The sequence below is a fragment of the Dendrobates tinctorius genome, unplaced genomic scaffold (genome assembly GCF_039654945.1).
Source record: "Dendrobates tinctorius isolate UK_male_01 unplaced genomic scaffold, ASM3965494v1 ptg000034l, whole genome shotgun sequence".
In the NCBI taxonomy this organism is placed as follows: domain Eukaryota; kingdom Metazoa; phylum Chordata; class Amphibia; order Anura; family Dendrobatidae; genus Dendrobates; species Dendrobates tinctorius.
Window position 1 is genome coordinate 6,675,647 of NW_027361702.1, and position 121,896 is coordinate 6,797,542.

General features: G+C 47.2%; 2 protein-coding genes across 4 annotated transcripts; one reads left to right on the forward strand and one right to left on the reverse strand.

Moving 5' to 3' along the window:
• Positions 1–56,986: 56,986 nt before the first annotated feature.
• Positions 56,987–68,421, reverse strand: LOC141087509 (ras-related GTP-binding protein A). The gene is made up of 10 exons (XM_073573053.1): positions 68,290–68,421; positions 68,012–68,050; positions 66,484–66,583; positions 66,335–66,401; positions 65,149–65,371; positions 61,999–62,094; positions 61,785–61,907; positions 61,611–61,702; positions 60,410–60,525; positions 56,987–58,059 (listed from the first exon to the last, which is right to left on the reverse strand). Exons 2-10 carry the CDS (start codon positions 68,036–68,038, stop codon positions 57,962–57,964), a joined length of 942 nt encoding a protein of 313 aa, XP_073429154.1. The 5' UTR covers positions 68,039–68,050; positions 68,290–68,421; the 3' UTR covers positions 56,987–57,961.
• LOC141087510 (regulator of cell cycle RGCC-like) lies at positions 68,312–112,332 on the forward strand. Of its 3 annotated transcripts, none has more exons than XM_073573054.1 (5): positions 68,312–68,559; positions 83,773–83,925; positions 95,326–95,412; positions 107,801–107,863; positions 109,613–112,332. In XM_073573054.1, the coding sequence occupies exons 1-5, from the start codon at positions 68,451–68,453 to the stop codon at positions 109,618–109,620; spliced, it is 420 nt and encodes a 139-aa protein (XP_073429155.1). In that variant the 5' UTR covers positions 68,312–68,450; the 3' UTR covers positions 109,621–112,332. The 3 variants fall into 3 exon arrangements, with proteins under 3 accessions (XP_073429155.1, XP_073429157.1, XP_073429156.1); XM_073573056.1 differs by having other exon boundaries at positions 68,499–68,548; positions 83,772–83,925; positions 109,613–112,331; XM_073573055.1 differs by lacking the exon at positions 68,312–68,559 and adding an exon at positions 81,719–81,955.
• The last annotated feature ends 9,564 nt before the right edge of the window (positions 112,333–121,896 follow it).

Sequence of the window (121,896 nt, forward strand, 5' to 3'; positions counted from 1 at the left end):
TGGCATCAGCGTACAGCACAAAGAGTTTGTCATAATCTGGGTAGGCCAGAACTTCATCTCCTGTGAGAGCCATCTTCAACCTGGTGAAGGACCTTTCCAACTCTTCAGTCCATTCAAAGGTGGAATTTTTCTGTTTGGTCTTCTTGGACTGCCCCACCAGAAGATTTTGCATAGGGGTGGCTATTTCAGTAAAGCCTTTGATGAATCTTCGGTAGTAGCCTACCAGTCCAAGGAATTGGCGTACTTCATGAAGGTTGCTGGGCTTCGGCCAGTCCCGGATGACTGTGACCTTGTCAGGATCTGGTGCCACACCTTCTGCACTGACCACATGACCGAGGTACTGTACCTTGGGCTTCAGGAGGTGGCATTTGGAAGGCTTCACCTTCAGGCCAAAATTGGACAAAGCTTCAAACACTTCAGCCAGGCGTTCCAGATGATCTTCATAGGTTTTGGAGAAAACAATGACATCATCCAGGTACAACAGGACCGTCTCAAAGTTCATGTGTGCCAGGCAGCACTCCATCAGCCGTGGAAATGTTCCTGGAGCAGTGCAGAGCCCAAACGGCATATAATTGAACTCACAGAGACCCATTGGAGTGGTAAATGCTGTTTTCTCCTTGTCTGCCTCTGCCACGGGAACCTGCCAATACCCACTGGTGAGATCCAAGGTGGAAAAGTAATTAGCAGTTTTAAGTGCAGCTAATGATTCCTCAATTCTGGGTAATGGGTAGGCATCTCTATGTGTAATGCTGTTAATTTTCCTGTAATCAACACACATTCTCATGGTACCATCCTTTTTCTTTACAAACACTATTGGAGCTGCCCAGGGGCTACAACTGTCTCTGATGACCCCTGCCTCCTTCATCTCTCTTAACATACTCTTAGCACATTGGTATTGTGTTGGGGGTATAGGTCTGTACCTCTCCTTTATAGGTGGATGGTCTCCAGTGGGGATATGATGTTGAACCCCTTTTGCCTGCCCAAAATCTAGTGGGTGTTGCTGAATACCCGCTCATACTCTTGTGTCACTCTGTAAACCCCATTTTTCTGGTATGAAGGTGTATTCAGTCCCCACCTGCAGTTGCTGGCACCACTCCTCCGGCTGCTTCACAGAGCCATTGTCCTGCACCTGATCGGATGAGACCGAGGCCTCTGCTGCCTGCAAAGAGTTGTTATTGACAGTGAGCAGCTTAGCAACTGTGGCGTACCTAGGTATCGTGGCCTCCTCTTCCCCACAATTCAAAAGGCGTATAGGTACTCTCCCCTTTCGTACATCAACCACCCCACTGGCTGTCAGGACAGTGGGCCTGCTATCGGAGTATACTGGTTCTACCAATGCCTGGTAATCTCTCCCTCTAAGACCTATAGCTGCCCGACACCAAACCAACATTTCACATCTGGGAGGTATTGCAATGGGGAAGGGATCACTCTCTCTGACACTGCCAATTTCTCCGCCAGAGAGTTCTACCTGTTGTCTTTGCATCAGGGCTCTGATCTCCTTATGCAAGACTCGTTGTTCACTGGAACCAGCAGTCTCAGCCACCTGTTGCAACATAACAATAACCTTGGATAGACAGTTTTCAATTACATTTGTACCAAGAGTCATCATGGGATTACATTCACGTCGATCAATATCAACAACTATCAGACTTGAGATTTTAGCTCTACCTGACCCACTTTAACAGTAATTTTTTTACATCCTATCTGTGGCAAAGACTGACCATTACTGGCAACTACTGTCAGTTCATCAGTTGGGCCACGGGTAAGTTCTGAATAAGCCTAATACCTCTTATACAGAATGTACGGCATAGTGGTCATCTGGGAGCCAGTGTCCAGCAAAGCGTTTATGGGAATGCCGACAATCACCACAGGAAGGATCGGTCTTGCTCCCACATACTTGGCTCTCCAGTTCCTTGGGCCTGGGGATCCTACTCCTGGGGTTGGCCCTCTGCCCCAGGGGTTGCTTGTATAAAGGACAAAATCTTGCAAGATGACCTGCCTTGTAGCAGCGACGACAGATGGGACGTCCGTCCTGGTCATAGCGATCGTTGTTCCTTCCTCGAAGTGGCGGGGCTCTCCTCCGCCAGAGCCACGGGACATCTTCTGGACTGGAAGCAAGCTGGATCTTTTCTTTGGAGGACACTCGCAGGGACTGCACGGTTTTTCGTAAGTGCAGCCATCCCTTTGGTCAACTCCTGGACCTGAAGACGTAGCTCCTCAGTTGGATCTTTATCCAGAGTCTGTGCATCAGCCTCCACAGGGATGGAAGGAAAAGATGTTGCTTCCTGATGGTAGGTGATCGCTGGGCGCCTAGGGGGTGCTGTACGGCTGTCAGTGGACTCCTGCAGTACCCGAATAGCCCTGTCCTTAAAATCAGCAAAGTCCAGATCAGGGTTTTGCAGGGTTATGATACGCAACTATCCTCTGTGGGTACTGGATAGGAGTCCTTCAATGAACTGCTCCTTTAACAGTTTATCTTCCTCCTTCACACTGTCAGGATCAACTTGCTTAACTGCTCGCAGCGCCTCCTGCAGGTTGAGAGGATAGTCCCTGATACTGTCCTGTGCCTTCTGTTTACAGCCAAAGAACCTCATCTTGATTTCAGCGGCAGTGCGGGTGTCAAAGGTGCGTCTCAGCTTGGCCAGGATCTTTGCAACAGTCTCTTTATCAGTATCCTGCCAGGCCTTCATTTCTCTCTGCACTGCAACCGTTAGCTGTTCAATCAGGATATTCACTTTCTGGCTTTCAGACAGAGGGTATACTATACTTTAAACAAACTGCACAGTCTCTCTTTAAATTCACTCAGGGTATGCGACTCACCTGAGTACTGCGGTAGCCAGGCCGCTCCCGGTATATAGGGCATGGACAGCGGCATTATAGGGACCGCTGCGGCGGGCGCTCCTCCTTGCGGCGCGGCTGCGTTGCCTTGTGGGGACATTCTCTTCCCCCCCAGTTAACGTTAGTCAGGGCCGGGGGTTGTGTGAGCAGAGTAGAGGTGGTTGGCACGGGGATGCAGCAGTGCCGTAGGGGTAGGAAGCAGATAAGACACAGCGGGGTGCAATTTCTGTACCTTTACTTGATAACTGCAGTCCAGGGTCCTGATTACAGATGGTAACGGAGCAGGCTAGCCTGAAAGCAACTCAGGGATTCTCTCTCAGCAGACGGGCTGTGCAGTCTCCTTCCTAGCGCTTGTTTGAATGAAGTACTCCTAGTACTGAGTTACACTGAAGATCCTCCTGTCAGATGTTCTCAAGAACCTTACTTGCACGGCAGACAGCTGTAGCCTATCTCGGGGGCTCCTTTCTCCTGAGTCCCGGCTCACTATCCAAGCTGCTGTTGTGCCCTCAAGTCTTAGATGGGAGTAGGGCATTTACAGCCTCCTACTCCTCTGGTGTCTGTTGCAGGACCGTTAGTATCCGTACAACCGTGGAGACCAGGCTCCAGTTCATGCGCTCACTGTGAGGGAGCTTTCCTTTCCCAGCTCAACCTCCAGCTTCTCTCTACACGTCTGCACACTTCACCCTCCGCAGACTAACTGACCACTCCTTCCTCTTGGCCCTCAGAGAGCACTCCTCCCCTTAATCCCGGTTCAGAGTTCCCCCTGCTGGCCTGGAGTGGAACTGTGTTGCATGCATAGATTGACTGCGAGAGAGACCCATCATTGCCTCCAAACCTGGCATTACCCTCCCCTGGAGGAAGGCAAAGCCACTGTGGCAACCATACTCCTGGGGGCGCCACACATGTCCTACAAATGTGTTGTGCACTGCTTCTATAGTGCTCCATGCATGAGTATAGCATTCTAATTAATACTTTTTCACCTTGTCATTTAGTGCTGTGGTGATGTGAAACTGTCTGCAGACCGCAGACGCGCATTAAAAAAATTCTAATATTTTCTGTTGCTGAATGTGATACAGCCCGCCGTATCCCACATTGTCATTTTGTGGCGGTGAAATGAAGCTGTCTGCAGACCTCAAGCACATTAAAATATAATTTTTTTCTGTTGATAAATGTGATACAGCCCACTATATCCAACCTTTTAATTTAGTGGTGTTGAAATTGTTCTGTGTGCAGAGCTGTTGCACATTAAAATTAATTTATTTTATTTTTTTTACAAACGTGATACAGCAGCCGAGATCTGAGTTTGAAATTCTTTTGATCCTATCTTCTAGATTATGTGCATCTTTGGCATCCAATTTCTCACAGGCATCTTTTATACCTAGCTTGAGACGTGCATCTGTTATACTTATCTTCTGACAAGTGTCAAATGCTCTCTGGTAATTGGTGTTGGGTAAATGAGTAATTGTTGTAGGATCTTAGATCTTGTACTTCCCATAGCCGCCCTGTTATTGATCCTGTTGTACGTTCCCATTCCCGCCGTCATCATGGCCCTTTTCCTGATCAGTTAATGTAATGACACGTCGGTCATAATTCTCCAGCAAACCTGCATCTTACCAGCAGCAACTATAAGAAAGAAGGCGTTCCAACGCCATGGACAATCTTCTAGATTATACAGGCCTCATCCACACTAAAAAAAAAAATATTTTATGTTACTATCCGAATACAGAAGGGGAGATCTCAGTTTAAAATTGTTTTAAGTATCTAGTCAATGTTATACAGGCCTCATCAACAGGCCCCCAAAAATTCTACTGTTACTAACGTCGCACAGTAGGGGACATCTCACTTTGAAATTGTTTGGAGCATCTAGTAAATGTTATACAGGCCTTATAAACAAGACCCCAAAAAATTCTTCTGTTACTAACATATTACAGTAGCGGACATGTCACTTTGAAATTGTTTGTAGCATCTAGTCAATATTATACAGGCCTTATCAAAAGGCCCCCCAAAAATTCTTCTGTTACTAACGTCATACAGTAACACCTCAGATCAGTGCCCATGACAACCACCACCCAGCTCCCACTCTCTGGATCACTCTGGAATGCCGGCTCCGTCTGCAATAAACTCCATGTGATTCACGACCTCTTTACCTCTCGTAATTTTTCCTTCCTTGGCCTCACCAAAACATGGCTGACACCCTCCGACACCATCTCCCCTGCTGCGCTTAGTTACGGCGGCCTCCACTTCACCCACACTCCTCGCTCTGGCAACAGACATGGCGGAGTAGTGGGCCTTCTCGGTTCTTCCAACTGCACCTTCAACCCAATCCCACCTCTACCCTCCCTCATCCTCCCCTCTTTTGAAGTCCACTCTGTCCGCATCTATTCTCCCTCCAACCTTCAAGTGGCCGTCATATACCGACCTCCGGGCCCGACCACTGCCTTCACTGACCAATTCTCTACCAGGCTCCTTCACTTCCTCTCTGCTGACATTCACACCATCATCATGGGTGACTTCAACATCCCCATTGACACTCACCAGTCAGCTGCCTCCAAACTCCTGTCCCTTACTTCATCTTTTGGACTTACTCAGTGGTCCTCCTCAGCCACCCACACAGATGGACATACATTAGACCTGGTCTTCACCCGCCTCTGCTCTCTTTCTAACTTCACCATCTCCCCTCTTCCTCTCATGTCACCCATGTCCAGCAGCATACGCACCCTAGCAGAAACCTCGCATATCTAGACATTCGCACACTCTCTGACTCTATTCTACCACTGTCCTCCATAGCTTCACTCCACGACACTGACACTACTTTCTACAATGCCACTCTTGCATCAGCCATCGACTCGGTCGCCCCAGTCATGCATAACAGAGTGCGACGAATCAATAGACAACCCTGGCACAATAACATCTTTAAAAAGCTTCGGCAAGCATCCATAATTGCAGAACTGCGCTGGAAAAAAACGCATTCGCAAGACAACTTCACTGCACTCAAACAAGCAACACTTGCATTCAAATCTTCCCTCACCTCTGCTAAACAGGCCCACTACTGCCCCCTCCGATTTCCCTAATCTCAGCTGAGGACTTTGCCGCACACTTCAAAAACAAGATAGACCAAACACGGCAAGTCTTTATTGCTCAACCACAACCCCTTTGCATACCAGACCAATGCCTAAACCCCATAACCTCCTTATCTATCATCACTGAAGGGGAGCTTGCTCATCTTCTCTCCAAATCACACCTCACCACTTGTGCACTTGACCCGATCCCATCCTACCTCCTCCCCAACATCACCACCACTCTTATCCCATCCCTAACCCACCTCTTCAACCTATCACTAACTGCTGGTAACTTCCCTTCTGCTTTCAAACATGCCACAATCACGCCTATACTTAAAAAGTCAACCCTCGATCCAACAGCCACGTCCAGCTATCGCCCAATATCGCTGCTCCCATTCGCTTCTAAACTCCTGGAGCAGCATGTCCACGCTGAACTTTCCTCCCACCTCTCATCTAACTTGCTCTTTGACAATCTACAATCTGGCTTCTGCCCCCATCATTCCACTGAGACAGCCCTGACCAAAATTACCAACGACCTACTTACAGCCAAAGCTAACGGACAATACTCTATACTCCTCCTTCTAGACCTCTGCTTTCGACACAGTTGACCACTGCCTCCTACTACAGATTCTCTCTTCCTTTGGCATCAAAGACCTCACCCTATCCTGGATCTCCTCATACCTTTCAAACCGCACTTTCAACATCTCCCACTCCCACACTACCTCCTCATCCCACCCTCTCTCTGTTGGAGTCCCCCAAGGCTTTGTTCTAGGACTCCTACTCTTCTCAATCTATACACTTGGCCTGGGGCAACTCATAAATTCCCACGGATTCCAGTACCACCTTTATGCCGATGATACTCAGATCTACCTCTCTGGCCCAGACGTCACCTCTCTGCTCTCCAGAATCCCAGAGTGTCTATCAGCCATATCCTCCTTCTTCTCCTCTCGCTTCCTCAAACTCAATGTGGACAAATCTCAACTAATCATCTTTCCCCCATCTCACAGATCTTCCTTACCAAACCTTTCTATAACAATTGACGACATCACGCTTTCCCCCGTACCGGAGGTCCGCTGCCTCGGAGTAACCCTTGACTCTGCCCTGTCCAAACCGCACATCCAAGCTCTCTCCACCTCCTGTCGCCTCCAGCTCAAAAATATTTCCAGAATCCGTCCCTTCCTCAACCCTCAGTTTACTAAACTAATTGTGCATGCCCTCATCATCTCCCGCCTCGACTACTGCAACATCCTTTTCTGTGGCCTCTCTGCTAACACCCTTGCACCTCTCCAGTCTATCCTCAACTCTGCCATCTGACTAATTCATCTCTCTCCTCGCTGCTCCTCCGCTTCTCCCCTCTGCAAATCTCTTCACTGGCTCAAATTCCCTCAGCGTATCCAATTCAAATTACTAATACTGACCTACAAGGCCATCTACAACCTGTTTCCTCCATACTTCTCTGAACTAATCTCCCGATACCTTCCCTCACGTAATCTCCGGTCCTCCCAAGACCTTCTTCTCTCCTCCACACTTATTCGCTCCTCACTCAACCGCCTCCAAGACTTCTTCCGAATAGCCCCCATCCTCTGGAATTCCCTGCCCCAACACGTATGGCTATCATCCACACTCGGATCCTTCAGACGGAACCTGAAATCCCACCACTTCAGGAAAGCCTACAGCCTGCAATGATCCCCGCTGCCTCCTCATCACTACTGGAGCTACAGCAACCCCCCAACCTACTGTCTCCTTCCACACCATCCTGTAGCATGTAAGCCCAAAAGGGCAGGGTCCTCTCTCCCCTCTATGTCAGTCTGTGATTGTTAGTTTGTTTACTGTAAGTGATATCTGTAATTCGTATCTAACCCCTTCTCATGTACAGCACCATGGAACCAATGGTGCTTTATAAATAAATAATAATAATACAGTAGGGGACATCGCACTTAGGAATTGCTTGGAGCATCTAGTCAATGTTATACAGGCCTCATCGACAGGCCCCCAAAAAATTCTTCTGCTACTAACGTCATAGAGTAGGGAACATCTCACTTTGAAATTGTTTGGAGCAAGCATCTAGTCAATATTATACAGGCCTCATCCATACCAATAAAACAAAAAAAATTTGTTACTAATGTCATACAGTAGGGGATATCTCACTTTGACATTTTTTGGAGCAGATCTTCTTTGTCATACAGGCCTCATTGACACTGAAACAATTCTTTCTCCTGTGAATAACGTGATTAATCACATCATATTTCACCTTCTAATTTTGTGCTGCTGAAATTCAGCTGTGTGCAGAGGTTGTCCAGAGTAAAAAAATCTATTTTTAGTTGCTAATGATGTGCTCCTAGCACACTATCTGAGCAACATGACTGGAAAAAAGAGAGGTTGTGGAGGAAGGGGGAGGGATTAGGCTTCATGTTTGAAGTATATGTGGGGTAGGTGTTAATGTTTCTGAAAGCACTAGTGAACCACTAATGTGAAGTCCTATCCAAAGACAACTGACAACTTCTGTTACTGGATGTTGTAGATTTTAGTGTGCTGCATTGATCTTGCGTAATTGCAGTCTCTAAAATCTTTAATGGGGCTTATGTGCCTGCTGTTGCTGCTGCTGCTGCTGCTGAAGATGTTAACACTAAATTATGGAAATTTGAACAGTCCTGCTTGGGTGTCCATCTGATGGGTTGGGTGTAGTGGAAGACCTGTCGATCCCTATTACAGTTAGGTCCATATATATTTGGACAGAGACAACATTTTTCTAATTTTGGTTCTAGACATTACCACAATGAATTTTAAACAAAACAATTCAGATGCAGTTGAAGTTCAGACTTGTAGCTTTCATTTGAGGGTATCCACATTACAATTGGATGAAGGGTTTAGAAGTTTCAGCTCCTTAACATGTGCCACCCTGTTTTTAAAGGGACCCAAAGTAATTGGACAATTGACTCCAAGGCTATTTCATGGACAGGTGTGGACAATCCCTTCGTTATGTCATTCTCAATTAAGCAGAGAAAAGGCCTGGCGTTGATTTGAGGTGTGGTGCTTGCATTTGGAAGGTTTTGCTGTGAAGGAAACATGAAGTCAAAGGAGCTCTCCATGCAGGTGAAACAAGCCATCCTTAAGCTGCAAAAACAGAAAAAACCCATCAGAGAAATTGCTACAACATTAGGAGCGGCAAAATCTACAGTTTGGTACATCCTGAGAAAGAAAGAAAGCAACTGTATACTATTTCTACTGGTCAAATAAATTTTTGTAAATGTGTAGATTCCGCTATGGGTCTCATTTATGTGTGTTGCCTGTAGCCGTAGGCCTCCAATACCGGCAGTCCTTGTTAGGCGTCGGGTTCCTGTCGCTGCACAGCAGGAATCCCGAGCCTTGCATTCGGCAGTCTCCCATTCCTCTCCAGCTGCAGAGGAGGCTGCTTAGCAGACTCGTCGATCCCGGCGCTCTGCTCAGACCAGCACTGTGGGTTTGGTTGCTGCTGCCACCTCTGGTCCAGCTATATATATGTATGCTGGTCAGCAGCAAGTAACTCCAGGGACTAAGTCCTCCTTTCGGTCCACTGAGCATGCCGTGGGACGATCTCTCATTGGAGATCGGAGGCTACATGCTCAGGTCCTTCTCCAGCTCGGATTGGACCATCAGGAAGGTCAGGAAGGTCCCGGAAGGATGCTGCTATAAAAGGTTTGCATGGCCGCTCGGCTATGCGCTAGTATAGACTGCATTACCAGACTATGAGGAGTGAGTGTTGTATGCATGTATGAATGTCTCTGGTGACTCATTAAGAAACCCCTACCCTTGGTATGCATGTGTTGTGCAGCCTAGCCTGTTAAGCACCCAGGCTTAGGTGTAGGTAGAGGCAGAGTCTGAGACTGGCATCAGTGTCCACCGGTGGCTCTGCCCGCCACGGTGCACGTGCTCGACACTCCACCATAGTCAGCGTCTATAGTGACGTCCTCAGGTGCGACGCCACGAGCTCAGAAGGTCTAGAGGGACTCTGACCCTGTGTCCTTGGGGCAGAGTTCTGTGGCCGGATTCTGTGCTCTCCGTTGCCGAGCTCTGTGAGCTAAACAGGCTTCGGCATTTTTGTTCTGCGGTAGTGCGGTTCTGTGAGGTAACAGAGTTCGCCCTGTTCACACTGGGTGACGTTATTCCACGTGTGACCTTTTGTATACCACTTTATACTTCCGCCACTACTAAGCAGCAGTTTACCACCCCTGCACGGTGGACCCCAGGCTGCAATCACACCTTACTCTTATTTTATTATTTGGTGAGTTCCGCCAGCCCTAACATTATACTAGCGCCAGGGTCTGGCTAGTAATGGCGGACGCACAACGACTGCATCGGTACATCCATGCAGCTGGATGGCAGGCTGGCGGCTCTTGAGCGCTCAGCCTCAGCTGTGGATGTTACCGCAGTCGCTGTTCAGGCAGCCACAGAGGCTGTCTCCCGTGTGTCCTCTGCCATCCCTGCCCCAACTTTGTCCCGCCTCCTATTGCCCGAGAAGGTCTCAGGCGATAGTGCTTCTTGTAGGCACTTCGTGAGCCAGTGTACCATACAGCTGGAGCTGCTGGCTGCACGATTCCTCTCCAAGCGGGCTAAAGTGGGATTTGCTATTTCCCTCTTGTCGGGCAGGGCTCTGGAGTGGGCCACACCGCTGTGGGAGCGTGGTGATCACGTGATGCAGAGTGCCTTGCGGTTCTTTGGCAATCTGAAGCAGGTCTTTTTGGGACCGCGAGTCACCCATAATACCACGCACCAGCTGCTGGCATTATCGCAGGGCTCGTATCTGGACAGCCATTATGCCATCCAGTTCCGAACGCTGTCTTCAGAACTGGAGTGGTCAGATAAGACCCTCATTCCGGTGTTCTGGAGAGGTCTGGCTGGCCATGTAAAGGACACCCTGGCCACCAGGGAGATTCCCACCACACTGGAGGAGCTCATCACCATCTCCACCCGCATAGACCTTTGTTTTTCGGAGTGAAGGTTGGAACCGTCCCAGTGTAGGCAGAGGTTTAGGTTGGCACCCAGTTTTACTACACCTCCGGAACCTCCCGATCGGGCGTCCGAGCTCCAAGAGGCCATGGGGAATTCTTGCACGGGACCCAGGTCCTGGTCCGCGCGAGCACCTGTGGTCTGTCACATTTGCCGGCAGTCTGGTCACCCTGCCAACAGGTGTCCACAGCGGCCGGGAAAACGCTCGCTAGTGGCTGTTGGAGGAGGCCTACTAGATATTGCAACATTTTCCTCCAAGCTGTCCTTTGAGGGGATGCTTGAGTTTGGCTCTTCCACTCTGACGGTGGAGGTTTGTGTGGATTCCGGGGCGGAGGGCAACTTCATGTCATCTGCCTTCGCCCAAAGGCATGCAATTCCCCTCCTTTTACTACCTCAGCCAGTCACCATCAGAATGGTGAATGGAGTAACACTACCCTCTCAGATCACCCACCAGACCACCCTGCTGAAACTCTCGCTGTCTCCTTCCCATCTGGAGACGCTATCTCTCCTTGTCATGCTTGAGGGTATCGACCAGGTCCTCTTAGGGGTCCCCTGGTTATGTCATCACTCTCCCCATATAGAGTGGTACTCAGGGAGAATTCTCAGGTGGAGTAAATCCTGTGAGGGTAGATGTCAGAGGGAGTGCATTCAGGTTGCCTCCACTGAAGTCCCCGCAGATCTTTCCTCTCTCCCCAAATGCTATCGACAGTATGCAGACGTATTCTCCAAGAAGGCGGCGGAGATTCTTCCGCCTCACCGCCCCTACGACTGTCCTATTGACCTCTTGCCTGGTGCTGAGCTTCCCCGGGGTCGAGTCTATCCCCTATCTCTCCCGGAGACAGAGGCCATGTCTCAGTATATCAGGGAGAATCTGGAAAAAGGATTCATTAGGAAGTCGGTGTCACCAGTGGGGGCAGGATTTTTCTTTGTCCAGAAGAAGAATGGAGAATTAAGTCCCTGCATCAATTAAAGGGGTCTTAACTAGTGTTGAGCGACTTTTGTTTTTTTAGGGTCGAGTTTCGTTTCATGAAACCCGACTTTTCCAAAAGTCGGGTCGAGCAAAATCGGCCGACTATAGGGAAAAGTCGGGGTCGTCCCGAAACACGAAACCCAATGTAAGTCAATTGAGAATTAAAGTCGGCAGTGAGAGGAGGACAGGAAACACACCAACAGTGCCCATTTGAATGCCAAAAGCATAAATTCTTGTTACTGAAGGTTGTCAACCTTAATTAACTTCATAATACTAGTTACGCACTGAAAAATGGGGGTTATTTGGCTACAGTTGTGGGGGGGGCTGGCTCCAGGTTGTCGTGGGCCCAGGGCCAAAGAGCGCCCCTTTAACACATACCACAACTCATGATGCTCCGATACGGCAGAGAAATAGCAGTATAGTACAATGAAAAATACTTCACTTCTTACATCTCATGACTGATATCCATTTTAAATTCTCCAATACCTCCAAAAACGGACAGTATATAACTACATACAGTATTATTGCCAGCGCTTAGTGCGCTATACAGAGTAATGAGGCCCATATATTTCTCCATACGGAATCATTATTCCCATATAATGTTTCAAACCGTATATGATGAGCTCCACATAATGCTACAGTATATGTTGGTCCCAAAGGATGAAGCTCCACTGTCTTATGGGCCCAAATAATGCTCCATATATAATGGGCCCCATTTCTACTGCTCTAGTGTAATGGGCCCTGTAAATGCTGCTCCAGTGTCTGATGTCCACTTTTGGAATGCTCCAGTGTATGGTGGGCCCCATATATCATTCACCAGAGTATAGTGCTCCCCAAAAATTGCTGTCCCAACATTGAAAACAATTACATAAGTCTCCTTGCTAGGGAATCCCTGCACTACTCTGAACTCCTTGTCGTCCCCATCTTCCATCTCACTGCACTTGGCTGTTTAGGCCCTCCCACCGGCAGAGACACTTTTTCGTACTATGCGGTGCCCTGTGCCCGTGCCATCGCCCATGAGTATGCCCCCCCACCTGCTCAAGAAACCTGCACTTTCATCTGCACCTTCCTCTTTGTCACCGTGTAAGGTGGTATAGTATGCAGGAAGGGGAACCTGAGTTTCCTCTGGGTCAGATTCTGGCTGTGTAGAGTGCGAGGGGAATGTAGTGGTCTGGGTCAATGTACCAACCAGCAGCATCATCGAGCAGTGGCTGGGCCTCAGTGCACTTGTGGCGTCCCCAAGAGTACGGTCGCCACTGTGGCATTGCCTTCCTCCTAGGGAGTGTGTTGTCAAGCTTGGGAGCAACGAAGGATCTCTCTAGCAGTGAAACCAACACACAACACATTTCCCACTCCAGGCCAGCAGGGAGACCTCTGAACCTGACTGCTGAGGAGCTGCTCTCTGTGGTCGGGAGGAGGTAAGTTAGGGCACTCTGTGCAGGGAAGGGGAAGTGTGTGGACATGAGAAGGGGAGCTGGAGGATGAGCAGAGTTAAGGCTCACTCCTAGCTGGAGCGCATAGTCCGGATTCCGGTCTCCGAGTTAGTAGGGACACTGACGTTCCTGCAGCAGAAACCGGGGGAAGTAGCAGCTATAAATGCTCTGTACCCAACTAAGGCTCGGAGGCCCCAGCATCGACGTGTGCGAGGCAGAAGGAAAAGGCTACAGCTGTCTGCCATACATGTAAAGTCTGAGGAACATCTGTTAGACAGGAGGCGTTTCAGTGAACCACGGTCCTGTGAGTGCTTCCCCCACAAGCACTAGAAAGGAGACATTCAGGAAGGTACATGTTGGCGGAGTGTTGGAAGGGAGCTTTCCATTCTGGTCCTGGAGGTTGGCAGAGGTCCTGACCCGGAGGACACAGCACGGAGGCAGGCATCTGTGTAACCTGCAGACTGTGAGTAAACCTTTGGAACTGCACGCTCTGGTGTCCTATAGTTATTCCAGCACCGCTACATCTGGGTACCAGCACCTACACCACCTGTGCCTTTCCCCCATCACTACATCTACACTTCCCTGGGACTCCAGCTCCACCTGTGGGGAGCTTCACCATCTTTGCTGCACAACACCATCAGTCCCAGAGGATCTGCATGCAGCGTCGGCCTAACATCTATGTTGCCGAACACCACAGGTGGCGTCAAACTATCTATATAAACTCTTTACCATTATACCACGCCATTTACATGGGCGCCCAGGGCCACCGTCTGGGTCACCGCTGCTGTGACACATCCCACTGACACCGGCCCGGTACCGAGTACCCCACAGCCCTGGGAGGGCGACCCATATGCCAACTGATGATCGGGCGCCGTTATTCCCACGAACCTCCAAACAGCGTCCCTGAAGGCAAAGTTTTTGGTTTCCGGGACCAGTATGATTGCAAAGCTGAACCTTAAAGGAATGTCCAAAAGGGCACCACCAGGAGTGGAGCCTGTGGCTTAATTGGACTGCACCCGGGAAACCACAACCATACAAGCTACAGAAAAGATGGACAGATTGCAAGCTTTGTCGATTCTGTGTGTGGTGTGGTATGTCTGTTTGTAGTTGTGCTAGCGATTTCTCAGCTTTATTCCATTAACGACCGAGACTCCGGCATGGCCCCGCGGTACGCGTCAAGCTTGCTAGAGGGATACGCGAGGCTGTGGCACGTGAGATCGAGCAATAACAGGTCTAGCATTCCAGTACATGTCCGTGGCTGCATGCTCGCTACACTGAAAGGACCAGCTTTTGTTGCTTAGAGGTGCAGATAACCTGCTGAACTCCGTTAGTGATGGGGATCTGGGATTCAGATTATTCCCCGCGAACGATGATTTCCTAGTAAGTTCAGGTCAACCGCAATTCCGGAGTTAGGCCTAACCGTCATTCCTGAAAAAATTACGTGTCCAAACCACATGTGCTGTAGCTTGCTTAACAGCTCGGCAGCCGTTCTCAGGCCCAGTATGGATTCAACAACATTGTAAGAAAGTTGATAAAGGGTACAGTTTCACCGGATAACACGTATATATGTAGCCTAGTTTACACATTAAAAATATATGTCTATGTCTATGTCTCCTTTTGGAAGTGCATTGAGCAGCAAGGTGGTGTGCTGGTAAAAGGGGAAAAAAAAAAAAAAAACTCTTTTAAATCTTCTTCCTGAGCGAGTGTGAACGAGCTGAGTGTGACCTGAGCGTAAGTGCGAACTGTGGTAAGTGTGTGACTTGAAATTCAGTGACTTTAGATTCAGGGCGTTTCCAAGGGAGGTCTTACTGAATTGCTGTTATATTAATACTTTTTTTTTTTTTTTTTTTAATTTATTTTTGCTTATCTTATTGTCTGGTGCAATCCCCATTAGGATGTGCTCCACTATTGCCAATGCCATCCAGTGCACGTCTTGCCGCATGTATGAAATCCTTGAACAGCCGGTCGAGGGTGCATACTGCTGTGCAAGATGTGAGCACGTTGTGCATTTGGAAGCCCAGATACTGGATCTAAATGTGCAGCTGGCAACACTGAGATCCATAGACAATATGGAAAGGAGTCTTCTGCTCACTGAGGCCAGACCGCATATCAAATGTAAGGGTTGAGGGTCACTTGGGTAATAGTGATCACAAATTAATAAGTTTTCATGTATCCTTTAATAAGATGTGTAGTAGAGGGGTTACAAGGACACTAAACTTCAGGAAGGCAAATTTCCAACGGATGAGAGATGATCTTGGTGTAATTAACTGGGACGATATCCTGAGACATAAAAATACACAAAGAAAATGGGAGACGTTTATTAGCATCCTGAATAGGACCTGTGCACAATATATACCGTATGGGAATAAACATGCGAGAAATAGGAGGAAACCACTATGGCTAAATAGAGCTGTAAGGGGCGCAATAAGAGATAAAAATAAAGCATTTAGAGAATTAAAGCAGGTAGGTAGTGATGAGGCATTAAATAAATACAGAAGATTAAATAAATTCTGTAAAAAGCAAATCAAGACAGCAAAGATTGAGACAGAGAGACTCATTGCCAGAGAAAGTAAAAATAATCCCAAAATATTCTTTAACTACATAAATAGTAAGAAACTAAAAAATGATAGTGTTGGTCCCCTTAAAAATAGTCTGGGTGAAATGGTGGATGAGGATGAGGAAAAAGCCAATATGCTAAATGACTTTTTTTCAACAGTATTTACACAAGAAAATCCCATGACAGATAACATGATCAGGGATAAAAATTCTCCATTAAATGTCACCTGCTTAACTCAGCAGGAAGTACGGCGGCGTCTACAAATCACTAAAATTGACAAATCCCCGGGCCCGGATGGGATACACCCACGAGTACTGCAGGAATTAAGCACAGTCATAGATAGACCACTATTTTTAATCTTTAAAGATTCCATAATAACAGGGTCTGTACCACAGGACTGGCGTATAGCAAATGTGGTGCCAATATTCAAAAAGGGGACAAAAACTGAACTTGGAAATTATAGGCCAGTAAGTTTAACCTCAACTGTGGGTAAAATCCTGGAGGGTTTTCTAAGAGATACTATACTGGAGTATCTGGAGAAGAATAACCTTATGACCCAATATCAACATGGGTTTACAAGAGACCGTTCCTGTCAGACTAATCTGATAAGCTTTTATGAAGAGGTAAGTTCCGGACTGGACCAAGGGAATGCAGTGGACGTGGTGTACATGGAGTTTTCAAAAGCTTTTGATACGGTGCCACACAAAAGGTTGATACATAAAATGAGAACAATGGGGATAGGGGAAAATATGTGTAGGTGGGTTAAGAGCTGGCTCAGGGATAGGAAACAAAGGGTGGTTATTAATGGAGCACACTCGGACTGGGTCACGGTTAGCAGTGGGGTACCACAGGGGTCAGTTTTGGGCCCGCTTCTTTTTAACATATTTATTAATGACCTTGTAGGGGGCATAGAGAGTAGAATTTCAATATTTGCAGATGACACTAAACTCTGCAGGGTAATTAATACAGAGGAGGACAATTTTATATTACAGGAGGATTTATGTAAACTAGAAGCTTGGGCTGATAAATGGCAAATGAGCTTTAATGGGGATAAATGTAAGGTCATGCACTTGGGTAGAACGAACAAGTTGTATAATTATGTGCTTAATTGTAAAACACTGGGCAAAACAGTCACTGAAAAAGACCTGGGTGTATGGGTGGACGACAAACTCACATTTAGTGGCCAGAGTCAAGTAGCTGCTGCAAAGGCAAATAAAATAATGGGATGCATTAAAAGAGGCATAGATGCTCATGAGGAGAACATAATTTTACCTCTATATAAGTCACTAGTGCGACCACACTTAGAATACTGTGTACAGTTCTGGTCTCCGGTGTATAAGAAAGACATAGCTGAACTGGAGCAGGTGCAGAGAAGAGCGACCAAGGTTATTAGGGAACTAGGGGGTCTGCAATACCAAGACAGGTTATTACACTTGGGGTTATTTAGTTTGGAGAATCGAAGGCTTAGGGGTGATCTTATTACAATGTATAAATATATGTGGGGACAATACAAAGACCTTTCTAATGATCTTTTTACTCTTAGACCTGTGACGGGGACAAGGGGGCATCCTCTACGTCTGGAGGAAAGAAGGTTTAAGCATACTCACAGACGCGGATTCTTTACTGTAAGAGCAGTGAGACTATGGAACTCTCTGCCATATGATGTTGTAATGAGTGATTCACTACAAAAATTTAAAAAGGGACTGGATGCCTTTCTTGAAAAGTATAATATTACAGGGTATATACACTAGTCTCCTTAATATTGCGTTGATCCAGGAAGCTAGTCTGATTGCCGTATGTGGAGTCGGGAAGGAATTTTTTTCCCCAATGTGAAGCTTACTGTTGCCACATGGGGTTTTTTTGCCTTCCTCTGGATCAACATGTTAGGGCAAGTTAGGATAGGATATGGGTTGAACTAGATGGACTCAAAGTCTCCCTTCAACCTTAATAACTATGCTACTATGTTACTATGTCTATAGATCAGGAGGCAGACTCAGATGTTCTCAGGCCCAGTATGGATTTGACCAGATTGTACAAAGTTGAGAAAGGGTACTTTATCACTGGATAGCAGGTATATATAGCATAGTTTAAACATGTAAAATCTCCGTGTTCTCAGTATGGATTACACAGCAATCTAAAAAGTGGAAAAAAGGAAATGCATTTGAGGCGTACACAACTATATACTTTTGGTGTTATTTTTAAATCTTCATATATATTTCTGTCTCAGTAATACAGTACAGCCTCTCCGCAATAGGAAATGAGATGCATACAATTAGTGACATAAAGGCTATTGATTGCAGAAATCTAGGAATTATTATTCACGGGAAAAACTTCCATCACAATTCTCATAGGCGATGCTGACCCTCAATTAATTTGTGTGTTGAGACAGTGAAAACATTTTTTTGTGAATAAAGTCTTGCTGTATCGCAGTTCCGTTGATTCCATCACTGTTACTCATCTCAATCCAATTTTTATCACAGGGAGCGATGTAAACATGGTGCTTCCTGGCTATCATGATCTGTCACGTAACTTTGGAGTGCAAAAGACAGAAGCCACAGGCCGTAGGCGGTTCTATTTGATTGGCATGAGAGGGCACATTTTGAAATGTGCGCCGGAATGTCACACGTTTGTGAGTAGGAAAACTGTGAAAGCTGATGATAAACCACCACTGCATGTAATTGTGAGTCGACGTCCATAAGAAATGGAAGCCACTGATCATCTGGAGCTAGAGCCCGGCCAGCAGGACAGGGCATAGCTACATCTTAACCATCATCTTTCAGTTCAATCAATTTGTAGTGGCAGTCCCAGTGAAGGATTTGACAGCCCAGACTACACAGCGGAGAAGCAGGGAGAGGTAAACATTGCAAATGCTGGGGCCCTGCCCAAGCAAGGGGGGCACACTCGTGGGCATCGGTACTGGCACTGGGCCCCTCATAGTACGGTGGTGTGTCTGACGGCGGGTATGCACCACCACTGTCAGAGACACTTGATTGCACTATGAGGGACCCTGTGCCAGTGCCCGCGCCCAAGAGTCGGCCTACCCACCTATCCAGGGCAACGGCACTCGCACGGTTTTGTGCGCTAGGTGGTGACCCCGGCCATGGGGGGGGGCGCCCACTTAGGGAGGTTTACAAAGTGGCATATGTAGATGTGAGTCATTCAGCTGCTGCAAAAGGCGAAATAGGTCAAATTCGCGGAATAGGAGGAGGACTAAAGCAAGCCATTTTTCTGGCAACCTATGTGTCATCAAGGGAAGGTGGGACAAAATCCTTGGAAACCCATGCATGGTTCATTTTAATGAAGGTAAGATCATCCACATTTTGGGTTGACAGACAGGTCCTTTTTTCTGTCAGGATTGATCCAGCTGCACTGAAGACTATTTCCGATAGCACACTTGCAGCTGGGCAAGCGAGCTCTTGTAAGGCATATTGTGCCAATTCAGGCCAGGTGTCCAGTTTAGCGGCCCAATAGTCAAAGGGGAATGACCTGTGCGGGAGAACATCGATATGGGAGGAAAAGTAGTTGTTAACCATAGTTGACAACTGCTGTCTCCTGTCACTTTCCATCGATGCAGTATTACCAGTTGTGTGAGCGGTCCGTGAAAAATCAGTCCACAACATTGTCATGAAACCCCTGTCTCCAACGCCACATCTGCTGTGTGAACCACGAACACCTCTGCCAAGCTGCCCCCGGCCCGTACGGCTCGTGTGAGAACCATCACCGCTGCTGTGTGCTGGGAATGCCTCAACCAACCGGTTAACCAGAGTTGCATGTTTAGTAGCCAATATTAGGTCAAGGTTCTCCTGTGGCATGATGTTTTGTAATTTGCCTTTATAGCGTGGATCCAGGATGCTGGCCAACCAGTAGTCATCATCGTTCATCATTTTGGCAATGCGTGGGTCCCTTTTTAGGATCTGCAAGGCATAATCTGACATGTGGGCCAATGTTCCCGGTGTCAATGATGCACTGCGAGTGCTGGGTGGAGGAGCACTTTCTGGCAAATCCACATCCCTCCAGTCACGCACAAACCCTGTACCAGACCTTGCCACGCCAACATTTTCACTTGCCCCACGAGATGCATCCTCCTCCCCTAAGTAATCATCCCCATCATCATCCTCCTCCTCCTCTTCTTCCTCCACCTCGTCCAGGAGAGGTCCCTGAGCAGACAATGGCTGAATGTCATCAAGGAATCCCTCCTCCTCTTCCTCCTCGTCAACATTGGCTGCAGATGCCTGCTCCTTAAGGTGCGTCAAAGTTTGCATGAGCAGACGCATAAGTGGGATGCTCATGCTTAGGATGGCGTCGTCTGCGCTTACCAGCCGTGTGCATTCCTCAAAACACTGAAGGACTTTACAGAGGTCTTTCAGCTTCGACCACTGTACACCTGTCAACTCCATGTCTGCTCTCAAAGTGCCTGGCCGTGTGTCCTCCCACAAATGTATTATGGCCTGCCTCTGCTCGCACAGCCGCTCAACCATGTGCAGGGTGGAGTTCCACCTTGTTGCAATGTCGATAATGAGGCGGTGGTTGGGAAGGTGGAGCAATCGCTGCAGCTTCTGCATACGAATGGAGTGTACAGGCGACCGGCGGATGTGCGCGCACAGTCTTCGCACCTTCTGGAGCAGGGCTGTTAACTCCGGATAATTATTGAGGAAGCACTGCATCACCAGGTTCAAGGTGTGAGCCAAGCAAGGTATGTGGCTGAGTTTTGAAAGGGCTATGACTGCCACAAAATTATGGCCGTTATCACTAACTACCTTGCCTGCCTCAAGATGTACACTGCCCAGCCATGACTCAGTTTGTTGCTGAAAGTACTCGGCCAGCACCTCGGCGGTGTGTCTGTCGCCCAAACACATCATCTGCAACACAGCCTGCTGACGCTTTCCACTAGCTGCTCGATAGGGGTACACCTCGTGTGCAACAGTGGCAGCTGCAGATGGAGTGCTCGTACGACTGCGCTCTGTGGACGAGCTTTCGCTTCTGGAGGAGGAGGAGGAGGAGGGTCAAACGCCTACAGCCAACTGTTTCCTATACCGTGGGCTAGGCAGCACTGTCCCACCACCGCTGTCCCCTGTGGACCCTGCATCCACCACATTAACCCAGTGCGCAGTGATGGACACGTAACGGCCCTGGCCATGCCGACTGGACCATGCATCAGTTGTGAGGTGCACCTTTCCACTCACTGACTGCTTGAGTGCATGGACAATGCGGTCTTTCACATGATGGTGGAGGGCTGGGATGGCTTTGCGAGAGAAGAAGTGGCGACTGGGCAGGTCATAGCGTGGTACTGCATAGGCCATGAGTTCGCGGAAAGCTGCGCTTTCCACCAACCGATAGGGCATCATCTCTAACGAGATTAGTTTGGCAATGTGTGCGTTCAAACCCAGTGTACGCGGATGAGAGACTGAGTACTTTCTTGACCTACTCATAGTGTCTGGGAGGGTGAGCTGGACTTGAGAGCTGCATATGGTGGAAGTAGCGGTATACAGGGCGGACTGAGAGAGGGTTGATGCTGGTGATGGAGTTGGTGTCCTTTCTGATGGCCTAGATTCAGTCTTTCGTTGATATAACAGTGGGATTCCCTGACTGCTGTGGCCTTGCAACGACACCTCAACATTTGCTGCTGTGCTAACCGGTGAGCTTACAGTGGGGGAAACAATGTAGCGTTGCTGACTATCTTCTTTGTGATCAGTTGCACATGTGGTACTTGAGGTTTGGTGTTGTGTCCACGCTTGCAAGTGCATGCTGGTTAAATGTCTAAGCATGCAACTGGTATTCAAATTTTTCAGATTTTTCCCTCGGCTAAAGGTCTTTGCGCACTTCTTACAGATAACCTTGGCCTGATCATGAGGATTTTGTTCAAAAAAGTGCCACACTGCACTCTTCCTACTTTGGCAGACATTTTGCGGCCTAGCACACTGTGATATTTTGACCCTCTGGACAAGCTGTCCAGCAACTCTTTTGATTTTTGGAACCTGTCTTTGGAGTGCTCCGGGCCTGCCAGATAACAGCTGTTGCGATGTCGATGTCTGCTGTGGATGCTCCTCCTCCTCATCTGAGCTATTGGAAGCAGCACCCTCTTCCCCCAATGGATGCCAATCTGGGTCAACAACTGGGTCATCCATCACCTTCTCTTCAATGTCATGTGCACCTTCCTCTGTGTCACCGTGTATGGTGGTATAATGTGCGGGAAGGGGCACCTGAGTCTCATCAGGGTCAGAATCTGGCTCTGTACACTGCGAGGACAATGTAGTGCTCTGAGTGAATGTACCAGCAGAATCATCTATCAGTGGCTGTGCATCAGTGCACTCCATGTCAGATTCATCTTGGCCTGGGTAATTCACCATTTCACTTGATAATCCAGGCATGGTATGTGAAAACAGCTCCATGGAGTAATCAGTAGTATGGCCTGTGTCATCCTTCAATCTTGGTTGGGGTGAAGGACACAAGGAAAGGTGTGGTTCATGAACATGACCCTCCAATGACGACTCAGTGCTTTTATTTTTTACAACTTCAGAAGAGGAGGCGAAAGAGCTGGAGGCTGAGTCAGCAATGTAAGACAAAACTTTTTCCTGAAGCTATGGCTTTAAAAGCGATTTGCCAACTCCTAGAAAACTAAGCCTTCGAGGCCTTGTGGAGCCAGACGATGACGCAGGCTCAACACCTCCTGCATTCGGTCCTATTTTGCTTTTGCCACTACCATCAGATCCACCACCAACACCATCATTACCAGCTACCAACCCCCGCCCAATTCCACGGCTTCTTCCACCAGCCTTCCTCATTTTTGGTAGAAATGTAGACAAAATCCAACAAACTATATAGTAATGTAAAACAAGGTACAAGGTGTCTATAGGACAGGGGAGATTTTGAATTTCTGCACACACTTGTGGACACTGGACACTTTTGGATTGTGTGAGGCCCACTGAATATCACAACGCTATGTCACAGGCTCGATGTCGCAGGTGTGAAAAATGTCACTAGAGGATAACGGAGATTTTGAATTTCTGCACACACTTGTGGACACTGGACACTTTTGGATTGTGTGAGGCCCACTGAATATCACAGCGCTATGTCACAGGCTCGATGTCGCAGGTGTGAAAAATGTCACTAGAGGATAACGGAGATTTTGAATTTCTGCACACACTTGTGGACACTGGACACTTTTGGATTGTGTGAGGCCCAGTGAATATCACAGCGCTATGTCACAGGCTCGATGTCGCAGGTGTGAAAAATGTCACTAGAGGATAACGGAGATTTTGAATTTCTGCACACACTTGTGGACACTGGACACTTTTGGATTGTGTGAGGCCCACTGAATATCACAGCGCTATGTCACAGGCTCGATGTCGCAGGTGCGAAAAATGTCACTAGAGGATAACGGAGATTTTGAATTTCTGCACACACTTGTGGACACTGGACACTTTTGGATTGTGTGAGGCCCACTGAATATCACAGCGCTATGTCACAGGCTCGATGTCGCAGGTGTGAAAAATGTCACTAGAGGATAATGGAGATTTTGAATTTCTGCACACACTTGTGGACACTGGACACTTTTGGATTGTGTGAGGCTCACTGAATATCACAGCGCTATGTCACAGGCTCGAAGTCGCAGGTGTGAAAAATGTCACTAGAGGATAATGGAGATTTTGAATTTCTGCACACACTTGTGGACACTGGACACTTTTGGATTGTGTGAGGCCCACTGAATATCACAGCGCTATGTCACAGGCTCGATGTCGCAGGTGTGAAAAATGTCACTAGAGGATAACAGAGATTTTGAATTTCTGCACACACTTGTGGACACTGAACACTTTTGGATTGTGTGAGGCCCACTGAATATCACAGCGCTGTCACAGGCTCGATGTCGCAGGTGTGAAAAATGAAAAATGTCACTAGAGGATAACGGAGATTTTGAATTTCTGCACACACTTGAGGACACTGGACACTTTTGGATTGTGTGAGGCCCACTGAATATCACAGCGCTATGTCACAGGCTCGATGTCGCAGCTGTGAAAAATGTCACTAGAGGATAACAGAGATTTTGAATTTCTGCACACACTTGTGGACACTGGACACTTTTGGATTGTGTGAGGCCCACTGAATATCACAGCGCTATGTCACAGGCTCGATGTCGCAGGTGTGAAAAATGTCACTAGAGGATAACGGAGATTTTGAATTTCTGCATACACTTGTGGACACTGGACACTTTTGGATTGTGTGAGGCCCACTGAATATCACAGCGCTATGTCACAGGCTCGATGTCTCAGGTGTGAAAAATGTCACTAGAGGATAACGGAGATTTTGAATTTCTGCACACATTTGTGGACACTGGACACTTTTGGATTGTGTGAGGCCCACTGAATATCACAGCGCTATGTCACAGGCTTGATGTCGCAGGTGTGAAAAATGTGACTAGATGATAACAGAGATTTTGAATTTCAGCACACACTTGTGGACGCTGGACACTTTTGGATTGTGTGAGGCCCAGTGAATATCACAGCGCTATGTCACAGGCAGAAATTGGCTAGTGTATGACAAACTACAAGGTGTATATAGAATTGGGCAGAATAGGAATCTCCCTAGAGTGTAGGTCTGTAAGAAAGGAACAAGTCCTCGACTTATCCTTACAGAGCGACACACAGATAGCTTCACTGTGGCCGTGATAACAGCCGTTACACGGTACTGAGAGGAGTGTGCATGTACACGGCTGTCCGGTGTTCGTAAAATTGTCAAGCTCCGTGTTTTTTAAGTATACGGACTGACACACGCTGTCTCTCTATAGTTTTGAATGTGATCAAACAGCAAATATATTTAACTGTTTGAAAACTAGACAAAACTAGAAGGTGCAGGTCTGTAAGAATGGAACATGTCCTCGACTTATCCTTACAGAGCGACACACAGATAGCTTCACTGTGGCCGTGATAACAGCCGTTACACGGTACTGAGAGAGGAGCGTGCACGTACACGGCTGTCCGGTGTTCGTAAAATTGTCAAGCTCCGTGTTTTTTAAGTATACGGACTGACACACGCTGTCTCTCTATAGTTTTGAATGTGATCAAACAGCAAATATATTTAACTGTTTGAAAGCTAGACAAAACTAGAAGGTGCAGGTCTGTAAGAACGGAGCATGTCCTCGACTTATCCTTACAGAGCGACACACAGATAGCTTCACTGTGGCCGTGATAACAGCCGTTACACGGTACTGAGAGCGGAGCGTGCATGTACACGGCTGTCCGGTGTAAGTAAAATTGTCAAGCTCTGTGTTTTTTAAGTATACGGACTGACACACGCTGTCTCTCTATAGTTTTGAATGTGATCAAACAGCAAATATATTTAACTGTTTGAAAGCTAGACAAAACTAGAAGGTGCAGGTCTGTAAGAACGGAATATGTCCTCGACTTATCTGTCATGATCTGACAATTTTAAATTGCACTGGGTGAACTTTTTTTTACTTTGGAAAGTTCCAAGGTGTCTTGACTGTCCCCGGTGGTGGTTTTGATATTGCACTTTAGGTTTTTGTGCACTTAATCATGTATCAGGTGTGACACCCTATAAAGGTGTGCTAGGGGTGTGCAATCACGGCCTGTGATAATGTCATGGTCACGTGTGTCAGGACGCAGATGATACCGCAAGGCGGACCCATAACACACGTGACCCTGGATACACCGCCTCCAGTGGGGCGCATTTAAATAATAAAACGTGCAGGTGGATACGCCGCCTCCTCCTGGCGAATTTAGTTATTACACGTTATACATACAATAATCAAATAATAAAGGGGGAACCTGGGAAACTTTAACAATGGTGGGCCCTGCGATAGGGAATGGGGACATGGAGACCTCCTAAGCTCCCCTGAGCCAGTGTCCCTGCACTCCTTACATACCCTATACAGGCTCCGCACCTGTCACCGCACGCGTACCTTAACGCCCTTGCTCACCCTGACCCTAAACCCTCACCAGGGAATGGGTCGGTGCGGAGACTAATCCCACCACTGCACTAATAACACACATGAGGAAAGAGACAATACAGGGGAAACACCACTTAGCTTTGCTCTGCTGCGTGCGCTCCCAGCAACAGAGCCCACCACCTGCGTGCATCTTCTCCTCCACCCGGATCCATCACCATAACAGGATCCTTCACCTTAGTGCAGCCTTGGAGCAGAGTCCACCACCAGTTGCAGCTGCTTAGAACCAGAGTCCCATGGATGAGTTCAGCTTCTGACCCAAAGTCGAGCATGCTTGAGTCCAGTTCAGCAGCCAAGTCCCACATGGTGAGTGCCACTCTCCATAGTCGCCACTCCACCAGCCCATGCAGACACTTCCCGTTGACACCATCACTGCGACTCCACCACGCCATGCCAGCCCTTCGTCCAGACACCATAGCTGAAACACGTCCCCCCTGGCTAAGCTGCGCAGGACTCCTCACCATCTCCATCCTTCCTCCAGGCTCTCCAACTCAAAGTGAACACAAACTCACAATATCACAGGCAGTGATTGCACACCCCTAGCACACCTTTATAGGGTGTCACACCTGATGCATGATTAAGTGCACAAAAACCTAAAGTGCAATATCAAAACCACCACCGGGGACAGTCAAGACACCTTGTAACTTTCCAAAGTAAAAAAAGTTCACCCAGTGCAATTTAAAACTGTCAGATCATGACATTATCCTTACAGAGTGACACACAGATAGCTTCACTGTGGCTGTGATAACAGCCGTTACACGGTACTATGTGAGGAGTGTGCACCGCTGTATGGTGTGAAAAAATGCACGCTCAGCACCTCACCAGGACAAAAAAAAAAATTGGGATTGCTTTTAAAAAAGCAGTTTGCAGAGCAGTGGGTAGACAGCAATGCAGCCGTCAGGAAGCCTTAGAAGGCAGCCTAACAACCAACACCGCTGATCCTGCAAAATATAGCCTCCACTTGCACTGCACACACAGTGACTGGTGTGTTGTACAGGCAAAATCGCTAGCAGCAGAAGCAGTTTTTGGTGTCTTCTTCCCTGCCTAACGCTCTCCCTACAAAATCAGCAGCAGCAGCAGCATCTCTCCCTATTCTGAGATCAGCATGAGTAACATGGCGGTCAGCGTGCACGCCCTTTTATACCCCCTGTGACGCCCACCAAAGCAAGACAATCACTTGCATGCCCTTCTGAAAGATGGTGGTGACCCCTGCCTATGTCATCACGTTGCCCACAGTGTCCGTGGATCCTGATTGGCTGAAAAAGAGCGCAAAACAAACTTTTGAAACGCGACTTTGGCGCTTAAGTCGCCGACCTCGTGGCCGACCTCATCCTAGGGTCGGGTTTCGTTTCATGAAACCTGACTTTGCCAAAAGTCGGCGACTTTTGAAATTTTTCGACCCGTTTCGTTCAACTCTAGTCTTAACGCCATCACCGTTAAGAATAAGTATCCTCTGCCCCTGACATCGGAACTGTTCGATAGGCTATGGGGAGCAGGAATGTTTACTAAGCTTGATCTGTGGGGGGCTTACAACCTGATTCGCATCCGTGAGGGGGACGAATGGAAGACAGAATACCTGGTGATGCCCTTCGGGCTCTGTAATGCTCCAGCTGTCTTCCAAGACTTTGTAAATGACATCTTCCAGGGTATGCTCACCACCTCAGTTGTAGTCTATCTGGATGATATCCTCATCTACTCTCCAGATATTGACTCTCACCGGACAGATGTTTGCAAAGTTTACAACCTCCTACAGGCAAACTCCCTCTACGCCAAGTTGGAGAAGTGTGTGTTTGAGCAGGAGTCCTTGCCTTTCCGGGGCTATATTATCTCCGCCCAGGGATTGGACATGGATCCTGCCAAGCTATAGGCGGTGATGGATTGGCAGGAGCCCCATTCTCTCAAAGCAGTGCAGCGCTTTATGGGGTTCATAAATTATTACCGCCAATTCATTCCCCACTTCTCGACGTTGGTAGCCTCCTTGGTGGCCCTCACCAAGAAGGGTGCAAATCCCAAGTTGTGGTCGGAACCTGTCTCCAAGGCCTTCTCCATTAAGTCCCATTTCGCTAGCGCTCGCCCCAATGTAGATAAACCCTTCATTCTGGAGGTGGATGCCTCTTCCGTCTGTGCTGGAGCGGTCCTGTTTCAGAAGGACACGCAAGGTCGGAAGCACCAATGCTTCTTTTTCTCCAAGACCTTCACACCGGCGGAGAGGAATTATTCCATTGGGGACAAGAAGTTGTTAGCGATGAAGTTGGCTTTCTCGGAGTGGAGACACCTCCTGGAGGGGGCTCACCACCCTTTCCAGGTGTTCACCGACCACAAGAACTTGGTGTATTTGCAAACAGCCCAGAGGCTAAATTCTCGCCAGGCCAGATGGTCCTTGTTCTTCTCCCGGTTCCACTTCACCCTCCATTTTCTCTCTGGGGAGAAGAACATCTGGGCCGATGCTCTCTCTCGCTCCATGGTGTCATTGGAGGAAGAGGAGGAGCCTTGGCTGATCGTCCCATCCGAGACCCTGAGGACTGTGGCTCCGGTCGCCCTTGAATCAGTACCTCCGGGCAAGACATTTGTCCCTGCCCGTCTGGGACTGGAGGTCCTCTCTTGGGCTCATTCGTCCAGGGTGGGTGGACATTTCGGGACAAAACGGACCTTTGAGCTTCTGGCGAGGACGTACTGGTGGCCGCATATGGCCCGTGACGTCAGGGACTATATTCAGGCATGTGTCTCTTGCGCCCAGAATAGGTCCTCTAGGCAGCGGCCCGCTGGGTTACTTTACCCCCTGCCGGTAGCGGACAAGCCCTGCGAGATGGTCGGTATGGACTTTGTGGTGGGGCTGCCCAAGTCCAGTGGCAGCACGGTCATTTGGGTTATCACCGACCATTTCTCCAAGATGAATCATAGAATTGTAGAGTTGGAAGGGACCTCCTGGGCCATCTGGTCCAACCCCCTGCTCAAAAGCAGGATTCGCTAAATCATCCCAGACAGATGTCTGTCCAGCCTCTGTTTGAAGACTTCTATTGAAGAACTCACCACCTCTCGTGGCAGCCTGTTCCAATCATTGATCACTCTAAATGTCAAGAAGTTTTTTCTAATATCTAATCTGTCTCCTCCCATTGCTTCTAGTCTTTCCTTGTGCAAATGAGAATAAAGATGATCCTTCTACAATGTGACAGCCCATGAGATATTTGTAGACAGCTATTAAGTCTCCTCTCAGTCTTCTCTTCTGCAAGCTAAACATTCCCAAATCCTGTAACCTTTCCTCATAAGACAGGGTTTGCAGACCGGTCACCATTCTGGTCGCTCTTTTCTGAACTTGCTCCAGTTTCTTGATGTCTTTTTTAAAATGTGGTGCCCAAAACTGGACACAGTATTCCAGATGAGGTCTGACCACAGAGTAGAGGGCAATAATGACTTCACGTGATCTAGACTGTATGCTTCTGTTAATACATCCTAGAATTGCATTTGCCTTTTTTGCTGTGGCATCACACTGTTGACTCATATCCAGTCTGTGATCTATTAGTATACCCAAGTCTTTTTCACATGTGCTGTTGCTTAGCCCTATTGTCATGATCCATGCTGGATCAGGACTGATAAAAAGCACAGGTAACCTTTATTTCTTCCTAAGCTGTGCTTAAGGTTGGTTTTTGCCCCCGGTGGCCAATAGGAGTATTGCACTGTGGTGTCGTTTGTTCTGCGTTTGCCCCGGTAGTGGTGAGCGTCATTGCACTTTAGTTTCTTTAGTTAAGTGCACATAATTATAATGCAGGTGTGATTGCTGGCTCTGCTATAAAAGAGTCACAGGTGTTGCAATCAGTGTTGGTGATAGTGTTCATTTCAACCATCCTTGGTGGAGGAAGGAGCTGGAGAGCGTTCCTGGCAGCACTGTCTTAGCCCTGGTGTGAAAGGAGTCATATGGGATTTCCTTAGCTCTGACAGTGCTTGGTGGCAGCGATTCAGGAGGAGAGCTGCATGCTGGTGGTGGACTCTGTTGCCAGGAGCAAGTGCAACAGAGTAAAGCTAAGTGGTGTTTCCCTGTTTGTGTTTTTCCTTAGTGAGTCTTAGTACAGCGGTGGGGCCAGTGCCTGCGCCACCCAGCTCCCTAGCTAGGGATAGGTGTAGGGTGTGCTAGGGTGACAGGGCGGAACCGGCATAGGGAACGCTAGGAGTGTTAGGGACACTGACTCAGGGGAGTGCTGGAGGTCTCCACGTCCCCTTTCCCTATTGCAGGGCCCACCGTTGTAACTGTTTCCCTACCCCTTGTCTTGTTATCTGCGAGCCGTGTCACAAAGGAAAGTATCACGTGTCGCGTCCTGTTGTTTTAGTTACCGGCCTGCTGGTCGCGTTACACAGGACGGGTCATCGTGACACCTATACCTCCCATTCTGTATATGCTTTTTTCATTGTTTTTGCCCAGATGTAGTACTTTGCATTTTTCCCTGTTAAAAACCATTCTTTTAGTTGCTGCCCACTACTCCAGTTTATTTATATCTTTTTAAATCCTCTTTCTCTTCTCTAGTATTAGCTATCCCTCCTAGCTTTGTGTCATCAGCAAATGTCATCTCCCAGTTACCTTCTGCATGGGGCCTGGCAGCGTTGTTTATTAAGCAGGTTTTCCGCCTGCACGGCATGCCGGACAAGATTGTCAGCGACTGGGGTCCCCAGTTTGCGTCTCGGTTCTGGAGAGAGCTCTGTAGCCTGCTCAGCATTGAGCTAAATCTCTCCTCAGCCTATCATCCTGAGAGGAATGGGTTGGTAGAGAGAGCCAACCAGACCATGATCACATATCTACGACATTTTGTCTCGGCCAGGCAGGATGACTGGGCATCCTTGCTGCTGTGGAAGGCGTTCGCTTTGAACAACGCTGTGGCCGACTCCACCGGCCAGACCCCATTCCTCCTAAATTACGGCCAGCATCCACGCGTCCCTGTGCCCATGCCCGTGTCGTCCACCGATTCCAGGGTGGCAGACTGGGCGGTGGAGACACGTGACATTTGGGATCGCACTCCGGATGCTAGCCAGGCCTCCAAGGAGAGAATGAGGGCCTCCACTGACACGCACCGGCGCCCCGCTCCGACCTTTGCTCCTGGCGACTTGGTGAGGCTTTCTGCCCATAACATCAGGCTGCGGGTCGAGTCCACAAAATTCGCACCTTGCTACATTGGCCCCTTCAAGGTCCTTGAGCAGATCAACCCTGTGGTCTACCGTCTGGCCCTTCCACCACATTTGGCTATCTCTGACACCTTCCACATGTCCCTCCTTAAACCTGTCCTCATGTCTCCAAGTCATCTGCCGGGACATCAGACCTGTCCTCGGACCAGTTTGAGGTTAATGCCATCGTGGGATGCAGGGTGGTGTGTGGTAAAAAGTTTTATTTGGTGGACTGGAAGGGTCATGGACCTGGGAGCCAGTGGAGAACTCCGCACTCCACTTCTCATTGCGGCATTTGAGTGTAGCGAGGCTCAGAGAGGAGGAGGCCCTAGGATGGGGGGTAATGTTAGGCATCGGGTTCCTGTCGCCTTGCATTCGGCAGTCTCCCATTCCTCTCCGGCTGCAGAGGAGGCTGCTCAGCAGACTCGTCGATCCCGGCACTCTGCTCAGACCAGCTCTGTGGGTTTGGTTGCTGCTGCTACCTCTGGTCCAGCTATAGCAATGCATGCTGGTCAACAGCGAGCTACTCCAGGAACTAAGTCCTCCTTTCGGTCCACGGAGCATGCCTGTGGGACGATATCTCATTGGAGATCGGAGGTCACATGCTCAGGTCCTGCTCCAGCTCAGATTGGACCATCAGGAAGGTCACGGAAGGACGCTGCTATAAAAGGTTCGCATGGTCGCTCGGACATGCGCTAGTATAGACTGCATTACCAGACTCTGACCCCGTGTCCTTGGGGCAGAGTTCTGTGACTGCATTCTGTGCGCTCCGTTGCCAAGCTCTGTGAGCTAAACAGGCTCCGGCATTTATGTTCTGCGGTAGTGCGGCTCTGTGAGGTAACAGAGTTCGCCCTGTTCATACTAGGTGACGTTAACCCACGTGTGACCTTTTGTATACCGCTTTATACTTCCGCCATTACTAAGCAGCAGTTTACCACCCCTGCACGGTGGACCCTGGGCTGCGAACGCACCTTACTATTATTTTATTGTTTGGTGCGTTCCACCAGCCGTAACAGTCCTCCACTGTCTTTGAGTCAACTACCCGTGTTACTATCCTTAAATTTTACTGACAATAGTAATCTATGAAATTGATATGTGTGCCACCTGAGTGTGGCTGTGCATCACTTTCAATTTTGGGTTTTTTTTTATCACTTATATAGCGCAATAATTCAACATTCGCTTTACAGACATTACTGGCACTGTCATCATTGGAACTCACAATCTAAATTTACTATCTGTATGTCTTTGTAGTGTGGGTGGAAAAATAATCACTATGAGTAAACCCTTGTAAACATGGGTAGAACATACAAACTCTTTGCAGATGCTGTCCTTGGTGGGGTTGTAACACAGGACTACAGCACTGCAAGACTGTTAAATTGAACGTTTCTGTGGTTGGAAGGCTATCACTGTGATTCAAACTGTGTGCCTCACTACTGTGTTGGGGAATACCACTGTCAAGATTGTCTTCCAGCATGTTTTGATACTGCAGCATGGGCAGTCCCTTTCCAGGGGGGAAGCAACACGCAAAACTTACTTTTGTATTGTGGATAGAATACACTGGCAACCCAATCATAACTATACGGGTAAAAATCATGTTGCAGATAGTGCTGCAAGAAGGTGCTCACTGGTCGGTCTCTTTCAAGAGGTCCAACTACACTGTGTGTTGGTGGTGGTATAACACTCAAGCTTTCTTCCTCCATCCCCTCCTAACAACCACGGACAACATAGAGGGAATCATGATCGTCTTTATCTCCTAACTGTTGTGCGTTTATCACCTCTTCCTTCTCGTCCTTTTCATGGTCCTTCTCCATTTGTTTCTCCCATGGCAAACATCTGTGAGATGACAGACTTGAACTTATAGATATTGTTAACTCAAAAGTATCCTCCTCTGCTTCCTTCCCTTCCCTCAGGACCACCACCTGCTCACCCACACTATTTAAAGCGTGCTCCAGCCTGTAGATGACAGTAATAGGGACGCTGATGATGGTATCATCACCACTAACCATCTTAGAAGCCATTAAGAAAACCTACAGAAGGGTGCAGAGGTCCTTCACCTGTATCCAGTTCGCAAGTGTGAATTGCACCACGTCCATTGTGCCAGACCATGAAAAATGTCATCCTGCACCAGGTCTCAGCGCTGCTGCCACAGTCGCTGCAACATGTGCAGAGTTTAATTCCATGGTGTGATCATTTCGCATATCAACCAGTTATCCGGTAGTCCGAAAGAACGCTTTACCAACTAAAGTGAAAAGGTGGAAGTCAGCACAGTGGTTTCTGCAGCATCACATCCAGGCTGGGACAGTGGAGGAGGAATTGCTGTACCATCAGGTTCAGGATACGAACCATGCAAGGCATGTGTGTAAGATTGACTCGGCATAGGACTGCCACCAGGTTTGCACCATTATCACACACTGCCTTCCCTGGCTCCAGGTTGAGTGTAGACAGCCATTCCTCAATCTAGGCATAGATAGCTGTCCACAACTGTTGATCTATATTTCTGCGATCTCCAAGGCATATTATTGTAAACAAAAACACAAAATAGATTCACCCCTTTAGTCGCAGACAATGCAGCAATCCGAGCAAGGACACATCTCCGCCAGGACATTTTGAATTACTTCACAAAAAAGGGAAAAAGTCCAGCTCCAGGAATAAAATAAAAATTATTCTTTATTGATTCCAAAAAAACGATGATGTGGCTGCTATAATAGTCATTGCGGTTTTACCCTGGCATGGGATAACCGCACAGAGAATTACTCAGGAGGTTCTGAATGCGTGTCGAGTGCTATGACGATTATATCAGCCATACCATCATTTTATTGGAATCAATAAAGAAAAAAAATTTTTTTATACCTGGAGCTGGACTTTTTCCCTTTTTTGTGAAATATTATTGTAAACACTGCCTGATTACGGTGAGCCCTGGCTGCGCAGTACGGTGGTCGGGGAGGGATCCTCTTTGCAGTGTTGGAACGTGTGTTTAATTAAGGCAAGGTTTGAAGGTGCAGATGGTCCTAGCGGAGGTGGAGGAAGCAGAAGCACTACAGCAACTGTTACATACAGAGGTTTGTTCCTCAAGCCCTGGGTATTCCAAGACTTGGTGTCTACTGCTTTAGTTCTTCATTTCTTGGTGTGTACTATCTTAGTTCTCCAACCCAAGCTGTTTAGTACCTTATTTCTCCAAGCCCTGTTGTCTATTAGTTTAGTTCTCCATGTTCTGGTGTTAATTTGTTTAGTTCTGCAATCATAGCTGTTTAGTAGCTTAGTTCTCCAACCCCTGTTGTCTATTAGTTTAGTTATTCATCATATGGTGTGTAGTGGTTTAGTTCTACAACCATAGCTGTTTAGTAGTTTAGTTCTCCTACCCCTGTTGTCTAGTAGTTTAACTATCCATCTTATGGTGTATAGTGGTCATTTCTCCATTTCCAAGCACCCTGCAAGCCTTGGGGATTGCAAAACTTGTGGATCAGCCCCTTCCCCGACTGCCCCTACAGCCACCAGAGTCACCCAGTGCCCAGTCCTCTAGATGTAACTCCCCTTGCTCGTCCAGGTGACATTGTTGAAATGCAGCCTGGCAGACAGTTTTTCAGGGAACTGGAGATGTTGCCTGTGACTTGTTGCTGTAGCGTAGGCACATCTTTCCTAGAGAAGTAATGGTGACTGGGCAACTGGTACTGGGAGGACTGCGACGGCCATTGGCTTTCGTAAACCCTCTGTATCCATAAGGAGGAAATGCTGCATTTCCGTGGCCAACAAATTGAAGTTTCCATACAATAATCACAGAAATCACAGGCCATGAGTCATACAGAAACAAGTGCTGTGATTTTTTGCAGCGAATAGCTCTCAGTTGGCCCCTATCGTCCAGACAATGACACGATTGGGCGACGAACCATCCAAGGAGGCCGCAGGCTGTTCACAATAATTAGTTTTCAGAAAAGTAATAGTGAGCGTACGGCTTATCCACGCCCAGATTACAACACATGGAATATGCATATATCCCGCCGTACGATCACTGCTAACTCCACAGTAACCCTACAATCCTTGTTGCCAACAGCAATCCTGTTTTTAACCCAATAAATAAATACAAGCCGATTGGATGCCATTCTTCTCTTGAGGTTCACGCCATCAGGGTGTTCCATCACCTCTCCCTCAGAGTAGCAGTCATATACCGGCCCTCAGGCTCACCCACCCACTTCCTTGAACACTTTTATGCATTGCGGCTACAGTTCATGTCCTCAGAATTGACAACCCTTAACCTGGGAGACTTCAACAGCCCCACCTCCCCAACTGCACCCCAGCTTCTATCTCTAGCCAATTCTCATGGCCTCTCACAACTTTCAAACTCTGAGACACACAAAGACGGTAACACCCCTGATCTGGACTTTGTCCGGTTCAGTTCACTCTCCTACCTAGATAACTCACCTTTTACCCTTTGTCCGCAATAAAACTAGGAGTATAATCACAACTTAGACATTTTTAGATTCTCCCTAAAAACACATCTGTTTAGGGTGGCCTATCACGTTCCTTAATCAGTCCTTTTTTATATATATATATATATACATACACACTCCAAGGCTGCATTAAGGTGAAGGATCCTGTTATGGTGATGGATCCGGGTGGAGGAGAAGACGCACGCAGGTGGTGGGCTCTGTTGCTAGGAGCGCACGCAACAGAGCAAAGCTAAGTGGTGTTTCCCCTGTATTGTCTCTTTCCTCATGTGTGTTATTAGTGCAGTGGTGGGATTAGTCTCCGCACCGACCCATTCCCTAGTGAGGGTTTAGGGTCAGGGTGAGCAAGGGCGTTAAGGTACGCGTGCGGCGACAGGTGCGGAGCCTGTTTAGGGAATGTAAGGAGTGCAGGGACACTGGCTCAGGGGAGCTTAGGAGGTCTCCACGTCCCCCATTCCCTATCGCAGGGCCCACCATTGTTAAAGTTTCCCAGGTTCCCCCTTTATCATTTGATTTATGATATAACATGTAATACCCAAATTCGCCAGGTGGAGGCGGCGTATCCACCTGCACGTTTTATTATTTAAATACGCCCCACTGGAGGCGGTGTATCCAGGGTCACGTGTGTCATATGGGTCCGCCTTGTGGAAACATCTGCGTCCTGACACACGTGATCATGACATTATCACAGGCCTTACAGTTTTTTTTTTCTGGTGCGCTTTGGCCATGTGGAGACCGCTGAGTTATTGCTGCCGGGCCTCACTGAGGTGATTGGGGAGCGGCAAGGTGTTTAGAGCTGCTGCAGCAGCAGTTATCACGGTCTGGGGCCTCTGCTCAGGTAACCAGGAAATCAAAAATGGCGGCTGCGGTCTGGCAAAAGCCCCTAGAGTCGCTGCTGGGGAGCGGGACTTGCTCTTGCACGGGGAGGTACCCAGGCAGGTGGGAGGAATGGTGCCCCACGGAGCTGCCTGGTATTCCCCTAGGTGAAGGGGTACATCCCTGTGGTGAGCAGACTAGGTGTGTAGTCGCTGCTGGGGAGCGGGACTTGCTCTTACAGGGGACGCACCCAGGCAGGTGGGAGGAATGGTGCCCCACGGAGCTGCCTGGTATTCCCCGAGGTGAAGGGGTACGTCCCTGTAGTGAGCAGATTGGTGAATAGTCCGCGGGGCTCATGCCAAATCTTCGATGCCGCCCCTCCTGGTCGTGTGGAGGCGACCAGCGAGAGTATATTTCCTCCATTTCCCCGTCCCCTTCTCCTCCTGGTGTGTGCAGCATGTGTGCTGCGGGGGAGTAGGGACAAATCTCTACCCTCCCCATTAACCAACCCTAGGAGGCGCAGTCCTCATGGTGAAAGGGTTGGAGGGTGGTGTCCCTTGGTGAATAGTGGGGGTGTGAGTGTGGTGACACAGGGGGACGCCTCTGTTGTAAGGTCCAGAGTGAGTTCACCAAGTTATGACATATGTATGTGTGCAATAAACGTTCAGGTCCGGACCTGTGTGTGAACGAGCATGTATGTGTGCCACCAAAAAACATCCTGTGGAAGTGTGTTGTGGAGCCTGATCAGCTCATAACAAACAAACATACACATACATAAACTCGTTCCCCAGGTCGGCGCTGTGGAGATGAGTGGTGCCTCCAAAATGAACTTTATTGCCAATATCAGCGGTGTTTGTCATAAACCTGAAGTGTCAGGTAATGGTGGGGTGAACTCAGGATCTGGGCATCCCCGCTGTAGGTGTTTCCCTAGTGAGGGGTGGTCTTGAGGGTCCAGAGGCCCCTCATTAAGGAGGGGGTACTGTCATGATCCAGTGTTGGATCTGGCGGTATTAAAAGCACAAAGTGAACTTTTTTTACTTTGGAAAGTTCAAAGGTGTTTTGACTGGTGGTGGTGGTGGTTTTGATATTGCACTTTAGGTTTTGTGCACTTAATTGTGTATCAGGTGTTACACCCTATAAAGGTGTGCTAGGGGTGTGCAATCACTGCCTGTGATATTGTGAGTTTGTTTTCACTTTGAGTGGGAGAGCCTGGAGGAAGGATGGAGCTGGTGAGGAGTCCTGCGCAGCTTAGCCAGAGGGGACGTGTGTCAGCTATGGTGTCTGGACGAAGGGCTGGCATGGCGTGGTGGGGTTGCAGTGATGGTGTCAGCGGGAAGTGTCTGCATGGGCTGGTGGAGTGGCGACTATGGAGAGTGGCACTCACCATGTGGGACTTGGCCGCTGAGCTGGACTCAAGCATGCTCGACTTCGTGTCAGAAGCTGAACTCATCCATGGGACTCTGGTACTGAGCAGCTGCAACTGGTGGTGGACTTTGCTCCAAGGCTGCACTAAGGTGAAGGATCCTGTTATGGTGATGGATCCGGGTGGAGGAGAAGACGCACGCAGGTGGTGGGCTCTGTTGCTAGGAGCGCACGCAACAGAGCAAAGCTAAGTGGTGTTTCCCCTGTATTGTCTCTTTCCTCATGTGTGTTATTAGTGCAGTGGTGGGATTAGTCTCCGCACCGACCCATTCCCTAGTGAGGGTTTAGGGTCAGGGTGAGCAAGGGCGTTAAGGTACGCGTGCGGCGACAGGTGCGGAGCCTGTTTAGGGAATGTAAGGAGTGCAGGGACACTGGCTCAGGGGAGCTTAGGAGGTCTCCACGTCCCCCATTCCCTATCGCAGGGCCCACCATTGTTAAAGTTTCCCAGGTTCCCCCTTTATCATTTGATTTATGATATAACGTGTAATACCCAAATTCGCCAGGTGGAGGCGGCGTATCCACCTGCACGTTTTATTATTTAAATGCGCCCCACTGGAGGCGGTGTATCCAGGGTCACGTGTGTCATATGGGTCCGCCTTGCGGAAACATCTGCGTCCTGACACACGTGATCATGACACATTTTCTTTGAACTTTCCTGTGGTCCCTGCATATCTGTTACACTGCACCAACCCCGCTGTACCACACACCCATAATAAAGTCCTTTAATTGAAATAATGACATGGTCCTTTACTGAATCTAAATAAAACCATACTCACCGAACACCTAATCCACTGACGTCAATGTCTCCTGCAACAAAAACAAAATAAACCACAATATTCCTCACCTGTCCACTGAGAAGATAATAATCTATAATGGCCCATGAGGATCTTGATGTGGCTACATACTGGCACAGGAGGTAATCGTTCCTGCAGTGTATAGCACTGAGCTGCGGTGAGAAAACGGAGATTAGACCTACCGGTAATGTTATTTCCAGGAGTCCATCCTGACAGCACCATGGGGGTTGTCCTTTCATCCTTCCAGGGACAGGAAATGCACAAGAGGTTAAAAGGTCCCCTCCCACACCACACTCCAGTGATTTTTCCAAGTACCACACCAGTATGATGCAATTAAATTTTATTTAGATTTAGTACAAGCATAATGATACCAATACAAATCATAGGGAGGGAACTACTAGTGCTGTCAGGATGGACTCCTGGAAATAACATTACCGGTAGGTCTAATCTCCGTTTTCCAGGACGTCCTATCCTGACAGCACCATGGGGAATACCAAAGTAGGAATTCGCTTAGGGTGGGACTACTGCTCGTAGCACTCTGCGACCGAAGGTCGCCTGGCTAGCTGATAGAGTGTCCAACTTATAGTGTCTACAGAAAGTATTTGGTGTAGACCAGGTGGCGGCCCTGCATATCTGTTCTACTGAGGCACCCGCCCTCTCAGCCCATGAAGTCGCTATCGCCCTGGTGGAATGAGCCCTAAGCCCTTCAGGTACCGGCAAGCCCTCAGCCTCGTACGCCGAGGAGATTATTGTTGTTATCCACCTCGCTAGAGTCTGTGTAGCCGCACTTCTACCTTTATTTTTCCGCCGTACTGGACAAATAGTTTTGTGTCCTGTCGCCAGTTCCGGGTGACTTCCAGGTAACGGGCAACCGTGCGTCTAACATCCAAAGAATGAAACAATCTTTCTTTATCATTCTTTGGGGCTGGACAAAACGAGGGCAGGATTATTTCTTGGTTTAGATTCTGCGGCGATACTACCTTAGGGAGAAACTTTGGATCTAGTTTGAGCGTTATATGTTCCTCGAAGATCTGAATGTAGGAATTCTGGATTGAGAGGGCCTGGATCTCACCTAAACGTTTAGCTGAGGTGATAGCTACCAAAAAAAGCGGTTTTTTGTGTGAGCTTTGAAATGTCTATCTCTGAAATTGGCTCATAAGGGGGCCTACACAGCGCGTTGAGTACCAGATTTAGGTCCCATGGGGGGACAGTTTTCCTCAATGTGGGTCTTAGCCTCTGGGTGGCTTTAGTAAATCGCGCTATCCATGGATGGGAGGATAGGGAGAAATTAAAGAAGGTACTTAAGGCCGCTATCTTGACTTTGAGTGTGCTCGGGGTCAGGCCCCTATCCAATCCGGCCTGTAGGAAGTCCAGGATCCGAGGGATATCAGGCCGAGATAGGTCTAGAGGGGCACTACCACTTTCTGTACAGAATCTCTTCCAGATTTTACAATATATCGCTCTTGTCACCGGTTTTCGGCTGGCCTGCAATGTGGAGATCACCTGGTCCGAGAGGCCATTGGACTTTAGGATGTCCCTCTCAGGATCCATGCTGCCAGTTGCAGGCTTCCTGGGTCTGGGTGTAACACTGGACCCTGGGAGAGCAAGTCTGGTATTGTTGGTAGGTGGAGTGGCCCCCTCTGAGCCATCTTTCTGAGGAGGGGAAACCAACTCCGCCTGGGCCAAAAAGGTATGACCAGCATCACCCGGGCTCCTTCCTCCTGGATCTTCCTGAGGACCCTCGGTATTATGGCAATCGGTGGAAACCCGTATAGGAGTCCCCTTCCCCAATTCTGGTCCAGGGCGTCGATCTCTTCCGGATGGTCCACCGGGTTGAGGGAGTAGAACCTCTTCAACTATGCGTTTTTTTCTTGTCACGAAGAGGTCCAGCTGGGGTGTCTTAGATAGTCGGCTATCCTGTTTTGGGAGCCTTCCAGATGCACTGCTGATAGGGAGCGAGAATTGTTTTCTGCCCAGGTGAGGATGCGAGCTGCTAGCTTCTGAAGTTTCCCGTGCCTTGGGCCCCCCTGGTGGCGTAGGAAGGCTACTGTGGTCACGTTGTCCGACATGATCTTTATATGTTGGTTCTGTAGTCTTGAACCGCTTCTCTTCAGAGTCTCCCAGACTGCTCGCAGCTCTCGGTAGTTTGAGGACTGTAAGCTGATACTCTTGGGCCACGTTCCTTGTAAGAATCTTCCTTCTAGGTGGGCTCCCCATCCTTCCCTGCTGGCATCTGTAGTGATGGTCACACATGGAGACTGGATCCAAGGAACCCCCCGGCTGATGTTTCTGTTGCTGATCCACCATTTCAGAGATGATCTCAGCGCCGGAGACAGTCGGAACTTCTTGTCCAGCGAGGACTGCCGTCTGTCCCATTTCGTAAGGATCTCCTTTTGTTGGATTCTTGTGTGAGCCTGGCTCCACATGACACAGGGTATGCATGCGGTTAGGGTGCCCAGGACTTCCATCGCGGTCCTTATCGAAACCTGATGTTGGCCGAACTGCCGCACCTTGTCCATGATGGGCTTCTTCTTTACCTCCGGCAAGAACGAGACCCTTCTTCTGGAGTCTAGCATTACCCCTAGGAATTTTTTCTGGGTGCTGGGCCGCAGATCTGATTTTTCTCTGTTTAGGATCCAACCTAGGCTCTCGAGGCTGAAAATTATTGAGCTGAGTTGTTCTTTTAATTTGGACGCTGACCGGGATATTACCAAGAAGTCGTCTAAATAAGGCACAATGATTATGTCTCTTTGTCTTAAGTCTGCCACGACTTCGGCCACCAGTTTTGTGAAAACACGAGGTGCTGATGCCAGGCCGAATGGAAGAGCCTGAAACTGGAAGTGGTAGTGTTTGCCACTTTTCTCTAGGGCGAAACGCAGGAACCTCTGCGATTGAGGATGGATGGGAACGTGATAATATGCGTTCTTTAAATCTATAGTGCACATGGACGCGTTCTGGTCTATTAGCGGGATGGCGGTTTTCAGGGACTCCATTCGGAACCTTTTGTAATGAACCCATTGATTCAATGGCTTTAAATTTATGATAGTTCGGCTTTCCCCCGATGTTTTTTTTATTGTGAAGTGTGTAGAATAGTGGCCCTGACCTCTCTCTACCTCTGGGACAGGAATTACTACTTCCGATTTTAACAGGTCTCTTATGTCTGCCCATATAGGGTCTATCATGGCTTCGGAACGGGGTTTTGTAACCATAAATCGTGCTGGAGGGGATCTTGTGAACTCGAGGGTATAGCCCTGGGCAATTGTATTGAGGACCCATGGGTTCTGGGAGATGCGCTGCCATGCTCCTGCAAAGTGTTTTAGGCGCCCCCCTACCGGCATGGCGTCATTGCCTTCTGCTCCTGGAACTTTGTCCGGAGCGAGACGGGGGAGCTCTACTTCTTCCCCCCCTCGAGTACTCCCAGCGAGAAGATTTCCCTTTCCCTCTATATTCCTGCCTCTGGTATGGGCGGGATCTCTGAAAGGGAAATTGCCTTTTTGGTTTTTCCTCTGGAAAACCTTTTTTGTCGTCGGAGGCACTCTCTAGAATTTTATCCAAAGCTGGCCCAAATACCTTCCCGCCCGAGAAGGGTATGGAACATAACTTATTTTTACATTGGTAGTCCCCCGACCAGGTTTTCATCCATATGGCTCGGCGGGCCGCGTTGGATAGGGAATTATTTCTGGCCGCAAACCGTACCGATTCTGCAGAAGCATCTGCCAGAAAACCGGTCGCGATTTTCAACAGGGGAATACACTCAACGATATCACCCCTAGGGGTTTTATCCTTTAACTGTTGTTCCAAGTGGTCGATCCATAGGTGCATGGATCTAGCGACCGATGTAGCGGCTATATTTGCTTTTATCACTGCCGCTGAGGCCTCCCAAGCTCTTTTTAAGAGCACGTCGGCTTTTTTGTCCATGGGCTCCTTGAGACTGGAAGAATCTTCAAAAGGAATCGAAGTCTTTCTCGACACCTTGGCCACCGGTGAATCGATCTTAGGCACCTCGTCCCAAGTGCTGATGTCCTCCTGGTTAAATGGAAGTCGCAGCTTAAAGTCTCGCGGCACGATCAGTCTTTTCTCCGCATCTTCCCATTCTTCCAGGATCATTGCCCGGATATGGTCATTAACTGGGAAGACCTGACGAATCCTGGCTCTAAGTCCCCCGAACATTGTGTCCTGGATGGATTGTTCTTTCGGGGTTTCCTCGATCTGCATTGTACTTCTTACTGCCCTGAGCAGCTCTTCCGTGTTCTCTGATGTGAACAGGTACCTTTTCCCTGTTTCTAGGGGTTCCGAGGTAATCTCGCCCTCTTCCTCCGAGTCCGTGCCCCGTATCTCTTCTTCCGATGATAGGTCGGACTCCCATCTAGGTCTTTTGGACTGGGACCGGCCGGAAGACTGAGTAGGTAGTATTCCAGAGACCGAGGCTTGAACTTCATCTCTGACTACTGCGCGCATCTCCGTGAGAAAGGCTGCCTGCTCGCCTCTGACGATTCGGAGTGTGCAATCCTCGCATAGGGGCTTCTTCCATGCGCTCGGCAGTTTACTGGCACAGATGGGGCATTTAGGTTTGCCTGATGTCCTGGCTGTTGCTGGCGCTGGTGTCGCCTTACCCTAAAAAGACAGGAGTCCTCCCTTTAAAAAAAGCTCCTGTCTCCGGCCATCCTGCCCCTGTGCCCTTTACTCACGGACGCTGGTTCTGGCTGGTCACTGGTCCTAGCATCCATGCTGGCGGCGTTTGACAGAAACTTAGGCGTCTCTCACCTCTCAATCTGCCTGGAGCCGGGGCGCTGGTCTCCCGCTTCCCCCCGCTCTTATCCTACCTTGTCTTGCGCAGGAACGCTGCTTCTGCCGCCCTCTGACGCATCCTCCGTGCCCCGACCGGAAGTCGTCATCCCTGGGCGCCCGGAAGTGACGCGCCGCCGCTCTGCATTCTGGGCCTCGCGGGAGCCGCGCTGGGGGAAGCGGGGATGAGTCCCGGAGCGACGCTCCACGGGACACCCGGCGGAGAACCCCCCTTAGGGGGGTGCCGCTTACATCGTCCGACCCGGAGGAGTTGGCGGTTAGGACCCCGCACCTCCTGGCCCCGGTAAGATCCTTTAGGCCTGTATGCCGCGGCTGCGGCGCTCCCGTGCCTGTCCTTACAGGGACAGGAAAAACACTGGAGTGTGGTGTGGGAGGGGACCTTTTAACCTCTCGTGCATTTCCTGTCCCTGGAAGGATGAAAGGACAACCCCCATGGTGCTGTCAGGATAGGACGTCCTGGAAAGTTCACTGATGGACTTGTGTGACCTCTCTCAAATCAACTCAACACTATACAATGTGGGACTAATGACGCTCCTGTCAGTGTATCGCCAGCGGTCTGTTAAAGCAGACTATTTTACACACGAGATCGCCATGGGACACTCGGGATTACATGGACTATGGCAGACAGGAGAGTATATAGTGGTTTATATAGGAGACATGGGCATCAGAGATTTGGTGTTAGGTGAGTATAATGCATTTCATATTTCTATTTGAATACGTATTTAACCTTTCAGGACATGTGCCGTGTTTTGAACAGCTGACATATGCCCCTAACAGCCGAGGATGGAATCGCGATCCACCCGCATCTGTTAACATGTTAAATGCGGCTGTCAACCACTGACAGACATTTAATGTGATTGCGCCCATTGGTGACCTCGTCACATGTTCGCGGATCACTATCGGGTTGGCATGACAAGCAGAGGTCTCCAGCAGACCTCTATGGTTGTCATGTCATTGCCAGATTACTGTGAGTGATGCCCGGTGATCGGCACTCATAGTAAGTGAGCTTTTCTGATACATACAGGTAAATCTGATCATCGCCTGTGTGTAGCAGAGGCGAAGGGGTTATCGCAGCTTCTAGTCTCCCATGGAGACTATTGAAACATGCAAAAAGTAAAAAACTATATACATACACACCTTTGGTATCGCCGCGTTTAAATTTGTTGTATCAAATCGGTGAAAAAAGTAGCAAAAAAAAAAAAAAAAAAAAAAAAGAAGAAAAGTGAATACATTTTTTTGGTTGCCGCAACATTGCATTTGCAATAACGGGAGATGCTACGGGTCTTGGAAATTGATGCAATTTTTTTTTTTTAAACAAACCTTGGATTTTTTTTTTCACCATTTAACCCTCTTCATGACCAGAGGTGTTTTCGTTTTTGCTTTTTCATTTTTTGCTCCTCCTCTTCTCAGAGCCATAATTTTTTTTGTTTTTCCGTCAATATGACCATGTGAGGGCTTGTTTTTTGCAGGACGAGTTGTACTTTTAAACACCACCATTGGTTTTAACATATTGTGTGCTGGAACATGGGAAAAAAATTCAAATTGCGGTGAAATTGCAAAAAAAAAATTGCAATCCCACAGTTGTTTTTTGTTTGACCTTTTTTCTATGTTCACTAAATGCTTAAACTGACCTGCCATTATGATTCTCCAGGTAATCACGAGTTCATAGACACCAAGCATGTCTAAATTCGTTTTAATCTATGTGGTGAAAAAAAATCCCAACTTGGTTAAAAAAAAAAAAAAAAAAAAAAAATTGTGCCATTGCAGCGTCTCCATTTTTTGTGATCTCGGGTTGGGTGAGGGCTTATTTTTTGCATGCCGAGCTGACATTTTTTAATAACATTCTGGTGTAGATACGATCTTTTGATCGCCGGTTACTGCATTTTAATGCAATGTCGTGGCGACCCAATAAACGTAATTCTGGCGCTTTTTTTTTCTCGCTGCGCCATTTAGCGATTAGGCTAATCCTTTTTTTTTTATTGATCGGGTGATTCTTACCGTGGTGATACCAAATATGTGCATGTTTCATTTTTTTATTATATTACTTTTAATGAGGCGAAAGGGGGGTGATTTGAACTTTTGCTTTTTTTATATTTTTTTTACATTTGGTTTCTTTATGTTTGAAGCATGATATGTGGGAAAAGGTTGAAAAGTTCCAGGGGGCCAAATACTTTCGCAAGGCACTGTATATATGTGTATATTGCTATTCTGTTGTAATGCTGCTGTGTATAGCGCTTTCAGCTAGTGTATATTGTAGGAAAGAGTTAACCATAGGAGGGGCTGCTGTGTGGTAAGGTAGGAACATTCCCTTAGGTAGTCAGAAGGGCCCGGGAGCCCGAATAGCCAACACGGGCTCTAGGCCCAGGACACCACAGCAGTCACATAACGATAGAGAAGCTTATCCATTCAGAGTCTATAGGACAGAAGGTGTCAAGCAGCAGGATTGCAGCAGTTCATAGCTGGAGAAAGGAAGCGGTCCGGAATAGTCCAGGGCGCAGATTGTTCAACATGTGGCAAATTATTGCATGGGCCGATGCTCTCAGGACCATGATTAAACGGGACCAGAGAATCCCCAAGCACAGTGAGTCTGAACAGGGAGAATGCTGCAGTACTGCCTAAGGCACTATTACCCCGTAATGTACTGAAGGATGTGGAACCGAGTACAGGGAAAGAGCAGAATGAGAACTGCATGGAACTTGCTGATGATGTTGTTACTAACAAGAATGTGCTGTCAAGTTATTGAAGTTTCACATGTTGCAATTGAACAGGACTGTGTCTCAATTCTTGCGAAACCGATTGCAGAAAGGCTTCAGCACCACAGTGATATCAATGATGGCGCAGTGAGAGAAGACACAGGCACGTTGGTTAAAAAATGCTGTTTTAATGTGAGAGGAGGCCAGGGCACAGATACTCCAGAGTGCTCGGCCATGACTACGGCTCTGGCAGCCTCTTACATTTGCATAGGGCATAGCTTCAAGTTCTGAACTGCCATTTTCGCTTCAGAGGACCATGAGGCCATCTACATCTTTGTGTCCTTAAGATGATTAGTCAGGGGGCGGCTATTATGGCGAACGTTGGAATAAAATCGACAATAGTATCCTACAAGTCCCAGAAATGCCCAAATTTGTTTCTTGTAGACTGGTTGCAGCCAATTTTGGATTGCCTCCACCTTATCTACTTGCAGCTTTATTTTTCCTCTTCCGACAATGTAGCCCAACTTATTTTGCCTCTTCTTTCTCCCTGGCACACTTCTTTGGCTTTATAGTAAACCCTGCCTTCCTCAGTGCATCCAGTAACACCTGGATCTTCTGCAGGCACTTCCCCAATTTGGGATGAAGAGCACAAGGTCATCCAGATAAGCTGTGGTGTACTTTTTGTGAGAGGTTAGGATACGGTCCATGGCCGTCTGGCAGGTAGCTAGGGCACCATGCAAACTGAACGGCATCCTTGTATATTGACAGCATCTGTCAGGTGTAGAGAAGGCTGTCTTCTCCGTGGCACTTGGGAGACAGGAGGATTTGCCAGTACCCTTTTTGTGAGGTCCAGGGTGGTGATATATATATGGCTAATGCCATCTTCTCAATGAGCTCATCGACCCAGAGCGTTAGATATGAGTCGAACTTGAGCACCTCATTTAGCTTTCTGTTGTCATTACAGAAACGCCACTCTCCATCCGGCTTCAGCACAAAGACAACGGGGCTGGACCAACCGCTCTGACTCCTCAATGGCGCTCAGGCGTAACACTCTCCTCACCTCCTTGGAGATCACCTCGTGGCGGGCTTTGGGGAATTCAATACTGTGTTTGGTTCACCCTCACATGCGGTTCCATCAGGATCTAAAGCTCCACAACCTGCATACAACCTGGCAACTTTGAAAACAGATCCCGATTCCGCTGAAGCAATTGTCAGCACTGTTGTTTCTGGGCCGGTAACAGGGTCTCTGCTATTGTGACATTCTAAACCCTGACTTCAGGATTGGTCCCTTGGCATGTAGCTTCTACTGGTTCTGTCACGCCACAGATTGAGCAGGTTAATGTGGTACACTTGCTTCGGTTTTCTACTCCCTGGCTGATGGACCGTGTAGTTTTCGTCACTTATTTTTTCGACCACCCTGTAAGGCCCCTGCCACTTGGCTAGAAATGTACTTTCGACAGTGGGTACCAACACCAATACCTGGTCTCCAGGGCTAAACTGTCTCAGCCTCGTTGACCGATTGTAGAACCTTGCCTGGGCCTCTTGTGCTTGAAGGAGGCTCTCCTTCACAATCAACATCACCTTTGAAATCTGGTCCTGCATCTGGGCCACAAGCACGATGATCCTCCAGTGGGGTTTATCTTCTGTTTCCCAAGTCTCCTTCACAATAGGGTGTCGTCCGCATAGCAGCTCGAACAGTGAGAACCCAGTAGAGGCCTGTTGTTCTCTATCAGGAAAGTCCCACAGGTACAGTTGTAGGCCATTCTTCTCCACGATCTTCTTAAACATGGATTTCAAGGTCTGTTGAACCTCTCTCCTAGGCCATCCGACTGCACACAGACATCCTGAGTTGTGTAATTTGGAGAGCCTTACACAATTCCCTCATCAATTTAGACATAAAAAGGAGTCTGGAAGTGGGATGCAGGAGCAGTTAACAGACAGGTAGGGCAGGACTGGCAGTAGTTAACAGTCTCTCTTATGTTATGGCATCCAGGCCAGTAGAACCTCTGAAGGACCCGTCCTTGAGTTTTGTCTACTTTCAGATGCCCACCCAAGACATGGAAATGGGTCAAGGTCTTGTAACCTACAACTATAGGGACCCGGTAATAACTGCTCTACCATTTCCTTTCTCAGTTTAGTGACCAGATACAGCAGCTCCTCATTTAACCCCTTTATGACCTTTGACGTACTATTCCGTCCATGTGCCCTGGGTCCCTATGACCATGGATGGAATAGTACGTCATGGCGATCGGCTGCGCTCACAGCTGACACCCGGCACTAAGTGTCAGGAGCGGTCACGGACCGCTCCCAGCACTTTAACCCCCAGCACACTGGAATCAAACATGACAGCCCCTCTGCCTTTGGATCGGAGACCCCGCGGCATGACGTGGGGTCCCGATCGCTCCCATGGTAACCCGATGACGTCATGATGATATCCAGGTTACCAGAGCTCAGAAACTTCCTGTCATGTCTCTGAGGTTAGTGAGAAATTACATGCAGCGCTGCCAGCTTATATGGCATGCAAATCTGCATGCCATATAAGCAATCAGCCTGCACAAAATGAGTGTCCCATAGTGGGACACAGTGTAAAAGTAAGAATGAAATTACATTTTTTTTTTTTAAATTGTAAAAAAAAAAAAATATATATTTATTCCATTAATAAATCGATATTTGAATAAAAAAAATCTAAACAATAAAAGTACACATATTTAGTATTGCCGTGTCTGTAGGGTTGGGGCTAAAGTTAGGGTTATGGTTGGGATTAGGGGTGTGTAAGGGTTACGGCTCTCCAAATGCGACATATCAATTCCAGCTCATTCTGAGTTGAAAAAGTCAAACTGTGCTCCTGCCCTTCCGAGCTCTGCCATGCGCCCAAACAGTGGTTTACCCCCACATATGGGGTATCAGCAAATTCAGGACAAATTGCACAACAACTTTTGGGGTCCAATTTCTCCAGTTACCCTTGGAAAAATAAGAAATTGGTGGCAAAAAGATCATTTTTGTGAAAAAAGTCTTAGTTACTCACCGGTTAACGGTATTTTTCGGAGTCCATGACAGCACCACCTGAGAGAGGGGATCCGCCCTTTAGGAACAGGAAACCTACAGATACAAAAGGGTGGCACCTCTCCCACGCATCAGTTGGATTACAGAGCACAAGAGGACTTCCAAGGTTAATGCATGATTTATGTACAGTATTCTTTACAATTATAAACTTTTACCACCAGTGAGCATATACTGTACAAGAAATAGACGTGCACACCCCAATCAAACTAAAAGGGAGGGAATATACGGGTGCTGTCATGGACTCCGAAAAATACTGTTAACCGGTGAGTAACTAAGACTTTATTCGGTCGTCCATGACAGCACCACCTGAGAGATTTACAGAGAGTAATATCAGCTTTAGGGAGGGACTACAGCCTGCAGCACCCTTATACCAAAAGAGGTCTGTGGAAGCACCCAGGTCTAGCCTATAATGACTATAAAAGGTGCTCGGAGAGGACCAAGTAGCCGCCTTACAAATCTGGTCAATGGAGACTTCTGATCTTTCGGCCCATGAGGTCGCCATGGCTCTGGTGGAATGCGCCCTCAGCTTCCCGGGTGGCGACCTGCCCTTTGAGGTGTATGCTATTGAAATCGCCTCTCTAATCCATCTGGCTAGTGTATTTTTTGATGCTCTACAACCTTTCCTGGGGCCTTGATGAGAGATAAATAGGGCATTATCTTTCTTCCAGGGATCGGTGACTGTCAGATATTCTATGAGGCCTCTCCTGACATCCAGGGTGTGTAGTTTCTTTTCCTTCTCGTTAGTTGGATTAGGGAGGAAGGATGGAAGAACTATTTCCTGTGTCCTATGGAAACTAGAAACTACCTTCGGCAAGTACGCTGGATCAGGTCTAAGTATTACCCTATCCTCTTTGAACTGTAAATAAGGAGGACACCTAGATAAAGCCTGGATATCGCTTATTCTGCGGGCTGATGTTAGAGCTACCAGGAAGGCTACCTTGAGGGACAGGTTTTTTAGGGAAGCCGACGAGATAGGTTCGAATGGGGTCTCTGTCATAGCAGTGAGGACTAGGTTCAAGTCCCACGGCATGAACCTATCCTTCATTATTGGCCTGGATCTACCTGCCGCCTTAATGAACCTGCTTACCCAATAATTACCAGCGATGTTACAGCTAAACAGAGCCCCCAAGGCTGACACTTGTACTTTAAGGGTACTGGTAGAGAGCCCCATGTCCAGACCTTTTTGTAGGAACTCTAATATCTGCATTATAGGCGCTGAATCCCCAGCGACTACTCCTGAGTTTTGAAGGAATTTCTTCCAAATTCTGACATAAATTTTTGTGGTAATGATTTTTCTACTCTTAAGTAGGGTGTTAATTAGGTCTGCGGAGAAGCCCTTCTCTTCTAATAATGACCGTTCAAACTCCACGCCGTCAGATGAAGGCCAGCCACCTGAGGATGGAAGACTGGGTCCTGGGACAGGAGATCCGGGATGTCCGGCAGAACCCAAGGATCGGACACCGACATGGTCCTGAGGCATGAGAACCATGCTTTCCTGGGCCAAAATGGAGCGATGACTATAACCCTCGCTCTGTCTTTCCTGATTTTCCTCATCACCAGGGGTAGAAGAGATAGGGGAGGGAAGGCGTAGGCTAGTTTGAAGTCCCACTTTATCAGGAAGGCATCTACCGCCAGAGGATTCTCTCTGGGAATTAGGGAGCAGAATTGTTTCAATTGCCTGTTGTCTCTGGTGGCGAAGAGGTCTACCTCTGGATATCCCCACTTTTGAACAATCAGATTGAATATGGAGGTGTTTAGGGACCATTCCCCTTGCTTTAGCTGATTGTGGCTTAAAAAGTCTGCCGTGATGTTGTCTCTTCCTTTTATATGCAACGCTGTTAAAGATAGAAAGTATTGTTCTGCTAGATGGAACAACCGCTCTGCTACAATCATCAGGGGTCTGGAACGGGTCCCGCCTTGGTGATTGATATATGCCACGGCGACCTGATTGTCAGAGAATACTCGCACGTGATGGCCCTGTAGATACACAAGGAGCTTTTTAGCCGCCTGTTCTACTGCTGTCAATTCTTTTAGGTTAGATGACATTCCTAACTGATCATGTTGCCATTGGTCCTGGACTAATATTTCACCCATATGAGCTCCCCAACCGTAAGGACTAGCATCCGTGGTGACTATGCGGGTTACGTTATACTCCCAGGGCACCCCTTTAGACAAGTTATCCTTGTCTAACCACCACTCTAGGGACTCCCTTGTGTTACGGGACAAGGTTAGCTGACCCTCCAAGTAACCCCCAAGGACTTTTTGATGTAATAAGACCTCGCTCTGTAGTTTCCTTGCATGAAACTGGGCCCACTGGACTGCCGGGATACAGGCCGAAAGAGAGCCTAGAAGGGACATGGCTTTCCTGAGGGACATGGTGGGGTTATTGGAGGCGTTCAGGATCTGATAATGGAGGCGAACAAGCTTCTCCGGAGGCAGACGGCATTCCTGTTTTTCAGAATCCAGGGTTAGGCCCAAGAGTTGTTGGACTTTCATTGGTTGCAACCGAGACTTTTTGACGTTCAGCAACCATCCTAACCATTCTAGGGCGGACATTGCCTTTTGTAGCTGTTGTAAACAATGATTCGCCGTTTTACCTACAATAAGAAAATCGTCCAGGTAGGGGATCACCAGAATGTTTGATTCACGTAGATGGGCCATGACCTCCGCTATTACTTTAGTAAACACTCGGGGAGCGACTGCCACTCCAAAGGGGAGGGCCGCATATTGGAAATGTCGAATTGACCCATCCAACTGAACCGCCACTCTGAGAAACCGCTGATGGCCTGCATGGATGGGTATATGGTAGTATGCGTCTTTTAGATCTAACACCACCATAAAGCAGTTTTGGAACAGCAATTTTATTGCAGATTTAATTGTTTCCATTTTAAAAGGACGTATGACCAAAAACTTGTTGAGGGCCTTAAGGTTTATTATTGTCCTAAAGGAGCTGTCTGGTTTGCGGACCAGGAACAGAGGGGAGTAGAATCCCTTCCCCCATTCTCCCTCTGGAACCTCTATCAGGACTTTCTTGGCGCACAGGTCATGAACCTCGGCCTCCAGGGCAGCTTGTTCTGAAGCAGACGACCTGAGTGGGGTGATTTTAAATTGATCAAGGGGAACCCTAGAAAACTCTAGTCGTAGTCCCACGGCTATTATCCCCAATATCCAGCTGCTATTAGAGATCAGAGACCAGGATGGGTAGAAGGCAGCTAGTCTCCCTCCTACCGGGGTAACTAGTCATTGGGGCGGCTTTTTCGTATCTCGAGCTGGACCTTCCTGGCGCCCCCCTCCAAACATGAATCCTGTACCTTTCCTTTTTTTCTCCTCCCATCTGCCCTGATCTCTGGACGGCCTTCTCCGGAAAAAACCTTTTCTGGTAAAGGGACGTCTGTACGAGGGGTTCGGGAGACTGGGAAATTTCTTTTTGTCATCTCCAGCTTTCTCTAACAATTCGTCCAAGACGGGGCCGAATAGGTACTCCCCCTCGCAGGGAATGGAACAGAGACGGGACCGGGCTTGAATATCTCCTGGCCAACATTTTAACCAGAGCGCTCTTCGCGCTGCATTAGATAGACCTGCGGCTTTAGCCGCCATTCTTGCAGAGTCTGCAGAAGCATCGGCTAAAAACGCCGCGGCATTCTGAATGATCGGCAAACTTTTCCGAATAGATGATCTTGAAGCTCCGTCTTTTAGCTCGGAATCCAGCTGATCTAGCCAGACCATCATCGATCTGGCTGTACAGGTGGCAGCTACCGCTGGTCTTAACGCGCCTGGTGACATCTCCCATGTCCCTTTAAGAAAAGAATCCGCTTTTTTATCTAGCGGATCTTTCAAGGAGGTCATATCGTCAAATGGTATGGCGGATTTTTTAGATGCTTTGGCTACTGCTGCGTCTAGTTTCGGGGCTTTATCCCATCTGTTTACTACCGGGTTATCAAAGGGGTATCTCCGCTTAAAGGCTGGTGGCATGGAGCCCCTTTTTTCCGGTCTCTTCCATTCTCTGTCAATTAGGTTCTGAACCTTATCGTTTAATGGAAAAGCTCTGCGTTTTTTGGGGTCTAGACCCCCGAACATTATGTCCTGTGCTGAGAGTTCCCGTTTTTTGTCCGCTACCCCCATGGTGGACCGTATTGCTTTCACTAATCTGTCCATCTGGTCTAAGGGGAAGCAGAACCGGCTAGAGTCTTCATCCGAGGAAGACGAGGAGGAGGCCGAGGAGTCCGAGGAATTATCGCCTTTCCTAGGGGCGACTGAGGTCTCCGAGCCTGAACCACTAGCCTCTCTTCTCCTAGAAGGTTCTCTTTGAGGTAAGACTTTCATTTCTGCCCTGATCATCTCTCTCAGGTTCGAAGTGAAGTCAGGTGTCTCTTCCGTTACCTGCATAAACGGGGGAGAGTATAAGGGCCTGACAATCTACCCCTGGACTCCCTGTCTTTAATAACCCCTACCGTTTGCCGAATGCATGGTTGGCATAATTTTTTAGGGTGGCCATCTGGTAGGGGGGAACTACAGAGGGCACATTCCCTGTGCTTCTGTTTTCCCGTAGCCTTCTTCCCCTGAAAAAAAACATAAGGGAACACTGCATCAGGGTACATTCACGGAGATCTCTTACCCATGCAGATGAAGCAGGTACCGGATCACGGAGGGAGGCAGGGGGGTCCTTTCTGGAGAAACTTTCGCGGCTCTGGTCGCTAGTTCGTCTGTTTTTTCTGCTGGCCACTCGCATGCGGTTTTGTCGTGGCCTGTTTTTGCGGGCGCTCCTGCGCCTCGTCCTGCTGGTCCAAGGGGGCTTCCGTTGTATCCATTGCTGGGGCCTTCAGAAGCACCCCAGCGGCATCCCCATCTGCCTTATATGGCCTCCTGGTGTCCGGGTCAGCAGGTATCCTGCCATAGCACCACCCACCCGGCTTTCCGCGCTCCCTCCCCCATGCTCCGGCCCCCCTCGCCTTACCCGGGTCGCCGCGCGACCCCCGGACGGGCATGCACCCGCGGCGCGCGCCGGAGGCTGGCCGGCACCCGACTTCCGGTATCGGCGCTATCGCTCCGCCCCTTCCGCCGCGTCACTTCCGCCGCTCATAAGAGCCCTGCGGGAGCGCGCGCGAAGGAGCCGCGCAGCGCCTCCTGCCCGGAATGCCCCACTGCCCCCCTGCGCACGCCGCCATGAGCCCGCCAGGGGCCAGCACTGACCGGGAGGACCGGGCCTGGGGAAGCGCAGCAGGACCGGGGCATACATACCAGGTGCTGGCGTTTTTGGAGACGGCATCCACCGGACCCCTGCTCCGTCCACTGCCGTGGTGACCTACCCGGCCCCACCGTGGCGCCTCCAGGGACCCCGCACTGACCGAGGTAGGAGACCCCCTCGCTACCTGAGTCGGTCAGCCGGCCTGGGTACTCAACGACGACTCCATGACGGACGATCTGTAGAGAGTCCTGTCCTCTAGGAACAGGAAACCAACTGATGCGTGGGAGAGGTGCCACCCTTTTGTATCTGTAGGTTTCCTGTTCCTAAAGGGCAGATCCCCTCTCTCAGGTGGTGCTGTCATGGACGACCGAATAAAATAAGATTTTTTATTTTTACGACTCTACATTATAAACTTCTGTGAAGCACTTGGGGGTTCAAAGTGCTCACCACACATCTGGATAAGTTCCTTAGGGGGGTCTTCTTTCCAAAATAGTGTCACTTGTGGGGGGGGATCCACTGTTTACGTACATCAGGGGCTCTCCAAACATGACATGGCGTCCGATCTCCATTCCAGACAATTTTGCACTGAAGAGTCAAACGGTGCTCCTTCCCTTCCGAGCTGTGCCATGCGCCCAAACAAAAAGGTTAACCTGCATATATAGGGTATCAGCGTATTCAGGACAAATTGTATAACAACTTTTGGGGTCCAAATTCTCATGTTACCCTTGGGAAAATAAAACAAATAGGATCTGAAGTGAATTTTTTGAGAACAAAAGTTACATGTTCATTTTGTTAAACATTCCAAAAATTCCTGTGAAGCACCTGAAAGATTAATAAACTTCTTGAATGTGGTTTTTGAGCACCTCAAGGGGTGCAGTTTTTAGAATGGTGTCATTTTTGGGTATTTTCTATCATATAGACCCCTCAAAGTCACTTCAAATGTGATGTGGTCAAAAAAAAAAAAAAAAAAAAAAAAAAAAAAAAATGTTGTGGTAAAAATGAGAAATCGCTGGTCAACTTTTAACCCTTATAACTTCCTAACAAAAAAAATTTTGGTTCCAAAATTGTGCTAATTTAAAGTAAACATGTGGGAAATGTTAGTTAGTAACTATTTTGTGTGACATATTTCTCAGTTTTAAGGGCACGAAAATTCAAAGTTGGAAAGTTGCGAAATTTTCAAAATTTTTGCCAAATTTCCATTTTTTCCACAAACAAACGCAAGTCATATCAAAAATTTTACCACCATCGTGAAGTACAATATGTCACGAGAAAACAATATCAGAATCACCAGGATCCATGGAAGCTTTCCAGAATAATTACCTTAGAAAAGGGCAGTGGTCAGAATTGTAAGAGCCTGCGTTTGAGTAGTCCCAAATTTTTCCAATTCAGGAATTTGTGCCTCATTGGTCACAGTCTCGTCCTTGTCACCAGCAAAGACACACAGGAGGAACTCATCCGCCTCCGACTGCAACGGGGATTCATCGCTGTGGAGTCGGCTCCTGTCAGAGTCACGTTATTTTTGCCTTCCACCATAAGCCCCAAAACAAGTCCTGCCCTATTATCACCTGGTGTAGTAGGTCCTTAACCACCCTGACCTCATGGGTCTCAGCCCCACAGTTCCTTTTTTCAGACACGCTGGTTATGGGGTAGTTCTCTATCACCCTGAATACAGAGGACACAATGTGTTTTCCAGGGATCACCTGGCAAGGGAGTGTGGCCCTTACCAGGGTTACCAAACTCCCTGAGTCCGAGTCCTCACACCAGTACCCCATTTATTGTTAGAGGATGTGCCTGCAACCCCTCTCCAGGCTGATAGTCCACACTGCAGATGGGGTAGGCATAATACGAATAGCGCAACCCCATGCTACAATCCATCTGTTTGTAGCACATAGGACAACGGGCAGCAATATGTCCAGGACTATGACATCTCCAGCAGCACAAGTCTTTACCAGGGTACCCCAGTATGAGGATGGCACATCACCCAGCTTCCTTAGGAACCTCTCGACCATCTGGCACCATACAACTAGGCAGACCAGGTCGTCCGCATTTCGGGGGTCCCCCTGGGCAACCAAGGTCTGCACCTGCCTGGAAAGGGAGTGGATAAATCTGTCCATTACAACCCGCTATACCTTCCGGGTCAGGTTGGAGGACTCTGGCTGCAGCCACTATATTATCAGATGCAGCAAATCAAACATTTGGGAGTGAGGGGGTTTATTACCGCAATACACCTAGAGGTGGACCCTCTGAGCTCAAACAGTCACCCCTGAGCGTGCCAGTATCTGTTTTTTGGTATATTCCCAGGCATCTTGTAAGGCAAGGTCATAATAAACCTTCTGGGGCTCACCAGATAGGGGGCAGCACCTCCGCCAGTGCTCCGGTGGCAGCTTCTCCCGCTCTGCCACCCTTTCAAACACAGTCAAAAATGTTTCTACATCATTGCCCGGGGTCATATTTTGCATCGCTCACTTAACCGCATTCCGGACATGTGTTGTCATCTGGAGTTAGGGGAAGGGCTGTGTTTCCCACAAATGGACTCTGCGAGCTACGCAATCTGCTGCTGCTGTTGTCGGAAGTGGTCTTGTTGCTGCTGTTGTTGGAGCTGCAGCTGAATTGTTTGCTACTGGGCTTTCACAAGGAACTTAATTCTGTTTCTCCATGCTGTCTGATGTTGCTTACCGACTTATGGTCGCCTTCACCCAGGACATTCGGGTTTGTCCACAGCCGTCAAACATGCTTCCTTAGGAAATTGCCCGCATTCTCCACCAACTGTGGTGGAGCGGCTCACTCGGCTGCACACAAAGGAATACTGCCTCTTTAAGCCTCGCACTCGTTTATTAGGAGTGCTGCAAAAAGCCAGTGCAGAGTTAGCAAAAATAAACAAGGCCCTCCTGGCCTAAGGAAAAACAAACAACATATAGCACAATTCGTGTGGTTACGGGGATCCGCCCGTTCAGCAAAAAACAAAAATACATATGTTCCCCTCTCCAAGCCTACCGAACACTGAATGCCTCAGAAGGCCAACAATTTAAACCCCAGACCACACCTTGGGATAGAGATAAGGTGAACAACCTCTCATCTTATCTATGGTTGTCCACAAAAAACCCTGCCCTTAAAATGGCCGATCAACCCCTCTCAACACAGTGTGCTGGAGTAAACTTCTGGGTTTCAAAACAGAAAAGGTAAAAGCCTTAGTGAAATGTATTTCCCCTCAAGCCCTTTGCCAGTGACTTTGTCACAAAGATATATAATAATGAGATTTTTAAGCATAAATATTTTTATTTGAAAGCATAAAAATACACTTAATTCAAGAAACTTTATATTTTATGCCAACTCTAATAAATAACTAACCAATAATGGCCGTTATCTTGTATTAAGGAATTTAGAGTAAATGCTTGTGTTTTTTTAGAAAAAAAAAAAAAAAGCTTCATCTTCATGACACATGGGCGAAGTGAGGAGATGCTGCTAAGGTGTGACTGTTAAGACCATCCACTCTCTGAACGCTGCAAAACATTTCATCCTTTGCCCTAAAAGGTGACCTCCTATAAAGTAACACGTTGGTGTACACATTGTTCATGTGCAGATGCGCACCAGTCTGGTAATGATATTGTCTGACGCGCCAGACTAAGGTTAGTGACGTGTCAGGGTCACGGCCTCCATTGCTGTCACCCTCGGTACAGGTTTCTCAATGCAAAATGAATCACTTAGGATGAGATGGACGTTACACTAAATAAAATGGGACGCTTGATTAGGAGGGCTGTTCGTAAACTATGCCGGACCTGACTGGAGGCTCAGCGCATGAGCAGGCTGTGCTTAGGACCATCCACACGCTCCAGCTTCTCAAAGTGTTTCCTCGCATTTCTTATATTTATTAAAGTCGCTGCTGAGGCTGTGGGAGAGAGAGGGAGAGAGAGAGCGAAAGGAGAGGGAGAGCGAGCGAGAAGGAGAGGGGGAGAGCGAGCGAGGAGAGGGAGAGGGAGAGAGCGAGCGAGAAGGAGAGCGAGGAGAGGGAGAGGGAGAGAGCGAGCGAGAAGGAGAGCGAGAAGGAGAGGGAGAGAGAGAGAGAGAGAGCGAGAAGGAGAGGGGGAGAGAGAGAGAGAGAGCGAGAAGGAGCGGGAGAGAGAGAGAGAGAGCGAGAAGGAGCGGGAGAGAGAGAGAGAGAGCGAGAAGGAGAGGGAGAGAGAGAGAGAGCGAGAAGGAGAGGGAGAGAGAGAGAGAGAGCGAGAAGGAGAGGGAGAGAGAGAGAGAGAGCGAGAAGGAGAGGGAGAGAGAGAGAGAGAGCGAGAAGGAGAGGGAGAGAGAGAGAGAGAGCGAGAAGGAGAGGGAGAGAGAGAGCGAGAAGGAGAGGGAGAGAGAGAGCGAGAAGGAGAGGGAGAGAGAGAGAGAGAGCGAGAAGGAGAGGGAGAGAGAGAGAGAGAGAGCGAGAAGGAGAGGGAGAGAGAGAGAGAGAGCGAGAAGGAGAGGGAGAGAGAGAGAGAGAGAGCGAGAAGGAGAGGGAGAGAGAGAGAGAGAGAGCGAGAAGGAGAGGGAGAGAGAGAGAGAGAGAGCGAGAAGGAGAGGGAGAGAGAGAGAGAGAGCGAGAAGGAGAGGGAGAGAGAGAGAGAGAGCGAGAAGGAGAGGGAGAGAGAGAGAGAGAGCGAGAAGGAGAGGGAGAGAGAGAGAGAGAGAGCGAGAAGGAGAGGGAGAGAGAGAGAGAGAGAGAGCGAGAAGGAGAGGGAGAGAGAGAGAGAGAGCGAGAAGGAGAGGGAGAGAGAGAGAGAGAGAGCGAGAAGGAGAGGGAGAGAGAGAGAGAGAGAGAGAGCGAGAAGGAGAGGGAGAGAGAGAGAGCGAGAAGGAGAGGGAGAGAGAGAGAGAGAGCGAGAAGGAGAGGGAGAGAGAGAGAGAGAGCGAGAAGGAGAGGGAGAGAGAGAGAGAGAGCGAGAAGGAGAGGGAGAGAGAGAGAGCGAGAAGGAGAGGGAGAGAGAGAGAGAGCGCGAGAAGGAGAGGGAGAGAGAGAGAGAGCGCGAGAAGGAGAGGGAGAGAGAGAGAGAGCGAGAAGGAGAGAGAGAGAGAGCGAGAAGGAGAGAGAGAGAGAGCGAGAAGGAGAGAGAGAGAGAGCGAGAAGGAGAGAGAGAGAGAGCGAGAAGGAGAGAGAGAGAGCGAGAAGGAGAGAGAGAGAGAGCGAGAAGGAGAGAGAGAGAGAGCGAGAAGGAGAGAGAGAGAGAGCGAGAAGGAGAGAGAGAGAGAGCGAGAAGGAGAGAGAGAGAGAGCGAGAAGGAGAGAGAGAGAGAGCGAGAAGGAGAGAGAGAGAGCGAGAAGGAGAGAGAGAGAGAGCGCGAGAAGGAGAGGCAAAAAGATGGAAAGAAAAAAGGAGGGAGAAGTAGAGAAGAGAGAGGAGATGGATAATAGAGGGAGAAAAAAAACACAAACATGTTAGAATATAGCATGTCCTATATAACAGGGCAGCGATCCTGCAGCTCATAACGTTTATAGGTTAATGAATGGCAAAACCACAATTACTATAAGTCATAAAGTAGATGCATAAGAACTGCAAGAATTTGCAAAGTCATGCAAAAAAAAAGTGCATTTTAGTTTTTTTACATGACATTTTTCTTTGATTATTAATCCAGGGAATGTTATTACAGGGCACCTGACTGCAGACACGAGCCCCATGCTCTATTAGGCACCGGCTGTGTGATCTCAGCCCGGTATGTCTGACTCTGAGGTGCTGCGGTGTTTCAGAGAAAAACATACTTTAAAAGCTGTCTGTGACCGAGCCGAGCTGGAGACTGGTCAGACTGGCGGGTCCCCGGTGGCTTCTCCCCGCCCACTGACAGTGACTGACAGGTCTGTGCCTACAAACGCATGCAGAGAGAGACCAGCCATTCCAGTGGAGTGGGGGGAGAGGCTGCTGTTTTTCTCTGATGCACTGCAGCATCTGAGTCACACAGCGGGCAGCGACCACACAGCCGGTGCCAGCTCACTGCTCCCTGTGGATCGGGCTGCTTGTATGAGCTGTCAGGTCCCCTTTAATTGTGTTTTTTAAATGAGAATTATGGCACATCTATATATCATGAGGAGGATATATAATGCAGCAGTGTACAATGATAGTCTGCTACATTGTACACAGGAATATCAGCCAGCAGTGATCAGTCTGTGCCCGGCCTACACGGGAATATAAGCCAGCAGTGATCAGTCTGTGCCCGGCCTACACTGCACACGTTGGTCTAACAGCAGAAGATTACACAATTCACACTTACGAATTGATGGGTCAGACATGACAACCATTACATAGGTGTTGGATGTAAAAATATCAATGAAAGCTGCAAAGTTGGAATTCCGAACCTCCATGCTCTGAAAAGATGCAGCCAACTTACTGTGAAGAAAAAGAAATGAAAAATCACATCATCTCCAAGTCTTTTATATTCATAGAAATTTCCAAAAGAAAATGGCTGAAATTAACTGAAGAGTCAGACAAGACACGTGAGTCTCAGGCTTTTTATTTTATTTTAATGGGGGCAAACATTCAGAGTAACAAGGGTTATCCTGGAGGTGGACAACCCCTTTAAGCCCTTTCTGGCATAAGACATTAATGAGTCCTACTGTGGGCCCACCAATATGGAGCTCGCTCAGTGGAGTCTGAAACATACCTGGCAGACCCCAAGCTGTGTTATACAGCCGTAATGTAACAGTAGCAAGCAGAGCCAGCTCTGATCGAGGACGTACAACCATGTTAATGCCACTGTCAGTTATTGACTGGCCATGCACGTGTGCGCCCAATGTGTGTGCGTGCAGTGGCTCACGGGGTCGTGAAGGCAGCCACCCCCCCAGCCTGCTGTAGGTTCCCATGGCTGCCATCTTGGTACACCTGCAAGTCTAGACAGTGGTAGGGCTGCAGAGCACAACGTCATTTTCCCCACATACCGCAAAGCTGTAGTGGTGCAGGAAACAGAACAATCAAACAATCGCAGATTCAAGTCCCAGAAAATGATTAAGAGAGTAAAAATAAAACAATGTTTTCACAAATACAATAAAATTATGAAAAAAGTTAGCATAGACCCACAATTACCCCCCCTTTTTTTTTTTTTACAAGGAAATCAAAATAAACAATTTGTCTCAGCACATTTGTAAAAGTCCAATCAAAACGTCAACTAAAAACCGGACCAGTAAATGTAAAAAGAAAAACCCGCCAGTTGTCTTTATTTCAGAACTGCATTTTCCCCGACATGGAATTTTTCCTCCCCATTTTCCCATATAGTAAAATTAACGTTATCCAAAACTACAACTTGGCTGGAAAAAACTAGCCCTATGTTAGTGAAAAAGACAACAACAACAAAAAAAAAAAAAAAGTTCTGACTCTTGGGAGAAGGGAAGGAAAAAAAAAAAAAAAAAAAGCGAAAAGAGCAAAAAATAAAAATATCTGTGGAATGAAGGGGTTATTGAACATCATTTCTGTCTCACCTGCAGCTCAGCTTAAACTGCTTTATAATGTTACTGATTTTCTCAAACCGGTGAATGTCCCTCTGCTCCTTACACTGATAATGAGAAATAACCTGGAGAAGAAGTAAAAAAAATATACACATCAATAAATTCTGACGCTGGTAAAAGGTAACACAACAAGTGATGAAAACTTACCAAAAATGTCGCCCTCTCAAATAGCAGAACTTCGTCAGCCTCAATAATCTGGGCAAAGCTCCGCAAGTTGGATTCAAGCTGCTGGACATTAGGAATGAGCTGGTAGACGATACTGGACCAGGCCTGAATAGAGGGCACAGAAAAGGAGACAATGGCCTACAGCAAAAGACCCCCAACACCTCTGGAACCAAGAAACCACACGAGCGTCATCTACCTTGTATAAAGTCTCATCCCAAATAGAAGTCCTAAAACAAGCACAGTCCAGGGGCCGGGAAAGGCGCCGCAAATCCTCCTCTCGTTCTTTAAATATCTAAAGAAGAGATCTACAAGGTCAGCAAACAAGACAATACAACGTGTAAAGATAGAAAACCTCCTGACCTTTGTCATTTCAGCCACTATCACTGGTGAAAAACCATATGCAAATTGCCTCTTCAGAAAGAAAGAGGACTTTTACTCTACAGCGCCACCTATTGGTAGTAGCGATCCTACAAGTCACAATCAACCCTTTAACGAGTCTTGTAGTATGACTTAGGATACAAGCCAAATCAGAATCTCAATTTGCAGACACGGTGTTTCGAGCTGTTGGCTCTCGTCAGTGCAAAGTATGAGATCTGATTTGGCAAGGTGAGAGGCTCTGGACTAGGGTCTAAGAAGTAAGGTTTCTCCTTGCCAAAACATTGAGCAATGCAGCCCTACACTGGGTGCAGAAGAGGAGGACTGTGCCAAAATCACATCCTCAACAAGTCAGTCTGCCAACCTCCCGACACCCAGGAGAAAATGTACTTTATTTCCTCTGTGGAGCCGCCGGCTTTTAGTCATAGAGACGTTCCTAGAAAGGCCACAGCAATCGCTCACTATACTACGTCCGGCTGCAGATAACTAGCGAGTTATCAAACTATCTGGATGAGCTTACAGCGCCACTCAGTGACAGGAGCTGCTCCCTGAACAACCACATGACTAAAAGCCGGCGACTGCTGGGGGAAAGAAGTTTATTTTTTCCCCGATAGCAGTACTTTCAGTATGACAGCCAGGCAGCATTGTGACGCTACTAATCATCAGGTAAAATGTGATTCCAAGGCAACAGGTTCCGTTTAAAGCCTCATATAATGCTGTAAAGGCTATGTAGCCCTTAACAACAGGTTTCCATAGCTGGAGGAGGGGGGGGGGAATGTATTTTAAGGAGGGCGTAGAAAATAATGATAAAAAAGAGAGGAAAGCACATGAAGACATAAGTGCGGGATAGAAGCTGTGCAGATAAAAGCAAGTAAGGACATCAGCACCCTACATATATGCAGACTTCACATTCAAGATCAAATAGTGTGACACAAAAAAATAGATTTTTATTGCAAAATATCATTCAAATTCATACAAGAAAAATTAGTACATTGGTGCCTCAAATCAGACAAAATGAAAGAATCAGATTGAGGGGAACAATTAACAACTACAGTTCTCAAGGAACAGGGCTTAATGCTTTATGCACATAGTACAAAAAAATATTTTTTTTTTACATATATTGTACAAAATATACTGAATAGGCCAATAGAGCTTCAGATATGAAGTCCATGATTCCAAATGCTATTTTATTAATAAGTAGCAAAAGTGCAAATGCATAATTCACAGTATATTGGTGACCTCCACATGTCCAGAGCCGACTATCTGAAACAATCATACGTCTCGAGATGGTGGTCCCCACAAAGTGTAATGTCCAGTGACAAGCTAATCCTCCAGACCCCGACGCGCGTTTCGCACAGCAAGTGCTTCTTCCTGGGGACCACCATCTCTGGTATGAATAACTGAACTGGGTTTTTCGCTTTCCTTTAGCTATGTAACTGTATTGAGCGTTGCATTGGCTCCCTGTTCTGGCATGTTTAAGATAGTCGGCTCTGGACATGTGGACAATAACAGAAACTGTCAGCAGTAGTGGAGACTCAGGGGGAAGGTGGGGGTGGGTCTCGACCCAGCACACTGCATCTTGGGAATTACAGTCCAGAAAAGTGGAGGGAAAGGAGGTAAGCGGTAAGTGATCTGAAAAGGGAAATAAGGTCAGAAGTAGTTTGGACACACATTACAGGGACGGTCACAGGTCTTGTTTTAGGCCTTAATAGGACAAACTTATAAAATGCACCTTTTACAGATTTAACTATAATTAACAAAAGTAACTCAAAACCCTAATTTTGCTCATTTCCACAACAGACTTGTTATAGTCACCATTTTACATCCAATCCCTTGTTTGATAAAGGCTTGCCCATCTCAGTAATTTTTTTGCCAAGTGCTACTGCATCTTGCCAAATCTTAAAGGGAATCTGTCACCTTTTTTTGAATATGAGCTGCTGGCAATGACAGCAGGGGCTTATCTACAGTATTCTGTAATGCTGTAGATAAGCCCCCGATGTACCCTGAAAGATAAGAAAAATTAGTTAGATTATACTCACCGGGGGGCGGTCCGGTCTTGGTCCGATGGGTATAGCGGTCCAGTCCGATGCCTCCCATCTTCATACGATGCCGTCCTCTTCTTCCTTTCCTGTCGTGGCTCATGCGCAGGCGCACTTCTCTGCCCTGATGAGGGCAGAGCAGAATACTGCAGTGCGCAGGAGCCGGACCCCTCCCGGCGCTTGCGCACTGCAGGACACTGCTCTGCCCTCAACAGGGCAGAGAAGTGCGCCTGCACAGGAGCCACGACAGGAAGGGAAGAAGAGGACGGCATCGTATGAAGAGTCAAAAAAAGGGGTGAGAGATTCCCTTTAACAGTGTGCAATGTACTGACTGTTAGGACTCCGCTCTACTTACCGGCCTCAGCGGTCATCATGTCCCCACAAGTATGTGATTGCATTCTTCTGGTCACTTACCAACCACTTGAACTGGCAGAATAGCGGAGTCCTAACAGTCAGGACATTGCGCACTGTCAGGACAGTGTCACACCAGCGGATTTTCTCTCACCGGACAGATTATACTGATCACACTCAGCACAGTGTGATTCGATTTTCTCAGTTGAGATGGGAAACAAAAATGTCTCCATCCTCAACATTGTCAGTCCGTGAAAATTGGACCGTACTCTGATGTCATCCGAGTGCAGTCCGATTTTTTTCCACGGACTCACTGACTTGCAAGGCAGAATGCAATCCGATTTACAGATGCAAATCAAGTGCTGACATTTTTTTCCTTGGACAGAAAAAACAAACAAAGGACATTTGCACAGCCCAATAGAATAGAATTGGTCCGAGTGTGAGCCGATGTTTTGTTGGACTGAAAATATGGTTGTCTACACGATGCATTAGGATTTGGTAAGATGCAATATTTGCCTATAAGTGGCCAAAAACCACATTAAAAACACTCCTGCCACACATCCACACCGGCATCTACGTACCGGGTCTCTCTGGTCTTCTTGCACCAGATCCATCTTGTGGACCAGGCAGAACACTTTGGCATCTGGAGAGTTCTGAAGTATGGCCTCTAGACATGACTGATAGTAATGCATGTCCTTCTCCAGCTCCCTGCTCTCCACATCAAAGACGTAGATCAGGACCTCGACATTGCGGAAGATGTTGTCCCGCTGGCTGGTGAAGTAGTTCTCCATGAATGTGTCCTGACTGCAGATTTAATGAGATTATTGAGATTATGTTACAGAAGAAACAGTCTGTGAGGACACTAAAGTGATCCAGAAATAAGCGCCACATTGTGGGGACACTAAAGTGATCCAGATATAATTATAGGTAACCGAGTTACTGTCCGTCACGTCCAGGCTAGAATCAAAGTGTCCTCTACGTCTGTCGCTGCTCCTGCTGTCCGGTATAGGCCACAACACAGACGTCATGCTGACAGCCAATCAGGGAGCTCAGTGTAGACGCAACACCCCACTAAGAGCTGCTGAGCTCACTGATCAATACCGGACACATCATGAGCAGTGGAGAAGACTCAGTGCTGAACCTGGGGATGGTGAGTAAAGCCCAGCTTGTTTTTTTTTTTAATGCAAATTGCAGCAGGAGATGAAGCTTTTCTGCTCAGGGCAGATCCATGTATAGGTCCACACTACATGTAGTGGAGTGCTCAAGAACACAGCATTGTAAAGAGCATTCAGAGGCCACATTGCACTGTGCACCCACCCTATTAATGGCAGGTCAGCAGCGCCTTCCACCAATGACACAGGACAGGACCTGGAGAATCACTTTAATAGACCAGCTTAAAGGGCACCAGTCACATTGTACAAGGCGTCCGATCTGTGGGCAGCGCGGAACAGAGATGTAGAAGCTGCGGAGCAGAGTGATAGACAGGAGGTGGGAGAAGATTCAGAATAAACTTGTAACTTATTCATTGCAATCCCTGTGGTCTGAAGGTATAGGAGTCCAGTGGGCGGTGCTACTAGTGACTGACAGCCTCCCCTGTATGAGTGTGTATGCAGAGCTGTCTGTCACCAGTAGCACCATCCACTGGACTCCTATACCTACAGACCACAGGGATTGCAATGGATCAGGTACAGATCGGACTGTGTGTACAGTGTGACTGGATAACTGTAACACACAATCACAGCCAAGAACTTGCCTACAGCGACTCACCCTCCACAGTCCCAGAGATTCAGCACCAGGTTCCCCAAAAACCTGACATGAGAGTGCTCAACATCAACTGCGAGGAAGAAAAGCAGAAAGTCACAAGAAGATCAAGGCAGCGGGACGAGCGGCAGACACAGAACACGGCCAGGCCTTACTGGTGGCTCCCAGGCGCCGCGTGTCTCGGGCAATGTAGTTGGCAAAGATAATGGACCTCATGCTGGTCTTCCCTGAGCCGCTCTTCCCCATCAATAGCACCTGGCGGGAAATGAAGGGGAAGAAAGTCAGGCAGTGTACATGAAGCGCTCGGCCAAGGTGCAGGTGGTCCCACAAAGGCACGTGGAGGGGGGGGGGTCCGCAGAGGCGCCGAGCGCTCCCGCCGGGGACGTCGCACAAGAGGCGCAGAGCGCTCCCGCCGGGGACGTCGCACAAGAGGCGCAGAGCGCTCCCGCCGGGGACGTCGCACAAGAGGCGCAGAGCGCTCCCGCCGGGGACGTCGCACAAGAGGCGCAGAGCCCTCCCGCCGGGGACGTCGCACAAGAGGCGCAGAGCGCTCCCGCCGGGGACGTCGCACAAGAGGCGCAGAGCGCTCCCGCCGGGGACGTCGCACAAGAGGCGCAGAGCGCTCCCGCCGGGGACGTCGCACAAGAGGCGCAGAGCGCTCCCGCCGGGGACGTCGCACAAGAGGCGCAGAGCGCTCCCGCCGGGGACGTCGCACAAGAGGCGCAGAGCCCTCCCGCCGGGGACGTCGCACAAGAGGCGCCGAGCCCTCCCGCCGGGGACGTCGCACAAGAGGCGCCGAGCCCTCCCGCCGGGGACGTCGCACAAGAGGCGCAGAGCCCTCCCGCCGGGGACGTCGCACAAGAGGCGCAGAGCGCTCCCGCCGGGGACGTCGCACAAGAGGCGCAGAGCGCTCCCGCCGGGGACGTCGCACATGAGGCGCAGAGCGCTCCCGCCGGGGACGTCGCACAAGAGGCGCAGAGCGCTCCCGCCGGGGACGTCGCACAAGAGGCGCAGAGCGCTCCCGCCGGGGACGTCGCACAAGAGGCGCAGAGCGCTCCCGCCGGGGACGTCGCACAAGAGGCGCAGAGCGCTCCCGCCGGGGACGTCGCACAAGAGGCGCAGAGCCCTCCCGCCGGGGACGTCGCACAAGAGGCGCAGAGCCCTCCCGCCGGGGACGTCGCACAAGAGGCGCAGAGCCCTCCCGCCGGGGACGTCGCACAAGAGGCGCAGAGCGCTCCCGCCGGGGACGTCGCACAAGAGGCGCAGAGCGCTCCCGCCGGGGACGTCGCACAAGAGGCGCAGAGCGCTCCCGCCGGGGACGTCGCACAAGAGGCGCAGAGCGCTCCCGCCGGGGACGTCGCACAAGAGGCGCAGAGCGCTCCCGCCGGGGGACGTCGCACAAGAGGCGCAGAGCGCTCCCGCCGGGGATGTCGCACAAGAGGCGCCGAGCGCTCCCGCCGGGGGACATCGCACAAGAGGCGCCGAGTGCTCCTGTAAAGGTGCGAGGGGGGGCACAGAAACAGCTGGTTCTAAAGAGGCTCTGAGTGGTCCGGCGGGGGCCGTTACTCAGAGGTGTGGTGGGGGACGGTCCCACAGAGGAACAGGCAGTATGGGCGTTATGCAGGGGTGTAATGGTGGGGTGGTCCCGCAGAGGCGCGGTGAGGGGGGGTTGCAGCAGGTTACCTTTTTCTTCATGGCTGAGCTGGGCATAACCTGAAAATCCTGCAAAAACCAAACATATCATCAGATCACATGCGCAGCACAAGTCCAGGCCCCGCAGGCAGGATCACGGGGCCACTGCCGATCCCATGCAGACCCGGCTGCAGCCCCCCACTAAGAGCAGCCAGGACTGTAAGACCCCCGATCACTGCCCTCCGGCACCGACCCCAGGACGTTACACTTCTGCTGCTCTCCGCACACCCCCCGGCGGCGGCAGCACCAGTACCAGCACCAGCACCCACCTCTCTCAAAGCGATCTGCCACCCGGATGTCGCCGGATCACATGATCCATCATCATCACATGACCGGAACGGAAGTAGAAACCTGCGCACAGGAGTCACGTGATCGGATGTGGAGGCTGACGTGACGTGAATCAGAAAGCGGGAGGCTGAGGCGGCTGTGAATGATGTGTGCGGCTTCCAGTGCTGGTCACACGCTGTGGTTTGTGCTGCGGCCCACACCGATATATACAGGCAGACGGGCTGAGCCTCCATCAGACACGTTACTGTACGGTGTGTACACATTACAGGTGCTGCCGTACTTCACAGGTCTGACCCGTGAGGTCTCGGGACCCATCTGCAGCGTTATCCAGCGCCTGCACTACATAGAAACTTTTACACATGAGGCTGAGGTTGGTTTCAGCTCCGAATAAGAAACTGGACGATTAAGAAACCAATTTCAGCCTCGTCTGTTACACAGTGACACTTTATAGTAAATGTAGGATTTGTGTAATCTGACAGCAGCATAGTGTAGAGGCAGAGACCCTGATTCCAGCAATGTCACTTAGTTTACTGGATGCAGCAGTTGTGATACAATCACTGTCTTATCTGCTGCTGAGCTCTGTATAATCCTGCCACTTATTAGTAGCCTTGTGTACACAGTATATTACCGATATTTATACGTTTTTTTTTTTACAGCTTCTCATATTCACTTAATATATTTAGAGATCCTTTATACACCTGTATGCATTTGTCTCAGCATTTATATCAATATTTGTTCACCATTAGCTTTTTTTCTCCCTCCTAACTGGTCCTTTTCATGTCTGGCCCTGGTTTTAATTATAGTGGGTTGAAGAAACCACTATATTGTAATCCGAACGCTGCTAACTTATTCTTCTTATTATTCAGTTGATCTCCACACACAGACTCCGTTGAGGTGTCGTTTCAAAGCCAGCGTCCATGAGAGGTGTGCTAAGTAATTTTCGTGTCGATTGGATTTGTAGTTTTTGCGCAATTTGCGTTTGAAAAAACATTTTCCTCAATGCATTTCAATGGGAAAGTGTTGCAGAGAAAACGTGCCCTGAAGCGATAGAAATGGCAGTTGAGCTCATTGATATGCGCAGGCAGACCCAGTTACTATGCCAACGCCTACGAACGTCACATGACATCCCAAGGACAGAGCTTCTGCCACATAATATCAGCTCTTAAAGCGAAACCCACAGCACAAATGCAAATCTAGCTTCATCACATGACACATGCCCCTGAGAGAGAATGTCCGCCAAAGTGGATTTAGAAGCCCAGTGCACCAAACTGGCTCTTAAAGGGCTGACGCGCCAAAGTGATTCTTAAAGGGCCGGCACGCCAAATCGAAAGCTGAGTTACCCCAGGTTCCAAATAGGAGGCTGAGCCACCTTGGCCTCCAAATTGGACCCTGAGGGGGCCCCGCCCACCAAATTGGACCCTGAGGGGGCCCCGCCCACCAAATTGGACCCTGAGGGGGCCCCGCCCACCAAATTGGACCCTGAGGGGGCCCCGCCCACCAAATTGGACCCTGAGGGGGCCCCGCCCACCAAATTGGACCCTGAGGGGGCCCCGCCCACCAAATTGGACCCTGAGGGGGCCCCGCCCACCAAATTGGACCCTGAGGGGGCCCCGCCCACCAAATTGGACCCTGAGGGATCCCGGCCACTAATTCAAGCCCTGAGGAGCCCAGGCCACCAAATCGGATCCTGAGGGGCCCCACCCACCAAATCAGACCCTGAGGACAAAGTGGCCCCTGAGAGGCACCCACAGTTAAAACGGATCCTGAGTTGAAAGTCTTGCAGGGGCAACAGGCAAGTCTCTCTTAAAGGGGCAGCCCGGGCACCATTTCAAACCACTATCTGTACTTCCTTCAGGAAATACACATCTAGTTAAAATTAAGTTTTAGTCCTTTTTGTGTATATTGATATGTTTATCTGTTATTGTTACCTGATGTACTTCAATAAACTACCACTGTTTTTTTCACCACCTTGTGCATGGACTTTATGGTCGGCCTCTCTCCTTTTTTGACGGCTTTCTGCCTATGGAAAAAACAATCATTGATGGGGCTGTGGTTGAATCAGGAGGCACTGGACACCTAGTCCTGTGATGATAATGTCCTGCTGATAAAACACAGTTTTTATCAACACAGACCAGTAAATGACACATTGCTGTAATCAGGGTCCCTTCTCCATTATTCTGCTCTCAAACTACATGACAAAATCCTGCTGACGGATTTCCTTTATATGCTCCCTCCACTTCAGCAAAAGCTCTTTATTAGATATGAGCTAACCTGAGGTTTGTTCCGGATACCTAGTGTCTGGTGCTGAACTCCGAACATGAACGTCTCCTGGAAGTCTGTTTTACAGTCTGGGAGAGAGAGATTTTTAGCCCCAAAGTTTGGGTCCCCATTGATTTCAATGGGGTTCAAATTTGGGTAAAGTTCTGGTACTCTAGTCAAACTTTGCCTCAAAGTTTGGTCGGATACCAGAACCTGAGCGTCCATAGGTCCGCTCATCCCTTATGCAAATTACAACACTTGGCGAACTCTTGGTGCGCAGGGCGCTGTTCCACCACTTTATTTCCTGTGCCTCACCTCTCACTCTTTGGAGCAGCCAGTGGTGTCGATAAAGTGAGCTCTGCCTGAGAAGACCCCTTTGCATCTGGTCACTGACCCAATTCTGGGTTGGAGTGCTCCAGCAGCTCACAGCCCCCTCTCACCTTTGCTGTTGACTGACAGCACTGCATCCGCTCACTTATATAGCGATGTAGTTTCACATGTGTTTGCGCGTCCTCTCATATGTGCAGACATTTACAGCTGCAATGCATAGCCGGTGGCATTCCTTGTGACTGTGTGAGTTCCTGGATATGGTGTGTGATATTAGCTCAACAGTATGGTGGCCTGCAAAAGGCATAACAAAGAGTTTTGGAAAAAGTCTCTTCCCCGTTGTCAGCATATGGCTGTATATTGTTTCTGGCCACCTATTATAGCTCATCAGTCCACACAGGAGGAGCACATGGATGGACTATTGAAAGATGAACGAGTAAACTGGGATAATCGTGATTAGAGATGGGTGGACCAATGGATGTCTGCGGGTTCAGCTGGACAGTTTAAAAAAGATTGTGTTCAGGTACCAGGATCCCATTCACTTGAATGGGGGGGGGGGTGCCCGAGCAAATGACAGCGTGAGCGTGCAGCTGTGATCGGAGGTATAAAGTTTACCTCCAACCACAGGTGTCGGTTGATTGGACTGCTGTTCCCATTAGCCTGCTGCCGCTAATAACAGTGAGAGCAGACGCAGCAGATAGGAGTATTCATTAGCCGTCACTCTAAATAAATAAACTGCATGGATTCCCGTGTATATTTTTTATAACCAGCTAGGCAAAACTGACAGCTGGAGGCTGCAACCCTCAGCTGTCAGCAAGGCTGGTTATCAAGAATAGAGGGGTGCCTACGCTGTTTTTTTAAATTATTTAAATAATTAAAAAAACGGCTTGGGGTGCCCCCCATTTTTGACAACCAGCCTTGCTAAAGCAGACAGCTGGGGGCTGGTATTCTCAGGCTGGTAAGGACACATGGATACTGGTCCCCCAGCGTAAAAATAGCAGCCCGCAGCTGCCCAGAAAAGGTACATCTATTGGATGTGCCAATTCTGGCTCTTTGCCTGGTTCATCCCACGTGTACTGTAGTGGTGGTAAGTGGGGTTCATATTGGTGGGGTTGATGTCACCTTTGTATTGTCAGGTGACCTCAAGACTATGGATTGCTTAAGGAGAGGCGACTATAAGACACCTAATCATTACTAATGCTATAGTTGGTAAATAAAGACACAGCCAGAATAAAGTGTTAAGTAGAAACAAAACACCTAACGCCTAATTCAACTGAATCCCTCGTTCTCCTGTAGTAAAACAAAAATAAAAAATAACTATCCCTCACCTGTCCGACGTTCTGTCCCACGCCATAATCCATGTCTGGTGATAAACAATTTTAAACCTGGACGGTGCCAAGATGCGATCGTTCAGGCTGAGAACCACCGGTGACTGAACTGCGAGCACAGTGCCAGTGACCGGCGGTGATGTCATTAAGGCTACCGCCAGTCATAGAGGCTGCGCTTCCAGCCGGGCCATTGAACTGCCATTGAGGTGCAGAGGCGGTGAAACAAACGTCAAGGTGCGTGTCAGAAGACTATTTGCCCTGCAACTATGGCTACAGGTAATTGATCTGATTTGTTTATGTATGTATGACTCCATGTGTCTCATTGTCCTACTATGGTATGGTAATCTTCATGGTTGTCTCTCACTATATCAGTGTAATCCATCTGTTACCTGTACTACAGTATAACCCATTCTGATAGGTATTAGGACTTAGACATGTCTTCATTAGGTGTATCCTCACTATATATCTTTGTATAGACATACAGACACTATTGTTATATATTCCTGATATGTCTAATTATTGAGTGTGGTGTACTTCTGTTTTGTAGTTTCTGTTGTATGCCTCATTGTGATTTTACTTCTGTCATAAATTATTAGGATTGTTTATTATATACATCTAAATAAATTTGGTATACTATGCTATTAATCATTTGTTCCTTCACTGTCGCTATTGGTTTTTGTGGTTCATATATGAAGGGATCATTGTATTTTTTATGAGGAATTCTATTGGTTCTATGAAACTTTATACCTCCGATCACAGCTGATTGCTAACACTGTCATTTGACAGCGTGGGAACTGAAACTCTCTGACCGGCAAGGAGGATTTCAGAGCAGTGTTTGCTGCGCTCTCATGCACATGACATCGCAAAACACTTCTGATGTTCAGGGGGCCGAACAATAACAAGGACTTCCTGGTGAAGTCCGTGTTCGATGTCTGTGCCTGAACAGTAGGTGTTTGGTATGGACGCCGAACTTTACTGTTCAGGTTTGCCCTCCTCTAATCATAAGTGCATTAATGTATAAAACTAAATCCTTAGAATTATGAAACTAAATGAATAAAATGGAAAAGGTTGTTGTATGTGTTATACGTGTGATAAAGTTTTATAAAAGCATCAATTTGTAAAGTGCGAAAACTTAGAAATTGCACAGAGGATAAAAAAAAGAGTAGATACTTGAAACCTAAAATATGATATCCATATAAATCAAGTGCTCTTGCATGCTTAGTCATAAAAATATTGACGTACCACTAGTATTTTACTTAGTATTATATATTTTGGTGAAATAGTAAATGTGGGTTATTAAGGATCGACTACGCCGAAATAAATGATATGGCTTTAGAAAAGATCCCTATAATTATAAAATGTATAAATGTGTTATTAAAAGGCGTATAATTCAAGATCATGGTTAAGGACGTCTGGAGCTAGGGTGTTTAGGGTAAAAATCCATTTTGATTTCACCCTGGATAGCTTGAGATGTTTGACTTGAATCTCAGAAATCAGTTGATGTTGATAGAATTTCTGAACTGGTTAATAAAACTCTGCAGTGCTTAAGCTCTATATATACATTAAAGTAATGTCGTCTGAACCCACTGATATCGACATTTGTGGCCAATAGTCTGTGTATGAGGGCGCGGGACAACTGCTGGACAGGGGAGATGTTGACTTGGCATGCCCGATTTCGGACTACCGATCACATTACTCTCTCACCGATAAGCCACAGACAAAGATGTCTGCCAGTAGCTTTCGAGCCCCTATGGAATCACAGAAGCACTAGCAGATGAAGAGCAGTGAACTGAAGCGACAGATAAGCGGTTACCATGGCTGTATCCAAGGACGGCAGCTGACATGGCTTCCAGGCATCAAGAGGTCCTCAGAAGCTCCTGAATAAACTTCCTGGTGAGAACTTTGCTGATCCATTCTTCAAATCTAAAACTGCACAAGGATGTTGTCTTTCCTGGTCAGACTTCCAGGTCACAGTCCCCAGAGTAGTAAGCAATGGACGGGTGTGCTATACAAATGTCTGGAACAATGTGGAATCGGAGTATGCATGCGTAAAGCCAGAGGTCATCACTGGGAGGGAAGGGAGGATGCAAGAAACCGGAGGAGATGACGAGTTTAACCCATATGGACAAACTGCAAGAATTACACAACATACTTTGACATGTGAAGCTTACTGTTTGCTACATGTTTGTTTTTTTTTTTGCATTCCTCTGGATCAACATGTTAGGGCAAGTTAGGATAGGATTTGGGTTGAACTAGATGGATTTAAAGTCTTCCTTCAACCGTAATAACTATGTTACTATATATGTTACTATGGTGAGGTGGAGACCATCATACTGTGTGGGAGGGACAGTGGGGGAAGCATACTGTGAGGGCATCATATTGAGGGGAGCTGTTGGTGGAATATACAGTTTTGGAACTATGGGGTATAATAACCTGGAGGGGGAGGCTGTGGGGGCATAATACTGTGTGGGGTAGGGACAGTGGAGGCATCATTTTGTGTGTGGGGGACAGAGGGGCATCATGCTGTGTGGGGTAGGGACATTGGTGTCATCATCCTGTGGGGTAGGGTCAGTGGGGGCATCACACTGTGGGGTAGGGACAGTGGGGGAATCATCTGGGGTAGACAGTGGAGGCATAATGTATGCGGGGGGACAGTGGGGGCATCATACTGTGTGGGGTAGGGACAGTGGGGCATCATACTGTGTGTGGGGGGAGAGTGGGGGCATCATACTTTATGGGGTAGGAACAGTGACAGTGGGGGCGACATACTGTGTGTTGGGTGACAGTGGGAGCATCATGCTACTTGAGGGGTAAATTTGAGGCCATCATACTGTGTCAGGAGTCACTCTAAAGACATCAGACTGTGTTGGGTATCACTGTGGGGACCTTGTGTGTGAGAGTCACTGTGGGAGCATCAGACTCCGTGAAAACACTATGGGGGCATCATACTATGTACTTTGTTTATTAACACAATCTGTCCAAGGTGTGAAAGCAAAACACCAAAATGTCAGATCTAAACACACCCACAGGCAGTCCACCCTGGGAAAGGAGGTCTAGATGCACAGTTTAAAAAATTGAATTTGTAATGAAACGTTATGTATTAGAAATTAGACTAACAATTCATGCAAATAAGCAAAAAGTAGCGTGTTACAATAGACACAATGTAGGCATAAATTAGGAGAGCATATATCACGGAGGCAACAAAACAATAGTAGGTGAGAATGAGACTAGAAAATCTGAGCATAAACAGGGATGTGCGAAAAGTGTCCATAGTTAGGAAAGAAGTCGTAAAGTGCAAGTGCTGGAGTCTTTTCAAGAAGTCTGGATAAGACAGTCTCTGTTATATCTAGGGATCCATGCTGTCAGTATCACTAAGAGTCTAATGACAAAGGTGGGGGGGCACCTTACTGTGCATGCAGGGGGTAGTATGGGGAGAAATGATGTGGGGGAATTGTACTGTGTGGGGTTGAGCATTTCAGGGGTCTTACACAACAAATGGTTGTGGTTTGTTAGGGGTAAGCTAACTACATGGTACAATACATGTTCTGCACCTCTCCACCCTCTTGTGATCACATCGATGTGCAATGACCCTGACTACTTTGAAAAAATTTTTTTAGGTGGAAGTGGACCAAATAGGGCCCCATGATTTAATGCCATCTTTGAAATTTTTACCCCTGAACATTCACTGTACCCTAATTTTTGGAATACGCCTATGGGGTCAAAATGGTCAAGACGTCTTAGCTGAATACATTGAAGAGTGTAGATTTCTATATGACTCCTTATTCATGAAGTTTCTGGAACTATTTAATCTCGGAGCCTTTCCAATCGTTGGCCCGTGGGATGTAAATGACCAAAGAAGGCCTCAGACTCCCAGGGCGCTTTTCACTTCTGAGCTTTGTCGTTTTTCTAGACAGAACATTGGGGCCACAAGGAAGGTGTTTTTAAAACTCTGAAAAAATACATAATTAGTGGCGGAAAAAATATATTAGCCTCAGTGTGAACGGGGTTACCGGGTTTTCTCTTCACCAGGCAGTGTGGTGTCTCCTGTCACCAGTCGAGTCTTAGACACTGAGCTCAGTGACTGGCTGCAGCGCTCTTACAGCAGACGATAACGGACATTGAGCAGCGCAGGACACTGCACTGGATTCGGGTGATTAAAGCTCAGTTTGCTGGGGTTTTTTTTATTACAAACGGCAGATAAAGGGACAGGGTTTTCCTTTAAAATGTGTGTAACCTCACCCTAAATTGGAGCACTCTGCTGATAGTCATTGGGGCAGCACTCTACTGTCGCTACAAATGTGCCGTCTGCTAATCCTGAGCTGTTCTACATTGTGACACTATAGTGGTGGCTCTGCAGATGGCACAGGGCGCTGCTGGCACTAAACAGGGCACCTGGGGCACCGCAGTTAGCTCTATAGGCACGATTTGTAGCACTGGGCGTGCTATATGTGGTGCTGTCACTGGGGCGCTCTAGGTGGCTCTGTTGTTTCTGGGGGCGCTGTAAGTTACACAGGGACAATGTAGATGGCCCTATAGGTGGAGCTGAGGGTTCTGAAAGTGATGATGCCTTTGTAGGTGTCGCTGTAGATGATTCTGGGGGAGTTGATGATTCTGGGGGAGCTGGAGATGATTGTGGGGCAGTTGAAGATAATTATGGGGGAGTGGTGATTCTGGGGGAGCTGGAGATGATTGTGGGGGAGTTGAAGATGATTCTGGGGGAGTGGTGATGATGCTGGGGAGCTGCAAATGATGCTGTGTGAGTTGATGGAGAGCTGGAGCTGAAGGTGGAGATGATGCTGGGGGAGCTGGAGATGATGCTGGGGGAGCTGGAGATGATTCTGGGGGAGTTGAAGATGATTCTGGGGGAGTGGTGATGATTCTGGGGGAGCTGGAGATGATGCTGGGGAGCTGCAGATGATACTGGGGAGCTGCAGATGATGCTATGTGAGTTGAAGATTATTCTGGGAGAGCTGGAGATGATGGTGGAGATGATGCTGGCGCGCTGGAGATGATTCTGGGGAGCTGGAGATGATGCTGGGGGAGCTGGAGATGATGCTGGGGGAGCTGGAGATGATTCTGGGGAGCTGGAGATGATGCTGGGGAGCTGGAGATGATTCTGGGGGAGCTGGAGATGATTGTGGGGGAGTTGAAGATGATTCTGGGGGAGTGGTGATGATGCTGGGGAGCTGCAAATGATGCTGTGTGAGTTGAAGGAGAGCTGGAGCTGAAGGTGGAGATGATGCTGGCGAGCTGGAGATGATGCTGGGGGAGCTGGAGATGATGCTGGGGGAGTTGAAGATGATTCTGGGGGAGTGGTGATGATTCTGGGGGAGCTGGAGATGATGCTGGGGAGCTGCAGATGATACTGGGGAGCTGCAGATGATGCTATGTGAGTTGAAGATTATTCTGGGAGAGCTGGAGATGATGGTGGAGATGATGCTGGCGCACTGGAGATGATTCTGGGGAGCTGGAGATGATGCTGGGGGAGCTGGAGATGATGCTGGGGAGCTGGAGATGATGCTGGGGAGCTGGAGATGATTCTGGGGGAGCTGGAGATGATTCTGGGGGAGCTGGAGATGATTCTGGGGGAGCTGGAGATGATTCTGGGGGAGCTGCAGATGATTCTGGGAGAGCAGGAGATGATTCTTGGGGAGCTGGAGATGATTCTGGGGGAGCAAGAGATAATTCTGGGGAGCTGGAGATGATTCTGAGGGAGTGGAGATGATTCTGGGGAGCTGGAGATGATTCTGTGGAGCTGGAGATGATTCTGGGGAGCTGGAGATGATTCATGGGGAGCTGGAGATGATTCATGGGGAGCTGGAGATGATTCTGAGGGAGCTGGAGATGATTCTGGGGGAGCAAGAGATAATTCTGGGCTGCTGGAGATGATTCTGGGGAGCTGGAGATGATTCTGCGGAGCAGGAAATGATTCTGGGGAGCTGGAGATGATTCTGAGGGAGTGGAGATGATTCTGGGGAGCTGGAGATGATTCTGGGGAGCTGGAGATGATTCTGAGGAATAGAGATGATTCTGGGGGAGTGGAGATGATTCTGGTGAGCAGGAAATGATTCTGGGGAGCTGGAGATGATTCTGAGGGAGTGGAGATGATTCTGGGGAGCAGGAAATGATTCTGGGGAGCTGGAGATGATTCTGGGGAGCAGGAAATGAGTCTGGGGAGCTGGAGATGATTCTGGGGAGCAGGATAAGATTCTGGGGAGCTGCAGATGATGCTATGTGAGTTGAAGAGTATGCTGGGAGAGCTGGAGATGATGGTGGAGATGATGCTGGCGAGCTGGAGATGATGCTGGCGAGCTGGAGATGATTCTAGGGAGCTGCAGATGATTCTGGGGGAGCTGGAGATGATTCTGGGAGAGCTGGAGATGATTCTGGGAGAGCTGGAGATGATTCTGGGAGAGCTGGAGATGATTCTGGGAGAGCTGGAGATGATTCTGGGGGAGCTGGAGATGATTCTGGGGGAGCTGGAGATGATGCTGGGGGAGATGGAGATGGAGCTAGAGATGATTCTGAGGGAGTGGAGATGATTCTGAGGGAGTGGAGATGATTCTGGGGAGCTGGAGATGATGTTGGGGGAGCTGGAGATGATTCTGGGAGAGCTGGAGATGATTCTTGGGGAGCTGGAGATGATTCTGAGGGAGCTGGAGATGATTCTGGGGGAGTGGAGATGATTCTGGGGAGCTGGAGATGATTCTGGGGAGCTGGAGATGATTCATGGGGAGCTGGAGATGATTCTGAGGGAGCTGGAGATGATTCTGAGGGAGCTGGAGATGATTCTGAGGGAGTGGAGATGATTCTGGGGAGCTGGAGATGATTCTGGGGAGCTGGAGATGATTCTGAGGAATAGAGATGATTCTGGGGGAGTGGAGATGATTCTGGTGAGCAGGAAATGATTCTGGGGAGCTGGAGATGATTCTGAGGGAGTGGAGATGATTCTGGGGAGCAGGAAATGATTCTGGGGAGCTGGAGATGATTCTGGGGAGCAGGAAATGAGTCTGGGGAGCTGGAGATGATTCTGGGGAGCAGGATAAGATTCTGGGGAGCTGCAGATGATGCTATGTGAGTTGAAGAGTATGCTGGGAGAGCTGGAGATGATGGAGATGATGCTGGCGAGCTGGAGATGATGCTGGCGAGCTGGAGATGATGCTGGCGAGCTGGAGATGATGCTAGGGAGCTGCAGATGATTCTGGGGGAGCTGGAGATGATTCTGGGAGAGCTGGAGATGATTCTGGGAGAGCTGGAGATGATTCTGGGAGAGCTGGAGATGATTCTGGGAGAGCTGGAGATGATTCTGGGAGAGCTGGAGATGATTCTGGGAGAGCTGGAGATGATTCTGGGGGAGCTGGAGATGATGCTGGGGGAGATGGAGATGGAGCTAGAGATGATTCTGAGGGAGTGGAGATGATTCTGAGGGAGTGGAGATGATGTTGGGGGAGCTGGAGATGATGTTGGGGGAGCTGGAGATGATGTTGGGGGAGCTGGAGATGATTCTGGGGGAGCTGGAGATGATTCTGAGGGAGCTGGAGATGATTCTGGGGGAGTGGAGATGATTCTGGGGAGCTGGAGATGATTCTGGGAGAGCTGGAGATGATTCTTGGGGAGCTGTAGATGATTCTGAGGAAGTGGAGATGATTCTGGGGAGCTGGAGATGATTCTGCGGAGCAGGAAATGATTCTGGGGAGCTGGAGATTCTGAGGGAGTGGAGATGATTCTGGGGAGCTGGAGATGATTCTGAGGAGCAGGAAATGATTCTGGGGAGCTGGAGATGATTCTGAGGAATAGAGATGATTCTGGGGGAGCTTGAGATGATTCTGGGGAGCAGGAAATGATTCTGGGGAGCAGGATAAGATTCTGGGGAGCTGCAGATGATGCTATGTGAGTTGAAGATTATGCTGGGAGAGCTGGAGATGATGGTGGAGATGATGCTGGCGAGCTGGAGATGATTCTGAGGGAGTGGAGATGATTCTGGGGATCTGGAGATGATTCTGGGGGATCTGGAGATGATTCTGGGGAGCTGGAGATGATTCTGAGGGAGTGGAGATGATTCTGAGGGAGTGGAGATGATTCTGAGGGAGTGGAGATGATTCTGGGAGAGCTGGAGATGATTCTGGGAGAGCTGGAGATGATTCTGGGGGAGCTGGAGATGATACTGGAAGAGCTGGAGATGATTCTGAGGGAGTGGAGATGATTCTGGGGGATCTGGAGATGATTCTGGGGGATCTGGAGATGATTCTGGGGAGCTGGAGATGATTCTGAGGGAGTGGAGATGATTCTGAGGGAGTGGAGATGATTCTGGGAGAGCTGGAGATGATTCTGGGGGAGCTGGAGATGATACTGGAAGAGCTGGAGATGATTCTTGGGGAGCTGTAGATTCTGGGAGAGCTGGAGATGATTCTGGGGGAGCTGAAGATGATTCTGGAAGAGCTGGAGATGATTCTTGGGGAGCTGTAGATGATTCTGGGGAGCTGGAGATGATTCTGGGGAGCTGGAGATGATTCTGGGGAGCAGGAAATAATTCTGGGGAGCTGGAGATTCTGGGAATGGAGATGATTCTGGGTAGCTGGAGATTATTCTGAGGGAGCTGGAGATGATACTGGGCAGCTGGAGATGATTGCTGGGGAGCTGGAGATGATTCTGGGGAGCTGGAGATGATTCTGAGGGAGCTGGAGATGATTCTGGGGGAGTGGAGATGATTCTGAGAGAGCTGGGGATGATTCTGGGGAAGAGACATGATTCTGGAGAGCTGGAGATGATTCTGGGGAGTAGATATGATGCTGGGGAGCTGGAGATGATTCTGAGAGAGCTGGGGATGATTCTGGGGAAGAGACATGATTCTGGAGAGCTGGAGATGATTCTGGGGAGTAGATATGATGCTGGGGAGCTGGAGATGATTCTGGGGGAGTGGAGATGATTCTGAGAGAGCTGGGGATGATTCTGGGGAAGAGACATGATTCTGGAGAGCTGGAGATGATTCTGGGGAGTAGATATGATGCTGGGGAGCTGGAGATGATTCTGAGAGAGCTGGGGATGATTCTGGGGAAGAGACATGATTCTGGAGAGCTGGAGATGATTCTGGGGAGTAGATATGATGCTGGGGAGCTGGAGATGATTCTGAGAGAGCTGGGGATGATTCTGGGGAAGAGACATGATTCTGGGGAAGAGACATGATTCTGGAGAGCTGGAGATGATTCTGGGGAGTAGATATGATGCTGGGGAGCTGGAGATGATTCTGAGAGAGCTGGGGATGATTCTGGGGAAGAGACATGATTCTGGAGAGCTGGAGATGATTCTGGGGAGTAGATATGATGCTGGGGAGCTGGAGATGATTCTGAGAGAGCTGGGGATGATTCTGGGGAAGAGACATGATTCTGGAGAGCTGGAGATGATTCTGGGGAGTAGATATGATGCTGGGGAGCTGGAGATGATTCTGAGAGAGCTGGGGATGATTCTGGGGAAGAGACATGATTCTGGAGAGCTGGAGATTATTCTGCGGAGCAGAGATGATTCTGGTGAGCTGGAGATGACAGTGCGCAGGCACGATTCTTTCAGTCACAAGAATTGCAGGAAAGGCACGTACAGCGGGTTACCCCTTACGTCACGGCGGTTCGGCATCTCTGTGATGTGATTGGCTCTGGGTGATACAGGGCGGAGCTCCTCGCACCTTTCCCGGGAGCTGCTGCAGAGATGCCGCACAGAGCGGCGGTCATGGAGCAGGCAGGTGAGGCTCGGTGCGGGCTTGGGTCCTGGAGGGATGAATGTGCGTGGATCGCGGTCACCTGTGGCTGCTGATAACGCGTGGATTGTACCTGTTCATACTGAGCAGTTCTTGTTTCACTTCTTTTTCTTATAAAGTTTTATTCAGGACATGACAGTGTAATTGTTGTGACAAGTTAAGAGCTTCTATTGGTGCCATCCTGGTGCTCCTGTATCTGAATGTGTGTGTATATATATATATATATAGTGTGTGTGAGGACCTGTGGGGGTGTAAGATGGGTATAACCCTGTAAAAGTGTTGTGCCCTACTTTTATATTAATGACCTATTCTTAGATGGATGGGGGACCTAGAGCCCCTGCCCCGCGATCAGTTTTCACCTACAGTGGATGTAAACCGTGTCCGTGGACTATTGTAACCTTTAGGACGCTGCACGTCTTCATTTTTCTGTTCCTTCAGCAGGACAAGAGCTTGATTTCTTTTGACTATGGGAGCAATAATATTTTTTTGGGCGCATATAAACTCATCCATTATCCCCATTACCCTTCAGGCTTTCTGGGCCCTAAAGGGAATCTGTCAATAAGATCAACCTCCGTAAAACCACATTTATGGGCATGCAGGCCTCTGAAATGGTAATCCATTGACACCTTTGTATCTTTTTTCTGTTGCTGCACTTTGGCATCTTAATCCATATGAAATTATGTTTAAAAAAAAAATGTTCTTGTGTTGAAATAATCTCTGTAAATGTGCCTCTGCTTTGTGCTGTGTTATTTTCTGCGTCCAACCATGCTGAGGTGTGGCAACGGATGGTCTCACATAACACAGTTCCTGGCCAGGGAAGGAAGGGTAATTGAATATACTAAAGACAAGGCAGGGACTGTAATTTACTTGTTTGTGTGAGGGAGCACATTTCCCTGTCTGTTTGTTTTATCACAGCAACACATGTCTTCAGTTCTCTGAGCTTATCATAAACTAAGCCAGTGAAATAAGAACTGCGGCATCTGAGCTCTTACGTTACTGACTTGATTTATGATGAGCTCACAGGACTGGTGACATGGCAGAAACATTTGCTCCTGTGATTAAACAAACAGTCAGGAAAATATGTTCCCTCACTCAAGCAAGCAGCTGAGAGTTACTGCCATGTCGTCAGTATATTCATTTATGCTTCCGTCTCTGGCCAAGAGCTGTGTATGTGCGACTATCAGCTACAGCATCTCTGCATGGTTAGACACAGCCATTACACAGTACACAGCAGGGACACATTTATAAGATTATCTCAGCACAGGAACATTTTATTCATCACATCAAATTATGGAAATTATTATTATTCAAAGATCTATTGATTAAAATATACTTTTGTTTGTGGGATAAGGCCTTCAAGGGAGTTAACTTTAGGAAATCGACTATTCGATATTCTGATTGCTTATATATTAAAATGCAATTCCTCTTTCAGTGGATTTTAGGCCCCTGGTTACTATAACAGCCCATCGGCACCCTGGGCATCGATGTTCTTTGACTAGCGTCCTTGTCTTGTAACATTATTGACGCCATATTTTAGTTTCCTGATCTTTTGTTCTGCACATGAGCGTATTCCCCATTGTTCTGGGCGTCATGAAACCGTTTCCTGCTACCTGCAGAACACATCATGGTCCGGCTACATTGTTCTTCACCCCTAGCCTTGTTACTACTCTGGTTTCCGATCTGTAAGACTCCTGTTTCGGCTCGTCCTATGAAGCTGTGTAGTAGTGCAGAGTGTTATTTGTAATTATGGATTGTTTGCTAGTTACACAATAACTAATGTTCACATTGTCATCTTTTCCTAGTGTCTCTAGATGAAGATCTTGTTTTCACACTGATGGAGTTTGATCATGCATTGCAAGATTTCACGAGAGGACCGTGCAATTCCGAGGAACATCTTAGAAGACTTAAAACAGAAAAGCAAACGTCTCTTAACAATAGTGACAATGGATCAGAAAGTAAGAGAGCAAATACGGCACGGGGATTCTCCAAATAACATACAGTTGTGGTCAAAAGTTTACATACCCCTTCAGATTTTTGCTTTATTGGCCTTTTTTCAGAGAATATGAATGATAACACCAAAACTTTTTCTCCACTCATGGTTAGTGGTTGGGTGAAGCCATTTATTGTCAAACTACTGTGTCTTCTCTTTTTTAAATCATAATGACAACCCAAAACATCCAAATGACCCTGATCAAAAGTTTACATACCCTGGTGATTTTGGCCTGATAACCTGCACAGAAGTTGACACAAATGGGTTTGAATAGCTACTAAAGGTAACATCCTCACCTGTGACCTTATATGCCTCTTCTCCTGACATCACGCCAGCCTTTCTAGAAAACACCGGCGATTGTCTAACATCATGTCCTCACTATATCTGAAACTGAACCTGTCAAAGACTGAACTCCTTGTGTTTCCTCCCTCTACTAATGTACCTATACCGACATTGCCATTTCTGTGTGTGGTTCCACTATTACTCCCCAGCAACATGCCCGCTGTCTTGGGGTCATACTTGACTCTGAGCTTTCCTTTGCCCCCCACATTCGATCACTGGCTTGCTCTTGTCATCTGCACCTCAAAAACATTTCTAGAATTTGACCTTTTCTTACTTTTAACTCCGCAAAAACTCTGACTGTTTCTCTTATTCATTCTCATCTGGACTATTGTAACGCTCTTCTAATCGGTCTCCCTCTTACCAAACTCTCCCCTCTCCAGTCGGTCTTGAATGCTGCAGCCAAGATCATATTCCTCACCAATCGTTACACCGATGCCTCTACCTTGTGCCAGTCATTACACTGGCTACCCATCCACTCCAGAATTCAGTATAAACTTATTACCCTCACCCACAAAGCCCTCCATGGCTCAGCACCACCCTACATCTCCTCCCTTGTTTCAGTATACCACCCTACCCCGCGCCCTCCGTTCTGTTGATGACCTAGCATCCTCAATAATCAGAACCTCCCACTCCCGTCTCCAAGACTTTACACGTGCTGCGCCAATTCTTTGGAATGCACTTCCCAGGTCAATACGATTAGTCCCCAATTCCCACAATTTTAAGCGTGCCCTGAAAACGCATTTATTCAGACTGGCCTACCGCCTCAACACATTAACCTAATCTATCCCTGGGTTTTACCATAACCAGGTTCCCCGCATCATGTTCCCACATGCTTTATGCATCCATTAGCCCTCTGTGTCTGTACTGTTACACACTTAACATTATGGCTGGTCAAAACAATCAGGGCAATTGTTACCACCCACCTTTCGTGTCTACCTCTTTCCTCATAGACTGTATGCTTGCGAGCAGGGCCCTCATTCCTCTTTGTATTTGTTATAATCTATGTGATTATTGTTATGCTGTAATGTCTATTGTCTATACAAATCCCCTCCGAAATGTAAAGTGCTTCGAAATGTCGTCGCTATAGAAATAAAATTTATTATTATTATTACTTGTGACAAACGCCAGGGGAAAATAGTTCAGGATGCAAAGAATAACCCACGAATAACATCAGCTGAAATACTGGACTCTCTGAAAACTAGCTGTGTGGCTGTTTCAAGATGCACAATAAGGAGACACTTGAATAAAAATGGTCTGCATGGTTGTGTCACCTGAAAAAAGCCAAATTACCCTGATCAAAAGTTTACATACCTCGCTTCTTAATTGCCCCCTCTAACATCAATGACAGCTTGAAGTCTTTTGTGGTAGTTGTGGATGAGGTTCTTTATTTTCTCAGATGGTAAATCTGCCCACTGTTCTTGGCAAAAAGCCTCCAGTTCCTGTAAATTCCTGGTCTGTCTAGCATGAACTGTGTGCTTGAGCTCTCCCAAGAGTATTTCAATGATATTGAGGTCAGGAGACTGAGATGGCCACTCCAGAACCTTCACTTTGTTCTGCTGTAGCCAATGACAGGTCGACTTGGCCTTGTGTTTTGGATCGTTGTCATATTGAAACGTCCAAGTACGTCCAATACGTAGCTTCCGGGCTCATGATTGGAAATTTGCCTCCAGTATTTGCCAATAACGTGCTGCATTCATCTTTCCTTCAACCTTGACCAAGCTTCCTGTACCTTTGCAGCTCACACATCTCCAAAACATCAGCGATCCACCTCCGTGCTTTACAATAGGAATGGTGTTCATTTCATCATATGCCTTGTTGACCTCTTTCCAAATGTAACTTTTATGGTTATGGCCAAAAAGCTCAATTTTGGTCTCATCACTCCAAAGTACCTTGTTCCAGAAGTTTTGAGGCTTGTCTCTGTGCTGTTTTGCGTATTGTAGGCGAGATACTTTGTGGCATTTGTGCAGTAATGGCTTTCTTCTGGCGACTCGACCATGTAGCCCATTTTTCTTCAAGTGCTTCCTCATTGTGCATCTTGAAACAGCCACACCGCTAGTTTTCAGAGAGTCCAGTATTTCAGCTGAAGTTATTTGTGGATTTTCTTTTGCATCCTGAACAATTTTCCCGGCATTTGTCAAAGGTGAGGATGTTATCTTTAGTAGCCAGTCAAACCCATTTGTGTCAATTTCTGTGCATGTTATCAGGCCAAAATCACTAGGCTATGTAAACTTTTGATCAGGGTCATTTGGATGTCTTGGGTTGTCATTATGATTTAAAAAGAGAAAACACAGTAGTTTGACAATCCAACCACTAATCATGAGTGGAGAAAGTTTTGGTGTTATCATTCATATTCTCTGAAAAAAGGCCAAGAAACCAAAAATTCTGCTGGGGTATGTAAACTTTTGAGCACAACTGTATAACGGTTGCATGCTACATAGACAACGAATGGTCGCTTGCAGCTCCCTTTAGGCTACTTTTCCAGGATGAGATTTCGGTGAGTTTTTTTATGCTGCGTGTTTACGAAAAAATTCAAGTGACCTATCTTACTAAATCAAAAACTCATGGTGGGAACGTAGCCTTAAAGGGAATCTGGATTATGCTGCAGAAATGAAATTTGTGCCAAACCAAATTTACTGCTGCTCACTGTGCAAATGAACATGGGCTAGTCCTGCAAGGCTTGCACTCGCTAAAATCAGTCCGGTCCCAGTAGCTGCAGTCGATCTCTCCGGCCAGGTGTGATTGACATTCCCTGCATTGCTCCTGTCTTCGTCTCTCCGGACTAGTCTGAGTTTCTTTGCATATAGCAAATTTAATGGTGCCAGTCTAAAATACATTGGGGGACCTGACAGGTTCCCTTTCAGGGGAAAGGGAATTTTCCAGAGCTAATAAACATCCTCCAACCTCTTTCACATGTGGGTTTTTCACGCTCAAGTGCTATCCATTGCCTCTTTTATTTTCACGGATAGCACTCATACCTATGATAATCTGTGGGACTGTTCACATCAGATTTTATCCTCAGACCGTATAAAATTGCAGAGACATGTCTAATATTTGTCTGAGGGTCCTATCAAAATCAGCAATGCAAGTTCATGGGTTCCTGGGAAAAATCTGCCAGCATTCATTTGCCGCCTGTGTGTTCTCTGTTTTTGGCTGACTGATAGGAGATGGTGGAGAAACTTTTTTTTTTTTTTTTTTCCTTGTCCCCATCAGTAAATGAAAATTGCTGATCAAACTCAGTCTGTCTTTGTCATATGTCAAAAAAACTGACGTCTGAATAAGGCCTAAAAGTTATGAGAAATTGAAGCACAAAGTATAAAGCTGTGTAAGTTTTTTTTCTTTTCGGAATCTGTAATGCATTTTGAAAAAAAATAATAGTGCGCATCATTGTATCATCTGAATTGCATTTTAATCATTAGTTATACAGTGGGGCAAAAAAGTATTTAGTCAGTCAGCAATAGTGCAAGTTCCACCACTTAAAAAGATGAGAGGCGTCTGTAATTTACATCATAGGTAGACCTCAACTATGGGAGACAAACTGAGAAAAAAAAATCCAGAAAATCACATTGTCTGTTTTTTTTTCATTTTATTTGCATATTATGGTGGAAAATAAGTATTTGGTCAGAAACAAGCAATCAAGATTTCTGGCTCTCACAGACCTGTAACTTCTTCTTTAAGAGTCTCCTCTTTCCTCCACTCATTACCTGTAGTAATGGCACCTGTTTAAACTTGTTATCAGTATAAAAAGACACCTGTGCACACCCTCAAACAGTCTGACTCCAAACTCCACTATGGTGAAGACCAAAGAGCTGTCAAAGGACACCAGAAACAAAATTGTAGCCCTGCACCAGGCTGGGAAGACTGAATCTGCAATAGCCAACCAGCTTGGAGTGAAGAAATCAACTGTGGGAGCAATAATTAGAAAATGGAAGACATACAAGACCACTGATAATCTCCCTCGATCTGGTGCTCCACGCAAAATCCCACCCCGTGGGGTCAGAATGATCACAAGAACGGTGAGCAAAAATCCCAGAACCACGCGGGGGGACCTAGTGAATGAACTGCAGAGAGCTGGGACCAATGTAACAAGGCCTACCATAAGTAACACACTACGCCACCATGGACTCAGATCCTGCAGTGCCAGACGTGTCCCACTGCTTAAGCCTGTACATGTTCGGACCCATCTGAAGTTTGCTAGAGAGCATTTGGATGATCCAGAGGAGTTTTGGGAGAATGTCCTATGGTCTGATGAAACCAAACTGTAACTGTTTGGTAGAAACACAACTTGTCGTGTTTGGAGGAAAAAGAATACTGAGTTGCATCCATCAAACACCATACCTACTGTAAAGCATGGTGGTGGAAACATCATGCTTTGGGGCTGTTTCTCTGCAAAGGGGCCAGGACGACTGATCCGGGTACATGAAAGAATGAATGGGGCCATGTATCGTGAGATTTTGAGTGCAAACCTCCTTCCATCAGCAAGGGCATTGAAGATGAAACGTGGCTGGGTCTTTCAACATGACAATGATCCAAAGCACACCGCCAGGGCAATGAAGGAGTGGCTTTGTAAGAAGCATTTCAAGGTCTTGGAGTGGCCTAGCCAGTCTCCAGATCTCAACTCTATAGAAAACCTTTGGAGGGAGTTGAAAGTCCGTGTTGCCAAGCGAAAAGCCAAAAACATCACTGCTCTAGAGGAGATCTGCATGGAGGAATGGGCCAACATACCAACAACAGTGTGTGGCAACCTTGTGAAGACTTACAGAAAACGTTTGACCTCTGTCATTGCCAACAAAGGATATATCACAAAGTATTGAGATGAAATTTTGTTTCTGACCAAATACTTATTTTCCACCATAATATGCAAATAAAATGAAAAAAAAAACAGACAATGTGATTTTCTGGATTTTTTTTTTCTCAGTTTGTCTCCCATAGTTGAGGTCTACCTATGATGTAAATTACAGACGCCTCTCATCTTTTTAAGTGGTGGAACTTGCACTATTGCTGACTGACTAAATACTTTTTTTCCCCACTGTATAAAAGTGTAAAACCCCCTTAGGCTCGGGCTACGCATGAGTCGTGCAACACTCTAATTGTGGTGACAGATTGCAACACTGGATGCAATGATTACTTACGGTGCCTCGTTGCGACCTGCAACATAATTGCAAATGCTTCCAAATGCATTGGATTTTATTCGGACTCCCATGACACCACCACGAGAGAGGGGATCCGCCCTATAGGAACAGGAAACCTACAGATACAAAAGGGCGGCACCTCTCCCACGCATCAGTTGGTTTCCTGTTCCTGAGGGGACGGGATCCTACAGAAGATTTGGATCCCAGGCCGGCCAGCCGACTCCGGTAGCGAGGGGGTCTCCTACCTCGGCCTGGTTCGGATTTCCTGGAGGACGCCACGGTGGCCCAGGATGGGTGTCACGGCGGTGGCGTGGACAGCAGGGAGCGGCGTCCGGAGGATGTCTGTCTCCAGGAATTTAGCCGCCGCCGGTAAGTATACCCCCCCCCCGGGGATTCCCGGCTCCGGCGGCGCATATGGGTTGGCAGCGCTGTGCAGGGGGCTGCGACCGGGCGCTGCTCCGGAGCTCCCGGGCGTCCCGCGGGGCTTCCGGCGTTTCCGGGGTAGCGGTGACGTCAGGGGGCGGGCGGAGGAGGCGCTTCCGGGTCAGCGCGCCACTGCGCATGCGCGGCGATTCCAAGATGGCGGCGCCCATCGGAAACACCGATGGCGCGAGTTTGGGCGCCAGCTGGGGTAGGGAGCTCCGTTAAGGGGGGGGAGGGGCGCGGCATGGATACTGCTGACCGGAGGAGGGGGTATTTAGGCGGGACCCGGGCAGGGTTCCTTGCCTTGGCCACATTACTACATGCAGCAGTGTGCAGCAGCAGCAGTGGTAATGGAAAGCGATCGAGAGCAGCAGCAGCAGCGGCAGAAGCAAGGGCAGCAGCGGCAAACATCACTGCCGCCCCTGGATGACTTTCGGCAGGTCAAACAGAAAAAGAAAGGGTCCCGTGACAGTAATGCGGGACGAAGTGACCAGTCCACTCGTAAGAGCTCCTCCAGGCAGACAGGAGCATCGGCTGAAAGAAATCCCCCTCGTTCTCCGGTACTTGATCGTGGCACTGGTAAGTGATCTTCGTGAAAGTTCACTCAGTGACGGGACCCCCTTCTGTGTTTTTCTTTTTCTAGGGAAAAAAAGCTACAAATAAAAATAAACATAGGGAATGCGCACTCTGTGCATGCCCATTACCGGACGCGTGCCTCAAAAGATTGTGCCCCCCCTGTATTCAGCAAACGGTGGCAGAAGAGTCGCCTGCAGTAGCGGCGAGTTTGAGAGACATTGTCAGGGTAGAAATGAGGGAAACCCTAAAGTCCTTGTCTCAGCCGCAAAGTCTAAGGGGCGAGGTCCCGGCGGAGTCTGATTCCTCGGCAGAGTGGAGAAAAAGCAGAGACTCCCAGGCTTCATCTCCCTCGTCCTCCTCAGGAGAAGAGGACTCGGGGCGATTTTGTCTGCCTCTTGACCGGGTAGACAAGCTGGTCAAAGCAGTCAGAGGGACAATGGAAGTAGAGGAGCCTAAGCCCCATTTATCCATGCAGGATGTCATGTTCGGTGGGCTGGAACAGAGGAAGCGGAGAGTCTTTCCGTTAAACCAAAAGATACAGGATCTGATCCACAGAGAGTGGAAAAGACCGGACAAAAGAGGGTCGCTACCACCAGCCCTCAAGAGGAGATACCCCTTCGACGATCCGGCAGTAAGTTCTTGGGACAGAGCCCCCAAATTAGACGCTGCCATTGCGAAGGCATCAAAAAAATCCTCGCTCCCCTTTGAGGACATGGGATCCCTTAAAGATCCCTTAGACAGGAAAGCTGATACTTTCCTGAAAAACACCTGGGAGATGGCGGCCGGGTCCTTAAGACCAGCAGTGGCTTCAACGTGCACGGCCAGGTCCATGATGGTCTGGTTGGATCAGTTGGAGTCACAACTAAAACAGGGTACATCAAGACAGACAATTCTTGGGGCCCTACCGACCATCCAAGAGGGAGCAGCCTTCCTAGCAGATGCCTCAGCGGATGCAGTGAGAATGGCCGCCAGAGCAGCAGGTCTCTCTAATGCAGCTCGCAGAGCCCTGTGGCTAAAGTGCTGGCAGGGAGACATCCAGTCCAGAGCGAAGCTCTGTGCGAATCCATGTGAGGGCGAATACTTGTTTGGAACTGTCCTAGACGAGCTGCTTGAAAAGGCGGGGGACGACAAGAAAAAATTCCCAAACCTTTCATCAGCGTCCTACCGTCGCCCATTTGGTAGAAGGAGATTTGGCCAGGGGAGAAGGCGCAACTCTTCGCCTGTTAGAGATCGACCCAGATGGGAAGACAGAAGGAGACGAGGTACGGGCTATATGTTTACACGCTCGTCGAGAGATCAAAAGAAACCAAATCAATGACTAGCGGTTCCCGTAGGGGGTAGACTGTCATCCTTCTTCCCGGCATGGTCACAGATTACGAATAGTGACTGGGCGCGTAAGGTAATATCCACCGGGCTTAGGTTGGAGTTTACCCAGATCCCGCGGGACACCTTTAAACTGACCCCCTTAAGATCTTCTTATCTCGAACAAGCGGCTTTAGAAGCGGAAGTCTTGAGCCTATGTCAGAAAAATGTTCTGGTAGAGGTTCCAGAGGCTGAAAGTGGAAGAGGGTTTTACTCTCCCCTGTTTCTAATCCAGAAGCCTGTTAACACATTCAGAACGATTATAAACCTTCGTTCCCTTAACGAGTATTTGATTAATCATAAATTCAAAATGGAGTCCATTAATACAACAATAAAAATATTGTTTAAAGGTTGTTTTATGGCAGTCATAGATTTGAAAGACGCGTACTATCATGTACCTATCCATACAGACTTCCAGCAGTTCCTGAGGGTGGCAGTTTCAGTAGAGGGCACAGTACGTCATTTTCAGTATAGAGCCCTTCCCTTTGGTCTCTCAGCAGCACCCAGGGTTTTTACAAAGTTAGTGGCCGAAGTTATGGCTCACTTACGGGAGGTGGACGTCTTAATCATTCCATATTTAGACGATTTCTTGATTGTAGGAAAATCGGTGGGTCATTGTAAATCCCAGATAGAAAAAGCTAAATCCAGGTTAGAAAACCTGGGATGGATTTTAAACTACGAGAAATCCCGACTCCAGCCCTTAAAAATACAGAAATTTTTAGGGTTGATACTAAATTCAGACACTCAGCGGTGCCTGCTACCACTAGATAAAATACAAAAGATACAGGAGCAGGTTCTTCGGACAATGGATAATCCATCTATGACCCTCAGACAGGCCATGTCCCTGTTAGGTTCTCTAACATCATGCATCCCAGCAGTAAGGTGGGCACAGTTCCATACCAGAACCCTTCAAAACGACGTCTTGATTAATAGCAGGGCCCTTGGAGGCTCCTTACAGGGTCAAATGTGTCTAAGCCCCTCAACTGTTGCATCACTGAGATGGTGGCTTGAGAGCGAGAACCTAGCGTCAGGGGTGCCCTGGATAACACAGATAACCCGTATTATAACCACAGACGCAAGTTCCTTCGGTTGGGGAGCCCATATGGGGGACATAGTGGTACAGGGCCAGTGGGATTCTAATTCTGAAATCTCATCCAACCAGAGAGAACTATTGGCGATAGAGCGGGCAGTCAAGAAACTCATTATCTACCTGCAGGGCCATCATGTGAGGATACACTCGGACAACCAAGTAGCGGTAGCATATGTCAACCACCAAGGTGGAACCCGCTCCAGCGCTCTGATGCAGATAACAGAACGGCTCCTCCAGATAGCAGAGAGAAATTGTCTATCTTTGACCGCGCTCCACATCAGCGGAAAGGACAATGTAAGAGCAGACTTTTTAAGCCGCAAGGCTCTAAGACAAGGAGAATGGGCTTTGAACAAAAATATTTACCGCCAGATTGTCCGCAGATGGGGCCAGCCAGAGGTAGACCTCTTTGCCACCAGAAAAAACAGAAAAGAAAGATTGTTCTGCTCTCTGAACCCCAGGGAAAATCCCCTGGCGGTGGATGCCCTACTGATAAGATGGGATTTTTCTCTGGCATACGCCTTCCCACCATTGAATCTTCTTCCTCTGGTAGTCAGGAAGATCAGAGAGGATCAGGCAAGAGTCATACTGATTGCCCCCTTTTGGCCCAGGAGGACCTGGTTCGCATGGTTGAGGACCATGTCGGTAGGCGATCCCTGGGTACTGCCGAACCTTCCGGATCTCCTCCACCAGGGGCCAGTCAGCCACCCACAAGTAGCGGGACTTCATTTGACGGCGTGGTATTTGAAAGGTCACTATTAAAAAATAGAGGGTTCTCCAAGAACTTAATTGACACCCTCCTAAGAAGCAGAAAATTAACCACCACTAATATCTATGCTAGGACCTGGAAACGCTTCCTGTCCACCTTTCACTTTGACATCAGAGATGGAATTCCCACGAAACATATTCTGGAATTTCTCCAGAAAGGTTTCGAATTGGGTCTCTCCACAAGCACGCTAAAAGTACAAGTTTCAGCCTTAGGGGCCCTGTTTGCAGCTGATATTGCAAAAGATTATTGGGTAGCAAGGTTCATCAGAGCAGCGGCCAGATCGAGACCTATACACAAAGACAGATGCGTACCGTGGGACTTAAACTTAGTCCTTACAGCCATGACAGAAAGTCCGTTTGAACCTTTAGATTCACTAAAGATTATATCCCTTAAAACAGCATTCCTGGTAGCAATAACATCCGCACGTAGGGTGAGCGACATACAGGCACTCTCCAGATTGCCTCCTTACACAGAGTTCTTACAGGATAGAGTGATCCTAAGACCAGATCCAGCATACCTTCCCAAGGTAGCAACACAATTCCAGAGGACACAGGAGATAGTTCTGCCTTCCTTCCTCCCTAACCCAACCAACCCTAAAGAGCAGAAACTCCAGGCGTTAGATATTAGAAGATGCTTACTGACATATTTAGCAGCCACGGATCCTTGGAAGAAGGAGAACGCATTATTCCTATCCTTCCAAGGTTCCAGGAAAGGATACAGAGTATCAAAACGCACATTAGCAAGGTGGATTAGGGAGGCTATCTCTCTTGCCTACACAGCAGGTGGCGGTCCGGCTCCACAGAACCTGAGGGCACATTCCACTCGGGCCATGGCATCATCCTGGGCGGAGAGATCTGGAGTATCAATTGATCAAATATGTAAGGCGGCCACCTGGTCATCTCCTTCCACCTTTTTTAACCACTATCGGTTAGACATGGGTGCCTCCTCAGACCTCACCTTCGGGCTAAGGGTGCTGCAGGCTGTAGTCCCTCCCTAAGTTAGTTTACATCTCTGTAATTCTCTCGTGGTGCTGTCATGGGAGTCCGAATAAAGTATTAAGTTACGTACCGGTAACGGTATTTTTCGGAAGCCCATGACAGCACCCTTAGTTCCCTCCCTTGTTCACGTATAGGGGTGCACTCCTTTAGAAGATTGTTCATAGAATCACCATATGTGGGAGATGGTATGAAATAATTCGGTTAAATAGGGTAGATAGGTTGTATATATCATATGTTGTGTACTAACCATGGTAGCCTCTCAAGCTCTGTAATCCAACTGATGCGTGGGAGAGGTGCCACCCTTTTGTATCTGTAGGTTTCCTGTTCCTATAGGGCGGATCCCCTCTCTCGTGGTGCTGTCATGGGCTTCCGAAAAATACCGTTACCGGTACGTAACTTAATACTTTCCGCCACTGATCACATGCGACACTCTTGCCATAGACTTCAATGTAAGTTTCACGTGCCTTATCTACAACTTGGCTTTTTTTATTCCCAGCATAGTCAGAGCTACAAAAAAGTTTCCCAAAAGATTTAGTCGCGCAACTTTTCAGAGAATTGCTGTAGCGTGACACGTGGCGTAGTCCCAGCCTTAAACCATACATGTTATGTTATGACGTATGAGTTTGTGGGTTTTAGTTATTTACAGATGGTTAATCCCATCAATTGGATGCATTTTTAGATCTGATGTCTTTGAAGGAGAACAGCTTAGATTTAAGTGAAGAAAATCTGACATATTCATTCACCAACACAAGCCACCAACCAAAAGGTAAGATTGGAGAAGATCTGTGTCGTTACTGCATGCGAAGATCTCAGGTTGTGGGTTGTAATAATCACCTAGGCAGGTTAGCGATGCAACTATTTTTTTTTTATTCCTTACATCCATGGTCTTACAACAACACTGGGTATACGGCCAAAATATATTGTCCCCAGTCCACAAGATCCCCTCCCCGGGGCTTATAGTCCCACTGCCCATGTACCAGGCGATACCCAGCTGTCTCCCAACTTTTGGTTGGTTCACAGATTTTGCATCTCCCGCAAGTACAGTCTGTCACAGTTCACGCTCCTTTAGACAACAGGTAACATAACCGAAGCCCATGTATCTAGCAGCACAATCTTTAATAAAGTTCCTGAAATCCGGACAACAAATCTGTCAATAGTAGGGCGTGTTCAGCCCAGCCAGCAACCGATCTCCAAACTCCATTGGCCATCCATACATGTCCTCCAGGACCTCCTCCTAGATCCCCTACCTTCGATGTCCCTATCTCCACTCCCCGGCTAAACATGTTGCTCCCCCTCCCCCCAGGTCAGCCCCCAAATCTGCAGAACTGTACACACCCTCCTCCTTAAACATTTGCTATTAGCTCAAAGAATGAAGAATATTCCAAAAGCCCACCACCTCCAATTGCATGTGAGACCCCCTGTGGTGACGACTCCCCTGGGTCTACTATCCCCATCCATACAATATAGCTGGGAGAACAATGGCGTGAGGCTCCTGAGATAAAGAGGAGATTGATAGAATCATTGCTTTAAGCGCCCGTTACACATAGCGATATCACTGTAACATCACTGATTTTGTGACGCAGCAGCGATATTGCTAGCGATATCGCTACATGTGATACTTACCTCCGACCGGCTCCCCCGCTGGTTATCGCTGATCGCGCGAGAAGGTCCTGGACCATTTCTCGTCTGCTTCCTGCAGCGCTTCCTGTGGCGCTGTCAAGCGACGCGTGGACGCGGGCGGGAGAATGCAGGATCGCCGCGTCTGACAGGTAAGTAGCGACCCCCGTTCCCAGCGATGTCGCTAGTGAGATCTGCCTGTGTGGCAGCTCACTAGCGACCACTTAGCGATGCACCAGCGATCCATATCGTTGTCGGGATCGCTGGTGCATCGCTAAGTGTAACGGTACCCTTACATTTACCTTTGGCAATCTCCTTTCTGGCCTTAGGTTTACATAAGACCCAACCTACACGCCTTCATCTGCTTGCTCTCACTGAATGGAAACTGATTCCTGAGGCTGAACTGACGAGCAAGAAAGTCTCTAATAAAACACAACAATAATATCAACATAACCGTTGCTCCGTGCTGGAAAAGTCTGCATCCCTTAGAGCTGAGGGCTCTATGTCCATTCATCCAGTTGTCTTTAGTAAGTGGCCATCTCCTCCCGCCGCAGTCTTCAGGTCAGGCAATGTATAAATGACACTTCAGGAGGAAAGCACAGAGCAAGCTTACCGCCCCTCTCTGCTGTAAATGATGAGCTCGGTAAATGTTATCCTTTCGTGGACATCCTACGGCCGCTCACAAGGGGATTTCAGTAGCAATGAAATTGGGGAGTGAGGATTTTGGAATAACTACTTGCTCCAGAACTTTTTTTTTGCCAAAGGTTGAACTTTCTGAGTCATGAATGTCAAGCCTTTATTGCTTAACAAAGTTGGAACCGGAGGACCAAGAAACTACTTTTCAAATGTAACAGGTTGAATCTGGACTAACTTGCCCAGGATCTAGAAGAGGAACGTGTTACGTGAGCCCATGATGTAGCAATAAGTGATATTTTTGCAAGGCCCAATAGTAAGGGAGGATAACCTGACTTCATTTCTGTTATTGGGATCCTAGAATTATAAAACAAATCTTCAGCTTTTCTGAAAGTCTGTGGTTGAAGATATAGCAGAACTATTCTTTTAACTTCATGGAAATGAGATTTTGTCTTGTTCTTGATTTCTTGAATTCGGGAAGAGAACTGAAAGTGAGATTTCTGTTTGATAATGGCAGAAAGTGCCTGAGATACGACCCTTTAGAGCAGTGGTCTCCAACCTTTTTTGCACCAGGGACCGGTTTCAAGCAAGACCATTCTTCCATGGCCCGGCAGGGCAGGGATGGAGGTGTGTCAGGGGCGGGGCTTTGGTCATAAGGGGGCGAGGCTATGGACGCAGTTGTAGTGTAGCAGTGCATACTTATAATTAAATAACTTTTATAATGTGACTCAACTCACCATAGGTTTTGAATGAGTGCTCCATCACCCCCTTCTCCCCATCATTGCCTTCACCCCATCACTGCCATCTCTCCATCATTGCCTTCACCCCATCACTGCTGTCTCCCCATCATTGCCTTCACCCCATCACTCCCCTCTCCCCATCATTGCCTTCACCCCATCACTGCCTTCTCTCCATCACTGCCTTCACCCCATCACTGCTGTCTCCCCATCTTTGCCTTCACCCCATCACTCCCCTCTCCCCATCATTGCCTTCACCCCATCACTGCTGTCTCCCCATCATTGCCTTCACCCCATCACTCCCCTCTCCCCATCATTGCCTTTACCCCATCATTGCCTTCACCCCATCACTGCCGTCTCTCCATCATTGCCTTCACCCCATCACTGCCGTCTCTCCATCATTGCCTTCACCCCATCACTCCCTTCTCCCCATCATTGCCTTCACTCCATCACTCCCCTCTCCCCATCATTGCCTTCACCCCATCACTGCTGTCTCCCCATCATTGCCTTCACCCCATCACTCCCTTCTCCCCCATCATTGCCTTCACCCCATCACTGCTGTCTCCCCATCATTGCCTTCACCCCATCACTCCCCTCTCCCCATCATTGCCTTCACCCCATCACTGCTGTCTCCCCATCATTGCCTTCATCCCATCACTCCCCTCTCCCCATGATTGCCTTCACCCCATCACTGCTGTCTCCCCATCACTGCCTTCACCCCATCACTCCCTTCTCCCCATCATTGCCTTCACCCCATCACTCCCCTCTCCCCATCATTGCCTTCATCCCATCACTCCCCTCTCCCCATCATTGCCTTCACCCCATCACTGCTGTCTCCCCATCAGTGCCTTCATCCCATCACTCCCCTCTCCCCATCATTGCCTTCACCCCATCATTGCCTTCACCCCATCACTCCCGTCTCTCCATCACTCCCCTCATGGCCTTCTCCTCATGTCCCCATCTCCTCCAGGGCCAGGCTACACACACACACACACACACAGGGCCACACACACACACACACACACACACACACACACAGGGCCAGGCTACACAAACACAGACCAACACACACACACACACAGGGCCAGGCTACACACACACACAGACACACAGGGCCAGGCTACACACACACAGACACACACACACACAGACACCACCTCTCTCCTCTCACCTGTCGCAGCATCGCCCGCGCTTCCTCGCTCTGACACAGCAGCGGCGGCGCGCTCCTCTCTGTGTCAGTAAGAGACAGGAAGCGCGGGCGGCGGGCAGGAAGCTGGACGGGTCCTTGCAGCTCCGCTCCTGCTATTCCCTCTTGCAGGCAGCGGAGCTGCTTGGATCGCTCCCTGGCCGCCGCTAAGAATTGCTGCGCGCCGTCCCAGCCCCCGCTACGCCACTGACCGCCCCTGGCTCCCCTTGTGTCCGCGGACCGGCAAGGGCACTGCAGCGGCCCGGTGCTGGGCCGCGGACCGGCGGTTGGGGACCCCTGCTTTAGAGGAGAGAGCCTGAAGGCCACTAATTCTTTTGACGGATGGAATTGGAACAAAGAGAGCGAGAGATTGTTTGAGAGATGCTTGATCCACAGGCTCGAAGGGTGATGGCATGACATATTTTTGTAACAGAGAGAACCCAGGGAGATACTGGTGGATGGAGGACATGTATTCTTCAAAGGAGCATTAACTGCAGAGAACTGAGATTTTAAGTATATTCAACTTAAAGGGAAGGTGCCATCCCAAAAAAATTTTTCAGCAATTGAAAAAATGTAAAGAATTAATGTTTACATTTTCTTAAAAAATATTATCATTTGTTTTTAATTTTGTAAAATATGAAAAATAATTTTAAAAAGTTTGGCATTTCCACTTGTTAACACTAGGGGGAGCAGCTACTGAAGTTTGGCACAAAAACCTAGTGTACAACTAGCTCACATTACTGTCCTGCAGTAATTATGGGAGTACAGTGTCCATGATGTTTGATTTTGATATATGATCATGCCCTAAAATGGACACTGTATGGGCGGAATCTGCTGACATGGGTGTGGTGTCACTCCTCTCCTCCCCTACTGGGTGCTTGCTAAGGGAAAAGAGAGGATGACATTTAGGAACACAGTGAGCAGCCATTTTGATGGGGCCTGCAAAGTTACTGACTGTCTTTTCATGTAAAGTCTGGATCAGAACAGGCCATCAATCAGCAGAAATGTTTCCTGGATTTCTATGGAGCAGACAAGCAGACGGTCCATCCATGTGTATAAAGCACAGCGCTCTATGTACAATCCCTGGCACCGAACAGGGTGCCCCCCACAGACCAGCACACTGCTCTCCTGAAATACTCTGTGCTGCTGTCACCCTGCTCCTTCCTCCATATATCAGGCGCCTGTCGCCTCACTTTCACACATCGCCAGGACAGGATCTGAGGAGAGGAATGGGGTCTTCGGTCACCGAGGATGGCAGGCAGCAAGGATTTTGGGAGCAGGGTGACAGCAGCACAGAGTATTTCAGGAGAGCAGTGTGCTGGTCTATGGGGGGCACAGAGGGAGATATATGGGGAGGAGCAGGGAGACAGCAGCACAGAAATCCAGGAAACATTTATGCTGATTGATGGCCTGTTCTGATCCAGACTTTGCATGCAAAGACCCCATTCCCCTCCTCAGATTCTGTCCTGGCGATGTGTGAAAGCGAGGCGACAGGCGTAGTCCGGGGTGACGCTGGGAAGCAGGCTGGGGGGGAATGGAGCCATACAGTAACGATAAAAATGAGACCCCTCTCTTCAGCTGCCTCACCAGCCCTCCCCTGACTGCACCTATTACCCCTGACCCGTGTGCAGGTGCTCAGCCAGAACCACCCTAGAATGGGGCCCCTTTTATTAGATCACAAATAATACCGCCATATACTTCACACACAATGCCGCCATATAGATCATACACAATACCACCATGTAGATCACACATAAAACCAGCAGGGTGACAGCAGCACAGAGTATTTCAGGAGAGCAGTATCACACGGCAGAGAATTAGATACACGGCTCAGCAGACAGTATCACACAGAAGAGGATTAGATACACGGCTCAGCAGTCAGTATCACACTGGATAGGATTAGATACACAGCTCAGCAGTCAGTATCACACAGGATAGGATTAGATACACGGCTCAGCAGTCAGTATCACACAGGATAGGATTAGATACACGGCTCAGCAGGCAGTATCACAGGAGACAGTATTACAGATATGCCCACACTGGTGTAACTGCCCCCCCCCCCTCTTACACTAGACTATGGGCTGTATATGTCACTGTCACTATAAAAGCAAAGGTGTCAGATTACCGGAGATCACTGGGGCTGTGAGTGAGGAGGCGGAGACAGAGCAGGAGGTCTCGAATTCTCCCACTCTTCCACCAAGTTGTCAGATGTAGTCAGTGCATGTCTGGGGAAGGGAATCTGCCTTGAGACAAAAGATAACGATGAAGGCAACGTTTCCAAATTCTGTCTCTGAAATGGTTTAATGTGAAAGTACAACAAGGCCGGGGGGGGGGCAGAATGGAAGAATCGTAAGGTTTACCTCTGGGGATAACAGGATGAACAGATGTCTCCTTCATCCGGTAGAGGAACAATCCACATGCCTTGTCTGTATTTTCCTTTTTTGTGAACTGGACAATTTAAAACAAAAGGATAACTTTGGGTTATTATGAGCATAATTGTCTGTTTTCATTCAGAAAAGAAACAGTCCACACTACATCTGTATCATCATCCATATATCATCTTTTTATATCCGTACGACATCCATTTTACAGTGGGGAACAACAAGTATTTGATACACTGCCAATTTCCAAGTTTTCTCATCTACATAGAATGGAGAGGTCTGTAATTTTTATCGTAGGTACACTTCACCTGTGAGAGACAGAATCTAAAAATAAAAACCAGAAAAACGCATTGTATGATTTTCACATAATTAACCCCTTCACTACCAAGGGTGGTTTGCACGTTAACTCCCGGGCCAATTTTTACAATTCTGACCACTGTACCTTTATGAGGTCATAACTCTGGAACGCTTTCATGGATCCCGGTGATTCTGACATTGTTTTCTCGTGACATATTGTACTTCATGTTAGTGGTAAAATTGCATTCAAATAACTTGCGTTTATTTGTGAAAAAAACGGAAATTTGGCGAAAATTTTGAAAATTTAGCAATTTTCCAACTTTGAATTTTTATGCCCTTAAATCACAGCGATACAGCACACAAAAAACTTAATACATAACATTTCCCACATGTTTACTTTACATCAGCACAATTTTGGAACCAAAATTTTTTTTTGTTAGGAAGTTATAAGGGTTAAAAATTGACCAGCGATTTCTCATTTTTGCAACACCATTTTATTTTTAGGGACCACTTCACATTTGAAGCCACTTTGAGGGGTCTATATGATAGAAAATACCCAAAAGTGACACCATTCTAAAAACTGCACCCCTTAAGGTGCTTAAAACCACATTCAAGAAGTTTATTAACCCTTTAGGTGCGTCACAGGAATTTTTTGAATATTAAAAAAAAAATGAACATTTAACTTTTTTTCACAAAAAAAATACTTCAGGTTCAATTTTCTTTATTTTACCAAGGGTAACAGGAGAAATTGGACTGCAAAAGTTATTGTGTAATTTGTCCTGAGTACGCTGATACCTGATATGTGGGGGGGAACCACTGTTTCGGCGCATGGCAGACCTCAGTAGGGAAGGAGCGCTGTTTGACTTTTTCAATGCAAAATTGGCTGGAATTCAGATCAGACGCCATGTCGCGTTTGGAGAGCCCCTGATGTACCTAAACAGTGGAAACCCCGCAAGTGACCCCATTTTGGAAACTAGACCCCCCAAGGAACTTATCTAGATATGTGGTGAGAACTTTGAACCCACAAGGGCTTCACAGAAGTTTATAACGTACAGCGGTACAATTAAAAAATCATATTTTTTCCACAAAAATGATCTTTTCACCCCCAATTTTTATTTTTCCAAGGGTAACAGGACCCTAAAAGTTATTGTGCAATTTGTCCTGAGTACGCTGATACCCCATATGTGGGTGTAAATGACTATTTGGGCGCATGGCAGAGCTCGGAAGGGAAGCAGCGCCATTTGACGTTTTTGGCTGGAATTGAGATCGGACACCATGTCGCGTTAGGAAAGCCCCTGATGTACCAAAACAGTAGAAACCCCCCACAAATGACACCATTTTGGAAACTAGACCCCCCAAGGAACTTATCTAGATGTGTGGTGAGCACTTTGAACCCCCCAGTGCTTCACTGAAGTTTATAACGTCCGGGCGTGAAAATAAAAAAATCGTATTTTTTCCACAAACATGATCTTTTAGTCCCCATTTTTTTATTTTCCCAAGGGTAACAGGAGAAATTGGACCCCAAAAGTTGTTGTCCAATTTGTCCTGAGTACGCTGATACCTCATATGTGGGAGAAAACTACTGTATGGGCACACGTCGGGGCTCGGAAGGGAAGTAGTGACGTTTTGGAATGCAGACTTTGATGGATTGGTATGCGGGTGTCATGTGCGTTTGGAGAGCCCCTGATGTACCTAAACTATTGAAACTCCCCACAAGTGACCCCATTTTGGAAACTAGACCCCCCACAGAGCTTATCTAGATGTGTGGAGAGCACTTTGAACCCCCAAGTGCTTCACAGAAGTTTATAACGCCTGGGCGTGAAAATAAAAAAAACATTTTTTTTCCGCAAAATTATATTTTTGCCCCCAATTTTTTATTTTCCTAAGGGTAACAGGAGAAATTGGACCCCAAAAGTTGTTTTGTAATTTGTCCTGAGTAGGCTGATACCCTACATGTGGGGGTAAAACACTGTTTGGGCACATGGCAGAGCTTGGAAGGGAAGGAGCACCATTTGACTTTTTCAACGCAGAATTGGCTGGAATTGAGATCAGACGCCATGTTGCCTTTGGAGAGCACCTGATGTGCCCAAACAGTGGAAACCCCAAATTATAATTCCAACCCTAACCTCAACACACCCCTAACCCTAATCTGAGCCCTAGCCCTAGCCCTAGCCCTAGCCCTAACCCTAGCCCTAACCCTAGCCCTAACCCTAACCCTAGCGGGAAAATGGAAATAAATACATTTTCTTTTAGTTTTATTATTTTTCCCTAACTAAGGGGGTGATAACGGGGGGTTTGATTTACGATTTATGGCGGTTTTTATGTTTGGCGGCTGTCGCACGCTAAAAGACGCTTTTTATTGTAAAAATAGTTTTTGCATCACCACATATTGAGAGCTATAATTTTTCCGTATTTTGACCCACCGAGTCATGTGAGGTCTTATTTTTTGCGGGACGAGTTGACGTTTTTATTGGTACCATTTTCGGGCACGTGACATTTTTTGATCGCTTTTTATTCCGATTTTTGGGGCGCAGAATGAACAAAAACCAGCGTTTCATGAATTTCTTTTGGTGGGTGCGTTTACACCGTTCCGCGTGCGGTAAAATTGATAAAGTGGTTTTATTCTTCGGGTCAGTACGGTTACAGCGATACCTCATTTAGGTCGTTTTTTTATGTTTTGTCGGTTTTTTGCAATGAAAACAATTTTATATAAAAAATAATTATTTTTGTATCGCTTTATTCTGCGAGCTATAACTTTTTTATTTTTTTGCGGATGATGCTGTATGGCAGCTCGTTTTTTGCGGGACAAGATGACGTTTTCAGCGGTACCATGCATATTTATATGCGTCTTTTTGATCGCGCGTTATTGCACTTTTTGTTCGGTGGTATGATAATAAATCATTATTTTTTGCTTCGTTTTTTATTTTTATTTTTTAAGGGGTTCGCTAAAGGGGTTAACTAATGGGACAGTTTTATAGGGCAGGTCATTACGGACACGGCGATACCAAATATGTGTACTTTTATTGTTTTTGGTTTTTTTTATTTTGAAAAAATGGATTTATTGGGGAATATTTTTTTTTTTTTTTTACTAATTTATTTAGCGATTTTTTTTTTTTTTTTTTTTTTTTTTTTTTTTTTTTTTAATTATTTTTAACACTTTTTTTTTTTTTTTCTTTATTACCTTGTCCCAGGTGGGACATCACTGTCCTGTGACAGATCGCTGATCTGTCACATCACAGATCACTGTGACAGATCAGCGATCTGACACAGGCACTGCTGCAGACTTCCTCATGCCTGCGCTTTGCAGGCACTGAGGAAGCCAGCTTCCTCAGGCCCCCCGAAGGCCCCCGTCGCCATCTTGGATTCGGGGGCCTGGAGGAAAGGAGCCCCCCGCAGCAGCGCTGCACATTGCGCTGCCGTGGGGGGCTCAGGGAAGCACGGAGGGAGCCCCCTCCCTGCCGATGCTTCCCTTTAACCCCCGGTACACCGCGATCGCGTTTGATCGCGGTGTGCAAGGGGTTAACGTGTCGGGGGCGGTCCGTGACCGCCCCTGACACATTGTGCCCGGTGTCAGCTATGATAATTAGCTGACACTCGGCCGCGATCAGCGGCGCTCACCACGTGGGCGCCGCTGATCGCGATGACGTAATATTCCGTCCATGGTAATTAGGTCCATGGTCACATGGACGGAATATTACGTCAATTGTAGGTAAGGGGTTAATTTGCATTTTATTGCATGAAATCATTATTTGATACAATAGAAAAACAGAACTTAATATTGGTATAGAAACCTTTGTTTGCAGTCACAGAGGTCAGATGTTTCCTGTAGTTCTTGATCAGGTTTGCACACACTGCAGCAAGGATTTTGACCCCCCCCCCCCCCCTCCTCCATTCAGATCTTCTCCAGATATTTCAGGTTTCCGGGCTGTGACTGGGCAAGATTGAGTTTCCGCTTCCTCCAAAGGTTTTCTATTGGATTCAGGTCTGGAGACTGGGTAGATGACTCCAGGACCTTGAAATGCTTCTTATGGAGCCATTCTTTAGTTGCACTGGCTGTGTGTTTCGGGTCATTGTCATGCTGGAAGACCCAGACGCGACCTATCTTCAATGCTGTTACTGAGAGAAGGAGGTTGTAGGCCAAAATCTCGCAATACATTAACCCAGTCATCCTCCCTTCAATACAGTGCCATTGTCCTGTCCTCTTTGCAGAAAAGCACCCCCAAAGTATGATGTTTTGCCCACCTTGCTTCACAGTTGGGGCAAGTTGAGTTGATAGCCAAAAGTTCTATTTTGGTTTCATCTGACCACATGACCTTCTCTCTTACCTCCTCTGGATCATCCAGATGGTCATTGGTGAACTTCAAACGGTCCTGGACATGTGCTGGTGTGAGCAGGGGGGCCTTGCGTGCCCTGCAGGATTTTAATCCATGTCGGTGTAGTGTGTTACTAAGGGTAATGTTTGAGATTGTGGTTCCAGCTCTCTTCAGGTCATTGACCAGGTCCTCCCGTATAGTTCTGGACTGATTCCTGACCTTTCTCAGAATCATCCTTACCCCATGTGGCGAGATCTTGCATTGAGCTCCAGACGGAGGAAGATTGACAGTCATCTTGTGTTTCTTCCATTTTCTAATAATTGCCAGTGGTTGCCTTCTCACCAAACTGCTTGCCTATTGTCCTGTCGCCCATCCCAGCCTAGTGCAGGTCTAAAATTTTATCCCTGGTGTCCTTAGACAGCTCTTTGGCCTTGGCCATGGTGGAGGGGCTGGAGTGTGATTGTGTGGACAGGTGCCTTTTATACAGGTAACAAGGTCAAATAGGTGCAATTAATACAAGTATTGAGTGCAGAGTAAGAGGGCTTTTGCATGAAATATGTAAAAATCATACAATGCGATGTTCTGTTTTTTATTTTTAGATTCTGTGTCTCACAGGTGAAGTGTACCTACGATAAAAATGACAGACCTCTCCATTCTTTGTAGGAGGGAAAACTTGTAAAATCGGCAGTGTATCAAATGCTTATTTTCCCCACTGAATATAGAAATAATTGATAATATAGTCAGCCAAGTTCAGTTACTTTTGTCAATAATTGCAATCAATGTATGGAAAGTGGATGCCGTATGGATGGTGTACATATGACGTTTTTAACGCACCCCTTTTAATTGGTGCGTCTGATCTGAAAATTGATTTAATCAGTGCATGTTATTGTTATAAACAATGTTATACATTGCACTGGGAAACGTAGCATTCTATGTGGACTTATTAATATACCATTGTTCAGTAACTCTACATATCTTCTGTCTGCCATACGGTTCCAGAGATATGGCCATTTTGTTTAGTGCTAATTTTTATGCTCACCGGATCCTCTGGGGCGTGGGGCGTCTTTAACTAAAGATCATTGATGTCCTCTTTCATGTCCTTCCTTTAAGTCATGTCTTGTTTGAGAATTATTTATAGATTCCTGGATGACATTTACTTTAAGTGGTTTTCCCATCTCCAAGATCCTATCCCAATATGTAGTAGGTATAATAATAATATTAGCCAATACCTCCAATTAGAAATGTAGTATAGTTTTTCTGATTCGCTATGTCTTTCCTCATGCACAGGCATTGTAGGACCTTAGATATCCATGGTTGCGACCATTGATAAAGTGACAGTTAGCTAGTTTCTAGTGGTGGTAACTATGGATACCTAAGGCCCTGCAATACCTGCACATGAGGAAAAACACATAGTGAATCAGAAGAACTATACTGAATTTCTAATTGGAGGTATTTACAAATATTATTACTCCTACTACACATTGCAAAAAAAACTCTGTTTGGGAGAGAAGAACAGACAAATCGCGGTGCCCTAAGTGCGTAAACACAATATTGTAGTCTTTAAAGGGTGCACAATTTGATGCACTCACCTGATAGAAGACCAATATGGCTTTAGATTGTGTATCCTCAAAAATCCTTCCTTCTGGGATACTTCTCAGTAGACAGGGCTTGCAGCTTGTCTCGGGTGGATCCAAGTGAAAGAGCCAGATTCAGGCTCACACAGGATGAGTAAATCAAGAAAGGCACATCCAGCCCATGAACGGCTGGATGTGCGATACTATCTCTTTTTTTTTTTTTTTTAACCTATGAAATAAAAAAAATATGAAATATCATCTTTGGATGTGAGTCCTGGGAAGCGCTGCCGTTCATGGGCTGGATGTGCCTTTCTTGATCCTACTACACATTGGGATAGGATCTTGGAGATGGGAATACCCCTTTTAATGCTTCCTGAGACGTTTCCTTTGATTTGCTTGTTTATTTTATCTTCTAGCAAAGCTCGGGGACACAAATGAGCTCGAAAACTTCATTTCTGATCTTGATAAAGTTCTCAATGGTAAGTTGTAATATTTCTTTGCACTTTCATAGAAAAAAAAATTGGGGGACTTAAAGGGAATCCGTCATGACGTCAGAATCCCTAAACAATCAGCATAAGGAACGAGTTTAAGACAAAATGTATTTATTATGACAGTGTAGTTGATGACAGTGATATTTTGTCACATCAGTTCTCTTATAGAGCTCGGCAATACTTTAATTGTATGTCACATAATACAGACATCCTGAACATGGGATGCAAGGCTTTATAATAGACTTCTGAAAAGGCCACGTTCACATGGTCAGTATTTTACATCAGTATTTGTAGCCAAACCCAGGAGTGGGTGATAAAAACAGAAGTGGTGATGTGTTTCTATTAGACTTTTCTTGATTGTTCCTCTCCTGATTTTTGTTCACCCCTTAAGACTATGTGCACACGTTGCGGAATTCCCGCGGTAACTTCCGTGGGAATTTCATTCCGCGGGAAAATCGCATGTTAAATTCCCGCGATTTTCCCGCGGAAAAACTAGCGATTTGCAAGCGTAATTAGCTTGCAGAATGCTAGCGTTTTCCAAGCGATCTATAGCATCGCTTGGAGAACTGATTGACAGGTTGGTCAAACTCGTCAAACATAGTGTTTGACGAGTGTGACCAACTTTTTACTATTGAGGCTGCCTATGCGGCATCAGTAGTAAAAAGATCTAATGCTAAAAATAATTAAAAAAAATAAAAAATCGGGTTATATTCACCTTCCAGGGTCCCGCGCAGCCTTCCCGGGCTGTAACCCCCTGTTAAAAAAAACAAAGCTCTTAAAAATGCCAAAACAATTAACAGAGACTGCAATGTATGAACGACTTGTACACATGTTCCATTACCCGCCTCAGGCTTCCAATGCCACGAGGCAGTTAAAAAACACGACCTGTCCATTCTTCCGATGCTTGGAAGCCACTCAATATTATTACATACAGTATATTTAAGAGTGAAAAAATGTGAGGGTTGCTGTGTGTCCCCCAGGATGTGCACAGTAGCATATTGAGACTGCTGGATTGAATTGCAGTCACAGGCATAGCTGTGATTGCAGTGCAAAATAAAAGTAAGTGTTGGTCATGGGCAAGCTATTTGTCCAAGACAGATTTAGGAAAGCCTGCCATGAGTTTTTAGTTTTTAAACGGACTACAAGATGGTAGTGGGGTGGTCCTTTTCCTTCCTGGCAGCGTTTTCGATGTGGCCTACGCCACAGGTTCCTGAGGTGTGAAACTGCAGGGCAAAACCGCAGGCTAATCCGCAGATAAACCGCAGGACTTTTGTCCTGTGGATTTTCCAACAAAATCCGCACACACCCTAAAAGCCCCTGCAGCAAAGGGTTGGGTGTGTCAGTTTTTTGGTTTGCAAGCATGCAGAGCAGAAGGCTCTGCATTTCCCAACCTGTGTGAGGTAACACAGCCAAGTGGAACCAAAAGGCCTGGTACCCCTCAGTGTAGCATAGTGGTGCAGTCGCCCAAGGCAACCCGTCTCGGATGTGGACTGTCTTGTTTTCCCATCTGCGATCCGGAGGATATCGTGTGCTGTTTGTTTCTGTGAGTTTGGACATGAAATACGTTTTGTTTTGAACTTTGTTGAGTCACTGCCTGACAGACACTGCACCAACCCCGCTGCACTACAAAGTATAAAGTTCTAATTTATAAATAATTAAATAAATAAAAAATGACCGCAAGTGTATACTTTTTACATAAGTATAATAGTAACTTTATTTCATTTTTGTCTCTTACAGATTTTTAAAAGAAGAAGAAGTTTCATCCAAAAATCTTAGTTAATTGTTACAGATTTGGTTCAATTCTTTAATCCATCATCCTGGAGTAAATCATTTTAAACTTTTCTCCTTTTTGTGAGATTTTGGGTTCAGTGAGCGATCTTATCACTGACTCAGAGTTACCTCTGTACGAACAGAGGTAACAGCTGTCAGTTGCTGATGGGGCCGCCCACTGGACTCGCTGATGGGGCCGCCCACTGGACTCACTGATGGGGCTGCCCACTGATGGGGCCGCCCACTGGACTCACTATTGGGACTGCCCACTGGACACAAAATCCTAGAAAGATCAAAACTCAGATTATACTGAATCTTTTCACACAAGCTATATCAATCTCCTCAGCTTCCCCCACTCTGTAAGGCTTCATTCCCACAACAAGGTTTTGGTGAGTTTCACTGTTTTCATATAGATTCAATCTACAAAAATATCACTGTGACAAAAATCTCCAAGATGAACGTACATCAGCAACCTATAGCTTTGTGTAAACTAATTGGCAGCACATTATTCTTTGTAAAAAGTGTATGTACTGCCGAGAGCGAGGCGTTGTATGTGCACAGAACTGTCTATTACTGATCGTTCTGTGCACATTGTAAATGTGGTCTGCCCTTCCAAGTAGGCTCCTAAATGACCGCGATCGGTGGTCTTTTAATGTGAAAAGTCAGGTGGTGTGACCCCGCTCTTACACGCAGAATCCATTGCCGTGAACAGCTACAGGAGCTCTACAAGGCTCACAGATACTGACGCGGGTCCTGACAATTGTCTGCCATGTTTAGCTTTAAACTCCTGGCAGCTGTGTATTGTCGTAATCTCACCTACTTTAGGATAAAAAGGAGAATAATTTGTTAAGTATTGTTTCGTATATATTTTCCTATGTTATTTTTATATCCATTCTTTTTTGGTGCATATTAAAAATCATGCACTAAATGATAACCCCCCCCTTATAGGTATTGATTGGCGGATAATTACAATATCTGACTGCATTTGGGACCCAATGACACCAAATATGAAATTGAACATCCACACCTTCAAAGTTCTTGATTCTAAAATGTACATTCAAGGAAACTCTACTGTCCGATGCAACTCTTGCAACCCCAACCAGTCTCCACAAATGCAAAATGAATCTTTTTTAGACACATCACAATGCATCACATACAAGTTAAAAAAAAAAGATTTAAAGGAAAGCAGTCACCAGGTTTTTTCTACCTAATCTGAGATCAGCATGACATATGCAAAGAGACCCTGGTTCCAGCGATGTGTCACGTACTGGGCTGCTTGCTGTAGTTTTGATAAAATCACAGTTTTATAAGCAGGAGATTATCACTAGAGGACTAGTAAACCTGCTGCTTGTAGTCCTGCATATTAATGAGCTCTGTGTAAACCTGCCCACATCACTGATTGGCAGCTTTCTGTGTGCACTGTCTATAAGCTACCAATCTGTGATGTGGGTGGGGTTATACAGTTCTCAGCATTCAGAGAACTGCTGGATCTGCAGCAGAAAAAACGTCATTTTTTACAGACATTTATATTTATTGAGTGAGCCATATGCTTTGGGATTAAAGGGCTGACCCACATCAATGTTTGCTCATTTGTTTTACTTTTATACCTATCAAAGGGAAGTTAGAAAGGCTTCCAGCTTTTGAGATAAAGACAGGCCCTTATTTCTCATTCTCAGCTTAACCCCTTCATGACATGCACCATATATATACAGCATATGTCAGGTCTCCCCCTTTTGATGTAGGCTCTGGCAATGAGCCGCATCTTTTTCGGCACATGACAGCTGATTTGGGCAGCTGACATGTTCCCCAAATAGCCATGGGTGGAATCGCAATCCACCTGCGGCTTTTAACAACATGTTAAATGCTGCTATCAATCTCTGACAGCATCATTTAACATGCATGCACCGAAAGCGCATCACAAACCCCGCCCATCGGCGCCCTTGTCACATGACTGTGGGACGCCAATTGGTTGGCATGACAATTCCGGAATCTGCAGGAGACCCCTGTGGTTATCATAGCCAATTTGCTATGAGTGCCGCCCTGTGGCCAGCATTCATAGCAGATGAACATTTCTGCTACACAGCTGAAGCTTCTAGTCTCTCCTATGTACACTACTGATGCTAGTGTAAAGTAGAAAAAAAGGTTTTTTAAAAAATATATAAAAGTTCAAATCACCCCCCTTTTGCCCCATTCAAAATAAAACAATAAAAAAATATCAAATATGCACATTTGGTATCACTGCATTCAGAATCGCCCGATCTATCAAAATACAAACATGGTCGCTGCAACATTACATTCAAAAGATCATATCTCTCAAAATGGCATCGATAAAAACGTCAGCACGCAAAAAAATATGCCCTCATGAGTCTCGGAAAATTGTGCCTAGTTTTTTTTTTTTTTTCTAACAAATCTTGTAATTTTTTTTTTTTTTTTCATCACTTAAGTAAAAAAGAACCTATACATGTTTCGTATCTACAAACTAGTAATGACCTGGAGAATCATAATCGCAGGTCAGTTTTAGCATTTGGTGAACATCGCAAAAAATACATATATATATTTTTTGTGGTACAGTCATTCGGGAAGAAGAGACATTTTTTTAAATGGAATATGCCAGGAGAATAAACCCTCCTAAACTGTCTATATGGACACGCAGGTCATAGGAAGCTGAATAACAGGACACCTTCATATCTGCGATCTGATGTCTTATTCCAGAGAAATCCAAGTTTTTTCTTATACGTAAATGAGCTGTTAAGATCTATGGGCTGGATATACACTCACTGGCCACTTTATTAGGTACACCTGTCCAACTGTGTGTTAAGACTTAATTTCTAATCAGCCAATCACATGGCGGCAACTCAGTGCATTTAGGCATGTAGACATGGTCAAGACAATCTCCTGCAGTTCAAACCGAGCATCAGTATGGGGAAGAAAGGTGATTTGAGTGCCTTTGAACGTGGCATGATTGTTGGTGCCAGAAGGGCTGGTCTGAGTATTTCAGAAACTGCTGATCTACTGGGATTTTCACGCACAACCATCTCTAGGGTTTACAGAGAATGGTCCGAAAAAGAAAAAAAATCCAGTGAGCGGCAGTTCTGTGGCCGGAAATGCCTTGTTGATGCCAGAGGTCAGAGGAGAATGGGCAGACTGGTTCGAGCTGATAGAAAGGCAACAGTGACTCAAATTGCCACCCGTTACAACCAAGGTAGGCAGAAGAGCATCTCTGAACGCACAGTGCGTCGAACTTTGAGGCAGATGGGCTACAGCAGCAGAAGACCACACCGGGTACCACTCCTCTCAGCTAAGAACAGGAAACTGAGGCTACAATTTGCACAAGCTCATCGAAATTGGACAGTAGAAGATTGGAAAAACGTTGCCTGGTCTGATGAGTCTCGATTTCTGCTGCGACATTCGGATGGTAGGGTCAGAATTTGGCGTAAACAACATGAAAGCATGGATCCATCCTGCCTTGTATCAACGGTTCAGGCTGGTGGTGGTGGTGTCATGGTGTGGGGAATTTTTTCTTGGCACTCTTTGGGCCCCTTGGTACCAATTGAGCATCGTTGCAACGCCACAGCCTACCTGAGTATTGTTGCTGACCATGTCCATCCCTTTATGACCACAATGTACCCAACATCTGATGGCTACTTTCAGCAGGATAATGCGCCATGTCATAAAGCTCGAATCATCTCAGATTGGTTTCTTGAACATGACAATGAGTTCACTGTACTCAAATGGCCTCCTCAGTCACCAGATCTCAATCCAATAGAGCATCTTTGGGATGTGGTGGAACGGAAGATTCGCATCAGGGATGTGCAGCCGACAAATCTGCGCCAACTGTGTGATGCCATCATGTCAATATGGTCCAAAATCTCTGAGGAATGCTTCCAGCACCTTGTTGAATCTCTGCCACGAAGAATTGAGGCAGTTCTGAAGGCAAAAGGGGGTCCAACCCGTTACTAGCATGGTGTACCTAATAAAGTGGCCAGTGAGTGTAGATCTCCCTGAGGATCTGCCCCCATAGATTATTATAACTGGAGTAGATGTTACCACTGTGAGACATGTAGATCAGGAGTACAGACTGTCAGTCATTACATGTCTCACACTGGTATCGGCCACTGTTATTTATAATAGTTTCTGGAGGTGGATCCTCAAGGAGATCTATGCCTGGTTCATAGATCTTAACAGCTCACTTAAATATTAAGAAAACATGGACTTCTCTGGAATAAAATATTATATCACATATATTATGGTGTCATGTTCTTATGCTTCCTATGACCTGCGTGTCCATATAAGCGGCTCAGGAGGGATGATTCTACTGACCGATTAACTGTTGCTACAGAGCTGGACACACACTGTTGTTTGTAATGTCTTTGTGAAATGGTGCTAATCTGCAGTGCACTTGTTTTATTCTTTACTTTTATTCTTTCCTAAAGTTTCTTTTAAAGATTCATGTGACTTCATTGTTCCATATTTTAACCGGTAATTCTGTAATCTCCTTTCCTCCTGTGAGGAGTTTATGACCTGCCTTGTATTGTCCGTGTTATATCTGATTTTAATAAATAATTTTACAACTAAAAAGTGTTTGGATGTTAAAACAATGGCATTAACCATCCCTTTGAAATAAGGAGTGTAACTGTACTGTGAAAAACTATTTCTCCTTGGACATTTGCATTCCATCCAGTCCAGAGCGTTCTCCAGACATCCGCAGATAGTGAAACATGATTCATCATTGCAGAGACCAAGTTTCCGCTGCTTCTGAATCCGATGATGGTGTACATCACTCCAGCCACGAAGCTTCAGCTACAGCTCAGCTATGGAAAACCATTTCATGACGTTTATAAGACTTTATGCAGATTGAATATTTTTAGAGACCTTCAAAAATGAGTCTTTGAAACAGAAATTGCTTCAGGAAATGCTTTTATGTGGATTTTATAAAATTTTTATTTTCAGAAGTGATTTTGAAGACGTTTTGAAGCACTTTGGGAGAGTTTTTTTGTTTTATTCTATCAATTTATGAAGCATTTTTGCAGCATTTTGAGTTAGAATCCGCTCCAAATAAGGCAGCGCTATCAAGATCGGCTACAAAGAGTCATGGTTTGGACAGTGTTCTTGCCCTGCACTCACAGGGTTAAGTGTATGTGGCCTCTTTCTGGATCTGGGAGGGGTATTTATACTCTTTACCAGGGTTCTCTGTCAGCTATACTGTTATTCTGGCTGTGTGTCTGACCCCTGGTGTGCTTGTATACTGCATAGCTTGTTTGCTTCCTTTGTATGACCCGGTCTGTCCCCTCACTCTGTACTGTCTCTCATTTTGGTATTATTGTCTTTTCCGGTTCTGACCTCCTGGCTTGGCTATCGTTACTCCGTTACAGTTTGTCCCTATTGTACCATCTATTGCCCGTTCTGGTTTTCTGATCTATTGCTACGTCCTGGCTATCCAATCTGTCTAACCCTTTGGTACTGTGGTGCTTTCTTGTGCTTTGACCCAGCTTGATCTGGTTTCTGTCTATGCCTCTTGGTAACATTATCCTGTAATTACCCTTCTAGGAGTTTTCCTCAGCTCCTAGCTCTCTGGAGATTAGACCACGCCCTCAGCAGTCACATGCTTCAGGTCCTGTTAGCCTGGAGCATGCATCGTCACCACTGCTGCCCCACTCCACAGGTATCTTTGTGCACAGTTTTGTACTCAGGACACGCGCACTGGCTCAGTGAGCAAGTGCAGTGCGGTGTTCCTGACACAAAGGAGTGATATGTACTTTCTTTTTTTTCCCACCAAACAATTTTCATAACCAAAAGTAAAAAAAAAAGATCTAAAAAACATTATCTTTGTATTGTGTGTGGTAGATCAGCTTACTTTGCTGCACATAGAGGTAGACACAGGAATACTGTCTCTTTAAATCTTCCACTTGTTTATTAAAAGTGCTACATAAACCAGTGCAGCGTTAGCAAAACAAGCACAGCCTTTTTGGCCTAACGGGAACTGAAAACATAACATGTGGCACGGAAAAGTAAAATCACGCTCACTCAGGAATAATCAAAAAAAAAGTTCAGCTTTCCTTATCATGAAAACACAGCTCTGGAACCTCCAGAAGCACTCCACACTGAATGAGTCAGAAGGCTGGACATTCATCCTCTGGACTCCACCCACTCTACAAATGTTCACTCAACCTAGCCCTAAACATGGCCGATTAACCCCTCTCAGCACTTAGTGTGCTGGAGCGTTTTCCTAAGTTCATATCACTGCTGTGACAGTGATGCATATCTCCTCTCCAGTACTTTACCAGTGACTTTGTCACACGTGTTAACCCACAGATAGAAAAATATTAAAATTGAGATTCCTCACTGGTTGATACCTTTTTAATTTTTTTTTTTTCCTTGTGTTTTAACCTTTTTAAAGTCTGCATCTTTACTTCCGTCTTTGCAAAGCTCAATCAATGGTATATGTTCATTTCATCTTATGGCGTCTGTTCCCTGATGCTGTAAGGTCATCTCACTTGCTCAAAGCCTTCATGATCCATGCTGGCCTGCAAGCTTGTTTGTCTTTGCATCGTATTGCCTCCTGCTGTCTTGAGTCAGTTGATTAATTTTTAAAGAGTTAAATTACACCTAGATGTGAGCACAAACCTCCCTATGTATCAGACCTAGCCAAGGGGAAGCAACTGGGTGGGGGAGGGGATGGGGAAACTTGTGCAGATTTTATCAAAGAATCAGGCCAGTTAGACATGTCAGTCAGACAAGCCGGGAGACAGGTAAGCCATGCAAGGTATTCAAGTAAACTTGTCCTAGTTAACTTGTGCTGCAAAAAAAAACGTACTCACCCTATGTATTTGTATCATTTTTTTTCTAACTGCTGCAGTCAATCATATCTACTTTTCACACACTCTGTACACTTCATAAGTGTCAGTCCCTCTCTCCTCCCAACTACTGTGTACAGCTCACACTTTGGGATGAGCGAACCCATGGATGTTCAGGTTTGCCTTGTTCGGTTTGGTATCTGAACTTGACACCGAACCTTAAAGAAGTCAATGGAAACCAAAACTTCGGTGCCTTAAAATGACTGTAAAATGGTCATAGTCAAGGCTTGGGGGCTGCAAAAGAAAGCAAAATGGGGGCAAGAACAGGACAATTGCCATGCAAAGAAATGTGGATATGGAAATTACTTAAAATAAAATAATAAAAAATTATAATCTTGAACCTTGAGGCAGAGGTCTAAGTGGATGAGGAGGTGGAGATGGTGTAAGAAGGGACCAGGATGGTAGTCGTGGCCGAGGACACCAGGGCCTTGGTGTCCTGGCCTCTTCCTATGGCGTACCTGTTTGTGGTTCTAGTTCACCGTCAGGGATTCCACAGCGGTGGTGCACAGCTCCTGTTCACCCAGTTTCGGTGAATAGGGTTGAAATAACGGACACAGATACAGGTTCAGATGCCAAACAAACGATTTTACTTTTCCCTTCAATGCTCCCAGGCACATCAGTAACATTACAGTCCATACAGTATTCCTCCTGCACTTTCCCTTTCCTGCTTTCTTTGTCCTCATGCACATTACGGGGTAGTAGCGCCCTAGGCGGTACCGCAGCATCACTTCTGTAGGACCTCAAGACATAGGGGATCCCATTCATCCGTTTCGCCCCGCCCCGTTACCTTTTACTCTGCAAGATTTCTTATTGTTGTTCTTATTCATTCTCGCCTGGACTATTGAAACTCTCTATTAACTTGTCTCCCTCTTACTAAACTCTCCCCTCTCTAATCTATCATGAATGTAGAAGCCAGGATTATATTTCTCACCAGCCGCTACACCGATGCCTCCACCCTGTGCCAGTCATTACAATGGTTGCCCATCTGCTACAGAATTCAATATAAACTTATAAGTCTTACACACAAAGCTCCCCACAGTTCTGCACCACCCTATATCTCCTCCCTTATGTCCATCACCCTTCCTCTCCATTCCGCTAATGACCTAAGACTTACATCTTCTATAATCTGAACCTTCCACTCCCATCTCCAGGAATTCTCTCATGCTGTACCAGATTCTGGAATTCACTACCCTAGACAATTTAATTGATCTCCATTATCCACACAGACAATGCAGTTTTGGTCCAAACACATGCCGTTTTTATGGCTTTCCACAGGTTGCACATCACTAAAACAAACTCATAAACATAAATATCTAGCCTTGTCCAGGCACTAACTAAACAGAACAGACCCTGGCTACTCATGCACGGCTGAGCTAGTCCCAGCTAAGTCAAACAAAACTGCTATCATCCATAGCAGCCACTGATACTTGTGGTTCTCTACACTTGGCCTGTGCAATGAACCATGACCATATATGTCAGTGCGGGCTCACCCGAACTGAATACCGTCCTTTCTCCCAGAGCAGACTTCATACATAGAAGAAGAACAATCAGACCAATTGCAGTATCCCCTTTAGCCCGAATTATAGCAGCTTTTATCACCAAAAGGAAGTATTCAACTCCATGCACAGTTCACATTGAACACACTGCGATTTCCACATGGTTCCTTCTGCTCTCAAAAACAGACTGATAAGCCCAGTTTCCATTCAGAGAGAGAACCCGGCACATCTTTTTCTCAGCTACAGCTCACATTTTGGCTGGACATTCACCAGCAGCACACTTGAGTTGCCTTCATCCAGCAGACTGACACTGCCTCAGGAGACTGCCATTGCATGAAGCTACTTCTTGCTTCTTAGAGAAGCACTTTTGCTGCATCTAATCAAACACTGCAGAGCTGTAATTTCACTCTGTCCTTTCCAGCTATGATACCACATATACTGGCTGTTGATCAGTTCATGAAGGGTTATTTGAAATCCCCTACTTATTATATTGATGGGTGGTCCATACATGGCATGCACTTTATTTTCACCTTTTATGTTAACTCTATACTTGAAATCCCCTACTTATTATATTGATGGGTGGTCCATACATTGCATGCACTTTATTTTCACCTTTTATGTTAACTCTAAACTTTCATAAATTGTAATCTTGCGAGCAGGAACCTCGTTCCTCTTGGAATGCGCAGAACTTTGTTACTTGGTAATGTCTTATCTTATTTGTACAAGTCCCCGCTGAATTGTAAAGTGCTACAGAATATGTTGGTGCTATGAAGATAAAAATTATCATTACTATTAGGTGAGCATATATTTTTTAACTCCCTTTCCGGTCCTCTACAATTCTGCAAAATTGTGGCCAGTTGGCTGCAATTTTAATTAAGAACAATGCAATTTTTTACAAAATTATAGTCAAATGCAATCTGCCTCAAACAAACTAGCTCATATCTCATGGTCACATTGATGGAACGTTGATAAAGTTAATGCTGTTGATATGAGATGATAAAAAAGACCACTGTACCTAAAAGTTCCAAACTTGGCAGTGTACGTAAGGATCTGCCAGTTCTATGACTGTACTGACTTAACTGCTTGAGCCAGTTCCATGAGGATGATTTCTGTATTAGAGGAAATGATTGTAATACTGTAAGTTTAATGACGCATCACATATTTTGGAATCGATTTCCTTAGACTTCATACATAAAACCATAAAAAACAATGAGAGATGGTGAAAATGACAGAGAAATTGCCAATGACAGAAGCACAGAAGAATGCCCATCATACCCCTCCCTTTCCCGTCCCCTCATCCCTGTTACTTCCACACATTGTCAGATGAAGTCCTGTTATGTCTTCCCAAGAAAAATATGACATTCTTGTCCTTACGTTTACAATAGTTACGTACTTTCAGTTTAAAATATTTATCAAATGTCATCAACCTGATTTTAAGGTCAAGCGGGCCAGACAATGGCAAACAATGGATGCATAGATAAGTGTACCAGAAATAAGCAAGATTTGTAATGTGTGTCTTTGGGCATATTGGTTTTGGTCCACCTAAATGTCAAGTTTGTGCTGCACAATCTGAATAATGAGGTAGATGCCAACAGGTGCTACATATCTACTTCCAGACTGCTGATAGATAATAAACGTCAGCATTCACTTTTAGGTGATCCACACGATTGTGCAGCTGCGGGATCAAGCTGTCAGACACATTTGGACTCACCATGGAAGGGGCAGAAATTGTTTATTGCTGTCTCTGGCTTCCTGATCTGTGTATAAACAGTGCTAAACAAACACTGTGTATACATTCATAGAGGCGCTAATGGTGTTCTTCCTTTGGACCCAGTGGTCATGGGATCGCTGGGTGTAGAAAGGGAGCTGGAGCTGCGGGCGCATGTGCATTGCATGACTTTGGTTTGCCCTAAGTATGGGAGAGGAAAGTGTTCTTGCCCAGGCCTGCACTAAAACTGCTCAGATGTAAGATTTGCAGTAATCTGTAGATGAGATAGGGTGCTTCATCCACATCAATGTCGAAGGTAGACAATTCAGCCCAGCCTCCAAAACATACATCACCTGAACCAATATCATCAGTGACGTCTGTCTCACAGGCTAGGATGATATCTGCTTTCCCAGCTTGCTGCATTCTCTGATTTTCAAAGCGCACTGACAGTGCACTCTCTTGCCAGTTCATCACTTCTGGAGAGGGAGCGCACTGTCACTGCACATTCAAAATAATATAGCACTGTGAGGAGGGAGCAAATGCCAAGTATGATCCAGACTTGACAACCTACTGATGCACAGTAAAGAAAGGATTAACTCAGCCCCTAAAATGGACTTAATTGATGATGCTCCTTTTAGTGTGGGGAAAGCAGCATCCAAGTATACAGTGGGGAAAAAAAGTATTTAGTCAGTCAGCAATAGTGCAAGTTCCACCACTTAAAAAGATGAGAGGCGTCTGTAATTTACATCATAGGTAGACATCAACTATGGGAGACAAACTGAGAAAAAAAAATCCAGAAAATCACATTGTCTGTTTTGTTTTCATTTTATTTGCATATTATGGTGGAAGTATTTGGTCAGAAACAAAATTTCATCTCAATACTTTGTGATATATCCTTTGTTGGCAATGACAGAGGTCAAACGTTTTCTGTAAGTCTTCACAAGGTTGCCACACACTGTTGTTGGTATGTTGGCCCATTCATCCATGCAGATCTCCTCTAGAGCAGTGATGTTTTTGGCTTTTCGCTTGGCAACACGGACTTTCAACTCCCTCCAAAGGTTTTCTATAGGGTTGAGATCTGGAGACTGGCTAGGCCACTCCAGGACCTTGAATTGCTTCTTACGAAGCCACTCCTTCGTTGCCCTGGCGGTGTGCTTTGGATCATTGTCATGTTGAAAGACCCAGCCACGTTTCATCTTCAATGCCCTTGCTGATGGAAGGAGGTTTGCACTCAAAATCTCACGATACATGGCCCCATTCATTCTTTCATGTACCCGGATCAGTCGTCCTGGCCCCTTTGCAGAGAAACAGCCCCAAAGCATGATGTTTCCACCACCATGCTTTACAGTAGGTATGGTGTTTGATGGATGCAACTCAGTATTCTTTTTCCTCCAAACACGACAAGTTGTGTTTCTACCAAACAGTTCCAGTTTGGTTTCATCAGACCATAGGACATTCTCCTAAAACTCCTCTGGATCATCCAAATGCTCTCTAGCAAACTTCAGACGGGCCCGGACATGTACAGGCTTAAGCAGTGGGACACGTCTGGCACTGCAGGATCTGAGTCCATGGTGGCGTAGTGTGTTACTTATGGTAGGCCTTGTTACATTGGTCCCAGCTCTCTGCAGTTCATTCACTAGGTCCCCCCCTCGTGGTTCTGGGATTTTTGCTCACCGTTCTTGTGATCATTCTGACCCCACGGGGTGGGATTTTGCGTGGAGCACCAGATCGAGGGAGATTATCAGTGGTCTTGTATGTCTTCCATTTTCTAATTATTGCTCCCACAGTTGATTTCTTCACTCCAAGCTGGTTGGCTATTGCAGATTCAGTCTTCCCAGCCTGGTGCAGGGCTACAATTTTGTTTCTGGTGTCCTTTGACAGCTCTTTGGTCTTCACCATAGTGGAGCTTGGAGTCAGACTGTTTGAGGGTGTGCACAGGTGTCTTTTTATACTGATAACAAGTTTAAACAGGTGCCATTACTACAGGTAATGAGTGGAGGAAAGAGGAGACTCTTAAAGAAGAAGTTACAGGTCTGTGAGAGCCAGAAATCTTGATTGCTTGTTTCTGACCAAATACTTATTTTCCACCATAATATGCAAATAAAATGAAAACAAAACAGACAATGTGATTTTCTGGATTTTTTTTTCTCAGTTTGTCTCCCATAGTTGAGGTCTAACTATGATGTAAATTAC

Bases quoted from the DNA above. Each gene is read 5' to 3' on its own strand.
- LOC141087509 (XM_073573053.1), bottom strand. From the start codon at position 68,038: ATGCCCAGCTCAGCCATGAAGAAAAAG. The intron at 60,526-61,610 runs GTGAGACAGAAA...TTTTCTTCACAG, and splicing joins CAGTTTAAGCTGAGCTGCAG to TAAGTTGGCTGCATCTTTTC. The intron at 58,060-60,409 runs GTAAGTGTGAAT...TCTCTCCCACAG, and splicing joins CATGTCTGACCCATCAATTC to CCTCAGCAGCGACTTTAATA.
- LOC141087510 (XM_073573054.1), top strand. From the start codon at position 68,451: ATGATGTGTGCGGCTTCCAGTGCTGGTCACACGCTGTGGTTTGTGCTG. The intron at 68,560-83,772 runs GTGTGTACACAT...ATCTTTTCCTAG, and splicing joins ATCAGACACGTTACTGTACG to TGTCTCTAGATGAAGATCTT. The intron at 95,413-107,800 runs GTAAGATTGGAG...TTTATCTTCTAG, and splicing joins CACAAGCCACCAACCAAAAG to CAAAGCTCGGGGACACAAAT.